Here is a 142,500-nt window from a genome sequence, read left to right on the forward strand (position 1 = left end):
AGACTTAAACCTTGTTTATTTGGCCCTTGTTAGCATTTGAGTTTGACATGCTTGATGTACAGTTTTGAGTCTGGAGGTTTCAAATTACAATGGAAAGAGGATGTAGATCTTATTTTTAACTAATACGATCAGCTGTTGGAATTTCCCCTTTTGTACCATTTGGCATGCAAAAGCATCCAACACAGCTCCGAATTTTGTTTGTCCAAGACATCCTTGACAGGACCCAGACAGCCAGTTGGAGACCTCCCTCATTGTATTTGCTCCAACAACCAAGAGAACGTTACTCTGGAAGCCGGCAGGGAGATCTGATCGGCGGCGAGTTGCCCTGCGGTCAGAAGTCCCGCAGCGGTGACATTCAAGGCGGCAGAGCACCGGGCGGTGACATCGCAACGTCCCATTCCACTTTACTCTGGCCCACAAGCAATACAATGTGGCTGCCTCAACTACAAATAAGAGTTATCGCGGCTATTATTCCCTAGTTGCAAAAAGTACCCATCAATTAGGAGTAAATGACAAAATTAATGTTAATGACAGTCTTCCATAGATAAATATTACCAAGTTCCTTGATCAAGTGAATAAATGCCTAAGCAAATACTCCCACCTCCAATACTTCATTGATTCATATAGAAATTCATGTCTATAAATGAGAGAGAGAGAGAGAGAGAGAGAGAGAGAGAGAGAGAGAGAGAGATTTTTTTTTAAAGTTATGGTGGGTGAAAAAGGCGACAGAAAACCTCCACCGTTAGCACATCTATCTATATATATAAAATCGAATGGTTAGTGCTATCTGCGGTGAATCTGATTGGTCCTCAGCCTCTGGCCAATCAGATTGGTGGGTCTGACGTCACCCAACTGCCACTCTCTTCCCCCTCGGCGCCACACACACACACACCACACACACACACACACACACACACACACACCACCTCTCTCTCCGGCGCTCACCTCTCCTCCCTCCCTCCGCTCACCTCTCCCTCCCTCCGCTCACCTCTCCCTCCCGGCGCTCCGCTCACCTCAATCCCCGGCGGGGGAACAGGCAGTGGCCAGGCAGGCTGCCTCGCGGTGCCTCAGATGGCGGCGCCTGGAAGGACCCCCTTCCTCCCTCGCGGCGCCTAAGATGGCGGCGCCCGGAAGGACCCCCTTCCTCCCTCGCGGCGCCGAGTGAGAAGATGGCGGCACCCGGAAGTAGAGGTAAGTGTCGCGTGTGTGTCGCTCTAGGTGACGTATGTGTGTGTGTGTGACACTGTGTGTGTGTGTCGCCCCCCCCTGCCTTTCACGCGCCCCCCTGCCTTTCACGCCCCTCCCTGCCTTTCACGCCCCCCCCCCTTGCCTTTCACGCGCCCCCCCCCCTGCCTTTCACGCGCCCCCCTCTGCCTTTCACGCGCCCCCCCCTGCCTTTCACGCGCCCCCTGCCTTTCACGCCCCCCGCCTTTCACGCCCCCCCGCCTTTCACGCCCCCCCTGCCTTTCACGCCCCCCCCTGACTTTCACGCCCCCCCTTCCTTTCACGCCCCCCCTTCCTTTCACGCCCCCCCCCTGCCTTTCACGCCCCCCCTTCCTTTCACGCCCCCCCCCTGCCTTTCACGCCCCCCCTGCCTTTCACGCCCCCCCCTGCCTTTCACGCCCCCGCACCCCCTCCCTGCCTTTAACGCCCCCGCCCCCCCCCTTCCTTTCACGCCCCCGCCCCCCCTGCCTTTCAAGCCCCCCCCTGCCTTTCACGCCTCCCCCTCCTGCCTTTCACCCCCCCCCCCCTCCCTGCCTCCGGGCAACGCCGGGTATATCAGCTAGTATATATATAAAAATGAAAATTGCTTGATTGTTAGTAGATGTGGGGATTCTCATTTGTCCTCGGTCCGCCCGCCCGCCCATGGCCCGCCTCACCCACGACTCTCATTGGCCAAGTGGTAAGCTGACATCACGGACACATCTACTCCACTGTGACCTGGCTCCCCCATGGCTCTCATTGGCCAAGAGGTACGATGACATCACGGACACACCTACTCCACAGACAGTCTCACCCCTGCAGACTCACCATAACACTCCGACACTCTCTACCTGCTGAATCACCCCTGCGGACTCAGACACACACCTTGGTAAGTTGAACACACTCTCTGCTGTCCACCCACCCTCTTACCCGTCCACGCTCTCACAAATTACCACATCAGCACTCCCCTTACTGTGTGAAACGCTACTGTCATGTCCACATCCCGCTACTGTGCGATCCACAAATCACTCACTGTGCCTTCCCGACCGCTCCGCAATGGCAACCTTCACGCCCGCTCCGCAAGTTCCCACCCATCACCAGTCCGTTCCCACCCATCACCAGCCCGCAACCACTACTCAACCCCCCTCTTACTCCGCACCTGCTTACTCTCTGCAACGCTACTATCACTCACTCTGCCTTCCCGGCCGCTCCGCAATGGCCACCTTCACGGACACCGGCCCTTCCCGGCCGCTCCGCAAGTTCTGTGTGTCCACCCCCCTCTTACCCGGCCAACAAATAAATCACTGAGCCTTCCTGGCCGCTCTGCAATGGCCACCTTAAAACGGCTCTTCACGCTCGCGCCGCAACTTCTCGCCCGCTCCACAATGGCCGCCTTCACGCCCAACGGCCACACCACCGCTCACAAAATAGTTAAATGGCCGCCTTCACGGCGAAAATGGCCACATTCCATCCCGATCACGCACGATTAGATATTTATTGTCCACCTTCATACAAATCCACCATATTTATTGTCCACCTTCATAAAAATCCACAATGGCCGCAATACACGCCCGCTCCCACATTTTAACCCTTCACGCATTATTAAATCCAAACACTATATTAATTTTAACCCTTCGTTACTCACTTACAATCTAAAGCTCTCATAAAATGGCTGCTTTCCCGCCAAACTAATTATTCTCCCACATCATCATGACCTTGTCAAACAGTAAACAAAATGGCCGCATTCACAAAATTTTCTGTACATCTAACAATGGTCGCATTCACCACAAAATACATTTTTAATCAACACCTTCCTTTACACACTCCATACATTTAAATCTCACGCACGCACTCCAGATAATTCCACAAATAATAATTGTACACAATAATTAACTGGCTTACGTTAAAGCAGCAATCCATCTGCTTGTTTTTGTAACATTAGTAAAATTTATCACGGCACACATCTGATCAATAGGAGGCATAAACAAATAAAAAACACTAAACAATTTTAATTAATTTGAAAAAATGTATTCATAAAAAATAATTTTGAAGGTATTTATCGTAACTAAACGTTATTTACTTCAAATTAAATGTTTTTATAAAGAAATTCAATTTTATCGTATATAAAACACCCTACCCCAGTACATGAAAGATGGGGGTTGATAAAGAGGAAGATGCCCCGATGAAGGTCCAACTTATGGACCGAAACGTCGGTGTAATGGCTATTTTCTATTGTCATTAAAAAAGACCTTTTAGAGTGCCCAGCCTATTGGCACTTTCTACTTCATGAAGAGGAAGGGGGGAAACATAGGGCAGAGCAATACTATGGGGGAGGAAGTGTGCCGGAGCAATTCAGGGGGAGGAGAAGAATGTCACAAGTCACAACTTCATAGCAGGCCATTCTGTGAATGAAATTAAGAGGTATTATAAACCCCTGCGTCAATCAGATTTTCTGTTCTCGAGTTCTCCAAGATTCTAAGCACCAAGTTCCAGTGAGTTAAAAAAAATTCCAGCTGTGGAGAGGGGAGGGGAGGGGTGGCGTCTGGAACTGCAGGCTGATTTCAGTTCCAGGATGTGGCAGGCTAGGGGGAAATCATTAGTTAGGATTCCCTGCACCTAGGAGAGTATAGTTTTGTACCCCAGTTCCCAAGTAAGTGTGTCTTTTCTTATGTAGTTTGTGTAACATTGTGCGTTTGCCTTTTCCTGTGAATAAATGTACAATTTCTTTCATTAACTTGTTTTGCTCAATGTATGATCCGGATAAAAAGGTGTAAATGGCCTGGTCTCCCGTGACAGACAGACCCATTGCAGGGCCAACAGAAAGCTAGAAAATCATCAGGACATGAGGTTCTGAATTTCCATTGGGTGACGTAAATATGATGGCCAAATTGGATCTTTCTTCTTTACCAACTGGTAAAGAGAGCACTCTCTCTGGAACCAACGGATTCCAGAGCTGAACATAGGGTGGATTTGGGGGGACTGCTCCTTTAAAGTGACGCAGCAGACATCTGAAGATAAACCATATATCATTACAAATCTCCCAGTTTCACATGCTTTCATTTTGACACAAGTAAAACAGAAGCAACTTCTAGCAACACATATCTGAGTATGGTATGTGAGCCTGCATGATTCCCACATATGTTACATTAATAAAGAAAGCTTCAGTACCTTATGTTGAATGATATGATAATGTACTGACAGTGCAAGCCATCTCCGAGATGCACATACAATCTAGTCACAATGGAAAATGCCTAGTAAATCCAATTAGAATAGATCAGATTATCTTAACTCCCAACACTAAGAATTTCAAATAGTTATTTTCAATATCCTAGACGCTGGACACAAAGAAAAACACAAAATTGCACATCTGTGCTACACATTTTCGAAGCTAAATTTTCTACAGCAAAAGCACTGCATTTTAGGATGATTTTAAATAGCTTGGTTGGATCTTTAAAATCCTAGAGCACAGTTTACAATTCAGGGCTCGCACATACACGCAAAATAAGATGGCATGTTCAGATGGGCTTGTTTGTTGAGCTTCAGACAAAACATTATGAACTGCATTCTTTTGGCGAAGTTTTCAGACAGCGCAATGTAATGTATACAAACATTTCCTCATTAATATGATGATTAGGGGCCAAGGAGGGAAACATAGTGAAGGGTTCGGTTCTGGACTGCTCTTCCCTCAATTTTGCTGCTTAATATTGTCTGTGGCAGTCTTATTATTATGGATGTTTCCAATGTCCCCTATGAATTATATGGACAGAGTTTTGGGTAACACTCCCTAATGCCATAGACACGTCTTATTTATAAATGCAGATATTTATATTTTATTGGATGGGAAGCCCAAAAAATGAGGAGTATGTGCCTGCTCTTGATTTTTGTTAGTTTAGTAATGGCATCTCCATGATCAAAACAAGGGTCTGCCTCCCTGTGGAACCCCGCCTCCCCGCCCCCCCTTCTAAATTAATAACTACTTCAACCTTATGTTATCTGGGTGTCCTCAGAAGTCTAACACAAGCCAATAAAGAAACTGCAATGTCATTGAGAAAATATGTCACAAGTTTCTATTGGTACCAATGTTTGAAGTCTGCAGCCATAATTTCATTTTTTTTTTTTGTGCCAAAACTGGCACAAATAAAATACAAATATCTCAGTAACTAAAACGGCCCCCCAGATGTCGGGGAACCACCAATGTGCATCGGAAGAACCCTTGGTTCATGTATATCTCTACTCATCTCTCGCTACGAGCCTGTTCACCGACTCAACGTTTCTCAAAGCTGCCCCACATGAAATCCTTTTCTCACAGTGTTTCCTAATTTTGGAACGCTCTGCCCCTCAACAGCCACAAAGCTCCCGCTCTCCCCATAAACAAGACCCCCCCCCCAAGAGTTGGCGTTAACTTTTCAAATCAATGTAATTTAACAGTGGATTAGGGTGCGATTGGGACTTCGGGAATCCTGGCTAATGATCCCTTAATTTTAAAGGGAGAGGGCACCATGAGGGTTTGTCCCCGCATGCTACTGCAGGGCCCGCTGTGGCGGACGCTGCACGGACGCTGCACGGACGAGAGCCCTCCCCTCAATGGCGCCGGGCCCACTGCGAGGGGGGGGCCGCAGCGCTGTGGCGAGAGTTTCTCCTGCTCTACTCGCGACGGAGCGCTAGGCCACGCCCCCCGGCGGTTCAGCCAATGAGGGCGAACCTGCCGGGTGACGTCATGGCCGCGCCCCGTCACTCCCCCGCCACCCCTCCCTCCCCCCCGGTCTCTCTTCCTGCAGCTCACTGCAGACCGGGGAATCGCCAGACTCGCGTGCAGCGGAGGCACTGGGGCCTTAGAGTCCACGAGTTAACTCTGCTGTGTAACAGAGTGATTTGACTCTTCAGAAGATTATTACATTGAGGTCTACAGGGCCAAATGTGTTTGAGATGCTGAACTTGTCTTTTTAAGTTCTGGATATTAAACACAGTGTATAGGACCAATAGGAGCTTGAGAAAGGACCGGGAGGTCCGAAACGTCGCTCTGTCCTGTCTTGTATGTTTCCCTGATGCTTGTGATATAAAATAAAGTGTTCTACTTTAGATACTAACCAGTGAGAGCTGCGGATTCTTTGGATTTTTGTTTTATCTATTTTTGTTGCTGGATGGTGATCCTCGCTGCACTGCAAGCACCCTGACTAAGGCTTCGTCCATAGCTCCTCCGCGCTGAGGCTCGCCTGCCCGGTCAGCAGCGATCCTATGGACTGGCAGGAGAGCCAGCGTGCGCGATCGGGAGGCAGGGGGAAGCTGGGCAGTAACGTCACTGGGCCAATAGCCCGCGACACGCCGACGTCACGGCACCGTGACGTTGACGCTGCTTTGCTCTGATTGGAGGTTTTCAGCCGACAGCGCGCTGAAAAACAGTTTCGGCTGTCGGCTGAAAATCCCAAAGCCTCAGCACGCCTGCGGACGCTCGCGTGAGCCCCCTCTCAAGACATCCTCATTGAGGTTGCCGGGGCTCATCGCGGAGCGTCCGCACGGTGCAGCGCTGCCTGTCCTTCCATGGACGCAGCCTAAGGCTGAGCTCAGACGGAAGGCAATACGACCGGCGGCAAAGTACAGCGTTGTCGCTGCGACATTTTGCCGGCACAAACCAAATTGAAATTTGGGGCTACAGTCGCGTGACGCGAGCTGGTTCAGCCAATAAATGCCGCGATCTGCCGCCTGCAGTTTGAGCACTGATCACTGTGTTGCAGGAGCGAGCCGTGGGGGCGGGAACGCAAGCAAGTAGGCGTAGCAGCCTGTCTGAGCGAGCCCTAAGATGAGATAAGTGATTTGACCTACACACACACACACACACACACACACACACACACAGTGATGTGGCTTACGGCAATGTTAGTATTTGAAGTGTACAGAAGGAGATCCCCCACTAAGGATTATAGGGCCCATTTGCTACCTCCAGAAGCCCCATATACATGTGTCAGGAGACTGCCAGCACATACCTGTGATGTAATTGGTCCATTTGTACAGCACTCCTTCCATATCTCGCTGCCCTCTCCTCCCTGGATTTACATCCTCCTTCTCCTCCTGTCACCGGGATCTCGCGGGGCTTCTCCCCGATTGTAATCCCAGTCCCCGAGCACTAACGCTGGTCTCCTGGGTCTCAGTGCGGGGAGGGGGTCTCACCGGACTACACGCCCTGTGCGGGTCCGCTGTCCATGACGGTGCCGGGGGACGCTCCTGCGCACAGACCCCGGAGCGCTGCGCTCTTTCCCCCCATGCAGACAAGCGAGCGCTGCCGCCGCCTCCGCCTCCGCCTCTTCCTTCTGGAGGCGGCTTCCCGTTCGCTTTGCATTGACCTGATGTCGTCTCATTCACTTCCTGGGGAAGGTGGAGGTCACGTTTCCTCGGTCTGCAGCCGGGCAGTCACTCACTGCTACAACGCGTTACATAAAGTCAGGCTGTGGTAACTGGGGTATTAGTAACAGGCAACCTGAGTGATCATTGCTACCCCGATGGCCTATGCATTAAAATAGTGACTTTTATCAGGGGCTGTATCAAAGTCTGCAATAGTGTTGCAAAAAATAATCCCTTGCAATTATAATCTTTTTGGATAAATATTATGCAGCTAGTTGCAGCAGTTTTGAGTTGGTATATATATTTGAAAGCTAATATATACACACACTTTTTTTTTAGATTTATCTGGAATTTGGTTAGTTCCTCAGAAGCAGCTCAGACCCCAAGAGTTTACTGGGCCATCTACCCTATATCCTTTTTATAATTTGGGTTTTTTCTGTGTTGTTTTATTCTTTCAAATTGAATTTATTCTGTATTGATTTTCTGTTAGCGCTGATATTTTTATATACAGTATATCTGATCTGTAATACCATTTCTGTGTTTTAATAAACAGAAAGCAGGCTGTTATGCTCTTTTTAGCCTACAGGGGGTGTATGTATCAAAGGGTGTTGTAATTAAACTGTGATATTGAATTGAATGGGCGTTTCATATTGCAGTTTAATGTTTAAACCTCTTAGGCCTAGGTTCGCTAAGCTGTATTATCCTATTTATGTGATGTTAATCATTCAGTATTTCTCACCTATGTTAGTGCATGGCTGAGAGTAACACTAAGGCCTCGTTCAGGGTGCTGGCTTCGGGGGCAGGGCGTGCTGACGTGCGTGCTTTGAATACTTGTTGTCAGGGTAGCTACTGGCCTGCCTCCGAAGCCAGGAGTTGCTGCTGACGACAGCTTCAGTAAACGAAAATTTCGTTTCTTGGAGCTGAAGCAGCGTCACAGGGACCAAGGCAGCCAATGAAATCATTCTTCAGAATGATTTCATGACTGCAGCTTGGATACTTTACCCTGCCGTCTGTAGCCCCGCCCCCTCCCCAACGCTGAAAAGTCTGCTGGGGGATAATCACATGTCGCCCAGCAAACTCCCAGCACTGCCTGCCTCCCGCCCTCCCTCCGAGTCCTCAGCTGGCCACCTGAACGAGCCCTAAGACTTACATACGGCTATGTTATTTGAAGATAACGCAGCCTTATCCTGAAATAACATTGCGTTAACCCTTTCCTAATGAGCTGAAGTACAGCCGTTACGTTTGCATCATTTGTTAACTCCGGGAATGTCAAGTTATTTACCTTGAAGTAACAGACCTTAGTGAATCTACATCCAAGTATCCGGTGATCTTTATGCAAAATGAGCCGGGAGTCATCAACGTGTGAGCAGCACTATCGCCCCCGAATTGGCGATATCTGCCATTAACTCTAATAGCAGGTATCACCGATTCGGCTGCAATAGTGCGATTCCTGACGATATGCTCTGGTTAACGATCTGAATCAAGAGTAAGCATGTTACGTTAGGCTAAGATTATAGTCCCTGCAATGGCGCTCGCACGACAACAAATTGCAGAATGCCTGCACAACAGAGCGCATTTTGAAATGACAAAAAAAATTAATGCGTCACGTGAGCGGTTCAGCCAATCACGACGAACCAGCCTCCTGACGCGTCCGCCACGCCTCCCAAATCGCTGGAAGCTGCATTCACACATTGCTCGGGCGAGAGGCGCCCGCGATGAGCGGACGCGGACTATAATGTTGGCCTTAAGCAGCAATCCTCGCTTCTTGTTTTCTCCTTTTTCCATGGAGTGTGGGAACTGGACGGCGTTATTTCCAGCTCTGGGAGCCTCCGGTTGCCCGGTTTCATTCTCCCTTCGTAGGAAACAAAATGGTCGTCAAATCTCGCGGCTCCCATGGGGCGACTCCTCTTCTGTTTCCAGGTTAAAGGTCGCCACGGTCACATGGCCGTTTTCGCGAGTAGTCACGTGACTACTTTGCCGTGGGGCCGCAGGCACTCAAAGGGTTAAATCCCTTTTAAAGTCATTTTGCTAACTTCACCGGTTAGTATTTCGGCAACTGAGGGCTTAAAATAGTGTGGTTCAGTTCGCAATATGTAAAAACAAATGAAGCCAGGATTGCTGCCTAAAGTAAGATCATTTTTTTTATTATTATTTTTCCCTTTAATATGGGCATCAATACAATCCACACAATAATTAATTAGCTAAGTTGCCGATTGATCCGTTCTGTGATCAATCGGCGAAGATTCGGCTCGAGGGTTCACAAATGGCCCAAAATCAGTGCAGCGGAAGAGGACTAAGGCTGAGTTTAGGGTGGATACTATGGCTGCGAGCTTCCGTGCGCGCCTCCGCCGCGCGCTCCTGCAGTCCAGCGATCTGTGCCTTCGCTGCAGGATTTGGGTCGCAGCGTTTGGGGGCGTGGCAGGGGCATGGTGAATGTAACAGAGCTGGTTCGCTGAACCAGGTGACGTGACTGTAGCCCGAAAAATCAATTTCGGTTGTGTCGACAAAATGTAGCAGCGTCAACGCTGTACTTTGCCGCCAAAGGTCGTTTCCACCCTGAAAACAGATATTCTCTTTCACAGTTTCGTCCCGATCGTGCGCGTGCCCGTCGCATAGTAACCACCCTGAACTCAGCCTAAAGATGCAAAGTTCTGTGGGGAAGATCATGTGACCAGGCAGCCACTAGATACAACTGGTGCACTGCTAGAGAGAGGGCAGGGCTCAAAAAGGGGTTTGCCAGAGCCTGTTTCAGAAGAGGAAGGGGGTGGGACTTTGTATATGGTTGCTATAGAAACAAAAAATGCTTGTTACATTATAATACATGCCATTTAGCATTTTTGTTTAAATGCTACAGAACTAATTTGTAAAAATAAAAAAAATCATGTAGGATAATGCTGGGGCTGCAGATTTAAGATGTATGTATGTCTTTATTTATATAGCGCCATTAATATACATAGCGCTTTACAGTAGTAATACACTCGACAATCATATATAAACTATAAATAACTACAAATAACACATCATGGGAATAAGTGCATCAGACAAAGTAAAGTTGTGGAAGAGGAGTCCCTGCTCCAAAGAGCATACAATCTAATTGGTGGGAAGAACGTGCAGAGACAGTAGGAGGGCATTCTGGTAAGTGCGTCTGCAGGGGGCCAAGCTTTATGTATCGTGTATAGTATTATATAGTATTAGCCACAGTGCTACTTTTTTTTTTTTTTTTCAGGAGATGTAATGATGGATAAAGAAGCAGAATTTCATGCATCCCATCATTATATGGAGACCACTAAACGCAACCCGCCATGTCCTGCTAGTAACTATGCCCAATTCACAAGCGGATGCAAACAGGGCAAAATAGATGTAGTCACTTAGTACAGGGGGGCGCAAAGGAAAAAGATTAGACTTGCATTGCTTCAAAACCCAAGGCGCTACAAAAAAAATACTTCTCTCACCGTTTCACGAACGTATTGTTGAAGAAAATCACGCTATTCTGTATAGTGTGTCCGACAATGCTTCCAGCAAATGTCTCTCTTCCTTGGAGAAAAATCCAGACAATTGCTTCTCACAAATGTCTCCACAACTTTTCAATTGCACACAAGAACTCCACAATCTTCCAGATTTCCTAGTGAATATTCACAGCCTCAACGCTGAATACAACATTTTCGGTCCATGTGTTCCTACGTAAGATTATCCCAGCTAGCTACTGTAGCTGCACACAAACACATGCTGTCAATCTTACAGAGACCGATACATTTTTTCTTCCGTTCGTTTGTCAGGTTTTCTGAAATCGTGGATCTTGGACATATCTGCAATCCCCCTCTTGATCAAGATGAATAAAAAAAACTGATATCCATTGGCTCGACAAATGTCCAATGTCCTTTATGTATCTTGTATAATCACTGCGGCACAACAGAACTCAGCATTTCGGTTTTAGCACATAAAAAGAAATGTTTATTCTTGAAGATAAATATTCACATTCAAAAATAGTACAAAAATGGTGGTGACATCAAATAAGTTATAATATCTTCAATGATGGTTGCATAATTATTCTTTTCCTGGTGTTATCCCCCATACTGATCTTGATGGTATATCTTCTCTCTCCTTCTTGGTATAATCCTTCTCTCATACACTTACAAAATCTGCCATTACTGTATTTATCCAGAGAATATCCCATGGTCAGCTCATCCTTCTTCCAATACTATGACCAAAAAAGGTATCTATATGTGCCCTACAGCTTAAAACGGATATCATATCTGATAAGGAACTGCCCATCCTCCATACAAGCAGTGACAGCTTAACAAATACGCTGCCCTTAGGCACTTACCTGGTGCCGCCCTCCTCCTTCAGCGTCATTTAATGGAGCATTGCCATGGCAACGCTGTGCATGCGCAGCCGACAAGTGCCGATCGGGCATGCACGGCCTGCAAGTGCTGTCCGTGCATACACACGAGGGGGCTGCAAGCACCGATTTATTCCGCCAGAAATGTTGCCACCCTACGCCCAGGGGCCTAATGGTAAATCTACTGCATACAAGGAAAATAACCTTATATTTGTCTGAAATGATTACCTCAGCGTATCATCAGTAATCAATAGCAAATGCCTGTCGATGGTCACTCAAATATTACCCACAGGGCCCCCCTTACTCAGAAAAAGCCAACGTAGCTGCAATCCCATTATAACTTTTAACCCACCCTAACGTAACTGAATCTACAGAGAATACTAATTCACCACTAGAACAATTCAAGTATGCAACAGTCTATTAGAAAAGAATTGTTGTAAATCAGAACAATATCATGTGTGGCATCCTGTTTTTACACACTGGATTCAAACCTAATTACAATTGAATAATGTAACTGAACTTGAATTCTTACAGCCTACTGTAGTGCAATGGTTAAGGTTGCAGGGCTTGGATACCTAGAAACCCTCACTGGTTGACATGGGATATTTACAAGAGATTTAATTTGTGGAGCCCCTCCCATTTGTATATTTTACAACAAGTATATTTCTGAAAACTTTCTCAAATACAGTTACAAGCTGTGTTGAAATGTTTAATAAACATTGATTTATATATTTATATATATATATATATATATATATATATATATATATATCTTATACTATATTAGTGAAAGCACTGTATGTTTGCCTGCCTGGATGTCCGGTGTCCCTAGGGGAAATCTCATTGGTCCCTTGGGCCGCCCGCCCCCGCACACCTCTCATTGGCCTGAGGCGGAGTGACGGGCCAAAAAAAACACACCCACACACACACACAGTGTCACACACACACACAGTGTCACACACACACACACACACAGTGTCACACACGGTGTCACACACACACACACACACACACACACACACACACTGTCACACACACTGTCACACACACACACACACTGTCACACACACACACACACACACACACACACAGTGTCACACACCTCCCTGAACATCGTGACCCGCGCGCACCTCCTCCTCTCCCCGTGTCTCCCGCGCTTTCACCCCGCTCCCCCCCCCCCCCCCCCGGCGCCGCTACAGTCAGCGGGACACACACTATTATTACCGATTCAGCGCCCCCCCACCCAGTGTCAGCGGCCGTGCGAGACCCCCCCCTCTATATCTCCCACCTCTCCCCCCCCACACATATACATGCCCCCCCCTCCCCGGCGCTCACAACTCACCCCCCTCCCCGGCGGGGGAACAGCCAGTGGCCAGGCAGCCTGCCTCGCGGCACCGAGTGCCCAAGATGGCGGCGGCCCCACTCGCGGCGGCGGCCTCACTCGCGGCGGCGGCCGGAAGCCTCCCTGTTTCCCGCGCTTTCAGTCCCCCCCCCCCCGGCGCCGCTACAGTCAGCGGGGGAGCGAGCGCCCGGGACACAGCGGGGGAGCGGCCACGACAAGCTGCCTCCCGCCTCAGATCCACGTGGGACCTGCCGGACGGGTGAGTGAGCGGCCTTCACCTCCCCTCACCCCCCTTCACCTCCCCTCACCCCCTTTCACCTCCCCTCACCCCCCTTCACTCCACTTCCCCTCACTTCCACCCCCCCTTCACCTCCCCTCCACCTCCCCTTCACCTCCCCTCCACCCCCCCCCTTCACCTCCCCTCACCCCCTTCACCTCCCCTCACCCCCCTTCACCCACCCCTCACCTCCCTTCACCCACCCCCCACCTCCCCTCACTCCACTTCCCCTCCCTTCCACATCCCCTTCACCTCCCCTCCACCCCCCCTTCACCTCCCCTCCACCCCGCTTCACCTCCCCTCCACCCCCCTTCACCTCCCCTCCACCCCCCTTCACCTGCCCTCCACCCCCCTTCACCTGCCCTCCACCCCCCCTTCACCTCCCCTCCACCTCCCCTCCACCTCCCCTTCACCTCCCCTCCACCCCCCTTCACCTCCCCTCCACCCCCCTTCACCTCCCCTCCACCCCCCTTCACCTCCCTGCCACCCCCCCCCCTTCACCTCCCCGCCACCCCCCCTTCACCTCCCCTCCACCCCCCCTTCACCTCCCCTCCACCCCCCCTTCACCTCCCCTCCACCCCCCCTCCACCCCCCTTCACCTCCCCTCCACCCCCTTCACCTCCCCTCCACCCCCCCTCACCTACCCTTCACCTCCACTCCACCCCCCCTTCACCTCCACTCCACACCCCCTTCACCTCCCCGCCACCCCCCCCTTCACCTCCCCGCCACCCCCCCCTTCACCTCCCCGCCACCCCCCCCCTTCACCTCCCCGCCACCCCCCCCTTCACCTCCCCGCCACCCCCCCCCCCCCCTTCACCTCCCCGCCACCCCCCCCCCCCGCCACCCCCCCCCCCCTTCACCTCCCCGCCACCCCCCCCCCCCTTCACCTCCCCCCCCCTTCACCTCCCCGCCACCCCCCCTCCACCTCCTCTACACCTTCACCTCCCCTCCACACCACCTTCACCTCCCCTCCACACCCCCTTCACCTCCCCTCAACACCCCCTTCAACTCCCCTCCACACCCCCTTCACCTCCCCTCCACCCCCCTTCACCTCCCCTCCACCCCCCTTCACCTCCCCTCCACCCCCCTTCACCTCCCCTCCACCCTCCTTCACCTCCCCTCCACCCCCTTCACCTCCCCCTCCCACCTCCCCTTCCCACCGCCTCCCCCCCCCTTCCCACAGCCTCCCCCCCCTTCCCACCGCCTCCCCCCCCCTTCCCACCGCCTCCCCCCCTTCCCACCGCCTCCCCCCCCTTCCCACCGCCTCCCCCACTTCCCACCGCCTCCCCCCCCTTCCCACCGCCTCCACCCCCCTTCCCACCGCCTCCCCCCCCCTTCCCACCGCCTCCCCCCCCTTCCCACCGCCTCCCCCCCCTTCCCACCGCCTCCCCCCCCCCTTCCCACCGCCTCAGCCCCCCCTTCCCACCGCCTCCCCCCCTTCCCACCGCCTCCCCCCCCCTTCCCACCGCCTCTCCCCCCCCTTCCCACCGCCTCCCCCCCCCCTTCCCACCGCCTCCACCCCCCCTTCCCCTTCCCACCTCCTCCCCCTTCACACCACCTCCCACCTCCCCCCACCCGCCGCACGCATTCAACAGACAACCCACACACTCGACACACACCTGCCGCATCCTGCCCCTACGCAACAATATCACTGACCAGCTGTCACCCGCACTCGCCACACACCCGCCGCCTCACACCCTAGCAGGACCCCAACCCACAGCCAGCACTCACTACCCACGCGCCACCCGTACTGAACACCCATCCGCCGCCTCACACCCTAGGAAGACACACGCCTCACATTTTCACATCACTTATGTCACCAAAATATACATTGTACTGTGGTGTGTTTACAATAAACCATTTTTATACAACATCGTATTACATTTTCTTCCATCTTTCTTTTCAACATTATTATGAAACCTTTACAACAAATAGTCATCTATTGTTCCACGATTTATAAATAATACGACCTATTACGCATTTACATCCCGGGCAACGCCGGGTCTCTCAGCTAGTATATATATATAAACAAACATCACAGCTTGCACTCAATGTACTAGTTCATATAGACAGGTGCTAGTCTCAAATAATAGAAAAACAACATTACCATTCTCTCGTCCGTTAAAGAAAGACTGCACTCTGTTCAGTAATCATGAAAATCTGTATTGGGCATCTGAATAAGAAAAGATAAATCACCCAATCCGACGTTTCGGTGGAATAGGACCTTTCTCAAGGGGGTGATATAATTTGTATTTATTTTTTTTAATTTTATGTAGCACTTCATTTATTAAGCTCTGTCAATTACTGGGACCCCTGATTTGATACTACCACATCTGCTTTACAAATGATATAATAAAATAATCTGTTTATTGGATGTGTGGTGTCACTTCAATGTCACTTCTGTTTATGGTGCTTGGTAAAATTGCACGTTTAAATGGCTTCAGCGGCAGGGAATTTGTAAATACTGGGACATGTTGGAATAGACAAGCAGACTAAATGCGCAAGAAAACAAAGGAAAGGCTTGTAAGTGCAAATGCGACAGAAACTGATAGGGGCAGTGTGGGTATCTGAGTTACACACAAAAGAGACACAGACACGGGGATAACAACACAAGCACAGGTACGGAAACCGAGAAATAGAATCTGACAATAAAAAAATTCAAATATACTCTACAGTACAATCTAAACAAAAGATAGACAGGCACAATTTGGCCCAGCTAGTCTGCTCATTCTCCCTAACAAAAAAGCTTATTCTATCACGTGCTCTGGAGATGGCTTTATATTTGTAAACATATTCAGGTACTGAAATTGTGGGGATAAAGACATACTGTATATAGTCAATTCGCCCCTCATGCACCTACCCAGGTCCTGTGAGGAGAGTAGTGATAATCTTACCTCCTATAAGAGGTAAGAGCTGTTCCTCTTTTATTCCGACATATACTGTACAAAATAGTGGTCCAAGTAGGAAATCTAAGTGGCGCTTTCTCAAGTGAGGAAACGCGTGGGAGATTTCCTAGTTGGATCACTATTTTGTATATATCTAAATAAAAACGTTATATTTTTCTATCAGACCTGGTGTCACGTACGCCCCACCTGTGAGTACGAGACCTGCATACAGGACAAGGTTAATACTCCGCTCGCAAGCGGTCCCCCGCTTCACTTCCACAAAGGTTCCTCAGATGGACAATATCTCCCCTAAAGGACAAGGATTAATACACAGCTCGCAAGCTGTCCCACACTTCACCTTCGCAAAGGTCCCTCAGATGAGTAATATCTCCCCTAAATCTGTCCCCATATACCACCTGTCACAAACAGCACACAAGTGGGCACGTGACTTAGATATGCAATCAGGGTTAATACACACTGCTACTGTAGCCAACTCACCTTACTCCTGCGCAAGGTACTTTAAATGAGTTAATATTAATCCAAATAAAATAATATTGATATTTTCTAGGGTCCCAGGTCCCTGTTTATTATTTTAAAAAATTCAGAGGTGCCTAAGAAATGCATTTAAATCTATTAATTTCCAGGAAAAAAACCAAAAGCCAAATCTTTGCTTTTGAGTACAGTGAGATTATATATGGCTGGGCTGCACGGGAGTGAGAAGCTCCATCCTGGCCGCCCAGCACATTATTAAGGGGCCGGGTTTAGGTCAGGCATTTAGAATTTTGGAGCGAGCATTGCCTAGCTAAGCCTCTGGTTCAGATGTGAGTGTGATGAAATGAGTGAATCTCGCACACTAAGGGCCCTATTCTATGCTGTCTTTAGTGGCTGTTCAAAAGACAAAAATACCCAATGCTACATCCAATGTGTCCAGTGACCAGTATCCAGTCAATGACCAGTATGCACGTCCTACATTTTGACACAAATATATATATATATATATATATATATGAGGTGGTGGGTTCTGGGGTTAGAGCTTGCTGGGATTGTGTGTTCGCTGACATAAAGGCAGCAGGACCACAAGTTCCAGATTCCGTTGAGCATAAAGCCCCAGAAGCAGGAGGTCACATTGCAGGCAGCAGCCAGTCAGTGCAAGGGCCCCCAGGGCTGTATTCGGAGGAAGGACCTACAACCACTGCCCCTCTCTCTACCACCTGCCCTCTTTGACACTCTCCCTTCTGCACCACTGCCACTCTGTCACTGCCTTTCTTACTCCTGCAACAACTGCCCCTCTTTTGTGGCCCACAGCCCCTCTCCTTTCTGCACCCACAGCCCCTCTCCTTTCTGCACACACTGCCCCTCTCTTTTCCTTCTGCACCCACTGACCCTCTCTCTTCCTCCTGCACCCACTGCCCCTCTCTCTTCCTCCTGCACCCACTGCCCCTCTCTCTTCCTCCTGCACACACTGCCCCTCTCTCTTCCTCCTGCACACACTGCCCCTCTCTCTTCCTCCTGCACCCACTCCCCCACTCTCTTCCTCCTGCACCCACTGCCCCTCTCTCTTCCTCCTGCACCCACTGCCCCTCTCTCTTCCTCCTGCACCCACTGCCCCTCTCTCTTCCTCCTGCACCCACTGCCCCTCTCTCTTCCTCCTGCACCCACTGCCCCTCTCTCTTCCTCCTGCACCCACTGCCCCTCTCTCTTCCTCCTGCACACACTGCCCCTCTCTCTTCCTCCTGCACACACTGCACCTCTCTCTTCCTCCTGCACACACTGCACCTCTCTCTTCCTCCTGCACACACTGCCCCTCTCTCTTCCTCCTGCACCCACTGCCCCTCTCGCTTCCTCCTGCACCCACTGCCCCTCTCTCGTCCTCCTGCACACACTGCCCCTCTCTCTTCCTCCTGCACACACTGCCCCTCTCTCTTCCTCCTGCACCCACTGCCCCTCTCTCTTCCTCCTGCACACACTGCCCCTCTCTTTTCCTTCTGCACCCACTGCCCCTCTCTCTTCCTCCTGCACACACTGCCCCTCTCTCTTCCTCCTGCACCCACTGCCCCTCTCTCTTCCTCCTGCACCCACTGCCCCTCTCTCTTCCTCCTGCACCCACTGCCCCTCTCTCTTCCTCCTGCACCCACTGCCCCTCTCTCTTCCTCCTGCACCCACTGCCCCTCTCTTCCTCCTGCACCCACTGCCCCTCTCTCTTCCTCCTGCACCCACTGCCCCTCTCTCTTCCTCCTGCACCCACTGCCCCTCTCTCTTCCTCCTGCACCCACTGCCCCTCTCTCTTCCTCCTGCACCCACTGCCCCTCTCTCTTCCTCCTGCACACACTGCCCCTCTCTCTTCCTCCTGCACCCACTGCACCTCTCTCTTCCTCCTGCACCCACTGCCCCTCTCTCTTCCTCCTGCACCCACTGCCCCTCTCTCTTCCTCCTGCACCCACTGCCCCTCTCTCTTCCTCCTGCACCCACTGCCCCTCTCTCTTCCTCCTGCACCCACTGCCCCTCTCTCTTCCTCCTGCACCCACTGCCCCTCTCTCTTCCTCCTGCACCCACTGCCCCACCTCTCTGCCGTATACAAACACATTATGTTGAAAAAAAATAAAGATTTATTCTGATTGTTTAAATATAAGTCTTGAGAAAGGCTCCTGTAGAGTTGAAACATTGATAGAAAAATAAATAAAGTTTAATTCAAAACTACGTCCTGGAGTGCCTGCTTCCATCTCATATAGTGGCACTCCACTGGAAGTAGTGTACTGCCTGGGTGCAAACCGCTGGGAACTGGAATCCAGAAAAGATGGAAGCAGGCTCTCCAGGACTTAGAAAAAGAAATCAAGTTTATTGCAAAACGATCTCTACAGGAGCCTTTCTCCCCCCAAAAAGTTTTATTTGATTTAATATATACTGTATTTATATATACACAAATACAGGCTTGAGAAAGGTCCCAGGGGGGAAACTGAAAGTTAATGTTACTGATATGATTATTACATTTTTAGCACTTTCATTCAGGGATGTGCTTGCTGCTTCTTTTTTGTCTATACTGTACACAATTTCTGGTTGAGTTCCCGGAGCCCTTGATCAGCTGTTAATAGTTCTCTCTCCTCTCTTCTCTCTCTTCTCTCTCTCATCCAGATATGCATGTGTTCTATTAGTACAATGATCTTTCCATATACAAAATTGCAAGTAATTCCACAGTTTACTTGCGTGTAAGCTCCTGTATCCCAGATTGACAGCGTTAAGAAAGGGCAAGGCAGATTGGGCTGCTGGGAAAACAGGGCAAATGGCCGGTGGGTCCATGGACCGGTTACTCGCGCTCTTCTGCACAACAATTAAACTAATTGCCGGGGGAGAGCGCGGGACCTCTGTAAGTGTCTCTTACCGGAGCAGCATCTCCTCTTGCAGCGCCGCGTTATCATGGCGAACCGACATCACATGGTAACACGTTGCCATGACAATGTGATGTCACATGACGCTGTGTCGTGGGAGGAGGGCCGGTAAGACAGATATCGCCCGGAACGCTATCTGTCTCCAAGGAGGGAGGACTGGCTCAGTAAGTAAAGACATCGACTCTTAATAACAATGACACTGAGTTTCAGCTCCTTGTGATTCTGGGCAAGTCACTTTATCTACCTGTGCCCCGGGCACATAAAACATAGGTTGCGTCTGCAGAAACTAATGTACAGTGCCATTATAAAAAAAATTCCACTCCTGATAAAGGGTACCTATTTTCATGTGCCCACTGTTGGAGGATCTGTACAACATATGACGGTCATAAGTTCATGTAAGACCCAGGTTGGATTGAGTCTTTAATAATGCATTCCACTTGGAAAAGGCCAGATGCCTCAGGTCTTGTAACATGATCCATTGGTTTCAATTCACAGCTGCAGCTTAGTAGCTCCATTTTAACAATGTTTCTTCCAGGAAGAAATAGCATCATAGGAGGAGAAGCTGAGCTATATTATTAGGGGAGCCAATCAAAAGCCAGGTTACATGTTTCCAAGACTCAGCCTGATTCAGCTTTCTTTTAGCCTGACTTGGAAGACAAAACTATTTGCCGTCTTTTTTTGTTGAAGAGTGCCACGTGTATAGTGAATATACTGAGAGGATCAAAGGGGCTTCTGCTGTTATCTGGGAAGGACTGATTTTGCAGCTATGCATTTCTGCGCCAAACTAATACTCTTTTTGCAGGCATATAGCCTACTTACTGTCCACATCCAGGGGCAGAAGGAAGAAAATGCAGAGGAAGAAGTTAAGATAGAAGTGCTGTATGTTCCTAGTGATTGTACCCAAAAGAGCAAGAGGGGGGACCTTGTAAACGCACATTATGATGGATACCTGGCCAAAGATCTTTCCAAATTTTACTGCAGGTAGGTGTGACTGTTATATATATATATATATATATATATATATATATATATTATCCCTTTTCATAAAAAGAGTTAACTTTAAAATAACTTAAAGTTAGCGTTATTTTTATTAATGTCTAGGACATGTGTCAGTGCCTCTGATCCATTCTGATGTTGTAATTTGCATGAACAAATAAACATTTTATAGAACAATTCATATATATTTGTTTTAATATCCGTGATGATTTTGTAATACTGTCTGTTAAACCAGGAGTGCTCGGCTCCAGTCCTCAAGCCACCTCAACAGGTCAGGGTTTCAGGATATCGCAGCTTCAGCACCGGTGGCTCAATCAAATGCTCTTTGACTGAGCCTCTGATTTTGCCACCAGTGCTGAAACTGGGATATCCTGAATACCTGACCTGTTGGAAGGGGGGGGGGGGGGGGAGAGCTTTAGGACTGGAGTTGAGCAGTGTGTCATTTCTGCTTGTTTCAAGCTAGTGAATATAATTTAAATGTAAGTGGGCTGCAGACTTTTTAAGAGTATTTTTCTATTGAACTCAGTGGGAACAATTTATATGTGCAAATTATCATTTTAAAGAATAAGCCTATCAAAGCCTAAGGCTGCGCTTATGGTGATGGCGACGCGACGTCGCATCAAAACAAATGCATTGTCGCCGTCGTCGGCGCTTATAGTGCAGGCGACGGAGCAACAGTGCTACCAAAAATCTGGCAGTCACTGTTTTTGATTTTTTTTGGCGACGGTCTCCCCTTGCGGCCAATCAGGAGCTTCCCCGTGCCTATGCCCTCCCCCTTTTCTGGCGTCACTTGCCTTGTAGCCAACGACGTCGCTTAAAATTGAAATTCAACTTTTGCAATGGCGACGGGTGACGTCATCGTTCGCGTCGCCGGCACTATAAGCGCGGCCTAAAGGGAAACCTGATGTGTGTACAGAAAATCAGGGTAATACTGTGCATTTTAAGGGTCACACTAGGGGTATTGTCTGTTGTTACTGCTCCCTCTGGCAATTAATGGGTTTACATGGGCAGCTCAATTTGGAAGGTCATAAAACATTATTTTTTATAAATGTTATCAGTATAATTGACTTTCTTAGAAAGATTCAATCACCCTGAGAGAAACGGTATAACTAACCCCCCCTTGCTCGGCGTCAAATAACACGCGGGGTCATGTGACGTCATGTTGCCATGGTAACGTGACCCCGCGACACTAGTTACCATGACAACGCGTCGCTGTAAGGTAAGTGTGTTATAGAGGCCTTGCGCGATCCACCGGCATTTAATGAGTCTTGAGGACTTGAGTTGAGCACCCCTGATTTAGAGGGAGGTTTGTGGGTAGAGGGATATACAGTTAGGTCCGGAAATAATTGGACACTGACACCATTTTCATAATTGTGACTCTATACGCCACCACAATGAATTTGAAATTAAACAACCGAGATGCAATAGAAGTGCAGACTTTCAGCTTTAATTCAAGGGGTTGAACAAAATTATCGTATGAAACGTTTAGGAATTGCAACCATTTTCATACACAGTCCCCTTATTTCAGGGGCTCAAATGTAATTGGACAAATTAACACAATCATAAATAAAATGTTCATTTTTAATACTTTGTCGAGAATCCTTTGCAGGCAATGACTGCTTGAAGTGTGGAACGCATGGACATCACCAAACGCTGGGTTTCCTCCTTTGTGATGCTTTGCCAGGCCTTTACTGCAGCTGTCTTCAGTTGTTGTTTGTTCGTGGGTCTTTCTGCCTTAAGTTTTGTCTTTAGCAAGTGAAATGCATGCTCGATCGGGTTGAGATCAGGTGATTGACTCGTCCATTGCAGAATATTCCACTTCTTTGCCTTAAAAAAACTCCTGGGTTGCTTTCGCAGTATGTTTTGGGTCATTTTCCATCTGTAAAGTGAAGCGCCGTCCAATCAACTTTGCTGAATTTGGCTGAATTTGAGCAGACAATATATCCCTATACACTTCAGAATTCATCCGGCTGCTTCTCTCTTCTGTCACATCATCAATAAACACTAGTGCCATTGTAAGTCATGCATGACCATACCATCACACTGCCTCCACCGTGTTTTACAGATGATGTGGTATGCTTCGGATCATGAGCCGTTCCAAGTCTTCTCCATACTTTTTTCTTCCCATCATTCTGGTACAGGTTGATCTTAGTTTCATCTGTCCAAAGAATGTTGTTCCAGAACTGGGCTGGCTTTTTAAGATATTGTTTGGCAAAGTCTAATCTGGCCTTTCTATTCTTGAGGCTTATGAATGGTTTGCACCTTGTGGTGAACCCTCTGTATTTGCTCTCGTGAAGTCTTCTCTTTATAGTAGAGTTGGATAATGATATGCCTACCTCCTGGAGAGTGTTCTTCACTTGGCTGGATGTTGTGAAGGGGTTTTTCTTTACCATGGAAGGATCCTACGATCATCCCCCCCGTTGTCTTCCGTGGATGTCCAGTCCTTTTTGTGTTGCAGAGCTCACCAGTGCGTTCTTTTTTTCTCAGAATGTACCAAACTGTTGATTTGGCCACTCCTAATGTTTCTGCTATCTCTCTGATGGATTTTTTTTTATTTGCAGCCTAAGGATGCCCTGTTTCACTTGCATTGAGAGCTCTTCTGACCGCATGTTGTGGTTTCACAGCAACAGCTTCCAAATGCGAATGCCACATCTGGAATCAACTCCAGACCTTTTACCTGCTTAGTTGATGATGAAAGAACGAAGTAATAGCCCACACCTGTCCATGAAACAGCTTTTGAGTCAATTGTCCAATTACTTTTGGTCCCTTGAAAAAGAGGGGGCTACATATTAAAGAGATGTAGTTCCTAAACCCTTCCTCCAATTTGGATGTGAATACCCTCAAATTAAAGCTGATAGACTGCACTTTAACCCCATATTCATTATTTAACTGTAACTTGAATTTATTTTGATACACAGCCAAAATAACAAAACTTGTATCAGTGTCCAATTATTTCCGGACCTAACTATATATATATATATATATATATATATATATATATATATATATATATATAACACAAAAAAGACAGAAAGTCCCGAAACAAGCACTCAGATCTAAAGAATACAAAAAGCTAAACAAAAAAGGTCCTTTTTTGTTTAGCTTTTTGTATTCTTTAGATCTGAGTGCTTGTTTTGGGACTTTCTGTCTTTTTTGTGTTGTCATATATTCTGACCTATAGCACCGGTACATACCTTATCTTGGTATATTTGTAGCTTTTGATCTAGTTTACTTGTATTGGTTTTGATGCGGTTATGTTTGTGTTTCTATATACCGTATATATATCTATATTGCTATCTTGAGAGACACTAGTAAAATAGGATACGCACACACGATTTGTAAGAATCCGTTGGGTGAATTTTTAGTGTTTGGGGGGGCTAGGGGGTGGAACCGAAACGTAAAATAGTTCAAATGAATGCTGATCACACCAAAACAGAAGACATGGCTACTGGACTACTTCCTGTTTTCAGCCATCTTTAAATTCATAGGGATATTTAAAACGACCGTTGTCGGTGGCCATTTTGTTCTACCCCTATTTGCCACGTACTTTGCCTGTCTATCTATAATGGTAAGTTTTTTTTTTTTGTTTGTTTTAAAGAGCTGGGTGGTCTTGTATCACCTACTCAGGGATTTTACGTTTGAAAACTGCATGGAATTACTAATCATTATTCTTTTGCATCTAGTCGTTCCGAAAAAGACGGGCACCCAAAGTGGTTTGTTCTCGGGGTTGGCCAAGTGATAAAAGGACTTGATATAGCCTTGATGGATATGTGTCCTGGGGAAAAAAGAAAAGTGGTCATTCCTTCTTCATTAGCCTATGGACCAAAAGGTTTCGGTAAGACAAGATTTCATTTTAACATTCTTTCCGCTAAAATACTATATGTATATATGATTTTTATTTTTTCCGCATATTTACATGGGCACAGAGGAGTATAAACCTTTTTTAGAAGCAACTTACAAAATAACTTTTTCTGTTTCAGTAGATCATACCCCAGCTAATTAGTCTGATGTTTATTGTCATTAATGCATGGCACAAACTTAATTTTATAACTTTTAAGTATGAAAACTGCAGTGCCACATTTATTTTATGAGCCATAACATTTTATTCTAAGTGCATTAAGCAAGTATTTAGCCACATTTCAGGCCCAGTTGCCAAACAATTACTAAGGCAATCTACAGTATTTCTGATCATTTGGCTAGAGCGTCTCGGAGCAAAAGAAAGACGACTTCAATCATATTGAATAAGGTCTTGTGTGAGAATAGGATGTTCTATGTTTTAATAGTGTGGTACCTATGGCGGCAACTGTTTCTAGCACATATACCAGTTGTAAAAGGGGTTACCACTATGGCCGGGATTCATCAAGCCGCTCTACGGGGTATCGCACCCCTATCTGGCAATATCTGCCATCGACTTGATCGGGGGACCCCGTATTGCAGCTTGGTGAATCTATAATTTTTGAAGAAAAGGTACCGGCGGTCCTGCAAACCAATGTTAATCCGCAGCAGTGAGCGTCAAAAAATAATCTGTTCGGACATCGGATAATGCATTCAGCGGCATGCATTTCCTGGCGTTGGATAATCCGTTCAATGGATAACGGCCCATCGGATAGTGACGACCCCCTGTATTGTAAAAAAAGCTGTGTGTGCTGTGCACGCGCATAGTAAGTGAAACTTCTTTGACTTTTGTCACAGAAATTGTATTTGTATTGGTGATGTTTTAATTAAAAATCAAAATACAATTTCATTGACAAAACGCAAATAAATTTGACTTAGAACATGCGTACACATCCCTTGTATTTGCACTAAGCGTGAATTCCTCGTGTGTGCGTGACTGTGTGTGTGTGCGTGACTGTGTGTGTGTGCGTGTGACTGTGTGACTGTGCGACTGTGCGTGTGACTGTGCGACTGCGTGTTACTGTGCGTGTTACTGTGTGACTGTGCGCGTGACAGTGCGTGTACGCGTGACAGTGCACGTGACAGTGCACGTGACAGTGCGTGTGCACGCGACTGACTGTGCGCGCGACTGACTGTGCGTGTGACTGTGTGTGTGTGCGTGTGACTGTGTGTGTGTGCGTGACCATGTGCGTGTGTGTGTGACCGTGTGCGTGCGTGTGACCGTGTGACGTATGCGCAGCCCCCCTGCACCTCACACATCCCCCTAACCTATTCACAGTCAGTGTGTGTATGTCAGTCAGTGTGTGTGTATGTCAGTCAGTGTGTGTGTATGTGTCAGTGTGTGTGCATGTGTGTCAGTCAGTGTGTGTGTATGTGTCAGTGTGTGTGCATGTGTGTCAGTCAGTGTGTGTGTATGTGTGTCAGTCAGTGTGTATGTGTGTGTATGTGTGTCAGTCAGTGTGTGTGTCTGTGTGTGTCTATATGTATGTGTGTGTGTCTGTCACTGTATGTGTGTCTCTCTTTCTGTGTCCTGCCCCCTCTCTCCTGACTCCTCCCCCCCCCCTCACAGACAGGCAGAGCTGCGGACTCGCGGCGGCTCTGCCTGAGACTCTCCTCCCTCCCCCCCCCCCCCTCACAGACAGGCAGAGCTGCGGACCCGCGGCGGCTCTGCCTGAGACTCTCCTCCCTCCCCCCCCCCCCCTCACAGACAGGCAGAGCTGCGGACCCGCGGCGGCTCTGCCTGAGACTCTCCTCCCCCCCCCCCTCACAGACAGGCAGAGCTGCGGACCCGCGGCGGCTCTGCCTGAGTCTCTCCTCGCCCCCCCCCCCCACCCCCCGGCGAGACGCGGCCGCACCGGGCACCGGGCACCGGGCAGATACCTAATAAAGGCCCCCCCCCTCCGGAAGTGCTGCGTGGGCAGAGGCAGTGTCGGCGGGGAAGGGGGGCAGCGTGTCATCGTCAGCGGGAGCTGGCTTGGTGCTGTGGGGAACGCAGCTCACTCTACCCCCCCCCCCCCCCCCGTTCCATGCCTCGGCCGAGGGAGGTCAGCAGGAGTGGCGGCAATTAAATTTTGAGGGCTGCCGCCGCCGCATGTCAGCGGGTGGGGGGAGCAGAGCTCGTTATGAGCTGCGGCGGCGGATACCCTCCATGATCCCTGGGCTCCTCTCCTCGACCCCGGCGGCGCTGAGTCAGCGGGACGCAGGAAAGCGGAGGTAGGGAGGAGAGAGGCTGCGCAGCATGTCAGCGGCCGTTAGGAGCGGCGGCTATCGCCGCCGCATATGTCATGGTGTGTGGGGGGTGTGGGGCTGGGTGGGGTGTGGGGGGTGATTAGGAGCGGCGCCGGCGGCTATCGCCGCCGCCGCATCTGATTTGTGGAGCGGGTGTGATGTCAGTGTTGGGGTCGGGCTGAGCCAGAACACAGCCCGGCCTCAACTGCCAGCACTGACGTCACATCCGTTTCATTTCTGTCTCCACAATTCTTTTTTGCCCCATCACGAATGAGGTGCCACTAAGGAAGTTTCACTTCAATAAGCTTTGAACACTTACATGTTGGAATGAATTAGCTTGTCACAGAAGCAGTCAGTATTGTGTATTCCAGGATGTATTGTATTACGATGTGTGCATTAAAAATGTTGGGGGTTACACCTACATTCAAACAAATGTGTCTAGAAGTATGAAGTCAAGTTAAAATGGTACAGAAGGTCTTGTGTGGCTGACCGCTTTCATGTGATTGCAACTCTAACATATGCTACTATGTGTCATTTTGCAGCATTGGTGGGCAACAGGGCAGTCTGTGGGGTCTTCACCTGTAGCCCCCAACATCTGCTTACTCCAGCAATCCATTCTCCTTCTCTCCCTAGTGCAGGAATGTCACTGCTGCTGCGGATCATAGCTGCTTAATGACAGGGTGGTTGCTGCTCCTCTCCTGTGCTGATCATTCATTTCCAGTGCAAGAAGAGGAGCAGCTCAGGATTTGCCAGCAAACTGGCATTAGGCAGCGTTCTCCCACACCCTCCACCAAAGGCACTGCTTCAAATAACGTTGCGGGTCAAGTGTCCCCACAGCGTCATTTGATGCGCGTTGCCATAGCGCCGCGTGACGTCACGACCCGCTGCGTCAAATGCCATGGTGGCGCATCGCCAAAGGCCCGGCTGCAAGTAGGTAAGTGAAGTTACAGAGGCCACATGCCTCCCCCGGCATTAAATTAAATGCCTGGGGGAAGAGCGCGGGGCCTCTGTAACAGCCCGCGTCCCCCCCCCCCCTGCAAATTCTCCTGCCCCCCCCCCCCCCTGTGGGGTATAACCCCCAGTTTGTGCACTGCTGCTTTGGCGGGATCAAGGTCCAGCCATGCAGTCCCTGCAGAATATCGTGTTGCCCACCTCTACTCTATAGCAATGAAACATGCCTTTTTCCCCCCCTCTACAGCATCCATCATTTCCACACTGTCAGAGTATCAGTGCATGCGGGGAAAGATCGCTGGCTAACCTTGTAACAGAAAATGCATGTGACTTTTTGTCTGTCTGCTTCTTTTGCTGTGGTATGTATTTCTCTCCTAACTTCCTGCAGAAATGCAGTTTGTTTCATTTCTGTGCTTTCCAAAATGTTCTGCTCTATATGTCATGCTGGTGTTTCCTGAAAAGCTCTTCACTGCTAGTATAGTTAACCACATTGGTGCTGGACAGGTCCAACATTTAAAAAAAATAAATTGTGGGTTTATTTAAGGGAGGGGGAGGGGGGGGTAGCTCTACGAACAAAATGCGGCGTTGGTTAAAATAAAATCTGTCTTTTGAAATATGATCTGAGTAAAACATGAGGCATTTATCATTTGATGCAATACATGTTCAATACATGCATTTCATTATCACAAGTGTATCAAACAACACCTCCAAATCTTCTGTTTTGTATGACATCATTTTTGAGAGCTAAAATAAATGCACAGTGATTTAATGCATTGCCTTATTAATGGCACACACTGCTCCTGCAGCCATGCAACATGGGGGTAACATTTTAAGTAGCTGTTAGAGAGCTGATGATCAGTCCCCTACATGCCTTCTCTGGGTTATCCCCTTAATTACTACGCTGGCCTGCAACACGAGTTGGGGTGTAGGAAACTAAGGCCTGGGACATGGTGCAGGGAGCGGCGCTGGGCAGCGCTGACGCTCATGCTCTCCTGCTCAAGCAGGAGATTTTTGTTGTCCCTGCATGAGCGTCTGCGAGCGCGCTTGTGTGCCGGGTGGGAGGCTTTCTAAAGGCGGGGCTAGCGCGCCACGTCACTGCGCCGATGTCACGGACTGCCATTGGCTTCTGGCAGTCACGCCTGCGGAAGCGTGCGGAAGCGCCGTCTAAAGCAGCGCTGACAGGGATAATGTTTCCACTCAGCGCAGCTTAGAGCGCCTCAGCACGGTCTTTTTGACCATGTCCGAGGCCTAAGGCTGCGCTTATAGTGCCGGCAGCAGCGACGTCGTGTCAAAACAAAAGCATTGCGTCAAAACAAATGCATTGCCACCGTCGCATGCGCTTAGAGTAAGCGCGACAGTTTGGTCGCGATCGCTGGAAGTCATCTCAATTTGATTTTTCCAGGGACCGTAGCCTGACGTCGCTGTCGCCGGCACTATAAGCGTAGCCTTACAATGTCAATTCAGTGGAAGGCCGTCTCATAAAATCAAGTCTCAACGCCTTGTATGGTACGGACCTTTCTGGCAGCGGAGGAGTTAAGAAGTAAAGCAATATATTGTACAATGGAGTTTCCATTTTGAACTGTAGAATGGCATTTCCAATTGGAATACAATAATATAGTTTAAATATTGCATGTTTACCATAAACTATATATATATTGGGTGTATATGTCCACTACTCCGTTACAAGCGCTACAGTCGGTTTATTTTGCAGCATTTTAATGTAAAAAGGTAGTTTATTGGTCCCAGTAACACTGATGCTATGATATATATATATATATATTTATTAAATACTTGAAATCAGGGGTGGGAAAATCCCAGCTGTCCAAGCGCCTAAAAATTCATTCCTGGCTCCTGTTTTTGTTGCTGCTATTCATGTTATCCCCCCTCTTCTCTGCAGGGGCTTCTGGTAGTTGTAGTCCTGCCTCTCTTCCAATCGTATAGTATTTACAGATAGATAAACTACAAGTCCCAGAAACCCATGACATCACCCAGGGATCAGCCAATCCGTGTAGAGCTTTGGTAACCACACCTCTTCCCGACATAGCTGCTGCAAGGTCATGATCTGATGTGCATTGTTGGAATGCAAATTTAATTGACTATAACTAACAGTACAATACAGCAGCTAGATCCCAGTGTCCTACGGTATGTAATATTTACATATGACAATACTGTACAAATCATACTGTTGGCTGCTTTCTTGATACATTAAACATAAACCGATTTTTACGTGGCAAGAAAACCTTAATTTACAGGGATTATTGTTATGCAGTCTGCATTTAAATTAAATGATAAAAAATAGGAAAGAGGCATACAGGAAAAATATATTGGAATACTCGTGTGTGATTTTTTTTATATATTTTTGTCAACCTCTGCTTTAAAGCTGCAGATCATGCAATATTCTACATGTGTGTTTTTTTTAAAATAAATTAGTTCTGTCCTATGAGAAAATACTTGTAGCATTTATACATTTAAAAAAAACACTCTGAAAGACTTTTTAATGTATTATAATGTAACAAGCATTTTTGGTTTCTATAGCAACCATTTACAAAGTCCCTTCCTCTTCTGAAACAGGTTCTGGCACACCCCTTTTTTGAGCCCTGCCCTCTCTAGCAGTAAGCCAATTGTTTCTAGTGACTACATGGTCACATGATATTCCACACAGAACTTTGCTTCTTTGGTCCTCTCCTGTTGCACTGACGGACAAGTAGTGAACCCCGAGCTGTGCTCCTCTGATCGATCGGCTAATTACTTATCATTGTGTGGATTGTATTGATGCAGACATTTTAAAGGGGGAAAATTATATATATATATAATTTATTTATTTTTATTTATTTTTTGGAATGCTGCTTTAAATAATTATTACAATAATACACTTTTTAATGCTAATCGCAATACTTGACATGCCCACATAACAGATTCAGATGTAATATTTTGTAACGCAAGATAAAATAGCTAGGATCTCTCTGTTTAAGAATTGCTTGCCTCTAGGTTTATTTGCATGCTGCATGCCTTTCTGTGCTCCCCCATAAAATAAAGTGTGTTTTATATAAAGGTCTGGAAAATCTATTTTGCAATGCAAATGATTGTACAATATAAAAAAAAATTAAATCGATGCTCAATTATTTTTTTACATTTTTTTTAACAAGAAAAAATTCCACCTAACGCAACACTGATTTTCGAAATCGAACTGTATGGAATTAACAAAGGACCTCGCAGTGTGGAGGCATTTCAACAAATAGATTTGGACAGTGACCAGAAACTCTCTAAGGATGAGGTAATTCTAATTATTTCTTATTTAATGATTAAGCACAATGCAGGGAAAGTTTACTTATTTAAAACCAGAGACACAACATGAAACACAGACAGAGCTCAGTGCACATCCAGTGAAACCTATACACGGTACAGTGCCTAAATATATATGTATAAATATCTATTAAATAAAATGGTCTTTTAGTTTAACATTTTGGCCAAAGTGTTGTAAGCCCCTGAGCCACTACACGGCAGACCATATCTCAAGGGTCCCTAACACTAATATAAATTCTTAATAACCTGTGTATTACCAGGAAGAGTGATTTATAATAAATCTGTCAAAATTAGTTTCATAGTTCTAAGTCTGATTGAAGCTTTTATTAACCTGTACATTACCAGGAAAAGCGCTCTGTATTAGATTTGTCACAATCATGCTGTGGTTATTTTGGGGGTTTAATATGAGCTTGCAGGTGTCCTGTATGTTTTACAAATCTTGTTCAGCTGGTCTTAGCTGATTGGAAGGTGGCTCTTCCTATCTTGTTGAAGCTCACCCCCTCCCACATTTAAATGGTTAAAAGCTCACTCCATAGCATCTCCCACTCTCAGGGGAACTTGCCTTCTTGCAGCATGATTGTGACAAATCTAATACAGAGTGCTTTTCCTGGTAATGTACAGGTTAATAAAAGCTTTAATCAGACTTAGAACTATGCAACTAATTTTGACAGATTTATTATAAATCATTCTTCATGGTAATGCACAGGTTATTAAGAATTTATATTAGTGTTAGGGACCCTTGAGATGTGGTCTGCCGTGTAGTGGCTCAGGGGCTTACAACACTTTGGCCAAAATGTTAAACTAAAAGACCATTTTATTTAATAGATATCTATACATATATATTTAGGCACTGTACCATGTATAGGTTTCACTGGATGTGCACTGAGCTCCGTCTGTGTTTCATATTCTATCTCTGGTTTTAAATATATATCACCATGCTCAGTAGCACTCCTCTGTGACACCTATATGCTTATATATATATGTTGTGGTTATTTTGGGGGTTTAATATGAGCTTGCAGGTGTCCTGTATGTTTTACAAAGTTTACTTATCAAAGGATTATAACTACATTTAAAGGAAAGATGGGTGGGTAGCCATGTTGGTCCTTTAACATTTAACATTCTTCTACATTTAAGACTCTTCACATCCCATTATGTCCTGTAACATCTCGGTGACAAAATATTTGAAAGCAGCAATCCCAGGTATTATTGTTTTAAAAATCTTACCTGAACCAGGGGCTCCCCTAGCAGTATTGGGACCCAACTGGTTCTGAAGTGGCTAAGACCGGGGGTGGACTGGTTGTCCACTGGGAAAATTGGAGAAATAAGATGGTCACTGGTGTCAGTGCTTGCACCAGCTGCCAACTGAGAAGCTGCATCATCATCAGGAGTTGACATTGCGACTTTCTATTGGTGACAAGAAATGCAAACATCTCTTGAGCCGGGTGAGTCCTCGGACGTCAGGACACCGTTGATGAGCTCAGAAGAACCCCCCCCCCCCCCCCACACACACACAGTTCAGGTCAGATTAAATAAATAAATAAAAACAGCAACTGGGATTGCTGCTTTAAGTATAACAAAATATATTCTATGCAGTGGTGACTCGTTGAATAAGCAATTGGTCTTTAAAAGTAAAAAAAAAATCTTGGATAAATCACAACTCCATGCTCACCGTAGTAATTTTATTGTAGTTTCAGTTGTGTTATATTGACTTGGCTTTCATTGCATTGCCTTCTCCTGTTTCTTTATAGATTTCAATAAATAACTGTCATTCAGAGGTCTGGTACAGGTCCAGAAGAAGTGCTGTACAGGTCCAGAAGAAGTGCATGTTTGTAGTAGGCTGTCCTCCTGTGTTCTGGACTAATCTAACATGAGTGTTCCTATGCACTGTAGATGAAATTATAGTGCAGAGCTTAAGAAAGCTGTATATTCTATAGTTTAATTTACAAAGAACCCTAATGTTGGTTCATTAAAAGGTATCACAACCAGTGATCAAATTGTATTGGAACTAGTGGTAAAGAATATCCTTTTATTTTGTTTAACCAAACACGGTTTTATTTACACACTCACCTCACCTTTTTTTCAAAGATAAATATAAATAAATGTATTTTAGAAAGACCTGCTCCTTTGTATATAATAAATAGCGTATTATTGTTTGTAAAAAAATAAATCAAAGCACTTTTCCCCCGGGTTTAATACATTTGGATTCTTCGTTTAATCAAACACAGCACCACCAGTTTATAGGCCACTTTGACTATTGAACCTCAGACAAATCTTTGCTTAATGTTTAATGCAACCACTGCCTATTTTAAGGTTATGCCGTGATGTTTGCACATTGTATTGTGTAGTCTAAAATCTAAAAAAATATGTATGCAATATGTGATCTCTTTCATAGAGGAGGTGGTCATCTCTTATTTATTTTCCTGCTTTAAAATGTTGATTTCCACTCCTATCGCATTAACATTGTCACTCTTTCGTTCCTATTCCTACACAGATAAATCATTATTTAAAGGAAGAATTTAGGAAAGATGGTAAAACCCGAGCCCCGAACATGCGTGATCTGATTTTGACGGATATATTTCAGAAAAATGACCATGATGGCGATGGCTTCATATCTGCAAAGGAATACAATGTCTACCGACACGATGAATTATAGTGACTGATTCGCTCTTGTGAAATTGATTGGTTTATCCTTAGTAATGTGCAAGTAGTCACAGTATTTGTTTTTGTTTTTTTTTTAATGTGCAAGTGTTACAACAAATTCATTTTGAGGAAGAGTGGTATTTATGTTGCTATACTTTGTATATAAAAAAATAAGTGTCATAATAAAAAAAAAATGGTGGTCATTTTTATGATGTCCTGCAGTGAAAAAGGTCAAACATAATAAAATCATCTGTTTTTGGTAAGAATAATTGGGATTTGTTTGTTTTAAACGGTTACATGTGTAACTATCATTTTATTTAAAGCAGTAGTCAGAAATCCCTATTCCTTGGCAAAAATGAAGCAAATATTTTTTTGTGCAGAATAATAGTATCCATGTTTGTCACAAAGAAGCATCGTTTTTTGCAGGTTATAATAACCTTTAGGGGCCTATTCATTAAGCTGGGAGTTTTGGCATACAACATCTTCTGGAAACAGAGTGCAATTTGATGTAAAAATCTTATGTTGCACTATATTCATTAAGAATTATTTATGGAGAAAGATCACCACAAAAAAAACCATCTTATTTGCATGCAATTTCCTTACCTAATATACCTGTGCTATTTGATGCTTTTGTCTGTTACAATGGACTGTCTGACTATTTACACACATGGGTAAATACAAAAGTAAATATCTTGACAGCAAACAGCAACATCAAAGTGGTAAAAAGAGTCATGTAGTAGTTGAGAGGCTAAAAATTATGAAGATGGTATGGGATTCGTGGGCAGGGGAATAAAATATGTAGCCCCGGAGTCATCAAAGCACGATCCACTGTATAGCGCCCAAATTCAATTTCAGATAAAAAACGATTCGGGTGCGATATAGCGGATCACACTTTGATGACTCTGAGGGTATTTTGTGGCGTTGCTTCAGCTAATGCTAGTATTGAGGTGGCTGCTGAGATTGTCTAGGTTGATGTCTAGACAAAATGTGTGATATTTGAGCCTAGTATGTTAGGTTAATGGAGACACGTGCAAGTGCTATTTTACTATTTAATTTGTAAGACCTTGCGCTGCTGCAGTGTTCTTAATTAGCAGACACCGCTCCTTTGAACACACTGCAGGCAAACGGTAATCTCCCAGCACTGCAGCTATGTTTCATTGCCTGCAATTCTCTGCTGCTTTGCATCATAGCTTTGGCAGCATACAGTTCTCACAGGCAAATAGAGAAGTAATTTTTGAATAAACATAGCATGTGACATTGTTCAGATAACAACATATCCGTTAAAACAGAATATCGCAGAGTTTATATAGGATTTAATGGCAATGTTGCAGAATATCAAAACGTATCCCACCAACACACTACAGAGGAAACAATGAAACCTGCTCCATCTGTGAAATTTAATGTATCTTGTACACAGTTGCTAGATTAATTTATACGCTATAAACAGCTTTCTAGAATTATTTGCTTCAAAATCAAGTGTTTTCTCAAAGAATACCTCGAATTCTTTTGGATGCAACATAATCACATTGAGTTCCCAGAATGATGAATTCCAAGACATTCATTGAATTTTGTACTAAATTAATCAATTGACAGTTTTGAAGCCCTTTCCCACAGACTTTCTAACATTGCTTTGCTCGTTGTATAAGAAAACAAAACACAATTTTATATCAACAAAACCAAAACCATAGAATCACCCAACCACTATTAATAAAAAGTATGATAATGCAACCAGTTTGAAAAACCTAGCTTTATTATTGACATACAAAATAACTAAATTCACACAAACAAAAAGTGGACCGTGCTAAGTATCACAAAATTGACCCCCAATGTAGTGTAATCCTGGGCCATAAAAAATCTGCAGCATGTGTGTCAGGAAAACATGCAATTGCAATCAATAGGATTTCTTCTTTGACATATCTGATGCAATTGTTTTGTCTGACAAAGGAACAATAGTTATATTATAAATGGAATGTGTATGTGTTTGTAATAGTCCAAGCATACGGAGTAAGTACCATTTATTTGAATAAATCTACACTTTCAGGAAAAGGATCTAATGAAAAATGAATTCCCTTGTTTCTGTAATTAGAACATATAAATAGCGTGCATGTTTTGGTAGCTGTGTCCAGGGAGTTTTAATTAAAAATTAAGTACCGTACTATCTGAAATGCGTTTCTGACCGTGCGTCTTCATTTTGATCAGTGATTCTGGGGGCAAAATATCAAAGTCTCCTAAGTGAAAAACTGAAGCAAAACCTGGGTAAATAATCTGCGCCAGTGTTAAAGAAAAAGTCCAATAGAAAACAGGATGTTTTTGCCCCAGGTATTCAACTGAGAGACTTTGATGCATTATAAAGAATGGTAATCAATTACAGAGAATGTGATCGATGTTTCCTACTGTATATAGTGCCAAGTCTTATGGCACCTCTGTCCCATTCACTTGAATGGTTCATAACATGTCTTACAATTTTGCACCATTTAATAAATCTGAGCCTTTATGTCTAAATCCATTTTGCTTACTTTTTAAAAGGACAGTGGCACAATTATACCTGAGATTTAACCAATAGGCACATCTATATTATTTATTTACCTCAGTCTTTTATGCCAGAGGTCAAAACAGGGTACAGCATGCAGCCTTACATATTTCTGTCCATTGAAAGAACACTCAAAACACCCGTATACTGTTTCTCTTTTGGAGTTTCCCATGCCACAGAGCGCACATGGTCCCTTTGGAATGTTGTTATTGAGCAAGTTAACACGGAGGTGAGCCCCTTCTCGGATATAGGTTGTGGAAATATCGGTCATGCTGGCAGCCTTCTCATAATAATCCGAAAAAATGTCATCAATATACGAGTCTGAATTAGCAATGATATCCATTGTCCTTTTACCTGAACAAAACATACAACCGATACATTATTATTAATTACCATTGTAGAGTCATATACAGTACAAGCTTCACAAGATTTAGTATTTTTGTTTACTACTCTATTACACAACATTTTTTTACACGATACTGTTTTTCTAAAAAGTGTAACATTTTTATATCCAGGGAGAAAGTATAAGCCAATCTGTCATCACATAAAAGACAGCCTACAGTATCCCTGCTACAAAATAGATATAATGCTGGTGCAAAAAACAGCACTGCTTTTACCAAAGACACAATTCTATTCATTTTGAGCAAAGGCTATTTGAGGACATAATCAATTTTGCACTGGGATAAAATATTTTTAAATTTTTGTATTTACATTGAATATAATAATCTCTTTGCATGAATACCTGTCATGGTTATTAAACATCCTTTATTTAAAAGAATTGAAGTCTTACTGTACTTCACCTGTCAATAATTTTGCAGCACAAAGAACTATTCATCCAAAGGATAGTACAAACGACACAGGGTCGTCCCTTAAAGATGGAGGAAAGGAGATTTCACCAACAAAGGAAAGGGTTTTTTACATTACGGCCAGTTAAATGTGGAATTCATTACCCAAGGAGCCTGTGATGGCAGATACAATAGATATCTTCTAGGAAAGGTAAACAGGTATACCAAATAAGGAAACATGGGAAGGATGTTGATACAGGAAGAATTCTGATTGCCATTACTGGAGTCAGGAAATAATTTGTTTTTCCCCTAATGAGACATCTTTGGATGATGTTTCACTGGAGTTTTATTTTGTTTGCCTTCCTCTGGATCAATATACATTAGTGTAAATACAAATCTAGAATGAGTATCTGTCATCTAAAATTTAACATAGGTTGAACTTGATGGTCTTTTTTTCAACCTCATCTACTATGTAACACATTTAACAGGTCACATTAATGGAAAGGATTTAACCTCACACTGCATTAAGGGGGTAATTCTATAAACTCCCAAGGAGGATGTTTTAGACTGAAAATCACCATTAACTTCAATATGGGATTTGGGCCGAAAACAGCATGAACGGCCGCTTTGGACAGTATAGAATAAGGCCTTAAGTCATCTTCCACAAAGTTAGATTAATTTATTTGGTTCTACGCCATTGTACCCAATATATTTTCTGAAATATAAAGCCTCTTCTAAAATAAACGCCAGTAACTATTATTTGAAGGTGGGACTAGCTCTTTTCATAAAATAATGTAGTGGCTATAAACGCCTCAGTTTAGACAAGTGGAGATGTACAAACTTTATTATCTACCTCATCCCAATCAGGCCTTAATAGTACAAACATGTTATAGCTTACATATCAACTTTCTGAGAATTAAAATGATAACGACTTTGTGCTTATTATGCTTACCCCTAAACATGATGCCAGATCGGAATAGGCTGTTCCTTATATTGCTTAATGAAAATGATCGGGTTGGTTCTTTCTCAAATCCTCCTTTTGAGGTTGTTGATACACATAACTCTGTGAAACCAAGCAGAAGCAAAGCCAGTTGTGGGTCTTCTACAGATCATCTTATTGACCACAAAGCACAGTTTATGAGAACACATTTCAGTTCTCATATTTACATTTGGGGGTTATGTATCAAAGTTTCCCGGCTGCAGAGACAGAACAAAACTAGTGCAAAAAAAATAAAATCCCTGTACCAGATTATTGAAGAGAAATAAATCCTACAGCTTTAATGGAATTTTGTCTTTGATAAATGTGTGCTATTTTTGGGTAGACTTTGATATATGAGCCCCTATAGTGGATACTTTAAATGATCAAAGTTTAGTGCTTGGGGTACTAATATTTATATATTTACAAACCTTCATCTGTAAGGTTTTTTTTTTGGGATGAGGGAGCTTTTTAAAAAAAAAATAAGAAAAAAGTGGGGGGTTGGAAATTCTGATCTTACCGCATAAATATGGCAAACAACTTTCAAACTGTCTCAGGAGCTCTTACCACAGGTTTAATAAGGTACAGGTCCCCCAAAATCAGACACAATACAAATAATTTTTTATGGCACTTCCACCAACTATATACAGGCATACCCCGCATTAACGTACGCAATGGGACTGGAGCATGTATGTAAAGCGAAAATGTACTTAAAGTGAAGCACTACCTTTTTCCCACTTATCGATGCATGTACTGTACTGCAAACATCATATACGTGCAAAACTGATATAACTAACGCATGTGTAACAGGCTCTATAGTCTATAGTCTCCCCACTTGCGCACAGCTTCGGTACAGGTAGGGAGCCAGTACTGCTTTTCAGGACGTGCTGACAGGCGCATGTGTGAGCTGCCGTTTGACTATTGGGCGATATGTACTTACTCGCGAGTGTACTTAAAGTGAGTGTCCTTAAAGCGGGGTATGCCTGTACTGACTAATACAGACTGATGCAGCAACGTCTTTGCGGCTTTGATATGAAGGCGAGATAGAGTACATCTCCATGTGTCAAGTTTCACATGTAATTGGTCTTAAGGGTGACGCATGTAGAAAGATGTAGTCAGTCGCCAGTTATAGAAGCTTTGTCAGTGCAGAAATAGGCTGTGCTGTTTTATAAGGAAATGTAACTTTAAGTTGATGTTATTCAATTGTTGAAGGTGCCTTGTCTGGATTAGTTGCAGACTCTGGGGTTCCTTTACAATAGCCATTGTGGATTGTTAATACTTAGTTAAGAGAATGGTTACTCACAATCAACAGTGGATTTTGCATTTTAAATTGATAAAGTCCTATGAGTTGATTTATGCATGGATACATATTGCCTGCAATAAATATTAATAAGAGGTTTTTTTTTTTAAATCAATTGCATGCATATTTGGTCATTTTGTATATGTATCACTATAACCATCAGTGTGGTATTAAGGAAGCCCGTTCACCTTCATTAACCCAGGGTCAGTTTATTATGCTGCATGTCTTTTTAGTGTTATAATTACAATCAGTGTGATAATGTATGTTACCATGTAATGCAAACAAGGCCGGATATTGCTTTATTGTGCCAAAGTGTGTACAGATTTCTTCCACAAAATGACATTTATTCTAGCACAGAGCTTACCAAAGTGACCATCCAGATGAATGTACAGATCAAAAACACTAAATGCAATGGTCGTGTGTGCTGGAAAAACAATTGCTTTGTCACGTCCTTTATAATTTTGATCTTCGATAATATGAAACTGAGATAAAAAAAGAAAAGGATTTACATTGAAGGGTTTTTTAAATCTCAGGGCATCTATGCTCATTAGACTCCACTCACCCCTTCTCACTCACATGCACTCCACTCACTTTCCTCATAAAGCACACACCACTCTCATATGGACACACAACACTCACCCCATTGTTACACACTCCACATTCCCCCCACCTTCTCTTATACGCAACACACCCAACTCACCTTCCCCTTCTCATACATACACAGACCACTCAACCGCTGCCCACACAGCTTATGCATACCACACTCATCACTGCCCTTACACACACACACCAATCACCCCCTTCTCATAATCAAACTACACACCTCCTCTCTCCCCATACAAAATAACTAATCTCCATGCCCCTCCCCATATAAAACCATGATCACTTGCCCCTCCCGAAACAACGTCCTCACACCTTGATATTCCCCACACAAAGCCCCCTGCATCCCACCACATAAAAACCCCTCACACCTATATGTCAGCTTCTCAGCAGGCACGGGCGATCCACCTCCTCTCTGTGCAGGGCTGCGAGAGGAGGTGGATCGCAGTTTCTCCGTATAAAACAAGTGTGGTAATCAGCCGCTGAGCAGCCAACACAGTGTTTTCCCCGGGAACCGCAGCACCCGTGGCAGAAGGTCAAGGCACACCAGGGTACCGTGGCACCCTGAGTGAGAAACACTGATACAATGTGTTAATGTGTAATACGCATAACATCGATCATAGTTACAACCGCAACATTTAAGCCATGCTTAACAATAATATGGGTCTCTGAATTAAGGCAAATGTGCTGCAATTCTGTGTCCAATAACCTGCACCAGATGTATCAAAAAACAAATCCCATTGAAACAATAGGATTTTCTTCTTTGATGCATATGGTGCAATTGTATTGCCCCACTTTTGTCTTAATACATAGACCCCTAATATTTAGGATGTGTTCATTAGGTTTTCCAGATGAAAGCTTCAACCAACCATTGTATGAGAATGCCTTGCTCCTAATGAAGAAAGAACCATTTTCTTTTGAACTTCACAAAAAATGTAAGTTCTTAACCCAGAGACTCGTGCTGAGAAGCTGTGAATATTTTTCTTCAGAATAATATACTGGAAGAATTAATTTTTTGTGTTGCTGCTGCTCCTATGACAAATTTTTGTTTAACTTTCTGTCCAGCACAAGTTTTTACAAAGGATCCATCCACACAAACTCACTCTCATCGCTTCTCCCCGCATGCCAGCATGGACAGATAAAGAACACTGACGGGTCGTCCGAATGCTTTCCATCACTACACATAACACCTCCTTTCTGCTTTGCCGTGACTGACGGATTAAACAGTGGTCTAGGTCAATCTTTCTGTGAATAAGAATGAGTACGTGTTTAACATCAGTGGTATGAGACAATGATCCATGTTTACTAAGCGGTGCTACTCTATATGACACCTTCCACTGTCAGAAGACACCCTCCTGTCCACAGGTGGATAACTCCAGTCCTCAAGGGCCACCAACAGGTCAGGTTTTCAGGATATCCCTGCTTCAGCACAGGTTGCTTAATCAGTGGCTCGGCGCTTGAGGGCTGGAGTTGCCCACCCCTGGAACTAGTCCATTCAATTGAATGAAAAGTGTCTTATGTTCGTGTACCTCTTAGTAAATATATATACTTAAAAAATGTAAGTACACATTTTATATTAGTAGTAATAAATAGTAACAACGTGTCTATAGCGGGTTCAACCTTTAGCTTAATGCTGCACTAATATATATATATATATATATATATATATATATATATATATATATATATATATATACAGTATATATAAAATTACATCTATGAAGAGAAGAAATGTGAACTGAATAATTAAGAAAGATATGTAATTTCAAAATTAAGGTGCAGTCTTAATAGAGATATAGTACTGGGGCAAAATCAGTTGTTATTCAGCCTGCCTATTATTGCTACCCCCAAAATCCAATTGAAATGTAAAAGTGTTCACTTTTATCAGTGGGACTCCTTGTAAGTGTGAGACTGCAGGTGCTAAAACAATTAGGCTCACAGAAAATCAGTGACAGTTGATCCTGTATGTGTGTTTTATTGCATAACTGCATTTATCTACAGCAGAGCTTCTCAACCCCAGTCTTCAATACCCCCCCCCCCCCACCAACAGGTCATGTTTTAAGAATATCCATGCGTCAGCACAGGTGGCTCAATCAGTGGCTCAGTTGCAGAGCCTGCTTCAGCACAGGTGGCTCAATTGGTGGCTCAGTCCAAGACTGAGTTACCTGTGCTGAAGCAGGGATACCCAGAAAACCTGACCTGTTGGGGGGTCTTGAGGACTGGAGCTGAGAACCCTTGATTTACAGCATGTTAATATAATTGCTGTACAGAAATATTTTCCATGAAATTTCCTTCCATGAACTCATCTGGCTAAAGAAAAATATTGTTCAGTTTAGATAAAAGCCTAGACTGTGTGTAATCCTGTAGGTCAACCAAGAGATGTCACTGTCAGCTCTCATATCAGCCCTGTTATCTCCAGTAACTTCGGGGCTCATCCTGCTATTCTATTGTCTCTATTGTGCTACAGTGGTACTGTCAATACAGAAAGCAAATGGAATGGAGAATATTGGGCTAGAAGACAGTACAGGGGGATGTTCCCATACAGCAAGGCCACAATGACTGCAATAAAAAAATGTAGGTTCTATTGCTATGCATGTACATCACTAATTGACCCTTGTCCCAATTTGACCCATAATTTACTGCATTCTTAAGAAAGTAGGCAGTTTTAAATCACACCAAAAAACAATAGTTTGCACACAGTTAATACTAATAATATGCATTAACTAATTAATACAGAGTCAACACAATTTTTCATAAAAGGTAAAAAGTGAATGCTACAAAGAACAGGTGAGTGCCACACTGAAAATAGCACTTTCCCCATCTATGGGTCCTATGTATTAAACTCTATTATTGTCAATGCAAGATCACCTGAAAACGGCATGCCATTTACTTGGTTCATTAATAAATAATAATTGCATGTTCTTGTATAGCACTGCTAGTTTTACAAAGCGCTTTACAGAGACATTTTGCAGACACAGTCCCTGCCCCATGGAGCTTACAATCTATGATCATTAAGAATGATCTATTCATAAAAATTGTTTGAGCATTTTGCATATGCTTTTCAGCCAATTTGCTGCAATAGCAGCTGGAAATTTACATTCAGAAATGTCCCCACGTGGTGTATAGGTTCATCTATTTTATCAATTCTCCTCTCTGCCAAAAACACAATTTTGCCTACCTCAGGAAAGCGAGATTTGTGCCTGCGCTTTTCCAGACGAAATGCAACCTCGCAGCTTATGAATATTCCAAGAATATGTCATTTTGCAAGTGTGCCTCATTTGCATACAAAGTGTGCAGATGCCACGGGATTGCATATCTGGAACCAAATTGCGTAAAAATGGCGGTTTTCACATCGTTTGGACATACAATAAGGGCTTAATGAACACAGCAAGATGCAAAATGCGATGAATAGGCCTCTAGAAATGTTAGTTATATCCTGGGTTGCCCCCACTCCGGGTTTGACCCGGAGACTAGGGGTTTTGGCAACTTATCTCCAGGCTATGGGTTTACCTAGTAAACTTCTGGGTGGCGGCGTGCGGTGGCGGAGTGCGGCGTCTCCCGGCATCCTCTGCCTCCTCCCGGAATTTTCCTCTGCAACTCCTGTCCATATGGCCGTGCAGCGTCAAATGGCGACGCGTTGCCATGTCAACGGGAACGCCACGTGACGTCACAGCATCACGTGATGCCCATTGCCATAACAACGAGATGCTACGGGACGTCACAGCATCACGTGATGCCTGTTGCCATGACAACATGACGTCAATTGGCGTCTCTGCGCCATAAAGCATCCTGTTATTATGGCAACTGGACGCCGTGTGACGTCCCATAGCATCCCTTTGTCGTGGAAACGCGGAGCCATATTGACGGGTTGCAGGGGTATTGTCGGAAGAGTGCCAGAGGATGCCAGGAGACGAATGTAAGCGCTACATTTAAATATGTCTACGGGTTAGCCTTCAGTAGAAGGTGTCAACCCTGGGTATATCTCAGTCCATGAAGCTCGAAATGCAGTGCACAGTAATAATACCTGTAGAAGAAAATGTATATGAGTCACAGTACAGCTGATGCTTTGGCCCAGTTTGAAACAGGACCGAACATTGGCTCTACTATGACTTTTCTGCAATAAACACTTAAACAATTCTGTGGTTTTCTGTTCTCTGAACTCTGAATTTTCCTCTATTGCTTATTCTTTCTCACTAAAACCACAGGAGTTTGTGGACAACTGTAATCACAAAACAATCACATCACACACTTTAATACGAGTTGAATTGTAAGTTATGTTCCTTTCCCTTATAACACACGGCAGAATTATTCTGTGGAATTTTCATATAAACCAAAATAATAATAATAATAACCTGATACCTCAACAGCTTACATGCAGAATGAAACATTGCATGTAGTGTAATCACAATAAGTGATGTGGAAGATGGAACAAGAGGAAGAATTTAAGATAAGTAAACATTTAAATCCACAAAATGGTGCTAATCTTCAGCATGTCTTTACTCACTTAAATGGGAGCACAGTTATGCTAAAGTTTAGCACCCTTTTGTGGATCTGGGCCTCAGGCTGCTCATACTGACTGCATTGCTTATGTAGCTCAGCAGGTAGCAGCGAGACAGTTGAAAATACAGAGAATGACAGAGGGAGACACACGTTGGACAGAAAGGAGAGAGAATTGAGCAGTATGCAAAGTTTAGAAGAGAATCGTGGGAAATTGGTTCTGAGAAAATAGGAATGTAGAGCCATGAAGGAGAGAAGGATATGTTAAAAATATATTTATTTGTAACTGCCTCTATTATTATAATGTAAGCTCATGAATTTGGTTACCATCTCTAAACATCAATATCAATCATGAATAGATGCCAAACTCCTGTGTGTTTTATTCAAGCCATGTATTATAAGTGGATAATGGGATACATTCAGTTCCCCAAACGTTTCCCCCTCAGGTCTGTCATGTCCTTGGGTTTAGGAACATAAAATCAATATTAACATATGCAAATAAACAAATGTCGCCTACATTCAGCACAAACAAGAAAAGACTTTTAGGTTTTACCCACTTAAACAGAAGATTGCCCCAGTTCCTCAGAAGGAATATCTACCTATGTTGTCCTGCAGGTCAGAATATACTTTAGAAAAGCAGATAAAGGTGGTGCACTGCCGATGAAATACAGACCTCGACTGCCAGGTTGCCAATTGCACAGAAAAACTTTATTGGCCCATGTAATCAGGGAGGAGAACCCCTCTAACGCGTTTCACGCCAATTCTGCCACCTTGTCAAAGAGTTTACACTTTACCTGGAAATAAGTTCTTTAAGCAATGTTGGTACTTCAACTTCGTGTTTGGTTACAATACCGAATGAAGCTTTAACTGCGACAGAATCAGACCCATAAATATTAATTCCAACGTCATTCATGATTTGATTTCCGTGTCTACCATTCAATGATACATCTGATTTGTCTTCATAATTCAGCAACTGATATGAACTGACACCTGAGGAAATTGGGAAATAAAACAATCACGACAACAAGAACAAAAACGACGGGTAGAAATTATATCTGTGTTGGTTTACTGGTGGTAAAAAATGCAAGCTTTTAGGACCCCTATATTATTTAGAATGATATTCCCTATATAGAGTACTGAATGTTTGTTCAACTATAGCTATTAAAGGCTCAGAAAAATGGGCAAAAAACATTTGTAGTTAGTCATTATCCTCGCACTTTAAAAGCAGAAATCCACACAATGTTGTTTTTGTTTTTACATCACCTGACCTGAGAGATCTTTCCCAGAGCTGAACCCCAATTAGGCCCACCAATCATCATCACTTATTTTTGGAGTAAAAACACACCTCATAACAATACTTTACAGTTAAACAAATTAAAATGATACACAATTGTTTTGTTAGACAGGAAGTGCTAGAAGGAAGAGGTAAGTCTGACACAGAGTCCGAAACAGTGGTAAAGTATATATACTCCTGAGCTCTGGCAGTAGCGAGTTCCAGACCTCTGAAACTACACGAGAAGGTCTGTCCACCCAGAGTAGGGTGCAGTACCCTTGGCACAGAGATGCGGACCCCCACTGAGGATCTGAGATCATAGCCAGTATCCCTCTGCGGCTTCAAGAGAGACTGCCGATAGGCAGGCCCTTGACCTTGCAAGGTTTTAAAGTCCATTATGGCCAACTTGAACCGAACCCGAAAGATAACTGGAAGCCAGTGCAGATCCCGTAAAATGGGAGTGATATGCTGAAAGCGAGAAACACGTCTCACACGGGGGGGGGGGGGCCTCTGGGGACCCCCTGGTTACCGAAATACAGACCTCCAAAGGGGATGCCAATATCTTGGCAAAGTTTAAAGCCCCCAGTCACGTGGGCCTATAGGAAGCCTCACCGAATGATGTCACAGCTTACTATTGGCCCGCAGGGCGTGGGAGCTTAGAAAAGCTAGCCGAGCCAGAGTGGCTACCAGCACCTCCTATGGAAATCTGTATCTCCAGAAACACAGGGTTGTCGGAGCTGAAATGAATGGGGTTCCGCTTCGGAGACCGCATGGAACAAACCTATGAAAAAATAAATAAAAAAGCAATGCTTGGATTGCCGCTTTAATTTAGAGATACTAGTCCAATATTTGAATTTACAGTAAATTGTCCAGAGGAAAGCAAACAAAAAACCCCAGTAAAACATTATCTAATGATGTCTCGTAAGGGGAAAAATAAATTCCTTTCCGTAATGGCAATCAGATTTCTCCCTGGATCAACATCCTTCCTATGTTTAACTATTGATATATCCCTGTATACCTTTCCTTTCTAAAAATATATGTCTAACCTTTTCTTAAAGCTATGTATTGTATCTGGATCACAGTCTCCCTGGGTAACAAACTCCACATTTTAACTGCCCTTACTGTAAAGAAGCTTTTCCTTTTTTGTTGGTGAAATCTCCTTTCCTCCAACCTAGAGGGATGACCCTGTGTCCTTTTTTACTGCCCTTGGGATAAATAATTATGTTGAAAGTTTCTTGTATTGACCCTGCATATATAAATAGTTAGCATATCCCCTCTTAGATGCCTCTTTTCTAATGTAAACAAATCTAATTTAGCTAGCCTTTCCTCATAAGTCAGACCTTCCACCCCTGTTATTAATTTGGAGGCTCTTCACTGTACTTTTTTTACTTCCATGTCTTTTTATGGAATGGTGCCAAAAACTGTGCTCCATATTCCAGGTGTGGTCTTACTTCTCAAGTAACTTGTAACTTACTTGTCAAGTGACTTGGTCACTTGTCAAAGCGTCAGGAGAGTCGTGAAATGCATTAGAGTTAAAACTTTTCCCTCGTGAGGTTCGTGTTCTGCTAATAAATAGATTTTATTTTCAAGCAGTCCAGCTCTTTGTCCCACAGTGCATCACTACTTTTATTCCTGTGTGTCCTGCATTTTCTACATGGCAGGAGAGCGCTGAAGGAACTCCTACTAGGGATCTCATGAGTATTCTTATACTGGTGGCTGGCAGCCACAGTGCAAATCTATTTTTATTATTCACTAGCTGAGAGACCCGGTGTTGCCCGGGATGTGAATCCCTAATAACTGTTTGGTGGGGGGGGGGGGGGGGGGGTGAATCTTCGGTGGGTGGGGAGAGGGGGTGAAAAGTGGGTGCGGGGGGGGGGGTGAATCTTGGGTGGGTGAATCTTGGGTAGGGGTGAATCTCTTTGGGGAGGGTGAATCTTGGGTGGGGGGGGGGGTGAATCTTGGGTGGGTAAATCTTGGGTGGGTGGGGGTGAATCTTGGATGGGTGAATCTTGGGTAGGGGTGAATCTTTTGGAGGGTGAATCTTGGGTTTGGGAGGTGAATCTTGGGTTGAATCTTGGGTGGGTGGGTGGGGTGGTGTGAGTCCCCCACCCCCATCCCAGGCGATAGGTTCCCCCCCCCCCCTGTCCCCGGTGCTTGTTTCCTGCCCACCCCATCCCTGTTGGTGTTTCTCTCCCTCCCCCTTGTCCCCTGCACGTGTCCCATCCCTGTTGGTGTTTCTCTCCCTCCCCCTTGTCCCCTGCACGTGTTTCCTCTCCACCCCCCTCCTCGGTGCTCCCGGCGGTCCCCGCTGAGGGGGGGGGGAGAGAGCGGGGCCCGCGGGTGGTGAGAAGCGGCGTGCGCTCGTTCCACCCCCCCTCCCCGGCGCTCCCAGCGGTCCCCCCTGAGGGGAGAGAGAACCTGGGCCGCGGGTGGTGAGAAGCGGCATGCGCACCTTCCACCCCCCCCCCCCCCTCCCTGGCGCTCCCGGCGTCCCCGCTGACAGGAGGGGAGAGAGAACGGGGCCGTGGTGAGAAGCGGCATGCGCTCCTTCCACCCCCCCTCCCCGGCGCTCCCGGCGTTCCCGCTGAGGGGAGAGAAAACGGGGCCTGCAGGTGGTGAGAGCTGCGGGTGGGCCTGTAACGGTACCTTCCCTGTTAAAGTAGTTTTGCAGGGAAACCTGTGTGGATAGCTCGAGCTCAGCACTGAGCAGGTTAATTCAGAGGAGACTGTCCTAATTAACCTGCTAAGCTGGCTCGTTAGCTCCTTTAAAAAGCCTGCAGCGTTGACTGCAGGGAGAATCTCTACCACAGATGAGTCTGTGCTGCTAGACTAGAGAGATCCCATGGGAAGAGAGACTCTGTTCCAGGCAGCATCGGTCCCTGTAACCCACCAGAGGGAACCCCCACAGACACGACCACATTCCCTGGATTGAGGTGGAGAGCTCCCTGCCTACAGGTACCTCTCTTTGGACTTGTGCCAAAAGGTTGGTAAGAGGCCTAGCCTTCCAGCCCTCAGATAGGGACTGCTGAATGTTAGTTCGTCCCCTACACAGGGTTATTATCTTCTGCTCTAATTTTGTTTCTGTTTAAAGCTTCTGGCTAATAAAGCCTATGTTTATTTCTCCTAAAATGGCTTCGGTGTTCTATCATCTGCACACATCTCCTACAGGGCCATATTTACCAAGCCACACAGAAAGGTGTCTTATGAAGTAGCACAGCTTTAAATATGACCCATTGCCTGTTTTGGGGATCATGTTTCATCTTACCTGAGACTAAACATGATCCATTAAATCAGGGGTTCTCAACTCCAGTTCTCATGACTCCCCCTCCCTCCCCGCCACAACAGGTCAGGTTTTTATGATATCCCAGCTTCAGCACAGGTGGTGGTCTACTGATTGACCCACCTGTGCTGAAGCTGGGATATCCCAAGAACCTGATATGTTGGAAGGTCCTGAGAACCGGGGTAGGGAAGCCTTGCATTAAGTAAAACTTGGAAGCTTCAATAGACATTTACAACCTCGCACAGCTCATTCCTTTTATAGATAAAAAATTCAGAATGTTAAAAAGACAAAAGCTGCAGATTGGTGTAATGCCAAAAACATATTTGACGTTATAGCATCCCTTGCTGCTTTTGACTTGCTGTAATAACTGGCCAGAGAGTCCTTTCTACTGCAGACGACTAGATTTGTCTTTTCAATGATTGTGACGTAACTAATTGTGGAAATCTGGGGTCAACTGCAGTATTATTAACCTAACTGCACCATGAGATTTCAAGTCAGTCCTTGTTTTCTATTAATAATCCTGCATTTCTATGGAAAACTGAGACTTGAAGAACCAGTACTGGACTAAAGTCTTGTGATGTATTACTTCCCATATTGTCTTTCACATCCCCATTGTACTGCACAATGGGATATGTTAATAAAAACAATAGTGATGACAGTGTGAGGTTGGAAACACTCCAACGTTTTATAATTCTTGGAAAGTCCCACCAACGTTTCAGGACCTACATTTTAAGTGTGAAGACAACATTAACAGTTTGAATAGTCCGTATTAGAGTTGGACAATATACTGATATGATATATTTATTATAGTTATAATAAAAATGTGTGATAAGTCAAGATTGATATTATTTATTATCGTAATACTACTGTCAGTCACCCATGGGAGTCAATGACGTGTTAGGGACAGTTAGCGATGTGCTATTTAACATGCGGCAGACTCACAGAAGACATATTTCCCAATGGAAAAGTGATCTTAGCACCCTTCTTCACTATCCACCCCTCCGTGATAGCAGCACTCCTACTTTCACAGATCGGCTTGCCCCCTACCTCTTAAATACTTTCTGTACCCCCTTTTCTGATGCTGAGTCAGAGGCAGAAGGACCTTTTTTTTTTTAAAAAAAAAAAGAATGGTTTTAACTTGCAATAAATGTAAAAATTAAAAACCTTTCAAAAGTATTTATTTTTTAAAATTAATTTAAAAAAGTGAATGTCTTTTGCAACAGATATTTACTGAGATAACAACATTTATCACTATACTTTCTTAATATCATTATCATGTAATTTTGGGGATGGTGCCCAAGCCTACTCAGTATTGCTTTGCATGCGCAGCATATTAATGTTTAGGGGTTGCTAATGTGACTTCAATATAAAATCCAGAAAAAATAGCACCTACCTGCCGAAATTTCTTTGTCTCCGTGTAGAATATCCCTCAAAGTCAAAGGCGTTGAGGTGAATTTATTTTTTTTCGAAAGAAAACACCTCTTCTTTTTTATTACTAGACTCAAAGGTTGGTACTTATCTGCCTCGCTAAGACTGGGGACAGGGATCAACCTCCCTCCATCTCCAACCTGTTTAACAAAGTTCTTTGTAGCAGCAGCAAACATAGTAAGATATTATTTACCCCAAACACATTTGCCGGCAACCCCAATTAAATTCTAAAGGAAGTAAAAAAGAATTATCCCCGGCATTCTGTTTCTGCAACATATGCGGGGTTGTAAGAAGTGTCTTGTACAGTATGACTTCGTATATTCCAGTTAACCCAGGTCAATGAATAATTGAGTGTGTAAGGTAATAGGGGTCTTTGTTACTGTTACTAGTAGCATAACAGTTACGCACTGTGAAGGTTGCCTCCCTTTAAAAAGCTCATGATGATAGGGAAGATGTATGTGGGTATGTATATGTTTGCCTATATAGGGCCACCAAATGTACACAGCGTTTACAGAATTCTAATACAGACAGTACAGGGAGATACTATGCAAAGTTACACAAGTGTGTTAAAATAGGAAGTTAAATAAAAGGAATTAAGGGTGTTCCTGCCCTACATAGCTTACAATTTAAATGGGATAAAGGGTGGCTTACAGAATACAGTAGAAGCAAGTGCAGTGTAGAACACATTTGCTGGTGCAAGTAAGTACATCAGGAGTGATAAGAGTTTGAGCCCAAGAATCTGTCGGGGTACCAACTCCGGGCCCCTTTGGATTAGAAAGAAGAGAAGAAAGAAGAAATAAAGAAGAAAGTAACAACTTACCGGAGACGTCTCTTCAATCAGAGGATCATGGACTTCTGCACATCAGGCTGTTGAGCATTGCATCGTGGGTCAAGAGTTGGTGCCGCAGTAGGATGATGAGGGTGAATCAGGGTAGTAAGGTTGTTGTATCTTAATGTTTATTGGGAGTAGGTGGGTTGGGTGAATGGTGGTACTTGGCTCAAGGTGGGTGGTTAGGCCTACTGTAATGGGTGCTCACCACAAACAGGACAGGACCGCGAGGCTGAGGTGGGGATGTTAGTAACCACCGACCTGCAACCGAGCAACCAAGTCCGGAGTGCAGAGTGAATGTCGTGTAGCCGGGTCAGGGTCAGAGAAGACAGAATGGTCGTGATACTTGCCATGGTCAAGGGTAGGAGAGATCGGATAGTCGTTGAGTGGTGCCGGTGTCCAGAAATATAGAAGGTAGAAGTCCAAATGCAAGCCGAGTCCAGGGGTCAGAGAAGGCGGAGGTCCAGGTACAAGCCAAGGTCAAACAGGAGCAAGACAAGGTTAGACAAGGCAATAGTAGGACAGCAGGGTGTTTGAGACAAACACTAGTTACACAAACTGAAGTTTATGCTCAGCCAGTTTGCAGCAGGGCTGGCCGAGCATTTAAGGAAAAGGCAGCCAATGGTAGGATAGCAGACAGCTGCAGGGTAATAAATTAAATCCGCCCCTTAGACATATTCAGTCCACGGATAGGCAGGGGCGGGTAGAAGTGCAGGTGAAGAATAAGTGGAGATGAAATTAACCCCTCGTGTACCCATGGCAACGCGGCACCTGCGCATAGCTTGCGTGCGGTGCGCATCACCCTTGACGTCATGGGGACGGAGCCGGAGCGTGGTCCGTGCGGTGTCCCCTAGCCTGGTAGCACGGCACGCGTCATGGGTCGCGTCATGGAGGCGGGGCCGAAGGCTGATCCTAACACCTACCAGGTGGGTAGCGGGAGAGGTTAACCCCTTCATTACCATAGCGGTTACCACAGACAAGTTTACTGCTAACGGATTCCCTGGCATCTGTATTGATGCATTCTGATAACCATCTGCCCAAGGGTGCTGGCCTCCTACTGACGGCCAATCCAACGGCAGAGAACTACTTTGTCACCTCAACTGTCACAGATAAGTAGCTATATGTAACTGGACTAGACCTTGACAAGAGGATTGTATTTGCGCTTTCACTAGGGCCCCTAAGTCTCTGGCCATGCTGTCCTTTGACCGGATTCAACCTGTGGCTGAGCATTTTCATGAACTTTTACATGCTGATCAGAGTAATATAATTTACAGAGACAGTAGGAGGGTGTTCTGGTTAGTGCGTCTGCAAGGGGCCACGGTCAGTACATATGAGATGTATAATATCAGCCAGCAGAGCTACCCATATGCTTCGTTAAAGAGGTGTGTGTTTAAGAAAGATCATAAAGGTGAAGAGAGAAGGAGCCAGTCGGATATTGAAAGGAAGGGCATTCCAGAGGTGGGGGGCAGCGAGTAAGAAAGTTTAGGTGGGAGCGGGCTTTAGATACAAAAGGGGTAGACAGGAGACATCTATGAGCAGAACACAATAGTCAGCCAGGTGTGTAGTGAAAAATTAGGGCTGAGATATAAGGATGGGCAGAAGAGTGTATAGAGAAGGAGAATTTTCTAAGTGATACAGAGTTTAATAGGAAGCCAGGAGAGAGATTTCAGCAGGAGAGAGACAATGAGACAGATTTAAGAGAGAGTAAAGTGATTCTAGCAGTAGCATTTAGGATAGATTGTAGGAGAGACAGATGAGAAGCAGGAAGGCCAGCCAATAGAAGGTTGCAATAGTCGAGACAGGACAGAATAAGGGCCTGCGTTAGAGTTTTGGCAGTAGAGCGACAGAGAAAAGAGTGTATCCTTGCTATGAGGGGGGGGGGGGGGGGTAACGTTTTAGGAGAAGAATCCCATCTTCGGGCCCATTCTCAAAAGTCAAGTGCCAGTGGTACTTCCCTTTTTCCCTGAGATGCAGTCAAAATGAAGTTATAACAGATAAAGTCCTTGCTCAAATCAGTCTCTGGAAAAAAGAGGGCGCCCCTTTTCTTCCCCAACTTTGTTTTCATTCACTTTTTGCACAGTGTGACCTTCATCATCATCACAGTGGATAAGTATATTATGATATACTGTTTATTTATTTTTCTGAATACTCTTATAAGCGATTACCAGTATTTTTGTGTAATGTATTTGTGTACTAGTTTTTTTTATATACCATTATCTGATCTATGAGTAAATATTCTTTTTGACATTTTTCCTATATCGTGCTGGGAACTTTCCATTTTTTCTGTTACAGTTGATACTGTTCATGGTCCCAAGGCTCAACAAAGTATCCGGCCGCTCCTCCTTCTCTTACCGTGCACCCCAAAACTGGAACAACCTATCGGAGACTCTCACAGCCACCACCATTTTAAGTTCTTTCAAAACTAAGGCTGTCTCACATTTTAATCTGGTCTGTAACTGTTACATACCCCTATAATATATACTATCTTTAACTGTGCATGCAATGTCTTGTATATAATGTATACCCTGTTACCTTATGTAACTGTATTTGTAACTGTGTATTATTTGTCATCTTAACTCTATGTCCAGGACATACTTGAAAACGAGAGGTAACTCTCAATGTATTACTTCCTGGTAAAACATTTTTATAAATAAATACTTATTTTCATTTAATTTATTATAGCATTATTTTGGTACAGCAGAACATATATCAGGCTCTAATAGAATTTGTAGAGAGAACAAAAGTTACCTGTGGCGCTTTAACTGAATAAAGTGAAATACTACAGAGTCCTAAAACTAGGACCTCAAAGGAAGTCCAATGGACCTATTAATCACATATGAACTTGACGATATAAAAAGCTATAGTGACATGTGAGTACTATACTTAACACCTACTCACATCTAACATGCAATTTAACACAGATGTGGTGAAGAGAAATCAAAAGTGGAAAAAATGTGAGACAAGTACTAAAAATCTATAAAACAACCGTTGATTGAAGCTCAGAACCATTCAATGGATGGCTTTCTCCATCCCGTAGTATAGATTTCCAGGTCGTAGGGAGCGCAGATGTAATGACCGAAAAAATATAGAAAACACACAATAGTGCAATATGTCTGGTAACCAAAAATGAACATGAATTAAATGGGGGTATACTCACATATTCCCCACTAATATAAGCATATTCCAAATTAGTGGCAATGGTGATGGTCGTATCACCCGTTGGCAGTTTTTAGAAGAGAGGACCATGGCAAATAACAAGTGAAAAGGACCAATAGTGTCATCTGAAAACAGAGTTTATCGATATCAAACAAGGTAAAATTCAACACTCACATGGTGTCAAACATATAAAAGCATGGATAACACAGGTCAGGCAGAAATCCAAGGTGGATAGCACTCCGTCTTCGGGCCCATTCCCACAAGTCAAGTGCAAGTGGTACTTCCCTTTTTACCTGAAAAAAAGGCTAACAGAGATGCAGTCAAAATGAGGGTATAATGGATAAAGTCTGTACGATTTAACAAAGTCCTTGCTCAAATCAGTCTCTGGAAAAAAATGGACGCCACTTTTCTTCCCCAACTTTGTTTTCATTCACTTTTTGATCAGTGTTACCTTCATCATCCACACAGTGGATTATGATATACTGTTTATTTATTTTTCTGAATACTCTTATAAGCGATTGCCAGTGTAACATGTGTTCCCCCCACCGTAAGGGAGATTCACTGCTGTTACCTGATGTTGGTGCTACCTGTTAGGCTCACAGAAGGCCCTGAGCATCCACCGATGTTGTTGGGGATAGGCAGAACAGGCTTTTGGTGCTTGAATAGTTATTTTCTCTGTGTTGCAGCAAGAGAGATTATCCCCCACTGGACCCTACATAACCCAGCAGAGTGTCACCTCAAAGCTTGCCCTTCTCTTGGTCCCTGGACTCAACCCTCAGGGCTTGAGGCCTCAAAAGGTCTATCCCTGTCTCCCACACTCCCTGGTGGAGTATGGGGTAGATGATCCCACTCACGTGAGGGAGGGGAAGGTGAACCAGAGCCCTGGCTCCACACTTCCACACAGACTAAATTTGGAACTGCAGCTCCTTTTTGTTACCAAGGTAGGGGCTCCAGGTCTCAGCCCCATATGGGCAGTACCAAGGCCATAAGCCACTCCCCCGTCACTCAAGGGAACTGCTTACTTTAAGTATGCAGAATTAACCCTAACACTGCCTGCGCTGGAAATAGGACTTGCGTGTTAGGCAGGGAATCTATAAGCCAGGGGCTGCATGGCTACACCAGTATTTTTTGTGTAATATATTTGTACACTAGTTTGTGTATACCATTATCTGATCTATGAGTAAATACTCTTTTTGACTCTGACATTTTTTCTATATCTTACCGCCTCCTCTTCTCTGTGATCTTGGTGTCTCTCTGTGAAGCTCCCGCACTTCCAGGTCCAATCCAAGTAAGAAACACTGCACTGGCATCCTTCCTTCTCAAGTGCTTAAAATCTCTAGGGGCCTACATCTAGAGCCTGATGTATCAGATACTCCTGATACTGAGTCTATGCATTTCACCGCTTGTGGTTTCATCAGGAGTATCTGATACTCAGTATCAGGTGTATCAGGAGTATCTGATACATAAGGAGTACTCCCGACTTCCGTGGGACTCCTTTGTTCCTGCGATACAGGCACTGGGCAAAAATATATGCCCGTCGGACACAAAATTGTCCCAGTGGACAATAGAAAGCTGGAACTTTCTATTGGTGACTCATGACCATATTTGTCTTTTTTTTGTGTTAAACACCAGCACAAGAAACTATAAATGTCTCGGGAACTGACAGGTTCCCGGATGTTGGAAAACCATGGATCAGCTCTCGGGGACTCATCTATTCAAGTAAACTGAAAAAAACATATACAATTTTAGGTGGGATTGCTGTTTTAAGTCCTGATGATATTGTTGTTGAATACGTCATTTAAAAAATAATAGAATGTGCTCGCTTCGGCAGCACATATACTAAATTTTTTTAGAATATCTGAAATGTATAAAAACTAAAAAACATTACTCGGTTCAGGCTAGATTGACCATACTATGTTTTACAAAAAATAACACCCAACAAACCAATACAAATTTGGTTTAATGTTGGATAGGGCCTACGCTGTATTAACCATGCTCATTTTTAGTTATTTAGACTAGTACACTATTTGTTTGGATCACTTTGCCTATAATGGAACATACCAGCTATTTTGGATTATCGTCAATAACACCAATGAGTATTGGAGTTGAGTCGATGTTTTTCTCTATCCGCTTCTTTTCTCTATGGCAACTGGATATGAAGATTCTGTAACATGCTCCCATGGAGACGGAACACAAGAACTAGGGGAAACGACCATGGAGCAAGAACATTTTTCTGACCTGGGTTCACTCACCCATTTGCTGAAAGTAATGGGGGGCCAGAACAATTGCACACATTTTAATTTGTATCTTCCCCAATGGCAGCAGCAGTACAAGAGCAGAGGAAGGTACGTTTTGGACATGAGTGGGTTCAGAAGACTGGAGGGGATGTGAGAGTGGTAGGATGACAAAGAGATGTGGTTATAGATATGAAAACAGGAACATGATTGAGGCTACAGAAAACAAAGTGATGGGTCCATAATGAATATAGTTTTGCTCAGTAGGGTCATCACAATGAGTGGGAAAGTATCGAAAATGACAGAGTTGGAAAAGTAGATGAAGATTATTGTATAGACGTAAAACCAAAATGATTCAATTATTAGGCAATCAGTGCTTTTGGTGCTAGCGCAAGGCACCCTCTTGTTTTTCAAGAAGATATTAGAAAACCCAAGGTAGTATACTTGAAAAAGTAACCTGTGATGTTTCAAAAGCTCTCTAGACTATTACGTATTTCATCTGCGAAAAACTCTCATCTTGGACTAAAATGTATCACACCTACAACAGATCTACATTTCTCTAGTAACAATAATGGTACTTATGTTAGATCTGCTCCTGTCCACTGTCCCTCCCCCCCCTTTTCCCCTCCTCTCCCCCCCCCCCTTTTCCTAGCGCGAAATGTAACTCACGGGCAACGCCGGGTCTCTCAGCTAGTTTCTCTATAAAAGCCAATTGGAAACCTTCAGAAGTAAAAATTGTGAGAATAGTCTTGGTCTATAAATTTGTAAAGTCTTTGTATCAAGAACAATCCAGTAATGTAGTCCATAAATTATTTGGGCTCATGCTATCCACTGAAGTAAGTTTATTGCACATGGTGCTGCTAATTTATACTGCACGTATATTAAAGCAGCAGCCCAAGCTGCTATTTTTAATTTTTATTTTCCCTTTAACATGTGCATCAATACAATCCACACAATGATAAGTAATTAGCTAAGTTGACGATCGATCCGTTCTCCTGTGATCAATCAGCGAAGATTCGGCTCGTGGGGTTCACTAAATGGCTGTCATTGCAGCAGAAGAGGACCAAAGATGCAAAGTTCTGTGGGGAAGATCATGTGACCAGGCAGTCACTAGATACAATTGATGGATTGCTAGAGAGAGCAGGGGTGTCAGAGCCTGTTTCAGAAGAGAAAGGGGATGTGACTTTGTAAATGGTTGCTATAAAAACAAAAAAATGCTTGTTATATTATAGTACATTAAAAATGTCATGAGTTTTTAAAAAAATGCTAAATATTTTCTCAAAGTATAGAACGGATTTATTTAAAAAAATACAAATAAACACATGTAGGATATTTATTGCTTGGACTACAGCTTTAATAAAAATTAGAGGTTGGTGTTCAACAGGTAAAAAAAAAAGTCTGGAATATGGAAAATAACACAAACTAATAAGAAGCAGGTGCTTGTACCGCTGTGGGATTGCCTAAACACATTCAAGTCAGTTTGTAAAAAATAGAAAACAGGCAAATGTATTAGTCACATTGATAAAAACATTTTGACCTTCACTGTAGGCAAGCTTGAAACTTTGTCATCACAATGTGATACATTTGGAGAGAGGGGAGAGATATTTAAAGGGGGTCACATCCCAGCAGCTCTCCTACAGAAAGTAAGTTTGAAATTATTATTGGATGATGTTATGAAATTGGATTCTGGCAAAATGTATTTCTGACTTTTAACTGATGAAAATAGAGGTTGAGAACACCCCACGCCACCCATTATGACGATGTGCAAAAAACATACATTAGGGTCGTGCTAATGATTCTGATTAAATTATAGGCTTCAAGGCCTACATATTTCAAAAAGCAGTTAAACATGTTTTTAATTATGTGCTTTATGTATTATTATATCAGAGTTGATACATTACTACACACGTCTTATTATTGTACACAACAGCGAACCATGTAAACAGAACAAGCATAAAGATAATTTGGTATTGAAGGAAAGTACACTGGGCAAATATACAGTACAACTATAGAAGGAAAGCAAGGCTGGAAGGTATTGCAGATTATAAAACGAACTCTTGATTGCTCCTGGATAACAGTAATCTGTCATTGTGTTTATCACATATACACTAAAACATGCCTATCACAAGCTACAATCAGTTTCCCGGTGTCATGTCCCCCTCAGAGACAAAAAAACACTTCTTCCTCTGCTGTCACTGCTGTGTACACTATGCAGCTTCCTATCCCATCCGCACCAATGGCCCACCAGCAATCTGCCTATACATCCTCATCAGCTTTGTATAGTACTCCCCCCCCCCCCCGCACGACACCCAACCCCTCCCATAACTGCCCAGACATTTACATAGCTCCTCCCCTTTCCAGTCAAGTCAATGCTTTGACCATCAACTCTTCCCCTGACCTATTATCCTTGACGATGGCACAGCCTTCTCGTTCTACTACCCCCGCCCCCTCCAGCGTGACCACACCCCTTCCCGCTCTCAGTAACCCCGCCCCTTTCTCTGGCAGTGACCCCCTCCCCACTCAACGTTTTCCATAGGATTCTTTGACAGCCGCCCCCTGGTGGTGACATTCTCACTAACGCCCCCTCCCCCGGAAGGCCGGGGCGGGAAGTGTTGGCCAATCCTCCCCACGCGTGTGCTGCAGTACAGAGCCGGCAGTGCTCACACGGAGAGCCTTTTCCGCGCGGCTTTAATCCTCGGAGAGCAGGTCCCCCCCACCATGTCCCAGGAGAGGTTTCCAGCCGCGTCCAAAAGGAGCTCTGACAAAACCATCAGGTGGGCACGGGGGGGAGGGATGAGCAACGACCCCAACCTCAAATCTGTCACGGGGGGGTTGCATGAGTAGCGACTCATCTTTATGGTAGAGTGGGCTCTGTTACTGTGAGCGCAACAACGGTACATTTCTTATCTGGGATCCAGTAGTCATAATGAGCATTTCTAACCTCGTTTTGCAACCGACAGTGGCAGAGCAGCCATCTTGCACTGATTGTATGTTATCACATACTTCCTTCCATGTCAGCGGTGAAGATAAAGGGGGGGGGGGGGTGTTGATTTATATCATGAGTGAGGCTGTCGGCCTGTGTGTATATGTAGCGTTACAAGGGACGGTGTGTGTGGGCGACTGGGCTCACTGTGACTGTGTCCCCGCCATTCCCCCGGGAGTGATCCCGATCCCGGCCGGGTGACAGGACGGAGCGGTGCAATGGCGCGCTCCCGCCTGCCGTTATGAGGGGCCCTGCGTGCGCGTTCCCGCCTGCCGTTATGAGGGGTCCTGCGCGCGCTGTCCTGTTGGTAGTCGTGATGTGGGCCCCGCTGCAGTATCCAAACCCAATGTGGGGCTGTGGTGAGGCACTCATGGAGTTGGATGACCAACTGATGGGTGTCACCTAGTGAGTCATAGCAGTATGATATTGTAGTTACATGGCACATTCATATAGATCAAGGGGGGCGGCAACTCCTCGCCTCGAGCTGCCAACAGGTCGGGTTTTAAGGATATCCCTGCTTCAGCACAATCAGTGGATCAGTCAAAGGTTTGGAGTTAGCCACTCCTGACACAGATGGTTGTAGATGCTGGCTGCCCAACTCCTACAGTGCTTTGTATCACTGAGCATGTACGCTGCATATATACACTACCCCTTTTACTATAGAAGTGCTCTTCAACTATTTTTTAAAGGGAGGGTCAGAAGTGTACTGCAGTGTTATTTTGTATATGTAAGAAAATGCTTCAACATTTTAGAGAGATGGATGTCGTTGGTCCTCACAAATGTTTCCTGGTATATACTCCCAGCGCTTTGTCCTTGTTGATCTGAGCCAAAACCCATCAGCACAGATGTAGCAAGACTTGCTGTCTGTCCTCTGTGCCGCTGCCACCCGCGGTCACGACACCGAATGATTAATGCTGCTGGGGGGGTCTCATTCAGAAGTATGGAAGCCTGTAGCTCCATCGCAGCAGGACTGGCTTGATGGAAGGGCCATCGCACTGAGGCCCCACGATCTAGCCCATAATAGTTAAACTGATTGTCGGGGAAGAGCGCGGGGCCTCCAAGTATCTCTTAGGGCTTGACCCCGCTGCCTACTACAGCGGACGCTGCACGCACGAGAGCCCTCCCCTCAATGGCGCCGGGCCTGCTGCGAGGGGGGGGCCGCAGCGCTGAGGCGCGAGCTGCTCCTGCTCTCAATAGAATTGAGAGCAGGACTTGCGTCGAGCGATACAGCACGCCCCCCGGCGGTTCAGCCAATGAGGGCGAACCTGCCGGGTGACGTCATGGCCCCTCCCCCCCCCCATCTCTTCCTGCAGACCAGGTAATCGGCTGCACGCGCCGCCAATCTCGCGGGCGCGCGTTGCAGCTGAGTTACCGGGGCCTTAGGCTGAGTCCATGGGGGGGTAGCAGGGTTGAGGCGGGCTGACGCTGAGGCTCGCCTGCTGAAATCTGCGCGATTTCATGTCCATGCAGGCGAGCCAGCGGGCGTGATCGGGAGGCGGGGGGAGACTGAGGGAGGCGGGGCAGTGACGTCGCTGGGACAATCGCCCGCGACGCACCGACGTCAACGTCACAGCGCCGACGTCACGGCGCCGTGACGTTGACGCTGCTCCGCGCTGATTGGATGTTTTCAGCCGACAGCGCTCTGAAAAACAGCTTGGCTGTCGGCTGAAAAATCCAGCGCCTCAGCACGCCTGCGGACGCTCGCGTGAGCCCCCTCTAAAGACATCCTCATGGAGGATGCAGGGGCTCAGCGCGGAGCGTCAGCGCGGCCTCCCCTGCTATGGACTCGGCCTTAGGCTGTGGCCAGGCTGGGAGCGGGCGCGCTGGCGCAAGAGCGCCATGACATCGTGTGCTCTGCTTGGCCGTGCTTTTCCTGGCCAGCTAGTTGCGTGCGTATGGGGTCGCGGCATGACGTCATGGAGCTGGTTCGTCTCACCTGTTTCCCCTACAATCTATCCTAAACGCTGCTGCAAGAATCACTCTACTCTTTCCTAAATCTGTCTGTGTCTCCCCTGCTGAAATCCCTCTCCTGGCTTCCTATCAAATCTCACACTCAATGCTCCTACTCGCAACTCAGCCCTAATTTCTCGCTATGCATCATCCCTACTCTTGTGTTCTGCTCAAGGATGTATTCTCTCTACCCCCTTTTGTATCTAAAGCCCTCTCCCACCTTAAACCTTTGTCACTGACTGCCCCGCACTTCTGGAATGCCCTTCCCCTCAATACCCAACTAGCACCCACTCTATCCACCTTTAAGACCCACCTTAAGACACACTTGCTTAAAGAAGCATATGAGTAGCACCGTGGCTAATACTGTACACGATACATAAAGCTTGGCCTCCTGCAGACGCACTTACCAGAATGCCCTCCTACTGTCTTTGTACGTTCCCACCCATTACATTGTAAGCTCTTGGGAGCAGGGACTCCTCTTCTACAATGTTACTTTTATGTCTGACGCACTTATTCCCATTATTTGTTACTTATATGATTGTCACGTGTATTACTGCTGTGAAGCGCTATGTACATTAATGGCGCTATATAAATAAAGACATACATACAGTGGGCGAACCACTCACGTGACGCGTTAGCGAGCGGCATAAACAAATTTGCTTGCCTCTGCAAGGAGCTGAGTACCGTGCACTCACAGGGCAGGCACTCGCTCACGCTGGCCACACGTATTGCCGCAATGTATTTTATCACGGCGTGCGCCCGCTCAGCATCACCCTGGCCACAGCCTTATCTGGTACGGCTGCATCTCCCCTCCTACAGCGTCCTGTCATGATAACGCGACGTCAAATGGTGGTGCGTTGCCATGACAACGTAGTCACATGGGCTCGCGACGTCATGATGCTTTGACGTCTGAGGAGGAGAGGCCCACCGGACCAGGTAAGAGGCCCCGTGGAAGCCCCTGCACAAGCCCCGCAAAATTAAAAGCCGGCACTGCTCAGCAGACAGTCTCTGACGCTGGTGACTTTTTAGTCTTCGCCCGTGGCGCTGTGGACAGTAAGTCTTGCTACATCTGTATGTGATGATTTCAAAAGCATTTATAACATCCTTGAGCTGTACCAGATCATTTTATCACCTTTTACAGTGCGTCTCGGTGGGAAAAATTGTACTTGGCTTCTTGAGCAACTGAAATGAAATTAGCCAGGGCAGACAGTCCAATGGCTTTTGGGGACTGGATTTGGCCCACAGAATGCAAGTTGAAGAGCCCAAGCTATATAAGATTCCAATTTTTATTTTGTTGCTTGGGCAATATGGAGGTAAAGGCCCATCTTTATTTTCTGATGAAAGGGTCATAAATGGACATTTACAAAGTGGTGTTACGCCATAATGCACCTTCTGGAGCCATAAGACCCATTACAGACCATTCATTCACTTTAATGAGCCTGTAAGGTGCCATATGCAATGTTTACCAAGTGCTGCTTATGGAGTAGCAGGGCTTAGTTAGTTTTGCCCAGTATGACAAGGAACTGATTATTGGATTGGAATTGAATGGACCAACTTCAAATAGTAAAATAGTAACATTAGGCCATTCCTTCTCGCTTATAGACCCCCTGCAGAATTAGCATGGCACCCCCCCCCCATTCCCCCCCACCCTCTTTAGTGGATATTATTATTGGTAAAATGTAATCATCATTTATGTATCGGGGACAACCAAAACTGAAGAACAAAGAGGGCAGGTCCTTAACACAGTGGCATCACACAAAATGATATTTAAAGAAGGTGACAGCATTGCCAATATCGTAAGTTGATCCTTGAAAAATATCCTTGAAAAATAATTTAATGTTTAGTGGGGGTGGTGGATTTTCCTGCAGGTCTGCTTCATTTTTCAGACTAGATCACTGCAACGTTAAGGCCCAGATCCACAAAAGAATGCTAAGCTTTGCACCCTTTTGTCAATCTGGGCCTAAAATTGCTGTTGCACTTAGGCATTGTGTCCCACCTATCCTCTAATTGTAACGCGTATCTCGCCACAAACAAGGCGCGACCTTAGGGCTGAGGTAGGGATTTATATAGAACGCCGACCAAAACCACAAGGGCGCGTCTAGAGTGTAGGATAGTCTTGCAAGATGGGTCAGGGTTATAGAGGACAGCGTAAACGTGGTACTTGCCGGGTCTAGGAGTGTAGAGTAGCGGATCATTGGGGTACGTAGCCTGAGTCAGGATTGGAGAGAGCAGAGTCGTCGTAATCCAAAGCCGGGGTCAGTGCAGGAGAGTATCACCAAGTCCAAGGTCAGGGTCAGGCAGCAAGGTAAGAGGCAGACAGGCAAGAAGCAGGGAGGTTCAGCGTCACAAATAGAAGTTATGCTCGACAATCAAGGAGAGTTCAGACACGGTATTTAAAGGACCTCCCACCAATGGGAGGCATCCAGGAAGCAGAAGTGCCCTCTCTGATAGGCTGCTGGATCATGCAGGTGCGTCCAATTACACAGCCGATTGAGGTAGAGATGGGACCACGAGAGCGCACGCTGCGCGTAACCCGCACATCACGCTGGGGACCCGGTCGCGCGCCACGACACCCGCGTCATTACGGGGATGGAGACCGGAGGCGGGACCCGCGAAGACAGAGGAGGAGCGAGTCACTGCTGCGGGTAGGAGAATGCACCCTGGACACGGGAACCGCGGAGACCGACGTAGCCCTCGCACTGCGCGCACGCCTCGCATGAGCACCACCGCTGCGATGCCCTCATTGAGTGACACTGGATCCTGACGGACAGGTGAGGGTTAAGGGGACAGAACCGCCGGAATGGTGAATGCTCACACTAATAAAGCAAGTGGCCCATTTTACAAAGTGGTAGTAAACCATACGAAACATTTCATTGCTGTAAGACACCTTGCTGTGCATTCACTTGGAGTTACCCCAATGTGCTTGGTAGATGTGGCCTGTACGTTTTTGTATGTTGTCATATTGCATATTATTTTTTTGATGATGTTAGGCTTTGCAGTAAAAATGTTCAGAACGTATAAAACATCTTATAGACAGACTGCACCATAATTAAGAATAGCCTTAATCTGAATGTTTTCATGAAAGGTAATAGCTTTGTGCATGCCATTAATCAAGAATAATTTAATTGATCAAATCATGTAGACACATAAGTAGTGGGCAACTGCATCCTTTCCCTGCGTGCACCCATGTTCAATGTCCTGCATCTTTGCTGTCTGCAGGTGTGCGCAAACTGGGGGGTTTGAGATTTTCGGGTGGGGGGGAGAAAGGGCATGGTGGTTAGAGGTCCCGCTCTTCCCCAAGGCATTTAAATTAAATGCCGGGGGGGGCACGCAAGGCCTCTAATTAACTTCCTTTGGCTTTCAGCAACGCGTTGTCATGGTAACCCGGCGTCAAATAATGCTACAGGGTCACGTGATGTCGTGTTGCCATGGCAAAGTGATATCACATGACCCCGCGGCGTCATTTAATGCCAGGGGGAGGGGAGGCACGAGCAGGCAGGGGGAAACGATTGTGCACCCCATGTCTAATGGTCAGTTGTTGTGATGTCATTTATGTCTGCGGCTCTGACTGACCATCTTGTAACAGCAGCGGGATTTCGGAAAACAAGTGGAATATTAATAGAAAGTTTACTTTTTGGAATTCTTTCATTAGCAGTGATGTATCGGTGTTAAGAAGCATACATGCGTTAATCAAGTAAGTTTAACTATTGGAGTTATTTATCATACAATGGCAGTTGGCAATTGTTAAGAATTACCAATAGCCATCATTGTTTGGAAAATACTGTTTCCTTTCTTATGTAGAAAGCTCAACAATTGCATTCTTGAAAGGTTCCCACTTTCAATTCAAAGTGGGGGGGGGGGGGTGTTCTCTGCGCACAAAATATTTTACTTAGAACTGCAGACCACTTTCAACATTTTATTTGTGCAGTTCTAAGTAAAATATTTTGTGAGCGGAGGAGAAACCAATCCGCCTTGAATAAAAGTAGCTATCGTGCAGGGGAGTGGAGGGATGTGAGCCTTTTCTCCAGACTTAGGCTGGGGCCATGGTACAGCAGGCCGTGCGGAGCCGTCCGCACGCTCAGCAAACAGACTGCCTTAAGGCTGCGTTCGCGTCCGTGTGGGAGGGCGTGCGTTGCGCAAGAAATCAGTTCAAACTGATTTCTTGGCGCGACAGACAGGTCACGTGAGCGGTTTGGCCAATGAGGGCGAACCAGCTCCGTGACGCCCCTAGGCATGCCCCCCCCCCATGGCTCGGCACGTTGACCATGGCCAGGGAAAGCACCCGCTTTCCTACAGCCTCCGCGCGGGCGAAGGCACCATGGCCTGGGCCTTACACAGAAGGAACAGAAGAAAAACTCCATGAGCCACCAGTATCCGACCACTTGCCTTGGAAAATCTAGGGCAATCTCACAGTAAATGCTGCAACATTTTTGTGAGATTTCTGAAGCCAGACGGATTAACACAAACTGAATGGGAGTGTAGGGACCCCCGCTGTGTTAATCTGATGAGCCATTAGTCTGGCTGCAGAAATCTCACAGAAATTTTGCAGCGTTTACTGTGAGATTGCCGCAGTATTTTCACAGGCAAGTGGTCGAATACTGGTGGCTGCATCTGTATATGTGAACTAGAAACTAGTTATATGCGCCAATTATAACAAATATAGATATAAAGTGCCACAAATATTGCAAATCTGTGTTCATTAACCATATAATAGTCCATGAGCTGCCTAAAAAGTTGACTTATTTTTCTTGGGAAATCAGCTTGTGTACTGTGCTGGAAAAAAACCTCTTATTACTCTTATTGCACTTATGCAAAAAATACTGTCACCCAATGTATGAATAGAATCAAACCCAATGTCAGCTGGCAATCTGGGAAATCTGCGTTGCTCTGTGATTCTTCTCCATAGATTGTTGGGATGTTTATAGAAGGGAATAAACAAGATTACAACCACAACCTCAGAGTTTGGATTTAAATATAGATCATAAATTAGTTGGATGTAAAGGTTAACATCATAGGCAAATTTGATACCCGGAAAGATGGTCAAACTCCTAGGGAGATACTCCAATCTCTGAGGTAATTCACTATGGTTGTGTTCTTGTTTTATTTCCTTCTATATATATATAAACATCCCAACAATCTATGGAGAAGAATCACACAACAAAGCAGATTTCCCAGATTGCCAGCTGATTTGATTCTATTTATGTATTTGGTGACAATGTTTTTTGCCTAAGCGCCATAAGTCGTTTTTCGAGCACATGCTTTACATATAACATGGCTAAGACTGAGCTCATATTCCCTCCCAAACAATGTCGCATTGTTCACTTCTCCATTACAGTCAATAAAACCACTATCCAGTCTCGCAAGCATACTCCCTAGGGGTTACATCTTGCTGTTTCTTCCTTTGCAACACTGCTAACATGCAGCCCTTCCTATGTTCCACTGAAAACCAGAGAGAGAACATGAAACACAGACAGCTCAGTACACATCCAGTGAAACTTATACACGGTACAGTGCCTAAATATATATGTATAGATTTCTATTAAATTATAGATATCTATACATATATATTTAGGCACTGTACCATGTATCTGTGTCATTGGATGTAGCACTGAGCTCTGTCTGTGTTTCATGTTCTGTCTCTGGTTTTAAATATATATTGCCATGCTCAGTAGCACTCCTCTGTGACACTTATATGCTTATATATATGTTGTGGTTATTTTGGGGGTTTAATATGAGCTTGTAGGTGTCCTGCATGTTCCACTGAAGCCACTAATGCATGACCTTGTTCTCTCATTGATTTTCTGAAACATTCTTTTATCTGGCCGCCCTTCCTCACACCACTCTCCTTTGCAATCCATTCAAAATGCTGCCACCTAAATAATCTCTCTTGCTCTTCTAGATGCGTATATGCTTCTGACCTCCTGAACTCTGTTGGCTTCCTATTCATTTCTGTATAAATTAAATTCTCCTTTTTTTTTTTTTTTAAGTCCTCCATATATCTCGACCTTTTTTTACTAAACTTTCCCTTACTATGGAATGCTCTCCCGCTCCATATTCGTCGAGCGCCTTTTACTTTCCACTTTCAGAGCCCAGCTGAAAATTCACCTTTAAAAGAAGCCTCTAATTAAATTATCTATGCCTCGACTACAACCTACAGATGCAATTGAACTCCCCTGACTGCACTTTTTAATAATGCACTTTTACTCCTATTGTACTGGCCTCCCAACATACCACCGAGATCGTTCAATTTTTGTGGCAGATCTCACTTTGCCTTATGTTGTCATTTACCTGTTGCACTTATACCCATTGTATTATATTTTATTTACACTGTGTTGTCATGTTGTAAAGCGCTACGTACATTGTTGGCGCTATATAAGAAAATATTGAGAAACTATCTTACAGATTCTGATTTTTAATTTTTTTTTTCCCCCTCTCCGCACTTGTCTTATTATCTGCTTGTTACTGCTGCGGCCAAGCTTAATCTAAAGCTTGCCCGCATTTGTCCCGGCCATTTAAATTTTGGCGCCGGAATTGGGCGCGCGCCAGCCACAAATCACGGTCGCGTGCGGCCGTTTCTTCAATCAGCGCTGAACAATAGAAGCGCCTGCGGCTTCAAGAAGACAAAAAAAAAAAGCCCGCGTCTGAACGGGGTTTAAAATTACCCACGGTGGCGGCCGCATTAGACTAAAGCGGGCCGCCACTGTACATGCATATTTAAAGCAGCAATGCAAGCGGGCCTTCTTTTGTCCCTACTTGTTTTTTTTTTCTACGTGGGATTGAAGCAGGGGCTCTCCAAAGCTGAACCTCAGCTCCAGGGACGCCCTACTTCCGGAGATACTTACCAGCGAAAGAGGTGGCGATGGTCGCTCCGGTTTTCTAGCTGGGATTCATGTAATGGCGACGTATCAAAGCTCCCACGGGCCAATAGGAAGCCATGACGTCATGTGTTGCGGCTTCTTATTGGCCCACGTGATGTGGGGGCTTTAAACTTTGCTGAGATACCGGCACACCCTTCAGAGGTCTGTATCGTGAAGCAGGTGTTCCCCCGGAGCTGAAATGAACGAGGTTAAGATCCGGGGACCCCCTGCTTCAAACCTATGTTAAAAAAAAGAGGTAAAACTACCCGCTTGGATTGCTCCCTCTAATAAAGTTGCCAAGTTTGACACTACCAAATCCCCTGGAAGTCTGTTGCTTCACTTAAATGACTTTTTCCTGGGTTTTTTTCTTGTCGAGTGGAAGTGCACATTTGAAAATACTTTTTTGTTTCTGAAAAGTCAATGGCACCATAGTGCAATGAATATTCTGGCTCCTGGAACAAGTCATTTAAATGTCTTCAGCTTGTTTTATAAAAAGAAAATGGCGAGTGGGAAGGACAGAAGGGTATTGTAATATAATCGTATATATGTATCATGACTAAAAAGCCTTTATGCCAGTGCAGAGATGATGCGTGAGTTTGTGTGGAAAACTAAAATTATCTGCTTCAACAACTACAAATAAATTAGCAGTGGCAGACGGTCCACTGGCCACTTGCAGGCCCTTTGTGTGTGGCCTTTGGGCCTCAAATGTGTTGTTGGGAACAGGAGACATTTTCCAGCAAGGATCTGGAGTCTCGATCCACCCTAGACACCAGCACATATAGCATGATGGAAAGTGAGTATCACACAAGCCTTTTATATGCCAACCCTGGTGACATTTACTGTATGAGATGGGGCCACTGGGGTGGTTAAAGAACCAGAATGAATGTATGGATAGCAACATTTAAGGAATTAAATGTTGATTGATGCTTTTATTTAAAACAAAATGGACACCAGTGTTTTTGTTTTTTCTTTTAAATTAAGTCTGCTTGTGAACCGAGACATGGAAGAGGTTTGATTTCCATCCCAGTGTTGAACTTGATGTTGTACAGGCAAAGCCTCCCCCTCTGTCTCAATGCCTGATCTGTATTGGCTCTCTGACAGAAGGGGAGAGGAGACACTTGACTGACAAGCAGTCCTGGTTTCCAAGTACTGTAGTGTGGTTGGATCTTCATTTCAGAAGTAAGTGCAATATGCTGTTTCCTCGTGTGGGAGGAATTGCATGTATAACAATATGTCTGACCTCCTAAAACAGGTAATTGTGCTTGATATATTAAACTTTTCAGTTTGGGGGGTTTCTTGGAAAATATCTTGTTATACCAGTTTCACGTTGCATAGCCAGCAACCTCCTCGCACTGAGACGCGAAAAGGTCGAAACAGCTGTCTGTGTGTAAGTTTACTGGCTATGCACTTTAACCAAGGCTGTGCTGAAAAGCTGTGAAATACGGCAGGCATTAGTTCGTAGGGGGTCCATGTTAAAATGAAGGCTTGGAGATGGACATACTGAGTGCTCGTTTGCATATCATTAGCCAGAATCCCTGGCTGCACTGGAAACATTGTTTGCTAAGTGGTAATGGAGAAAGATAGGGTTGCAGATCAGTCTGGGACATGCAAATGTACCACAAGTGGTATTTTTATTTGTTGGGAAATTAAGTGTTTTCATTTGGTCCTTGCGCTAGTCACCTTGTTGGAGCAGGCAACTTTTTCACTGTTGAAGTCAGACTGTGTGTACCCAGGGAAATCCCCAGTGGACTACAGCATCAGTTGGGAATTTAAAAGCCGAACTGGTCTAGTCCCCTGAAATGATTGGGAGGCAGAGCTGTCAGTCACAGCTCTGCTTTCAGAGATCACGTCCCACAATGCATGGGATAGTGCTACCCAATGCATTGTAGAGCATGTTCGGAAGCAGAGCAGTGACTCGCAGCTCTGCCTCCATGGAGGCTGCAAGTGTGCAGTATCTCCACGCGTGCGGCTAATTTGAAGGTGTCCCAGGCATGTTTTAGGTGCCTGTCGCCTTTGCATGCGTTAGTGCGACCGTTTTGTGTATGCATCTGTGAGTATATGCTAGTGAATGCATGTCTGAAACGGTGAATATATACATGAGAACACGTCTTATAAGTTTGTTCATCTGCTTTTACTATCAGTTTCCCCCCTGTGCTAGCTTAATACCCCAGTGTGACTGACACTGGTTGATATAGAAGACAGATCTTTCTCAACAGACATCGCTCTCAAATTAGAGAAGATAAAACTGGTCAACCCCCCCCCCCCCTCACAAATTATAGATTAACATAACAAACTCTCTTTAGAAAGAAAGAAAAACAAAAAAAAAAAATATATATATATATATATATATATATATATATAAAGCAGAAAGTAGCCGTGTTAGTCCAGTTGCGATAGTGCAGAATAAATGAGTTCTTCAGTATTAGGTGATACCTTTTTTATTGGACTAACAATTTATGTCATAGGACAAGCTTTCGAGAGTTCTCCTCTCTTCTTCAGGTCAAGCAATACTGATTTACACAGGAATCAATGCTAAAACAGTGTAGAGAAAAAAAAAAAAAACAGATATTTACTGTAGATAAGGTCGGGTGTTAAGTGTTTGAAGCCAAGGGACAGTGTCAAAGAAAGGTGGGGAAGGGATGCTGGGGGGGGGGGGGGGGGGAGAGAAAGTGTGGATAAGAATAGAGGCAAGCAGGATAATTACAGACAATTTTGGTAGGGTGTGAGAAAACCCATGTCCACATTAAGTCCCTTGGTTTTGGTGTCAAAGAGTCTTATCATTCTGAGCTCAAATGTTTTCCGTTCTTGGGTGCTTTTAAACATTCCATTGAGGATTTTGATTTTTAAATCATTTATGGAATGATCTGGTTGTGAGAAGTGATGTCCCACAGGTGAGCAGTATCTTCCTTCTTCGTGATGGAGTATAGAGTGTCTGTGCATATTCATTCTTCCTTGTAATTTTTGGCTGATTTCCCCAATGTAGCAACCTTGGTCACATTTGTTGCATTGAATCATATACACTGTATTCGTGGATGTGCAGCTGTATGATCCTTTAACATTGAATGTTCTATGGTTGTGACTGGCTGTGGGATCCTGGCAAATATGTTTGCAGAGTTTGCAGCGTGTGTTGCTGCACGGTTTTGTGCCGTTATTCATGTCTTTAAAATCGTTGTGAAGTTTTCTGCTGACTAATTTCTGTTTGAGGTTTGGTGGTTGCCGGAATGCAAGAATGGGAGGTTTGGGAAAGATTTCTTTTAATGTCGCATCCTCTGTCAGCATGGGTTGCAGATCTTTGATTATTTTTCGTATTCCCTCCAGGGTAGGGTTGTATGTGGTCACTAGTGGTATGCGTGTGGTAGGTTCTTTCTTTCTGTATTGTAGCAGGTGTTCTCGTGGGGCTTTTAGTGCAGATGTAATAGTTTTGGCAATAGTCTTTGGTTTGTATCCCTTCTGTCTGAACGGTTCGGTCAGGGTTGTGAGATGCCTGTTTCTGTCTTCAGTGTCAGAGCATATGCGGTGGTATCTTATAGCCTGGCTGTGTATGATACCTTGTTTGGTGTGAGTGGGATGGAAGCTGGAGTTGTGGAGGTAACTGCATCTGTCAGTTGGTTTCTTGTATACAGATGTGTGTAGTTTCCCATCTTTCAGTGTTACTGTCGTGTCTAGAAAGTTTATTAGGTTTGCAGAATAATCCATTTTGAGTTTTATTGATGGATGGAATGAGTTTAGGGACTCATGGAATTGTTTTAGGTTTTCTTCACCCTCTGTCCATATTATAAACAGGTCATCAATGTATCTGTAGTATTTGTAGGGTTTGTGGAGGCATGTAGTTAGGAATCTTTGTTCAAGATTTGCCATGAAAAGATTGGCATATTGCGGTGCCATCTTGGTACCCATTGCAGTCCCCATTAGTTGTAGGTACATTTCCTTGTTGAAGCTGAAGTAGTTGTGTGTGAGGATGTATTCTATCAGTTTGGTAATTACATCCGCGCTGTATTTCTGATCCAGGGGAGATGTTGTAAGGAAATGCAGGCATGCCTCAATACCATCCTTGTGGGGGATGTTGCTGTAAAGGGATTCTACATCCATGGTAACTAGCAGTGTGTTGGGTGGTAGTTGGTTGATGTTGTTAAGATTATTGAGAAAATCTGTGGTATCTTGTATGAAGCTGTTGGTGCTTCTGACTAAAGGTTTGAGGATATTCTCCACTAAGCCTGATATTTGTGTATATATATATATATATATATATATATATATATATATATATATATATATATATATATATATTCTAAATGTCACAAACCTTTCATTTTTTTCTGAGAGGACCAGCCTTTAATTTACTCCCAGGATTCACAGGTAAACTCGTCATTCTAAAGCTTTTTCTGGGAAATATCCCCTTAATGTATCCCACTATGAAATTTCCTTGTGTTTACCACCTAGCCTTGTATCTTCGTCATTAATATTCCCACATCTTTCAATTTTGCAAATCAGCTTGTCTGGGTGACTAGATTTTTTTTTTTTTTTCTTTCTATTCACTAAATATCAACCTGAAGCCCATTTCCCCCAAGTGATCTTTTGGCTCTTTGGAGAGCAGATGTCCATGAATGGATTCAACAATACGCCCATCTTAAAAGTAGGAATCACCCCTTATTGCTATAGTATGCTTTACATAAAACAGCAGGGAGACTAGTCTAGTTGTAAAATGTTGTGATTCATTTATTGCTTTACCATTGTACAGCCTCACTTTCCATACAAAGGTTGTAAAGAGTGTTGCATGCTGGAGATTTTCTGAAGAGGTACCATCCATTGTAACATAAAAACACGTGATGAGTTTCCATAATGCAGTGTGAAGTGAGTATTATACAAAGCACCAAGTAGTGCACAGTTTGTTTTATTTAGCGTTGATGGTCCTGAAGAACAGTAGGTTGGTGAGGTTCCATGGTGGCATACCTTTTTAACCTTTCCGCCTTTTGGATGAGATGAGCGCTACGGTTTGGTTATTGCTAGGTTAATTATCGGCTGCTTTTGTTAGTTCTCCTCTTAGCTGTATCCACCTCCTAGCTATGCTGTAGCTTTTCGTTTAATATGCGACAGCAGCAGCATAGTCGGAAGCGGTTCATTCCTCCTTTGGCCTTTGTGGCCTATAACGTCAGTGTTCCTGATTTGACTGAGCGGAAGTAAGCTGGTAGCCATCTTAGAAGTCAAATAAAAACCATAAACACATGAAAGGGGGGAAAACCCCTGCAAAATCTCCCATAATGATACATACTAATAATACAAATCTTAAAATAACATAGGGGCTAGGACAGTTATCTAAACAATATAATGAATTCACAATAGAAGAACCAAGAGCTGGACCCAGCATACTCTTTGTAAATTATATATAGATATCTGAAACATTGATGTATAAAGAGCAACTGAAGCTACTTAATAATAACAATATTTATTGCAAACAAATAGCTGAATTATAACTCCAAGATCATATGGGCAAATATTTAAATGCCAACACACAGATTGTCCTTATTTGAGAACCACTTTCTTTGTGAAACTGCCACTACAATTATACGCTGTGAGGATCTGTGTTGGCTTTTAAGTATTTTTTCATATGATTTTGGGAGGTTTGGTATCTTGGTTATTAATTTCTTGTGCAGTAAATCTTGTTTTTAAAACGAAGTCTTCAGTTGTGTGTCGGTAAATGTATAAATAAGTAGCTGACAAGTTGACGTGTGTAGAATCTAGCTCTTGGTTCTTCTAATTTGAATTCAAATAAATAACATCCCACAGTTTCAGGGTGTAGGGCCGTGGCATACCTCCAATAGGACCCCTGCAAAAAGAGAAGAGTGGGTGTCAAACGGATGTGGACTGCTCTGTTCAAGCGGTTTATTTCAGTAAATAGGTGCACCATAATCTAATAACTCACTGAATGTTCTGGTAGTTCGCTGCACAAATAGTATCACTGACGTTTGTGTAGTGAAGTGTGAGGCCATTTTAAGGCGCAATTGGTAATACTCTTTTCAGGGGCAGCCAACTCCAGTACTCAAGGGCTACCAACAAACAGGCCAGGTGTTGGTGATATCCCTCTTTCAGCACAGGTGGCTCAGTCGTTTCGATTAAGCCACCTGTGCTGAAGCAGGGATATCCTTAAAACCTGATCTGTTGATGGCCCTTGAGGAAGGGATTTTGCCACGCTTGCTCTAAGTCTTTAGGAAACTTTTTAACGTGACTCTCTTTTAGAACACTTGCTGTTTTCAGAGGTCCCACTCTTTATTATGCAGTTGTACTCCTGAGGTATCCTCTTCTAGTTTTTGAGTCTAAGAGTTAAGAAATGCTGTTTTTATTGAATGAGAAGTCATTGTTACTTAGTGTAGCTCTCATGGGCAGGGACTTCCTTTCCTATTTTCCGATTTTGTTTGTATTTACTGTATTCTAATTTAATGTACTGTTTCTTTTGTAAAGCGCTGCATGCACTGTGTGGGCGCTATATAAATAAAGATATACATATATCCAGCTTTGTTTTGATCAAATATGTATTTGAATTGTTGAATATTTTCTGGGAATCTTTCCATCGATAGAAAGTATTTAAATCCCTTATTCTGTAGCATAAGATGTTTTTAATCTTGCTTTTCATCACGACTTCCTTTCCCCTTACAGTTTAGAAGAAATGATTACAGCCAACCCATGCAAGACCCCCATCCAGCTGTTGCATGAATATGGGACGAAGACTGGCAGTCCCCCAGTGTATAACTTTGAGAGATCTGAGGGACAAGCCCATCACCCGAATTTTACTTTCCAAGTTGTCATAGGTGAAATAACATCCACAGGTATGTGAAATAACTGGATTTATGTAATCGCTGTTGGTCGCTCACCAATAGCAATAACTCCTACTGACACCATAATACAGGAGGGCCCCGGGCATGCGGCGGCGACTTCCGGTCTTAGGGCCCGCCAAAATGCGGAACCAGTGATTTTCGGCATATGCGCAGACCTGCAATTCCCCCTTCTGCGCATGCGTGACCTCCGTTCTATGCATGCGCAACCTTGGAACCCCCTCTCCCCCACCCCCCGTTCTGCGCATGCGCAACCTCGGACTTTCCCGTTCTGCACATTCGCGGACATAGCGGCCCCTTTCTCGGTACCGCTGTATTGGCGGATCGCCGAAAAGCGGGGTGCCGAGCTGCCGGGCCCTGCTGTATTAAATTACCATTTGCTATGCTTCAGATGATTTCATGCAGCAGTCTGTCGGGGGGGATCCTGGCAGACTCGTCCAGGATCAGTATTAAAATGAGGCGCAAGAAGATAGTTATATTCTTTTTCGAGGCTGGCCATAAATTCCCAACCTTGGCGATCCAAGTCAGATGTCTTTACCATTACTGTATATCCTGCTACCTTCCCAGTAATGTCCAATGTTGATTTTAGTTTTATGCCGAGCTGGCACTGTACACAGGTTTTCCCAAACAGTGTAGTTGAGAAACGTCAGGGAGCACGATTCACCAGTGAACACATGAAAAATAAAACATAACAAACAAACAATAGTGCAACTCTGTGTATAAAAGCAGATCAGCAGGACCCGTGGCTCACTAAGATATCAATATATAACACAAAGTAATCATAAAATCAAAAGTTACTCCAAGGCAAATCTGCCCATATTAAGCGACAGAAACAGTTCCAAGATTCAGATGGTGTATTGGGTATACAAGAACCGCAGCAGCGGTAGTCAGTAAAGACTTACAGGAAAGCCTTTTTACGTATACGTATGGGCACAAGATATTTCATTTTCGTCGTCGTATTGGCTGTTGCAGCATCTGAGGACAAGAGCGGTCACGTGTAACTCTTGTCTGGAGGGACTGAACCCGGAAGTCCTGTGACGCGCTGACCGGAGGATACACCGAGCGCAGCGTTCACCGCGGTATTGCGACGTCACACTTTGGTGCATCCCCTCTGCCAGAACACTGCCTGTCCTGTACATGCCTTTTTTAAAAGGCTTTCCTGTAAGTCTTTACTGACTACCGGTGCTGCGGTTCTTTTGATTTTATGATTACTTTGTGTTATATATTGATATCTTAGTGAGCCACGGGTCCTGCTGATCCGCTTTTATACACAGAGTTGCACTATTGTTTGTTTATGTTTTATTTTTCATGTGTTCACTAGTGAATCACGCTCCCTGACTTTTCTCAACTACCAGCATACCCTAAGGATCTACTAGGAGGATCCGGTGAAGGTTGAGCTGCAGTTCATTCATCGTTTGTATAAAGCTTTATTTTTATTCATTTTGAGTTAATTACTGCATTAGAGTATTTTGATTTATATACCTGCGGGAGCGCCTGGTGAATTTTTGTTTCTTTCCCAAACAGTGTATCTGTTATTCTGCAAAAGTTATTTTCATTATGGTGGCAAAATATATTTTTCAAATTACAGTACCTGCAACTTATATCGCACAAGATATTTCATTTTCGTCGCCGAACAGAGTATTTGTTCTCCCAAATTGTTTGAGGTGTTTTAAAGCCTGATTTGCTTACTTCCCTTGTTGGTGGCTGTATATCAAAGTCTCTGTCCTGTGAAACTGGTGCAGACAGCACTGAAATTATCAACATAATGATTGCAGTAGCAAAACGAACCCACTTTTATTAAAGTTAATTGAGCATGCAGCAGGGGGAATGTCGGCTAAGAATAAATACACTTAAGTTGCCTCGTGGGGGTTAACTGCATATCAGGGGTTATATCATACTGTACTGTTTAGCTGCTTGGGTCTTACTTTAAAAGCATATGTTTGTACTATGTTCATTTTTTCTATTGATACTTTGTTTAGGAGAGGGACCTAGTAAGAAAATTGCAAAACATAAGGCAGCAGAAGCAGCTTTGAACATTTTAAGAGGAGATTCCAACATATGGTGAGTTTATTTTCTATGACCGCAGCCACAGTTGTAAATTGTCATCTGCTTGGGTTTACGAGGCACAAAATGTATAACAGCACTTTACCTCGTACGGTTTAGTTCTTTACGTAATTGGTTTGAAAATTGCTTTTTTTTAAATCCATTAACTCAGCAGAATAATTTATAACTCAGAGCAGTAAATAGTTTTGTTACCATTTTTAGATGGGTAGTGGTAAAAGAATATCTTAAAATAGTGTAAAAGTGGCATTCTCTGTTAATTTGTTGCTGATTTTGTTTGACTGATGCCTGTATATCTGTAGCTTGCCGATGTCAGAGTCCATAATATGTGAGGCCCCCAAGCAACCACAGAATCAGAATCAAGACAATCCCATTGGTACATTGCAGGTATCTTTTTTATTTTTTTTATTTAACGTTTTTAATATGAATTATATAGACTTATCTTTTAGAGGTTTAAAAATGCTTTACCTTCAAATTAATTGATGTCATTACAGCCCTTACATAACATCACCTACGCAATCGTCTAGACCAGCGGTGGCCAACTCCAGTCCTCAAGGGCCAACAATGGTTTTCAGGCTATCCCTGCTTCAGCGTAAGTTGCTCAGCCATTATGACTGAGCCACTAATTGAGCCACCTGTGCTGAAGCAGGGCTATCCTGAGAGTTATCCTTTCAGTGGCCCTTGAGGACTGGAGTTGACCACCCCTGTTTTAAACATACTGTTGGTTTGATGACTCTTCCCCAGGAGGAGATGCATAACGGAAGCCACCAAAAAGATGTCCGCTGTTACTGAACTAAAATAATAATAATAGCATGTTCTTGTATAGCGCTGCTAGTTTTTTACGTAGCGCTTTACAGAGACTTTTTGCAGGCACAGTCCCTGCCCTGTGTAGCTTACAATCTATGTTTTTGGTGCCTGAGGCACAAGGAGATAAAGCGAGTTGCCCAAGGTCACAAGGAGTCGACACCGGGAATTGAACCAGGCTCCCATGCTTCAAACTCTCAATGTCAGTCAGTGTCTTTACTCACTGAGCCACTCCTTTTCCACAAAATAAATACACTCCCTCTACTTGCCAATATCATTAGGGGATGAAAGTGGCCATTCTGATTTAGAACAGGGGACTGCACTTATATTAAAGTGAAGCAACTTTCTCTGCTGCCATAAGTAACAGTTTTTTTTTTGTTTTTTTTAGTATACTTTAAGCATAAAACTGCAGAACGAACATAACTTTACAAAGAGTAATACAGAATATAATGGCTGGTTAGGTGACCTGTTACATTGGGGTATTTATTTGTTTTTTAAGCACCACTTCCTCAGTGAGGTTTGGAGAACTTTAAAATAAATGGCCCCGTATCATTTTGTATAAAAGCCTAGCCATGTGAAATATGCAACTGTTTACACTAGAATACAGGGAATTATGTATACAATCAGGAATAAGAGCATTAATGTATACATAAGGCAAAGGCGTACAATCTAATAGGATTTGAAACTTATAGTATGAATAAATATAACTGCAATAAGCATAGTAGTGCATGTTACAGTGGGGGGGGGGGCGGGGGTGTTTTTGATTGTGAGGTGTTTATTTCTGTGATGCTGAAATTACCTCTTCATCAGGTATCTGCTCAAATGAGCCTTGAAGATGAAGAGCGTACTTGGTAAACATTGCTTGAAAGAGCAGTAGAATAACATGTGCCTCAGAGTGCAGGAAAAGAGTTGATACAGCAAGATGTAAATAAATCTTTCTATTCCTGATCACACCGCCTATATATACAAAGTTCAGAATATGGGATATGATGCACATAGAAAAGCTGACATACATTGCATGACTGGAACCAGGGGAGCCATTTGATGAACCCCAAGGCTAACATTTCAATGTAAATTCCAATGACTCGCGAAGTAATGTTCCCCTGCTCTTTCCTTTGTTTTTATGGGTGATCCTAGGAGCTGCAATTTGAACGTTACCTGTTGATTTTGCTAAACATTTTGTTAAACATCCTTAGATTTAAATACCAGGTCAAACCACTTGAGTTTAATTTTATTCTTTTCTCTTCCCTTTCATGCCAATTTAGTTATGCTTTTGTTGGTGTTAATTGAGCTGAGTTCCTGTTCGGCTTAAATTCTGTATTTTCCAAACCCGTTGAAAGATCTAGTTGAAGCAGCACCTCATACCTCGTATTCATTTGAAATTCACTTGATTTCACACTTCACAAATATTTGTTTGGTAATATTTCACAATAGAAATAAGTTGCGCTGAAACACTTGGTTCTTGTCAATGTTTGACACCTGTACCCTTCTGTGCCCCTAGGAACTTGCTGTGCGGAAGGGGTGGAGGCTTCCAGAGTATTCACTTGCACAGGAGTCAGGACCTCCTCATAAGAGGGAGTTTACCATAACTAGCAGGGTGGAAACGTTTGTAGAGACCGGTATGCATCTTCAGGATTTTGTCACTGTCCTGTCACAAGCCGTGTTGAATTTGCTTATACCTGTAAAATTATAGGTTTAATATAGATGCCAAAGAATATGTAATTCAAAAAATGAGATCACAAGTATCAGAATAACCAAATCAGATATATATATATATATAATAAATAAATGAATTGGGGTCCTAATACTGTGCTGACGTTAGTGGTGCAAAAATGTATTGATTGACACTACTACTATCAACGTTTCTTGAAATTTGTTTTGCTATAGATATATAGATTTGTTAATACTGTACTTTAATAGATATTAAATATTATACTGTAATGTTATACATTGTATGTAATTTAGAAAGCTACTGGTTTATTTAGGAAGTATACGCCCTACCACAGTAATAGTATTTGTGTGTACATAGGATACATTTTCAATGGGTTACACAGTCAAAATACTTTTATAAGAGGTTTGACACTTCCTAGAAAGGTTGAAAACCACTGCTATAGTTAGATGTAGTTCTGCATTAGGTGCGATCTGTAGATTATTTGTATTCCATTGTAAATGCATTTTCAGATTTATCCTGGAGCTTTCTCATTTATGGATTATTCAAACTCTAGCAGTTACAATTCATCTACCAGTTGTCTGCGTTGTAGATGTACTGTGCAATCTATCATTTTCTCCTTTTAGCTTGCTTTCTAAAATATTGTGTACTAGTAAGAGGCGGTTGCTCAACAGTACATCATACTGTATTCAGCAATACTGATGAAGGTGTTTGGCCTTAAATGTATGAACTTTATGATATTGCCTCAACCTTTGGTGTGTGTGGACTAAATCTCCATCTCCTGGTGCCTCCACTTACCCACGTCATTGGTATTGATAACCTATTTGATGCTGATACAGACCAGAGTGCCAAAATGGGCTGTCGGGTTTTACCTAAATGACGACTGCACAAAATACAATTGGTATTTTAGAGTAAAGAAATTAATATATAAAAATACTTCATACTCGCATCTCGGTATTCTAATTCGACAAGATATTTAGACAATAGTTCCAAGTAACAAGACTGAACCACGTTTATTAAAGTGCTACTCCGTAAAAACCTGTGCTTCAAGTGCTTCCTAAGGTGACTTCCGGCACGGAAGGTGTTTTATTGAATAGCACTACTTAATAAATATGCCCCTATATGTGTTTTTTATTTTATTATTTTCCCTTCACTACAGGGTCTGGAACATCTAAAAAAGTGGCAAAGCGGATTGCTGCAGAAAAGCTACTTGCCAAGCTTCAAAATCTTCCCATAGATAACATTAATATGTCCCTGGTATGTATAACAGCATGAAGACTGGGGTTGCTTGATTTGGGTAACAAAATGTTTGCTTACTCCTGGCAGACTGTTTGTTTATAGTACTGTTATTCACACTGACCCAATACATAGTATCATATAACATTTGGCGGATTCAAAATGTCGACTAGCATAGTCACATACAGGTCTGGTGAGGTGCACGGCCGTCACTGCACATAACACCACCTGCAATCCCAGATAGCACAGAGCAGGCACCTAACGCAACTGTGGGCAACGCGGGCACACTTACCTGCCACACTTCCAACATGACCAGTGTATGCAGGCCACTACTGCAGCAGCTCCCGGGCAGTCTGAAGGTCGGCTGGGGTGTTGTAAAAATGTTTTGTAAACTCAACATTTTCAGTTTATTGTTTGGATGTTGCGTTAACACATGTATTGGCGTGTTAGATGCCTATAAAATGCTTAGGACCCCTCTACAAATCGTAATGTTCTTTTTCTTTCTCTTTTTTATCTGTGATCGCAAAGTTTGTGAAACAGGTAAGTTGAATTTGAATTTTTATTTGCATGTGTCCGTGCAATACATTGCGTAAACCTGCCAAGAAGTTACTACTTTGCTGCTATTATACTGGTTTCATCATTTTACGTAAACAAAATATTTGTAATCGTGTATTTCGAAGTTTGTAGAATAAGGCATGCAAGCAAACGGTGAAGATACAGCTTTGGTGTGCAAAATTATGTTTTACTGATCAATGTTAATGATTTTAGGAAAACTTCATAGGCAATAATCTGGGATGCACTTGGGACAGTCTGAAAAATTCACCCGGAGATAAAATAATCTTGCTGAAAAGGAGCCCGCTTAGTATTCCTAACACCGACTATGTAAAAATGCTGGGTGAAGTCGCAGAGGAGCAAGACTTTCATGTTACATATTTGGATATAGGTACGTTTTACAAGGTTTCGATCTGGTGATTTAAGCATATCATACACACTTGTTTTATACATCATTAATTTCAGTTGAAACCAGGTGTTTTACCCTTGTAGTAGTAACTCTGACTATGCAAGCATTCAGTTTCGTAACCTCACTTCTCCACACCTCTTTGCTGGCCATCAGCTCATGCATTTTAACGCATTGCAAAGTGTTGCATACATAAACCTCTGGCAGTGAATGACATTAAGTTTTGCTTTAAGGCAACATTGAATAACTTGAATGTCACACAATGAATGCTGTATGTTTAGTGAAACTGTATTGCCCATTGCTGTGCTGTATTCCATGTCTTTTTGTATATAATTTGTGCTGCATGCTGTATGCCAGGGGTGGCCGCACCCCCAACAAGGCAGGTTTTCAAGATATCCCTGCTTCAGCACAGGTGACTCATCATCCAGCATAGAGCCATGTACATGTTAGTTTGTTTTATCTACTAGGACAGGTAAGTATTTCCCTATGAAAATAGTTGGCAACATTTTTAAAATACAGCCTCTAAATGCTAAAACGTGTATGGTAACATCTCGTTGGGAAACTAGTAATGTATTTGCATCTGCATCCAATCATTCTGGCTTCTACTTTGTCTGGCACAGCACAAACTATCCCTCTTCCACTGTTGCAGTGCAAAATATCTAGTTCATTTTAGCAGGAATGGATGTATTTGTGCTGCTATGGAAGAAGCTAAAACCAGAGAATGAATCTCTGCGTAGTGTAGCCTTGTAATTAGTTTATCCATTTAATTTATATAAATGTCCTATAGTCTGTATAAGTACATATATATTTAATGCTGCTGTCTGTCTGAGAATTGCTTCCACTCCAAATGAGAAACATGAACAAAATGTTTTAATGCATTGATTTAAGTAATGGACAACAAACACTGTGCTGCTCAAGTTATGCTAAGTACAGTAATACACTCGGATAGTGGTGTATCTATATGTATATATTATTATTTTTAAAGATATTTATTTATAAAAAAATATTTTTTAGTTTTTTTTTTTTTTTTACCATTAAAGCTGCAGTTCAAGCTCCTGTGGTTTTTTTTTTTTTTTTTTTTTTAACTTCAATAGTTTAATGTGGGCAATCTCTACTTACCTAGAGAACTGCATAGCTGCCGGTCAATTCGTTCTCCGTCTATTGATCGGCGAACTTTGGCGACATCTTTAGATCTGGGGAATGTAAATGGTTGCTATAGGAACAAACATGCTTGTTAAAATAGAATACAAGAAAATTGGTCTTTCAAAGTTGTTGTTTTTTAAAACAGAAAATGCTAAAACTATTTTTTCTTACTACAGAACTGATTTATAAAAAAAAAAACATGCAGGATATTGCTTGAACTGCAGCTTTAAGTAATACATTGAGTGTTACTGCTCGTTTTCAAGTATATCCTGGGATATGGGTATTTGTTTCTGTATTGAGTTTCAGTGCTTAGCGACGCGTAATACATCTCACACTTACAGAGCTTTTGAGTTCTCAATTCCTTTTATATTTAGTAGAGTGGGGTGAATACTTCCAAGTGCATGTTAGTGAGGTTATTCTGTGCTTGTGACTGCATTTAGAGACGAGGAAAACTTGTGTAGTGTAATCCAGATTTAATCGCATACGTTTTATAATAAATTAGATCAGACCTCCCTGTCTTATTTTGTTTTAATTTGTTTGCTTTTCAGAGGAGCTCAGTGTCAATGGACAATACCAATGTCTTGCTGAACTATCAACGAATCCTGTTACTGTATGCCATGGAACCGGGATCTCTTGTGGCAATGGTCACAATGATGCTGCCCACAATGCACTTCAATATTTAAAAATTATGGCATGTAGAAAGTAAAGGCACAGGAGACAATTGAGGACAGAGACTTATAGTTTCCGATTTGCACCTCCCAAAAAATAGACTTTTTACTTTGGCACCAAAATAGAATTGATTATCACTGTCACACCGAAATGAACTATTGAATGTTCATCATTGAAATGGTTATATTCAGTGTGTTACCAAGCCTTTCATTTTGAGATTTAATGTGCAGTTGAACTTGTCACACATGATGGAGCTAATCGTGACAACACCTTCACTCCTGAAAACCTTGTTTAATTGATATGGAAAGGATCCAGGTTTATTTTATACTAATGTTGAAGAGAACACACTTATTTAAGACTTATGCATTTCATTGATGGCGATATTACACCAAGGGCACAGTAGTATAATCCTATTTTGTGTCCCTGAGGGTAAGCTTGAATGATTGGCATTAATAATGAATTTACTTTTTTGTCCTTTCTACTTTGTGTGAATGGTGGCCTTTTAAAGAAAAAGGAAAAATGAAAAAAAAAAAAGACATTTTAAAGAACTGCTGAATGTAACTTGCCATCCTTAATAAAATTTTGTTTTCAAAGATAACTGGTTACTTGCCTTCTGTGATTGAAAATCTCATTTAAAAGTGTGTGTGTGTGTGTGTATCACTTTGATATATTCAATATATACACACACTCTTGTGGCTAGTACAGACTATATTTGGTAAGACTCACTGTTCCCCAGTGGATAGTGAGTTTGCAGTATGTCAGCCCCTTCTACTGTTCCATGATATCAGAAAACTGAACAGCCTCAGCACGGGGCTCACGTTGTGAAGACTAAGGCTACGCTTATTGTGCCGGCGACATCAGGCTATGGTCGCTGGAAAAATCAAATTGAGATGATTTCCAGCGGTCGCGCTTACTATAAGTGCATGTGACGGCAGCAATGCATTTGTTTTGATGCAGCGTCGCCGGCACTATAAGTGCAGCCTAAGAAAGCAATCCAACCTAAATACTGTGCACGCGGCGATAAGCTACCAGCTGCTTACCCCAAGAGGTATTACGCAGACTGCATTAAAAAGATAGGGAAAAAGGAGGTTCAAGCGCAAATACCGTTATAAATATTCAAAGTGAACACACTTGTGAAAACAAAAATAAATATATTACATATGGGGGTAGAGCAGCTCCAGAAAAGGACTCAAACCTGCATCCAAATCCCTTGCTTCAGTGCATTAAAAAGATGGCTGATAAGAGTAATTATGTACATTTAAGTAGCGAAAGGCAAAAAGATGCTGCAATGCACCACCAGGTGTATTGGAGAGAGAGGGTTACTTACATGAAAAAATATTCAATTTATTGAGTCCTGTTAAAACGGAGGTAAAACAACTACACTGATATGTTTCGCACTGGGCTCTTTATCAAAGTGTTAAGTGGGCTAAGTTTAACTATTAGAGTTTAAGAGCAAACCCTGAACGTCATTTAATGTGCCTGGCTACTGTATATTCTCAGAGAGCCAGGTAGGCATCATCCTCATTTAATAACTAGCCCTCAAATATACTTGTGGTTTATGGACACTTGGCAAGGGTACATCTTTCCATTATAAGAAATCTACATTACTAAAGAAAAGGAACATACAATACTTCCTTCCTTCATCAATTTGTGTATTATTGTACCATTTTTGAGCCCCAGTTCCCTTTTAAAGACTTCTATATCTATACATTTTAAGTACTTTGGATGAAAATGTCACTTCGTTACGGTACAATCTCAGTGGCTTTTTAAAAAACAGTCCATGCCACAAACTTAATCTACAGGCTGACAGCTTGTTTTTTTTTTTTTTTTTTTTCTTACGGGCAAACATTTTGGAGCTTGGGGGAAGGCTCTTAAGAAGAGGCGGACGTAGGGTCCTTTAAGATGGATACTAGAGACCAGCGAATGAGGACAATATTGAAGAAAGAGATGAAAATTGGGTGTCTTGGCCCCGAGAGTTGATTTTAGAATTTTTTTCCCCTGTCCACAGTTCTATTAAGGACACTGTGAGTGCCATAATGGCTGGGAATACGATAATCCCCTTAGAGGATGGAAAATCTTTTAATGGTCCCATTGATCGCAGAATAGGTGTTTTACATAGACGATGCTCCTATTTGAACAACGCTGAAACCTGCAACAGTGATGACCTGTATTTCAAGGACCGTCAGAATCTGGATAAATAATCTGGGGCATAGAATTGAAGCTGGGACATCGAGGCAGAAATTGATGAGGCTTCTCGAGTCTAAAAGATTCAATGTATTTCTTGTACGACAAAAAGAAAGGTGCTGGAAAAAGCGCTTAAGCTTAGTAAACAGTAAAACAATACTGTGAAATGTACTCTAATAATTAAAGAGTGCAAAGTAAACTCATATAAATGAGCCAAGGCTGCCCGGAAACACTGACCGAACCAAATCAGAGAAAACAATACAGAAAATATACTGTGTGCAGTGTTTCAAGCGTGGGGCATCTTTCCAGCTAAATTAGCAAACAGAACGCCGTCCTACTGTATCTAAATTATTCCTACCAACCAATTAGATTGTAAGCGGTTCGGAGCAGGGGACTCCTTTTTCCTAAATCTTACGTTTATGTCTGAAGCACTTGTCCCCTTTGTTATATTTAAATCATTTATTTACGATTGTCACGTGTTTTATTGCTGGGAAGCGCTATGTACATTAATGGCGCTATATAAATAAAGACATACATGGCAAAGCAAAAAGGACAGCGCTGCAGCACTTACAAAGACTCCTATAAGAGTCCACTAATATATAGATAAGGTGACTAACCAATTGCAAAACTAGTAGTGGTAGTGTAGCTAAATATCAACTAAAACCCCATTCAGATGATTATTATAATCTAAACCAAGTAAGAAAAATAAAAAACAAATGTCCATGAATAATAAGAAATTAAAAGTCCATAATGAAGGTATAAAAACCAAATGTATGTCCTTAGGAGTGTCCAGGCTGCTTCCTTAGTGGGGTGAATCACTCCTGGCAATTTGTATAACATTATTATATATAAATATTATTTTAACTTGTTTAGTCTCAATTGTTCTTTTTAGCCCCTATATAGTCTATTGGGTAATCGGGACAATACTATGTCTTCGTATATAATCATCCTTGATTGACAGCTATAAATATCAATCATTGAGGTCTAGATATGAATTCTACATATTTACTATGTTATTTTAAGTAGATCTCATGGTTGGATTCTTAGTCTGACAATTGTATTAAATTGATGTAATTTGTTCACCATGTATTGTATGTATTGAGTATATTAATTAGAATCAGCTGAGCACTCTGGCATAAATATGAGAACACTGATCATCATCCTCTGATGAAATCGTGCGAACGACGAAACGCGTTCGGAAGCCCAATCTCTGTTTCATGCTGAGAACCGGTACTTCACCACAGCCGGGATATCCAGAAGGAACTTCAATCATGGGGGAACCAGTAAGCAGTGCTGCCGATAGCCGGAGGATGAATCGTCAACGTGTACACATCATTTCCGGTTTCTGAGGCATCGCGGACGTCTGATACCGTGGCAGAGTGCTGCAGCATGGAAAATATCCTGATTCTCTGGACAGCTGAGACCGAGCTTGAGCAGTTTTGACTCATACATGCCTGTGACCTGTTGGCGTTTGAGTGCGATAATTGCAGATTCATTTTATTAAATTGTCCTCACTTTAATACACTAGGAGTGTGCACTTTCTCTTTTTTTCCCCGCTTTCATACATACATTTCTATCTTTGTTGCATCTTTTCCCCCATTCTCCTGCAGCGGGTCATGATCAACAGAGACAGGGCTCAAGTTCTGTTGATAGTCCATATTGGTCCTGATGGACCTGATTTGCAGACTTAAAGTTTGACCAGTGGAGGAGTCATGGATCCTCTCGACATTTCCAGCATTATTGGCTCATGGTCCGATTTTTGTTTCCCCAATCCTCAATTCCTTAAGTTGACGGTGTGGAACTTGAAAGAACTTCAATGAAGGCGCAGAGTTTCTCCTATGAGGTTATTTCCACACTTGTGTTCCAGAAACAAGTGACAGAGCCTATCAAATCTGGACGACATTCATTTGTAAAACAAGGGTAGTGGAACACTTGCAGTTGGAAGTCCCAAATATATTGGACTTCCTTCAGCAGGTATTTCAGAAAGGATTGAAGCCGGCTTTGAAGATTCAACTTTCTGCATTGGGTGCATTCTATTATAAACAATTTGGCCTTGATCCTATAATTGTTAGACTTGTGAGCCATTTCTAGAATTAGACTAACAATTGGATTCCCTGTTTCTCTGTGGGACTTCAATTTAGTCCTAGAACTCGCTTCACCCACTTTTGAACCAAAGAGGTTACTCACCATTAAAGTGTTTTTTTTTTTTTTTCGAACAGCAATTTCCACAGCGTGAAGAGTTGAACTCCATCCTTCATCTTGTCGTTAACCGTTCTTTCAGATACACCAAGACAAAATAGTAATGAGTACTATTCAACATTTTCAAACTAAAGTTGTCAGATTTCCACATCAATCAGGACATTGTGGTGCCATTTTTTGTCCAAATCCAACTTGTGACAGGGAATGTCGGTGGCACAATTTAATGTAGTTTGTGCTCTACAGACATTATATTCAAAAGACTCATAGTGTTAGGAAGTCCACAAGGTTGTTTGTACTTTTTTGGAGGACCTAGAAAGGGTCAGGCAGTACCAGTTGATTCAATATCCAGATGGATTAAGACGGCTACTTGCAAAGCATGAAATAAACCATCTATAGGGTTAAAGGCTCATTCTACTAGGGCCATGTCAGCCTCTGGGCAGAAAATGCTCATACGTCTGCGCAGGAAATATGTAAATCCGCAACCTGCTCATCTTTAGACACATTTGCTAAGCATTACCGGTTAATGTTCCATCATCAGCGGAATGCGAGATTCGGAAGGTAAGTGCTGCAAGCAGTTGTTCCAACAACTAAGAGCAGTATTCCCTCCCCAAAGTCCTAAAAATATTGCTGTGGGACATCCCTTTAATGGCTATCATAGAGGGAAATAGGAAGTTTATATTTCTGATATTTCGGTTTCTTCAAGTCCTCTATGGCAGGGTACTTCCCTCCCTTAAGTCTTGTTCGTAATGTTTGTGTTTCCTTTCAAAAGCTTTGACAGACGATAACTGACTTGCAATGGGCAACACCCCTTTATGTATGTCTTTATTTGTATAGGGCCATTAATGTACATAGCGCTTCACAGTAGTAATACACATGACAATCATATAAATAACAAATAACAGATCATGGGAAAAAGTGCTTCAGACTTCAAAATTAAAATTTAGGAAAAGAGTCCCTGCTCCGTAGAGCTTACAATCTAATAGGTAGGAGGAACATACAGATACAGTAGGAGGGCATACTGGTATGTGTGCCTGCAAGGGGCCAAGCTATGTATCGGGTGTATAGTGTTAGCCACAGAGCTACTCGTATGCTTCGTTAAGCAGGTGTGTTTTAAGGTGGGTCTTAAAGGTGGATAGAGAGGGTGCTAGTCGGGTATTGAGGGGAAGGGCATTCAGAGGTGTGGGGCAGTCGGTGAGAAAGGTTTAAGGTGGGAGAGGGCTTTAGATACAAAGGGGGTAGAGAGAAGACATCCTTGAGCAGAACGCAAGAGTCTGGATGGTTCATAGCGAGAAATTAGAGCTGAGATGTAAGGAGGGGCAGGAGAGTGTAAAGCTTTAAAAGTGAGGAGGAGAATTAATTGTGTGATACAGGATTTGATAGACAGCCAGGAAAGGGATTTCAGCAGGGGAGGTGCTGAGACAGATTTAGGAAAGAGTAGAGCGATTCTGGCAGCAGCGTTTAGGATAGATTGTAGGGGAGACAGGTGAGAGGCAGGAAGGCCGGACAGCAGGAGGTTACAGTAATCGAGACAGGAAAGAATGAGGGGCCGATTCAGAGTTTTAGCAGTTGAGCAACAGAGGAAAGGGTGCATCTTTGTGATATTGCGGCGGAAAAAGCAACAGGTTTTAGATACGTTTTGAATGTGAGAGGAGTCGAGTGCGACGCCTAGGCAGCATGCTTGCGCTACTGGGTGTATGACTGAACTTCCAACAGTTATGTGGAAGGAGGTAGTGGGGCAAGATTTGGGAGGAAGTATGAGGAGCTCTGTTTTTGTCTTGTTAAGTTTAAGTCGGCGGACAGCCATCCAGGATGATGTCGCAGAGAGACATTCAGAAACTTTGGTCTGTACAGCAGGTGTAAGGTCAGGGGTCGAAAAGTAAATTTGTGTGGCAGCATATAGGCGATATTTGAACCCAGGCGATGTGATTAGGTCACCTAGAGAGAGTGTGTACAGCGAAAAGAGGAGAGGTCCTAGGACAGAGCCCCGGGGCACCCCCACAGAGAGGTCGATGGAGGAGGTGTTGGCAGAAGAGACGCTGAAAGTACGATGGGAGAGGTAAGAGGATATCCAGGATAAAGCTTTGTTACGAATGCCAAGAGTATGGAGAATGTGAAGAAGAGGGTGGTCCACAGTATCAAATGCTGCAGAGAGGTCGAGTAGTATGAGCAGAGTGTAATGACCTCTGTGTTTGGCAGCATGGAGGTCATTAGTTATTTTAGTGAGAGCTGTTTTGGTGGAGTGAGCAGTGCGGAAGCCAGATTGTAGAGGTCTCTAGGAGAGAATAGGTGGTGAGAAAATGGAGCAAGGTAGAGAATACAAGACGTTCAAGGAGTTTAGAGGCACAAATATGTTCTTGTATAGCGCTACTAGTTTTACGTAACACTTTACAGAGACATTTTTGCAGGCCCTGCAACCCATGGAGCTTACAATCCAAGATAAGGTGACTTGCCCAAGGTCACAAGGAGCCGACACCGGGAATTGAACCAGGTTCTCCTGCTTCATACTCGGTGCCAATCAGTGTCTTTACTCACTGAGCCACTCCTTCTCCTTAAAGGCAGGAGGGAGACCGGTAGAGTCAAGCTTGCTGTTTTTGAGTAATGGTATGACTGTTGCAGGTCTATATATGGCGGTCTAAACAGGAAGTTCTTGTCCTACCTCAGCTGGTTGCCGGGATTAACCCATTAATGGCTGCCATAGAGGTCTTGAAGAAACCGAAATATCAGAAAGGTACATTCCCTACTTTGTACATTATTTTGTGTAAACCTTGTATCACAAATGGTGCCTGCCCCAAATCACAAACAGCAGTTTAATAAAGATACTTGCCATTTCTGATTATCAAACTATTTCAAAGTAAAAGGGTTCCTTTTACGGGATAATATATATATTTTTTTCAAAGAGGGCTTCTTATCTACTTAATGTCAATAAGATTTTAGAATAACTTTAATATTGCAAATTTACATTTGTTTATGTAATGATTTTAAGGTCTAACCAAGTTAACTACAAAATAATTTGCAAGTCAATGTGGCTGCTCCTTGGTTTTATAACTATTTGATGTCTCTAACAATATCCCCCCTCATAGAAGGAAGTTTCTTATTGTTCTCTATGCAGTACATTATTTTCTCAACCCAGGGGGAGCATGTAGGAGAAAACACAACAGACAAAACACACTAAGTGCAGACTATATGGTTCAGGTGTGAGGTAATAATGATGCTTGGCCTCTATGTGCTGCCTACTCACAGGATGTAGGTAGGATAAGTACAGTGGCGTGATCAGTAGAAAGTGGTGGGTCCCTCTAACCATACACAGGAAGCAGCTGGGACTGAGGTATCAGTAGCAGGTGTACATGTAAAGATAAAGACAGACCTCCATGGTGCAGATCAATGGTAAACATATAAACTTTATGAAATATTATAAAATGTGCATTCACAATGTATAAAATCAAAATAAGCGTTTTTTCACTATATAAGTGATAGGAGGGTAAGGGTGGTTGCCGCAGCTCACCGCACCGCCGATATCCCGGACTGTTCACCTCTGCAGGCTCCCTGTGCTTCTCTCACAACACCATGACAGTATGGGGATCTCCTGCTACAACAACATATATTTCTCCATCTTGTATACACTTCTTGCACTATAGCACATTATCATTCTATTGTATTATCCCCCAATACCAAACGGTCTAGTATCAATACACAATAACACTACCACAGCAGAAATAATTATACTTTACACCCTGTCTTTTTAATTGTTTATTTTCAAACACACATTTATGTTTAATTCACTTGTGTACATATATATTATATTTGCAGAAATAAAAGCTAAGTTTTAATCGCCTGAGAGTGCACCACTCAAATGTGCTTTTTGGGACAACAGCCATCTTTTCAACTGCTGTCCTTTTTGATAAACCAATATTATCTCAGTACATAGGTAGCACCAGTTGCCAATCTTGGCAACATAGGCAACCTCAAATACCCATATCAATTCATTTGGTGAGCGTTGTGACACCTTCTTTGTTTAATTACATGACCAGCCTGTGGATCCACAGAAACAGGCTAATCAGACAGGCCTTACTGCTAGTCCTTGGTGTGATAGTTCATGCTCCTCTCTGGTCCTCAGGCAATTATCTCTGTAGCTTTAGAGCTTGAGACTGAATGCATGATGCAGAGTAAGCAGAAGTCTTTCACCTTGTGTACTCGGCGTGAAATACAGTAACTGAAAGAATGGATATCTTCCCCATTACATTATATGGAGAAGGTCTGTGTTATGTCACTTCACTGCCGAGTTAAGAAAAATGTTTAATGGACGCGAGATCTTTGCATTTTAACCTACTATTAGGGAAATATTCAAATCATCTAGTAGCTGTTATAAATTAAAACTGCAGTTCAAGCAATATCCTACCTGTTTATTTATTTTTAAATCGTTTTCGTACTATGAGAAAATACTTTTAGTATTAAAGAAAAAAAAATTTTTTAAAGACATTTTTAATGTATTCTAACGTAAAACGTATTTTTATTCCTATAGCAACCATTTAAAAAGTCACATCCCCTTCTGAAACAGCATTGCCTTTTTGAGCCCTGCCCTCTCTAGCAGTGAACCAATTGAATCTAGTGCCTTCCTGGTCACATGATCTTCCTCACAGAATTTTGGCTGCCAGTGCAGCAGGAGAGGACCCAAGATGCATTTAGTGAACCCCGAGCCAAATCTTCAGCGATTGATTACAGGAGAACGTATCAATCAGCAACTTAGCTAATCACTTGTCATTGTGTAGATTGTATTGATGCTAGTATTGAATGAAAAAAAAGTTGTTTAAACAAAAAAAAAACCACAGTTTGAACTGCAGCTTTAAAGTCCAACAAACTATTCAGCCAAAAATAAGAGCCCCATGTATTCTGTGGGTAGCTGCTACAGACCATTTGAGCACTGTTTCTCTTACACAAACGTGCACACAACCTCCCCATATGCTCTCCTATGTCCTCACGGCAGTGCACCACTACCTGTGGAATTTAGCTCCTCCCCTTGGGCTGGACAGGAAACAAACTTTAACTGGTAGGTATATTAGGATTTCTTTCACTTTACTCACTGGGTGGCATAGGCTGTTTATTTTCTCCAGCTTCAATTGGGGGCCGATTTATTTAAGCATCCTCTTGGGGACAGCTTGACAGTTGGGATGGTGGTGAAGGGGGTGCAGAACTAAAACATGATCTGAGCCCAATTGGGAATTGTAAATAACTGAATATAGATCTTCTACATTGTAATCCTTTTTGATATAAAGGGTATACATAGTAGTAGCTCGCTGCTGATCATCCTAACCATCTGAGAGTAAAGTTCCCTTTTGTTTCTCTTCTCCCTTTTGGGTTTTCTTTTGTTACTCCAGTCTGACGGCATATTCAGAGAAGTTAGCAACAAAACAATAGGTGACGCTCCAAACGCTCAGTGATAAAGTGCACAGTGAATGTAATGTGAAAAACACGTGAACAAAAGTGCAATAAAGTATTTAGTTTAACAAAGTACTCCTCCACTCAACCCTTGTAAGACTGTTCCATAAGTCTTCTCCACAGCGTACTCTCCAAAAGCAAGTGGAGCAGGGCACGGTACAAAAAATAGGAAAACTATATTGAATAGTAACTTCAGTGAAATAGTGAACACATATAGAAAATACCCTCCACTGGTCCTACTCGCAATGCTGGGGCGGTATTAAAGGCAAAATCCAAATCCGCGACAATCCTGATATTCTTGGTTATGAAGTGGGTGATTCGGTGATGTGCTCATGTAAAAGAAGAAAACACAGCAATGGTGTAGATAGTAACAACAATTTTTACCACATAAGCTTCCAAATCAAGGCTTGCATCAGCTCAGATATATACGGGCATTGGTGTGTATGATGTCCCATGGCCCCGGTAAGCTGCAGTCTCCCCGTCCGCTCGCCTCCACACCTGTGAGTCCCGTTTTGTCACTCCCGATGGGTCAGTTATTCCCCTCGTGATGCAGGATGACTTTTAGAAAGGATAGCCATTCCCCAGTAGGTCTTGTGACCAGTGATGTCACCATGTGGAGATGGGAGGGTATATATAGCACCCCTAGTGTTCTAGAATAAAGTTCATTGAGAGTAGCAGTGGAGAGGGCCTTACTGTACGTTATGTAAATATGTTCAAGTGTATAGTTATATGTAGTAAGGATGTCCTGTCACCTTTATTGTTTTCAGTTACAGATAGAGCCCATAGTAATGAACAGAGATTGTTCTCTGACCAGAAGAGGAGCAGCCAAGTGAAGCCAAAATCCAATAGGTATGGACGAGGTAGGCGGTGCACATAGTGACAGGATACTGATCCCTGATGATAGTGTACTCCTACCGACCAGTCCTCCATAAACTCCCGATCTGATAAGTATAGAGCAAGAATGCCATCCACAGTAAAGGGATACTGATCTCCGAGAATACAGTGTCCCTTAACCAGGGTCCACCAGATACAGGGCTTTGAGGAAGCTATGCAAGATATTGCCAATCTATCATTACTAAAGGACACTGGGGAGGTAATAATTACCTCCCCAGCGTGAGTGAGTTACCAAAGGGATGAATCCTAAAAACAAGTACCTTCCTAGTGTAGGAGTGAGAGCTAACAAGGGGAAAAGCACAGAGTAACTACTGTATATTGTTTGACACTAGTTATTGTCTATGTGAAGCCTGCCTTTTGTATGTGTAGCATTATCAACGAATGTGAATAAAGCTCTTTGTACTATAAAAGTTCCTGGCGCCCTTGCTTATTGTATTTGCAGATCTACGCCCAGCCCACACGGATCCAGCACCCTGAAAAGTTATGACACACTCTGCACAGCCATAATCTATCTGATGTAAACTCCTTTAGGGCTGGGCAAGGAGGGTTACACTTAGGCCTTGATTATACCAAGGGCTGCAAGGCAGCAGCGTTATTCTGTGATGTCATCCGGTGCTGCCGCCGAGCAGCATCTTCATTATACGTGGGGGTGGGGGAGAGCAGGGGAGGCTTGGCAGTGGCGTGCCCATGAACCGTTCACCCTCATTGGCTGAACCGCTAACGTGACACAGCCGTTGCAAGAAAAAAAAAAACGAATTCCAAAGTCTCTTCCCCAGCCGTCCGCTTTGCAGTACGGCGCATCGCGACCGTCGCAAGCGGTGTTTTGGGGTAAAATCACGGCCTTACATGTCATGTAAACCACGGCTCTATATTTTCCCTGGTACAGAAGATATAAAGTTGTGATCGCCTTTTGTCCTTTTATATTCTTTTTGTGATCTGTCATAAAGAAGAAATGTTAGCATAGCAGCCTGAAATCTTCAGTGTATTTATAAGCCGCCGATGGCGTTTTGTGTTTACAGTAGCACAGAAGGGTCAAATGTTTGTCTGTGCCACTTGGCTGTCCAGCTTGTGCCAGCTTGTAACATCTAATTTAATCCTTTATCACATGAATCACTAAACATAGCCCTCTATAATTTGATACACTGCAGCTGGTGCATAGGCTTTATGTCTCAATTATATTTCCATACCAGGTCCAGTGTTTCACCGTGAGGTTAGATTTAAAAACACGTTGTCAAGGTGTTTGTGTTTCACACTGGTAGAGAAGACCTCCCCTCTGAAAATGAATGTACTGCAATACAAAATAACTACGCATGATCCCACCATACTTCTACCCATCTTAAGTTTCATCTATTTTTAGGGAGATCCAAACTAATTATTGAGGTACTCCAAAAGCTCGCTAAAGATAATCTGGGGGGGGAAAACTAGCATGAGATCCCTTCTGATAGTAGCAATAAGTCTGAAAAAGTTGTGAATAATCAGTTAAATGACCAGCTGGAACAAAGTAATTGATATAGCCAAACAGTGCATTAATATGTAATGCAGGGGTGCCGATCTCCAGCTTGAGGACTGGAGTTGAGCACCCCTGTTGTAATGTATTTTGTTTAGAACCATTTTAGAGAACAGGCCCAATGGCTTACGTGTTTTCTCTGCTACTTTAGACTTTTTGTTGTTGTTGCTCAGTGACATTGAGAAGTGTAGGTATTTATAACCTATCAAAAATCAAAATACCCGTTCTCCACATCACAAATTAGTGTCCTTACAAAAGTACTTAATTTCTCCCCTGTCAGCCCTCCAAATGAATTTAATCTATATATTGACCTTCAAAAGTATCTGCGGAAGATCACACTTAAGATACACTTTGCAAAAGATATTACAAACCAGGAGATACCATCAAGTAGAATAGTACAACCTACCCTAATTACGGGAGATGTGTACACACCACCAGTGGTTATTGGTGAGTCTCTTATGGGGGAAAATAACATAGATGACTTTTTGAGAGAGGAAGCACTGCTCCAAAGTATAATGGTTGATGAGAATAACGGGAACGTAAACAAACTAAATGATAGGGCTATTACTGACCCACTGAATTTGATTAGTGAGGAAGATAACCTACAAAATTTAGTGGACTTAAGTATTACTAAGAGTATTGTACACACTTTATTTAAGCCCATGTCCACTTTTTATCCTCATGAATCCAAGGGTCCATACCTGGAACTTTTTGGGAAGCTGGTGGAAACAGACCTCAAACAAATGTGCAAGGACAAACAATATTACAGGATGCAAGATAACCTAGATTGTCGAGAAAGATGGGCCTTAAAGGAACTAGATCAAAATCATGATCTGATTATCCGTCAAGCGGACAAAGGTGGGGGAATTGTCTTACAAAATAGGGGAGTTTACCTAAAAGAGGCCTTTCGTCTCTTGGAAGATGTTACCTCCTACAGACAATTACAAGGAGATCCTACACTCCAGTATCAGGTCATCCTAAAAGAGTTACTAGTTCAGGCACATACATCAGGTATCTTGACAGGTAAAGAACTTAGTTTTCTGGTAATTGGCTGTCCACGTGTTCCCATTTTATACCACATCCCCAAGATCCACAAATCCTTGGTGGATCCCCCTGGCCGTCCCATTGTGTCTGGAATAGAATCTATCACATCTAATTTATCACGTTATGTGGATTCTTTTTTAGAACCTCTCACTTTAGCACTTCCATCCTTCCTTAAAGATAGCCCAGATGTTCTTAATTCACTGAAAGATATTATTTGGGAAGAACATTTTATTTGGGTCACTTTAGACGTTACATCCTTGTATACGTGTATAAATCACTCACAGGGTTTAGAGGCAGTCTCTTATTTTTTATATGAGGACAACTCTTTATCTATTGATTAACAGCAATTTGTTATTAATAGTATTACATTTATTCTTTATCACAATTATTTTTTATTTGAGGATCACTTCTATCTCCAGACCACTGGGATGGCCATGGGGTCAAGTTTCGCCCCGAATTATGCGGGACTTTTCATGGGAAAATGGGAATTGGAGTTTATATGGAAAACTAATCAATTCAGCCAGTACCTCAAATATTACAGACGCTAAATAGATGATATCCTGATTGTAAGGACAGGAACACAGGATGACCTTGATAAGTTTATTAAACACCTTAATAACAACGATCGGAATCTTGAGTTAAAAGGTGCTAATAATCACCAAGAGATCAACTTTTTGGACCTTACCCTGACTATTGAGGATAAGAATATAGTCACAAAAACTTTCTTTAAGCCCGTGGATGTAAACTCCTACCTAGATGGTAGGAGTAACCATTTGGGACGTTGGTTGGATAATATCCCTTATGGCCAAATGATACGCATTCGGCGAAACTGCTCCAGGGCAGTAGACTTTAAGGCACAAACAGAGATCTGGCCAATAGATTTGCTAAAAAGGGTTAAAACCAACAACTCGTAAGTAAATCTACCTCTAAGAGCCAAAATATCCCCAGGAAACAACTTTTAATCTCAAAAGCTGGTATTGCTAATGATAAGACAACAAAGTCTAATGACATTCCCATGTTTATTACAGGATTCTGTAAACAAGAATATAAAATACGACAGATCCTCAAAAAACATTGGAACATTTTAAAAATGGATCCAAAATTGAGGGATATCATTGGTGCTCAACCCAAACTAGCCATTTAGGAAGGCCAGCAATATTAAGAATAGGCTGGCTCCAAGTCTTTTGAAAAAAGATACAAGTCATAGTCTTGCTAGTGGTAACTTTTTGACTAAATCCATTGGCAATTACAATTGCGGTAGATGTATTGCATGCAAATATATGAAAAAGGATAAACGTTTTTTGGACATTAAGACTGGCAAACAGTACAAAATTGGTCAGTTCATTAATTGCCAAAGTACATTTGTTGTACAGTACTGTATATGCTATCAACTGTACCTGTAATCTCCTATATATAGGGAAACCCATCAGACCCCTAAAGGTCAGAATGTGCGAGCACATGAGTGGAATTAGAAATGCACAGCAAAATGTCGATCGAGGCTAAAAAATTCATAATCTTGCACATCATTTTCTCATTCATCATGAAGGTAAATTGGATGATTTTCAATTTAGGGGAAAAGAGATAATACCCAGGGACCCAAGAAGAGGAGATAGAGATAATCTCCTTCTCCAAAGGGAACAGTTCTGGATATATACCCTGGGAACTAAAGCACCTAGTGGGTTAAATGAACTGATTGAACTTGTTCCTTTTTTAAAATAATATTACATCTGTCCAACTCCATTCTGTGCTATTTTAGGTTGAAATATTATTCATATTAATGTGCTACATACCTCGGTCTGACATATATTTGTTAGTCACATTAATATTTATCCTCTTTCACATTTAATGTGTTTTTTTGGTAGGGATTTATTTATTTATTAATAAAAATATTTTACCAGGAAGTAATACATTGAGAGTTACCTCTCATTTTCAAGTATGTCCTGGGCACAGAGTAAAACAAAATAATACATGGTTACAAATACAGTTACATAAATGAACAAGGTATACATTATATACAAGACATTGCATGCACTGTTAAAGAAAATATATATTATGAGCGTATGAAACAGTTACAGACCAGATTAAAGTGTGAGACAGCCTTAGATTTGAAAGAACTTAAGCTGGTGGTGGATATGAGAGTCTCTGGTAGGTTGTTCCAGTTTTGGGGTGCACGGAAGGAGAAGGAGGAACGTCCGGATACTTTGTTGAGTCTTGGGACCATGAATAGTCTTTTGGAGTCTGATCTCAGGTGATAGGTACTGCATGTGGTAGGGGTGAGGAGCTTGTTCAGGTAGCTGGGTAGCTTGCCCAGAAAGTATTTGAGGGTGAGACAGGAAAGGTGAACTTTGCGCCTAGACTCTAGTGATGACCAATCTAGTTCTTTGAGCATTTCGCAGTGATGTGTGTTGTAGTTGCATTGGAGAACAAAACGACAAATTGAATTGTAGAGGGTGTCAAGTTTGCTAAGGTGGGTTTGAGGAGCCGAGCCATATACTATGTCTCCATAGTCAATAATTGGCATTAGCATCTGCTGTGCAATACGCTTTCTGACCAGGAGACTTAGGGAGGATTTGTTCCTGTAAAGTACCCCTAGTTTGGCATAGGTCTTGGTTGTCAGGGTATCAATGTGCATCCCGAATGTTAAGTGGGAGTCAAACCATAAGCCCAGGTATTTAAAACTAGTGACAGGTGTTAGGGTGGTTTTAGCGTTGGTTCTAATCAGCTCAGTCACTGGTAAAAGTGAGTTTTAAGGAACATAATATATTCACTTTGGCTCCCAGCCAGGGAACTACGTAGTTTACCTTATGTTATCCCTCAAATATTTTACATGTGGGTAACTTTTCTGTAATAACATTTTATATGTACGACTATTAAGTTATGTCGTATTATGTGTTAAAGATTGTTATAGTCGTACATGCTAAGAGGTTCACTCTCATCTATGCCCTTACCATCTAAGCTCAGTAATTAACTCTGTGAAGGCTGACATGCAGGATTGATTGTATGCATGCTTTTTAATGCTGCTGGTTTTAGGATATCAGGGTTAAATTTAACATCTTCCCTGACATTTATAATTACCACAGTTTTATATGGTTTTAGTCTTTATATATAGACATTTTATATTAAATTGATAGTAACATTATGTAGTAATAATTGTGTTTTTGTGATTACTTAAATGTTTGTCTTGTTTAGTATTGTTCATGTACTGTCAGTGTTTTACGATTTTATTAACAGGTGTGTCATATAGCTGATTGGATTGCTAATTGCGAGGTGCCATTCCCATAGGCTGATATTTCCAGGAAGGGTACTTAACTAGTGCCATGGGAACTGTTAGACCAACCCCCTGAGGAAGTGTCATTCTGACACGAAACGCGCCGCGGTGAGGTCATAGGCAGCGACGGAGGGCTCGTGACGACGGACTCCAGAAACTGCGCACACATACACACCCATGAGGGCTCCGTTGAAGGCATTGGGCTGGCTGATAATCATCACGTTAACCCCCATTCCCTAAGATCTTTGAATTCAACGAGTGCCTTGGGTTACTGAGGCTTGCCCTCTGGTAGTGTTGTGTGTTGTGTGATTCATTGGATATTATGATCCAGTCTTAATTTTGCTCGATATAATTTTTTCCTACCTAGGAGTAATCTGGAACTGCTCAGTGGTCCTGACCACAGTGGATCCCCTGGTCCGGCACCAGGCAAAGATATCTGCCCACCAGACACAAAGTGGCAGTGACCTTAAGAACACATTTCAATTGCTTTTTACCGGGAGGGGGGTTGGGTTATAAAAAAAAATATACTACTTAATAGGAATCATTGTTCCTTTTGAAAATACTTTTCTTCGATGTTGGCATGTACAAGCAACCAGACTCCGCATTTAATCGATTCCTCTTCGCCCATTGCAGAGTAGTAGTTAAAAGTATTAAGAAGAAAACGGAGGTGCTCTCTTGTGCTAAATATAGTGAATAATTGGTGATAGTGAATAATGAAATACATATAATTATGCAAGTGGTCAGTACCACTACATGCAGAATGAGTGGGATCCTGGAGGAAAAACGAGCACGAGGGTATTTAAACCATCTGGTCACACACCTATCTATCACTTTTCCTGACGAAGCAATACGCTTGCGAAACGTGTTGAAGAAATACCGTGACCTTTTGGAGCCATCACAGCCACCGTAGGACGTTGACGGAGTCCCAGGACCAATCAGCATCACACAAAGAATGCAGAAGGTAAGAATCTCACTTGCTGAGGAAACCAGGCGATACGCTGTCCATGCTGCTGCTGTGCTCCGATTCAGGCCGCTGATGTTGTTTTATATGTAAGTACAGAGTGCTGTACATTCATTTTATGCAAATACATCGTTTTTTACACATATATTCTCTCTGTGTACTAAAATCCATACGAAGGGAAGGCACCACATCCTAAGAAGGAATCTCTGTTCCGGTTCCACTTATGGGTAGATGCTCCCGCCTGTAAAACGCCAGCTCCAAGACATCTAGCGACTATGATAGACGAGGATCATTCTTTTAAAGAAACCTTTGTGTCTACACTTTATCTGGGCCATCTGAGTACTGGTACTGACCACTTACATAATTATTACTATTCTTCAAGACCTTTTGGTTATTGCAATACTGCAAGTATATGCATATGTTATCTCTTTCTCATGATCCTGCGCTCCCCTTATAAACTACCAAGAGTAATCGTTAAATCATAACACAAGTTTGTCCGAATTGGTGATGGGGTAATCCAAAAGTCATCCATTAAAAAACAGCTTTACCTACAGGTTATAAAGTGACTGCGGGGTACTGCAGTGGGGTGTGGAGGTGTCAAAGGGCAGCAGTATATTTAGTACTATACACAGAATAACACAGTCAAAAAAAAAAGTGTAACATGAGGGCTTAACATATAATGCATAAAAAGACACCATTCTGTATCATTTAAACAGTGCACATATAGGTTTATTAGAACAAGCACTAATAGCAGCAGATTGATGAAAAGACAGTTGTATGCAATAAACAGCAACTTTACAATTGCACTTCATAAGATATATCTGTTAGAAAATTCACTTCAGTAAACAGCTTCTCTGATGTTGCATTACCTGATGTGTCTCAATGGAAAAATAACTTCAAATAAAGAAAGCATGTTCTCGTAAGGCATCAGCAACATTCATTGGCAGGCTAATCAGGTATGGTACACATGCAGTACTCATTTACATTACAATAGATACAAGTATCGTCATTTTGTAATCATTGAAAATTAAGGTCTATGATCTATAACATTGTTACCCGTCGGGCTCAGCCTGACGATTACAGACAGTATCGGTCATACGTTTTTAAAGCACAATTAAAACTACAGAATATACAAGCTTGTTTTTTTTTTTTTTTTAATTGTTTGGTAACAAAGGAGAAACATCTTGTGTGGAAGTACTCCATTAAAATGCAGCGTAGGTGATATATCCTCCTGTATGCTGTTTATTAGCAGTGTTCAACATTCTGCTCAGTAATACTAAACATTTTGTGCTGCTTTCATTACACAGGAAATAACTCATTTTATTAATAAAAAAAAGGCATATAATTAGTAAACATTCTTAGTAAATGGTAGTAGCATATTCGTTCTGACTTTGTTTTGCCATCTTTGTCCACAACAAACTCCAATGTGCACGTTCCAATTATGGAGACACAGTTCGTATAAATCGTGTTGGAAACGGACATTAAATTCCTAACAACCGCTACATTTTAGAATTACATTTGCAATTACAGTTACAGTGTTTTCTTAATGAAAGTGTCAAGAAGAGTTGTATATTTTTTTTGTATAGTATTGTGTATTTTATTGTTAAGTACTGTGTAGTGCAGAATATTTTATCAGTAAAATACTAACTTTTACCATTCAAGCTTCATGTAACATAAAAAAAAAATAATATATATATATATATATATATATATATATATCCATCATTGGAGAGACCTTTATTAAGCAGTGGATCGACAAAGGTTGAAGATGGCGTGTGTGTGTATATACAGTAAGTTAATGGTGAATTAGGGATATTGCTCAGAAGGGAAGCAGACAGGAAACGTAGTGTGCTCATTTCCTTAGATTGTAAGCTCTCCGGGGCAAGGAATCCCTTTCCTGTTGTCTGATTTTGTTTGTTGCACTTATTGTATTATAATTTCCTGCACTGTATTGTCTCTTTTGTAAAGTGCAGAGTACACTGTGGGAGCTATATAAATAAAGATACATACATGTCCAGTAATTGCAGTTCAACCACTCTATTATGCTTGAGTCAGGAGCACATTTGAATAACCTGTGTGCAACCTGTGGAGTCAATAATTATACAATATGCAAATATATATATATATATATATATATATATATATATATATATATATATATATATATTCGAAACAGCTGTCTGTGGGTAGGTTTACTGGCTATGCATCTTAACCCAGGCTGTGCTGAAAAGCTGTGCAATGCAGCAAGCATAAGCTTATAGGGGTCCATGTCAAAATGGATTTGAAGCAAAAGGTGGCACTGTGTGCTCATTTTGCATGTCATATCCCAGAATCCATTGCTGCAGTGGAAGCACTGTATGCTGGGCAATAATGGTGAAAGGCGGGGTTGCAGACCTGTCTAAGACATGCAAATGAGCACACAGTAATATTTCCATTTGATATATATATATATATATATATATATATAACAGTTGTATATTGTACAATTATTTACTCCACAGGTTATTCAAATGTGCCCCTGACTATATAGATATATAATGTGAAAATGTATTATTAGAAATGAACTATTTCAAAGGTCAGTGAACTTTAGGACATTCTAGCAATCTAAGGTGAAGGACATTACTTTTGATGCCTACATTGTAACTACTTTGTGATTTTGAAGCAGTATTCATACAGCAATAAATAATACCAACCTTAAGAGTTATTACATTTGCAATCCAAATATATATTCTTTAGTGAAAATTCTCTTTTATTTCCTCTGTCTATTCTGATCACAGCCACAAAATAGAAACTCTTTTTTTTCCAGTTATCCCTTTGTGCCTATATTTGCAAAAATATTAAACTGTGCAAAATGGTACACAACCAAGTCATTTCTTTCCCCGCAGCTCCAATATATGCCGAGGTGGGACTGCACATCTCACTGATGCTCCAAGTAATGCAATCCGTGTGATTTAACGGTTCTGCACCCAACAAAACGTCCCTTTAATATTCAGCGTTTTTCTATCAGTGAGAATTCATTGAAGTCTATGAGACAGGTGATGCAAAGATCGATGACTCACAGTAAATCATTGGGTTGACATGTCTGGAAGTTACAGTATGAATGTATGTTTTTCACTTTCTTGTATGTTTTTTAAATTGGGGGTTCACGTTCACCAATAAAACCCCTCAAGTATTTTTTTGTTGTGTAGTTAGTAAGGCTTTGGCATTTAGGACACACAAAATGTCTAAGGTGACACCTTTAAATGGGAATATCATTGGGCTCTCTACACAACAGCCTCCACAATTGTCTTTCTAATATGATGAACTCTGGAGTTCTAAGTTAAACTGCATTGAACTGAATTGTAGCAACATTCATGTGTGTTGTAAACCCGGTATTTTAACTAGAAACTGAAGGTGTACACGCATGTGTTTAATTACGAGTAAGGCATGTTTGTGTATCTAGTGAAACGAAATGGCACAAGTATTTACACGCATTTGTAACCATTTTTCCTTACCATGTATTTCCAGCGATAGTTGGGTAACCATCATATTGGTAATATCCATGTAATAATCCCCCCATTTAGGCGCTACTCTTGTGTCATAAAGGCCATATTGAATAAGAGGTGCACTCGAAATGCCGTAAAATGTCTTCGAGCGCCGAAAGATCTTTTATGGAATAGCACTGTTTAGATAGAAATATGGGCTAAAATGTCTACTAGAACGTTTCGTTCTAAGCCTCTGCATACAATAGTCCGATATAATAAAAATACTAAGGGAATTAAAACAAGAAAATGTGCTAGATTGTAAGAGTTTTTCTAAAGATACAGTGTAGCTGCAATAATGAATTATGCTACCAGGATTTGGTAACCTACATAACGTCTTGGTTGGTAAGACATTGTTTCCTCTTTACAAGAAAGGAACCACAGTCAGGGCGGTTCAATCTTACAAAAAATAGACAGTGACACCGCAAATAGCAACTGATTTCAAATCTTTTTTAAGGTACTTCCCCAAGAGATATTCATAAAATACCATGATGGGATTTAAAAGGGGAACACACATCACACACACACACACACACACACACACACACACACACACACACACACACACACACACACACACACTTTACAATTTAAGACAAATTCGTTTTTTCTTAAGTCATTGGGTTAGCCAGTAGCATTACAATGAGAATTAGATTTATTTGCTTCAAGCAATATCCTGTATATCCAGATGTTGATTTGTAACACAGAGTGATATACATTTTCTTGAAAGCACGCAATAAGAATCTAGTTTGCATCCATATAAATGCGTTGGGATCTTTTATATAAAAGGGGCTCTCCCGCTCCTCGCTTTCCAAATGATTTTTTTTGTTGAAGCTGCATTTTAACAAGAACTTTCTAAGCAGTTTATGCATTTTTCTGCTACGAGACACATTTTGCTGCTGGAAGACCACTTAGCAGCCTATTGACTTGAATGGGCTGTAAGGCAGGGCTCGTCAACTAATTCTGCAAAGAGGCCAGATCAGTAAATATTTAGAAGAGGGGCTACAAGCTTCTAGTAATGCAATTTTAAATACATTTAAAGACTTAAAAATTTATATATTTCAACCTTTTGAAAGCATTTATGGCATCTGTACCATGTGTATTTACAGTAGGGTGTCCAGATGTCCCGCTTTTTGGGCTTGTGACCCGACGACTTTTTCAAAAGAGCCAATTGCGCATGCGCAGCCGGCAAGAGCTGATCCTGCGCATGTGCGATCGTCTCGTCAGCCATGCATACATGATCGGCGTGGGCCTTTCGCTCATGCACGAAAATTGTCCCGGGGGAAAAAAATTGTCACCCTAATTTACAGTGACAACCTATAAGGGAGTTTTAGTGTGAAAAATGTCACTTAGCTGGCTAAGCAACTTGCAGGAAATTAACAGGAGCAGAGAGTCCTAGGGCCACATCAAGGCTCTTCACAGGCTGACTAGCCCGGGTGTAAATGCGTCTTCCAGCACCTAGGCCCTTTATCCTCATTTTGAGTGCCTTATTAATTGAGCATGGAGAGATGATGATACTTAAAATAACACCCGCCAAATGCTCCGAAGGTCGGAGAAAAACTACGACTTTGCAGAAATGTAAGGGCTAATTTTAACTGCTAAGGTAGTTGTGCTTGGTGATGTTTTGCCATTTCTGCTGATTGCTCATGTCCAAAACTTACCAGTTTTGTATCACTCGACTGGTGATAGCTTCTAAAAAAAACAAAAAAAGCTGTAGGTTTCTTCATATAGGAATATAGTCATGAAGCCACCAGGGGCGGAACAAGAGAAGTGATGGCCATGGTGCAAGCATATATCTGGGACCAAATATATCCTTGCCCCCTCCACTCTATCCCACTTCAATCGTGCTATGGGTTCTATGCAGTTATTTTTCCCTGCTCTCGTGTGATTTTTCCAGATTGCTTAGCAGCGGTGCCATTCCACGAGGAACACCACGGGAAAATACAAACAGAGAAGAAAATGTATCTGCATGCGAGCCCAGGCCACAGGCCCTGGCACCCAGCATGAGGTATGTATGTGTGTGTGTGTCTGTGTGTATGATTCACTGCATATTCTATGGTTTCAACGCAGAAAAACAAACAAAAAGCATAACATTGGAAAAGCGTTACATCTGCTTTACATATTTAGTAATTGTTGCATACTGTACTTTCGGGATGTAAAGGTGCAATCTGTAAAAATATACAGAAAGAACATATTCTTTTGTTGATATACCCATGTTACCCACAATAATTAATTCCTTTCTTTTCATGCTCTTACATAGGAAGCAATGGTTTTAATAAAGATCCTTTTTTCTATGAAAGGAAAAAAGTGCATTGTTTTTCTGGAGGGATCGCACCTTTTGCTGCAAGAGGCCAGCAATACATTTTATTTAACTGTAGGCTCCTCGGGCAGAATCATTTACTTACCATTGACATTAAAATGCATCCTTGGTATTGGTTACTCTGTTAAATGACTTTGGATAAACACATTACACTGTATTATGCGTGTACATAACTATTCTAAAGAACTGTACAAATGCAGCAAATCATCTGGATATCGCTCTAGGGTTTGACATATTACGGTAGCAAATGTCTATTTTAAAAATGAATATAAAAGCAAATGGTATGTTTTCTGTGCATCCAAAAAAACATTTTGTAGCAATATGAAACTGAATTGTGCATAGTTATTGATCTGTTGATAGTGACAGGTTTACCAAATCTTCATTCTAAGATTACCAAAGCTCAGGCAGATCAACTTTACTAAAGCCAGGTTCCTTCCGCAATTCCCAGTAGGTGTCATTGGAAACGCACGTTTCTTTGTGATGGGCATCAACAATCTTCCTGCAAAAGTAACAATAATATAAAAACTCATTTTTATCATAATACATATAATGTATGCTGCAACAGATAATGCAGTTAGGGAGGGGCAGCTTGGCTGTAAATGCACTGGTTTTAAGAGCAAGAAGAATATGGGACCATTGCAAACTCCAACTCCACCAATTGAATTAGTGGCAGGAAATGAAATAACCTTGCTGTTGAAAAGTCGTGGCTCGTTTTATGATTCGGACGAAAAATGTCAACAATGGTATAAATAAAAAGTGGGCCTATAGGATCGTATTTCCTAAGAAGTACTTAGTCAGTACAGGGGTCTTTAGGAAAGTCTCACCGCTGCACAACTGAGGCAAAACTAGGGCAAAAAAAACAGCTTTATCAAAGAAATCCTGCTCAAGGCACTGTGATTTTTTTCTTTTGCTTGACTATTTCTGCAGCCAATAGACTATCCTAAATAGCCCCGTGACACTAATATGGCCTATTAATTTGCCTTGATGCCGAATACCGCAAGTAAATATGGGCCATAATATTTTGCCACAGTCACCATGCTGGGACTGAATAACATGTAGCAAAAAGAGTCCACCCCACAACCTGAATAAACTGGGCAGTATGATTCCTCACCGGCTGCAGTTTGGAAGTCAGCAGGGGTGGATTGGGCCGCTGGGAAACAAGACAAATGCCCGGTGGCTCCATGGGCCGGGGTCGATGGCGGTTACAGAGGCCCTGCACTCTTCCCCACAGCAATTAAACTGCTTGCCGGGGGAGAGTGCGGGGCCTCTGTAAGTGTCTCTTACCGGAGTGGCATCTCCTTCTGCAGCGCCGCGTTGTCATGGGAACCGACATCACATGGTGACGTGTCACCATGACAATGCGTCAGGGGAGGAGGACTGGTAAGAGATATCACCCAGGCCAATATTGGTCTCCAATCCTTCCCTGGGAGTCAGAATAGTGCCTCCTTGATATCCTAACGGGCAATACTGTAGCTCACAGAGTGATGACCGGTAAAGCCTCTTTTCATAATTACAATATTTTGATTTTCCTTACGGGGTGCACAATTTAATTTTGATGTACTGAAGCACAGCGAGTTGCCCAAAATGCCATATGGTTCACCCACTTCAAAAGCAGTGCTGTTTCACTGAGCTGCTCCCGCTTTATCTTTTTCTGCTTAGTTGCATGATGTAGTATGAATAAATGTAATCCCTTTTGGTATCTAAATGCATGGCAAAAAAAAAAGAGGGTGAGTATGTGTGTGTTTAAAGTCAAGTAAATGCACTAACCTGAAATACACGTATAAAAGCATCAGATTTATTTAATCTTAAACGTATAACATCGTCCCATATCATAAATATATATGAATTACTAAAAGTAAGAGCTTTAGCACATGTGCCCTTAATAAATGGAGGAAGAGATACTCAATGCAAACTACTTCAAGGATGTTTTAGCTGTATTGTTTGCAGACATTGGTTTCCAATGGTTTTAATGACAATTTGGATTTTTCCTCCCCCATTATTATTAGGAATTATCTACAGTTTGATTTTTTTTTTTATTATTATTATTTTTTCTATTCGGACTATGTCTTTAAGTGCTTTACTTATTTTGGGCTATTCATGATGTGACATGCTTATAAAGTACACTTTAGGAAGAAGTCACATGCATTTCCGTGATGAAGCTGGTCAACGTGTTCTGTTCCTCCTGGGTCGCTAGTTCATATGTACTAGGATTTGGCCTTGTTTCTTGGTGGACTGTATTTGTTTTTATGTATGATATGGACAATGTTATACGTTTTAGTGAAGATCAAATAAATCAGATGCTTTATACATTTACTTTGGATGAGTGCATTGACTTTGGGACTTGGTACAGCTGAAGCCCGTTATAACGCGGTCCTTGGAGACACAGAATGAGACCGCGTTATAACCGGGATCGCGTTAAACTTTCACCGGCATCTAGATATCTCTCCTCTTTGCAGCTGTCGGCTCTCTCCTCACTTCATAGGACTGTGTCCACGTGCTCTCCTCGCAGCTGTCAGCTCTCCCATGTTAATCAGTGGCGGTGAGCGTTGGATAACGCATTCAGGCGTCGGAAAACGTCCAATAGGGTTGCATTTTAAAGCGTTGGATATGCTATCCGTCGTAAAGTGAAACGTCGGATAACAAGGAACACCTGTATATACCCACACCCAAGTCTAGTTGCTTATGGTATTTATATCAACAGTATGCAGAACGTTGTTGTTGTTTGTGTATAGATTAACGTTGTGTGTGTGTAATATATATATACATATACACACATTCTACAGTGATTAGAGTTTAAAGTAGATGAAACAATGTGAATGGTAGTGTATGGCATAAGACAGGGGTGCGCAAACTTTTTTTGCTGCCCCCCCCCCCCCTCTCTCCGTTGCGGCCCCCCCTTACCTCTGGGTCGTGTGACGTTACATTACGTGACCTGCGACGCCACTTGACGTCACGTTATCATGGCAACCGTGACGTCACATGACACGCAGCATAATTTGACGCTGCGTTGCCATGGTCACCCGTCCTGAAGACGGCAGAATCCCGGTAAGTAGAGGTTGCAGAGGCCTCGCCCGGTCCCCCGGCATTTCATTTAAATGCCTTGGGGAAGAGCACGGGACCTCTGCAACCGCCCGCGCTTCACCCCCAAAAAAATCTCGCTTCCCCCAGTTTGCGCACCGCTGGCGTAAGAAAACATTTTTAAAGGAATCCACTTTACGCTTTACGAAAGAGGTTGGAAACCATTGAGTTACAGGGTGATAGCATGATTAGCTCAGTATTTCCATGCTAATAACACACTTCCTGAACACAAGTGAATATACACTTGTTCCTTGAAAATAAGGCAGGGGCCACTGCTCACTCAGGCTCAGATAAGCACCGTTAGGCTATTTAGCAAAACGTTAACCACCATAGGTAATAAGCTAACGTTAAACCAGTTTACTCCTTTAAATAGCTTACGGTTACATTTTTCCGCCTGTTAGTGATAATGATATGCAAAAGAGGCGTTCCCCCTGATATTGCACATCCTCTAAAGGCCATTCCGTTAACGCAAGGCATTAACATTAAGTTATCTAGGTCATACCTAAAGGTGGTGTAGAAAAAACAAATAGGTAGCGCTATATCCCACAGTGAGCTGGCAGCCGGTGATATAACCCTGACCCCTAGTCAGGCTATAGAAGTGGAAAAGAAGTTATATCAGTGGCGCTCAACACTGTAATGATCAAAGCAATTCTAATAGATATTATAAAATATATATTATAAAATATACAACCAGAGCCACGGAAATCGCCCGTCTGATTGGATGCTCCACGTGGTAAGGGTAAACATGTAAATATACAAAGAAATCAAATCAGTATCTCTGTGTGTGGTCCTGGAGCTTCTGCAGTGCTGGGAGAGGACTGAGGCAGACGCAGCTAGCTGGAAAAACCTGTCCCTGCCCATAATAGACTCCTCGTCTGAGCCCAGGTGTTAACAACAGCAGCAGCAGCAGCAGCAGCAGCAGCAGCAGCAGCAGCAGAAGCTATCCATAAGAGGGGATACTCTTTGAATTATCCACTGCCTGATTACATCCTGTTTTCGGTAAGCAGGTACCCCCACCCGAGTTGTAGAATCTTGCCTGAACCTAATATATGTTTTTATGTACTATTTTATGTGTAATAAGTGTATTTTATGATATTAATGATATGCCATATTAAATGCCATTGTGAGTAGTTACCTGTTGTTCTCAGCGTTTGTTAAGTGTTGTTTGTTTATGTATGTGTATGTTTTACAGTATTATGCTATGATTTGATTTCTTTGTATATTTACATGTTTACCCTTACCACGTGGAGCATCCAATCAGACGGGCGATTTCCGTGGCTCTGGTTGTATATTTTATAATATATATTTTATAATATCTATTAGAATTGCTTTGATCATTACAGTGTTGAGCGCCACTGATATAACTTCTTTTCCATACCTAAAGGTGGTGTTATTCCCATCCAGAACCTGAAATATGGGTGTCGAGGCTTATTTTTCTAGAGTACCAAGTGATTTATATACCTTCCCAAACACTCCTTTATACAACACGTGGCAAAATACCTGCGAATAAACCTAAACACACCTGAGATACCTGGGGGATATGCTAATTGGGATCTGCAAAGTGTATGCAAATGATTTAAGGAAAACAAAGAACAATTCCTGCGCTCCTACCAATTGGGCTAAAATATACTAGTGGCATTTTTACATTTAGAACCTAAGTCTGTGTAACAAAGGAATCATTTGGTTGCATCTTTTGACCGAAACATGATTCAAAAGCCTGTCAACCTCATCAAGGTAAACTCCGTTTAGCAGGTACCTACACTAAATATATGCAATTTCTTATTGTCCTATGGACTAAACTTTGTGAAGTATGTGAAATTGCCCTGAATGGGTTAAAATAATGAAGCATATGTGATTTAGTGCAATTAAAAGCTGGCCAAAGCCAGTAACAAAGTTCCTTTATTATAAAGGTAAACTGTGGGTGCACAAATACCATAGTGTGAATATTAACACTTGCACATATCTCTTTCTGTCAGCCATAAACACTTCACCTACTCTTCAATGAGGTCTATTATACCTTTATGCTAATGGAAGACTTGGTAAGGAGCTCTATCCTAAAGGGAGGAGCCATACACCGCCAAGGAAATGGACATGATTTAAATGAGCATATTTCCCAAAATTGTCAGGTACAGCCTTCCCTCTGCAGCAAAACCGCTATTCCAGGGTCTGGATGGAAGTAACGTCAGGTTATTTGAAGCTAACATAATGTAGGGCTTACTTAAACCTGACGTTATCCCTCTGCTATTGAGATAAACAGCTGTCGTTTTCGCATATAACTAACTCTGCGGATATGGGTCAAACTCCGTGAAAATGATGTCCGTTCCTATTTTAGGTAATCTAACGTGGTTTGCCCTGATGTAACGGAGCTTATTGTATCTGGACCTCAGAACACGAATAGACTCACCGGAAATATTTTGGTATATATTCTATATGGTTTTCTTCCAGGAATTTTCTCCGATTTCTTTGGAGTTCCTCTATTCGTTGCTTTTCTGTTGCTGCTGCTTCTATATCCCCTTCTTCCAGTAATCTAAGTGAGTCAAAGTTAAAATTGACAAGTGGTACATTGCACGTGATTTGTTTTAACATGTCTACGGTAGCTGTTTTCAACCATCTCATTGTAGAACCATGTCATTTGTATGTAGTCCAAGTGCATTGTCATAAATGTTTATTCCTTGGTCCTGCCTAACATTACATGTGTCTGGGTTCACTGAGAAGGTTGAAAAACATATTGAATGAATTCACAACTTGAGACCGAACGATTGATAGAACTCTAAACTTTAATCGAATATGTGAATGCCTTTTCCGTTTTTCATATATTATTAACCTTTGTAAAATACACAACCAACAGTAGTTTTAAAAACTGATGTAGTCATTTATACAGCATAAACTCCAGCTGCATCTGTAGAGAAGTCGCACAAGAGTTTGATTGCGTTTACACCTCAAGTTTAATCTTTAATCTGGCTTCTATGTCACAAATTCATGCTTCTTACACTTTTTTTTTTTTTTTATCTTTCTAAACAAACAACTATCTGTCATACTACAAGCAAGTACAATTTGACTAACAAATTCTGTGCAGTCAGTCTTTGCTTCAGTGATTTATCTTGATAAAAATGATGCATGTTCACTTTGCTAATATTTATGGCTGTTTGAAATAGTAGAAACACTGCATCTCATCAACAGACTTTGCCATAATAAGAATTGCTTCCTGGGAGCCACAGTCCTGAAGATGACGGCCTTCATCAGTGACAGGGCACGTGTGAAACCTTTATTACAGGCTTCCATTGACTGCAAATGTGGCTATCTAGGCTCCCATTGAGGTGGCGGAGATAGCCACAGTGACAATCAATGGGTTTATGTTAACAATTCATTTTTATTAATTTGTATATCTTGTTACTTATTATTTGTTAATGTGTGTTTTATGTCTATTACTTTTATATATTTTTTTTACTTCTATAGGCCAAATGCCCTAAAGGGGGAGAGGAAGGTAAGTGGGGCTGGTTGTTGGGGGTAGTTGCCCTGGGGAGGTTGGTTAGGATCCCCAGGAAGGGGGAGAGTTGGTTGAGATTTACCACTCCGGGGAGAGGGGTTAGGACACGCGGGAGGGGTGGTACAAGTTTACCCCCCGGGGGTGGTAGGTAGGGACCCATGACTAGCTGACCACTTGGGATACTAAGAGGTGAATATCATGTAACAAATGTAATTTGTAATATGTTATCACATATAATGGCCTGTTATATATACATAGGCAAGGTAGGGCCAACGCTAGCCTAGAGTAGTTGATTGGAGAAAAAAAAGCGATATTTTTTGGTGTTAGGACTGGCACCATAATGACTACATTCAGGCCCGCCAACAGGGGGGGTCTGCCGGGGCTGGCGTCCCAGGCCCCGTGAGTCAGGCCCTGCTCGTTTTATTAAAAAAAAAAAAAATATAGGCGGCTATTCCCGTGCGCATGCGCAGCCGAGGTCCCAGCACGCATGAGCAGGGAAAGCAGGATGTCCGGCATGTGCCTGTGGGCCCGCTCCCCACGTGGGACGGAGGGGAAGCGCCGTGGCGAGCCTGCGCCCGCCAACCCAGCTTCCACCACAAGCGCCAACCCAGCTTCCCCCGCACGCACCAACCCGCTTTCCCCGCGCCCGCCGCGGAATTAGCTCGTCAGTCTTGCCCCCCCCCCCCAGCCGCCTACCTCCCGCCCCAGGCAGTAGCCGCGGGGATATCGAGGGCACGGGGGGAAGCGTCTGGCGGGCAAGGAAGCAGCACCCACCCGGGCAGTCACTCAGTCACCCACCGATCCAGTCACCCACCCACCCACCCAGGCAGGCAGTCAGTCAGTCAGTCACCTGTCTTTTGTTGAAAATCGGTCAGGGGGGGGGGCTGCTCCTTTCATTTGTCCTGGTCCCTATGATTTCTGTTGGCGGCCCTGGCTACATTTGCAGTATTTAGTCATTGATGTGCATGTCCCGATATTTGTTATCAGATGTGGTAAAAACTGAATAATTTTTTGCGGTACAATGTTGATGACGTGCACCTTAAAAATAATGCATTTTATTTGGCTAGAATACAGCATTTTGTGGCTGACGCAATTTGATGACTCTAGGCCTCTGTGTAGCATTATTTCAATGCGCTGGACACAAAGCCCTCTTTAATTCATTACAAGCAGGGTTTTATTCACACAGCTCACTACATATACTTCATGAGAGTGGATGCTGTGCCCACAGCTTTTCGTATTGACATTGAGACATAACTTGTAATGTGACCATAGTAAAAATCAATGTCATAGAACATACTTACCTTTGATCTAGCCTGAATCTTGCGTCTGTCTTTGGAAGGAAATCTTGCAGCACTGGATCTAGCTCATTGAGTTCAATGGCAAACCTTGTGAAGCCGTAATAGACTTCATAGTTGGTTGGCATGGACCCTGAAATATCAAAAACACTTTGTTGTTACCTTATTATTATTCCTCTTATAATTTCAGAACCTGGCCATTTTCTTCAATTTACATCTTTCATCTGAATGTTAACAGTTCTGGACAAATGTAGATTAAAAAGGCAACCAGTGTGAATTATTTTAATAACGGGATAAAAACTCAACTCATCAAAAACTCAATTTTCATTCCTTGGTTTAGTACGAGTAAAGCACAGTATGTTTTGTATTGGTGGTGCCCTGTTTGGGTTCAATACAAAAAGTAAGCTTTTGTTCACATGCAGAGTTATTTACTAAAGTCTGCAAAACAGGAACCAAAGCAAAAGAATTGCACCAGATTTTTCAAACGCAAAACAGCATTTGCTTTGAACGGGAATCCATTTGTTTATAATGATGGTGATTTTTGTTGCCCTGGTTTTCCCTTAGTTTTGCAGCCAGGAGGCTTTAGTAAATAGACTGCATGGCGTAGAAGATGTGACATACCAAGTACAATAAGTTTATTAAAACCCCAATAAACTTTGCTACGTGAAACTGCACCTTTGCTTTATTGTGTGTATTTTTGTATACTCACAGTGACGTTTTCATTACTGCTTTATTACACATTCAACACCTTGGGACAGATTCGAGGACCCACTGCTGGGGCATAATACATAGGCACACAATACCACAGAAGTGCTGTTGGCGTGACTTATTCTTTTCATAAGTTCCGGAGACTCAGGAATAAGTGACAGCAAACTGATTTGAGATTATTTAAATTGTACAAAAGGGGGAGTGTATGTATCATTGGGGGCCTCTTGAATCTTTTTTTAATGGTCCCTCAACACTGCTCATTTCATGTCCATGCCATTTCTCACAGTGCTGAAGTTTGGTTCATGAGAAGTTGCATGTTAGATCTTGGCCCAGTGTTCTGTTAATTTAGCATGTTTATTACACTGTTGTACAACTATAAAGATTAACAACATGTATATGTGGTAGTCCTTCCAACAAACAATAACATTTAAGGGCTTCACTTTAAGTAAACCTTAGCAAATTCCTTGTGCACCGCATGGCACCGTGTTCTGTATTTTCACAATATTCCGGACTGCACTGGCATGCCAAAGCTTGTACCGGTTTGCTTCTGTATTCCTGATTAGTGTTTATGTCATGAAAGAGAAGTGTTTGTAGAATTCACACATGACACATATTACAGAATCTTCACCTGGCCTCCATATGCATTTTGCTGCTGGGGCTACCCCACAATACAGCCCTTCGTGCCACTTTCCAAAGAGTCGATGCACAACTTTTCCTTCTTGATCCATGACAACCCCATGAACTTCATTTACATTGGAGCTCCAATAATTCCCCTTATAATGAAAACAAGACATTACATTAACTGGAAGTTTCCTCTGATTCTGCGTCATTGCCGCATAGTACATGATGCGGTCTGTAAAATGATCATGTCGAACAACAGATTTGGCATTTGCAGAATAGTAAATACATATTCCAAACTCGTCGGTGAAGCATATATGTGGTCATTAAAATCATAAAATCATGCAGGATGGCATTTAGTACGCTTCAAATATGGATAATAGATTATACTGTTAATAAATAAAAATACTACATCTACACTGTACAGGATGTCGAATATATAATATTTATACTGAAAGCCTATTTATCAAGGTTAGATTTTAATGGGGACATATCGAGCTGTTCGGGATTTTACATTACATGTACATTAAGAGTAATTTAAAATTTTTCTCTCGATGTTAATTTATTAAACTACTGTACTTGGGAAAAAATGTTGTCCCACTTGTCTCTACAAAATCATATGGAAATGGTTATAATAAGTGACATGGAGGAGCAACTTGACACACCTATATACATTATATATATATATATATATATATATATATATATATATATATATATATATATATATATATATATATAACGAGATGTATTAATTCCTAGTGGGTCTTAGCGTCATGTCTAAATAAATAATGCACCAATGAAGCTGTTGACATTAGTCTATTTTGCCTAAGAAACTTGTATCAAACATACGAAATTTGAAGATAGAACATATATTGTAATTGAGGAGAAATGTGCATTGATTGATTGCCGATTAAAATTGCTAGAATATATATTTTATCAGCTTCTCTATTGAAATGGCTAAATCTTTGAAGAGGCATCTTTCATTTCTCCACTTTAGCAATGTTTTTGAGCATCACTGAGAAACACGATGGGTTTCAGCCATGTGCTGCTTCTAATATATCATTAGAGTGAAATCTGTTTCTCCTCACATTGCGGAAAAAGAAGAAAAGGTGGCTGGTAACTCAACAGATCGACCAAATATCTTACAGTATATAGAGCTACAATGTACTCGCTATGTTGAAAATATAGCTTTATTTATATAGCGCTATCTATGTACATAGTGCTTGACAGCAGTCATACACGTGACATCATAATTTAACACCGTAATGGGAATAAGCACTTCAGACATAAAAGTAACATTAGGAGTCCCTGCCCCACAGAGCTTACAATCTAAGTCAGGAAGAGCTTACATTGGGATTGCCCGTGGCTTAGTCAGATACACTAACCTAGCACGGGGAATCAAACGAGTTTCTCTACTCCATAACCTTTGAGGTCTGTGTGTCAATCAATTCAAATTTTGCTTTAACACACCCCTATTATCTGCCGGTAGTTCTGTTAAATGTAAGACATTAAGAAATGTGACACAGGCTGGCAGGGTCTTTTTGCAACACAGAAAGAAATAATGATGCAGAATGTGATACATCTTATGTCATGTAAATCCTCCCCTAGGCACTCCTCGAATTTAAAACTGGGGCAAAGTACATGAAAGCGTTGAATCAAAATGGAAATAACTTTCTTTGTGCCAATTTTGCTCAAATGACCTTGACAAATAAATTCCATTGTGATTTCAAATATATATTTTTTTAAAGGAAATGTACGACTGCTACAAGTTTTCTTTTATTTGCAGCTTGATGATGTTGTATGCGGGAATCCTCACCTTAATAAATGTCATCTTGCACATAGAAACACTCTTTTTTGTGTTCCTTATGGTAATTTCGCCATAATGTTCTATCCATCTCCTTCCACTAAGGATGTTATGTATGCAAGTTGTAACTTTGTTCCAGACGTAACAATCTCCATATCTACGGTACAAAGAAAAAGCCCCACACGTAATTATGAGTATATCATTAACATGTAAGGAAAGGGGGAAATTGGAGAGAAACACACCGATGACATGGCGAAACCTCACTTGTTATTTGACCAACAGGTTACATGATACTTTGATTCCACAGTTGTATGTTAAAGCTACTTTTAAGCTCTTTAGTGCCAGAGCAATCAGTCCACCTCTTTGGCATTGCAGAGGTAATGCACGTACTGTATGCATTATATTACCGGTTGCTTGAAGGTTCTAAGAATTTAGGACTTATTTCAATGAGTTGGAAATGGGAAAGATTAGGAAACATTTCTTAGCATATTGAAGCATGTTCAGCATCCACCATATTCTCTGGTATGAATTATAGAGGTGTGTTGATATTAATTAGTAGGTTTCCACCTGTCCTATTGACATGTAGAGAGTATAAAATCGTTTTTTCACACAGCAATCCACATGCAGACTAGACAGTGAGGAATTCACTGGGTACATGCAGCAATACAATATGTTTCTGCTATTAGCTATCCATGGTTTTGATTCTAAAGGTGTAATCCTACTAAGTAAAACAAACTCAATTAAGTTATTCAAAATGCCTTTACTGTTCTGTTTGCGTTTCCCACCCTAACATATTCTTAATACCTTAGAGGTGTCAACTTTTCTAAGACCTGCATCATAACGTAACCCGGGTGTAGCATTCTTTCTCCAGATAGATATGAGCCCCTAACAAGTAAATAAAAATGATTGAAAATGTATAATAATTTTTTTGTCCTACCCTTAATTCATTCATTCTGACTTCTCATTTCCCCCGTATTTGTATATACTGTTGAGTAAGATCCTTACCAACTGTTGATTGTTGTATTTCTATGAACAATAATACTGTTTATGCTTTCACTGTTATTAATTATACGTGGTTGCTTATATTAACAAGAAAATTAAAATACAATGTATTCATTTTAAAATACCTTGTAATAAAAAATGGTAGACTAGGTGTCACGTGGTTGTGTTTTTATTTTATTGAACCTTTAATAGAGGTTTCTATCCATGTACCCAGAGTCAAACTTAATTTGACAAAATAAAACTTACTTTGGAAGTTTAACATTCACTGTTCCAAAAGGCAATATTTCCATTGATTTCCCCCAAAACTTATTTTTCCATCTGATATCTGAAAGTTAAAATTTACTATTAATAATCTGGCATACCTCAAAAAGAATGAACACATATGAAATGATTCAAAATGGAAAAGTATATTTGCTCAAGTTTTAAACACACAAACACAATTAGAGGCAAATAATTCAGCATACAGTATATAGAAAAGCATAGTATTCAATGTTACATTTAATTGTAGTGATGGTAGATTACTAATCTGACCACGTGTCTCCAGATTAAAGACAGTTTAGTGATGGTTTAAAATTGGGTTGAAAAACATCCACCCACAACATCCTGCCATAGATCTTCCCTTCTTCCTTTTATTTATCTGAACCTGGAGACTTCTGTGATAGAATTGAATCCCGGATTAAAAGAAAAGGTAAATATTGAAGAAAACTGCATTTGCCCTTTACAAAGATGGCTACCAGGCTGCTTCCTGACAGTGAGCCAATCACAGTAAGGGCACCTTTACCGATTGGCTCAAAGCTCCTTGTCAGCATCCACTTTTCTTGCATCTCATGTTGATTTAAGTTTGGGGAATAAGAGCTTCCAAACCAGGGGGTTTCGCAATTGTAGGGCCTATCTCGTCTGACTCAGAGACAATCTAGTTCAAATAATGTGATAAAGAAATGTTTTCAAATTTGAGGTCTGTGAAATGGTGCCTTAAAGTCTCTTAAACCAATGTAAAAACCAGCAGTGGGTAAAATCATTCCTCTTACTGGTGTCAGGCAGAAACCCTATACCGTTCCACTGATAACTTTCATACTAAAGCTACTCTGGTGTTTATAATATTTGTTGTGCTCTCCTTGTATTGCCGTCTTACTTCCTCTAACATACTGATTATAAAACAAGTTTTAATAAATACCTTGCCAGAAGACAAAATTCTTTGACTCACAGTGACAGGCAGAAATTGGTGGGTGATGGCTAACCTGAAAATGAACACATTGAGATTATTACCTGTTATGGCAATACTAACAAATATCAGGAGAATATCATGGGTCAAACTACAACACAAGAAACGTTTAGGGAGGCAGCACCAATTATTTTTTTACAATGGGGACCACCCAGAAGAACCAGTAGGTGGATTTCCTGATTCATAACAAAATCAAAATGGCTGACGAGCCAATCCGTGAGGGGAATGGAACTATAATGCAAGGCCTAGCCCTCACTGGCTGCTGCAGGAGTCACGCAGTTTTACCCTTTTATTTTCTGGTGCATATCTATTGAGCTGTTTTGGGGGTTTGGGAATATAGAAGCAGTGATCTGGATCACCGATCTAAGAGGGACCAAGAAGGTGTTATATACATTTTTATGGTGCCAAGATTGTTATTTATCAAAAAAATGTGATAGTCCCAATCAGGGCACTATCGCACGCAAGCTCTTAAGCTAAGACCATACAGCCTTCGTCCGCGCAGAGGCGTGCGAAGGTTGTGACGTCACCCGCGTGAAGCGGGTGCATTTGCGGGCCATGGTAGACGCCCCCTCCTGCTGCCACCCGCACAATCTATGGGCACAATCAATGCCTTTAGGCAATGTGATCGCACCCCGCCCAGACGCCTCCGTGCGGTCAGCGGTAGTATGGACCTGGCCTTATTGACTTCAATGGGACTTTCTGAGATATAATGTCCCGATTGGCAGTATTCCAGTTTACCCTTCAAAAGTCAATTGAATAGCCCCAAAATTAACTTCTTATTCAAATTAATTGTAACAGTTCAAGTGCATTTAAAGACCTCACCTGCTCTGAGAAAAATCGAAATCCTTTATCCTCTCTTATACATTCGTAAGTCTCACCAAGCACCGGGTTGAATGGCTTGCTGCCTGCTCGGTAGTATGTGGCGGCGTATCCTGAGACTGCAAAAGCAGCAATAAGGGCCTGTAAGAAACAGTACATAATATAAGTATAACCCTGACCGATGTTCAGGTATCGCTTAAAGCCCAAGGATGCCACCAGCCACAATAATGATAACATGCAAAAGCAGCATATTTAACTTATATTATTATCTTCTGCTACAAATAGCACTATAACTAATGAAAGTACTATTAGTGTAACTGTGTTCACATAAGTTAAGATTATGGCAGATATTTATTAAACTGTGCTAATTCGTAATGCTACTTACAGACAGTTCACTTGTTAATATGATGTCTTATGCCTCCACTGCCTCGAGCCTTATATGTGAGCTGTGTTGTGAAATTAAATTAATACCAATTAAGACAAATTCTAATCACTTGGTAGGTTACTAATGAAGACATTTGTAAAACTACATTTGACTTGGATTAAGTTAGTGGGTCTGCATCGTTAATCCCCTACGCATTGCAGAGGTCGCAGCCTACCAAGGGTAAATGCACCATTCAGTATGATATTCTCTGATGCCTAAAAAGCTAATTTATATCCCAGAGCATCTGTAGAAAACAAGCATATGTACAAGGGGTATTACTATACCATACGTTCGTGAGGATCGTCCATCTCAGCAGCCTTGTCTAACAGCTCACTGTACTCCAATTCTTCGCAGAGGTGTTGTAAAGTATTGAGTGGCTCATTTAGTTCGACTGGCATAGAGACCTTCGACAGGTCTTTGCCAATATTATTCTTCAAGATATTCCAGAGGTTGATATTGCTGGAATCGGGAGATGGAGCTGGGAGGCAAGTTCGTCTTCCAGTCCTAAATGCACCTCCCAATAGTTCGCCATTGAGAACTGGATAAAAGGGCAGATAACATTAATTAATTTAAGTATCGTAGTTTGATTTTCTTAACTTTAAGCAAGCTGTGTATAGGAGTTGTGATCAAAGCAATGCTATATATAATGTTAGTGTAGTAAGGCACTCCTAAAAGGTCAAACCCAAAGTGGCATGGATTAATAGTATAGTATGGAGTAAAAGTTGAAGTTTAGCATACCTGGAGTTTAGTGTACATGTGAATTTATTATGTATTAAAATAAATATATATATGTAGAGGTATCAGTACCGTGTTAGTCGAGCTTTAATAATCAAAAATGAATAGACGATACCATTCTGTGGCTAACAAAATGCTTTTATTTGTGTGAGCTTTTGAGATACACTGATCTCTTCTTCTGGCGATGTTACAATGAATAAAGCAAGCAAGGGTTTTACTCAAAAACAGTGCATCTTGGAATGTGACTAGAGCTCATCCCTCCCCCTATGTAGTGTGTGATGTATGACTAGAGGTGTTAAATAGTCCCTGAATGTGAGGGGGGGGGTGTGTGTGTGTGTGTGTGTGTGTGTGTGTGTGTATGTAAATATGTAAATATAAATAAATAAAGAGCCCACAGTGTATACGGTGCTTTACAAAAGGTGTGTGGTGTGGGAGTGTATATCAATGGTGTGGGTAAGTGTGGAAATGTGAGGGGGTACACACACACACACACTTTTCTTTCCTACTCTTCCTTTCAGTGCCTGAGGCATAAACATAGCAGGAACTTAAAGCAGAAATCTCTCCTAAACTTTTTTCCCACTTACCTAAACTTTCCCAGCTGTACAACGTCTGCTATCTTACTACCAACGAACTCAGGGAAAGGCTGGGGAGGGGGAAGGGAAGGAATATACCCTCGCAACTGCTGGAAAAGTAAAGTCTGTGGTGCTACAATCAGGGGTGGATATGGACTAGTACTAGTAGAGAAACAGAACCCCAGCGGAGAGCACTCAACAGTGCACAATATACAATGGAAGAGGTAGTGTGGGATGTAATATGTATAGTGAGTTTATTAAAAAACCATTTATTAGAGTCTTAACTCAATTAAAATAAATAGGTGCTAGTAGGCCAAAAAAGCGCAGCGAAAGTAAAAAACACCAGACCTCAAGTGTAAAGTGTTGGCTGTTACCCTTGATGATATGTGCAGGGTAAAGTCAGATGTTGTAAACAGCCACAGGTATCTGTGTATATAGTAAGTAAATCACAGATACAGCCACCTGTGTCAATCAAGTGTCTAGCTTATAGGTAGTGGTGACTGGTGTTATGTGTACCAGATCGTTATATATTCAGGTAAGTAAACCAGGTAAGTACACACCACAGTAGACTTATACAGGGACAGTCATCAATTACCAATGTTAGAGGCAATCCATAAAAGCAGGTCACTGCTAGGGTCCCTGGATGGTGCTACTATATCAAGGCACCATATCTGTGTTAGATCACACACACTCACTGAAAGCTCCCCCAGCGCAAGTCTCCTGGGGGGGGGGGGGTGTCTATTGTAAGCAGACAAACAGATGGCTGTAGAACCAGTGGGTAGAAAAAATGTAGATCACAAGTAGTGTCTACTAACACTTAGATGCAGATAAAAACAGCATGAGGTACTGGTAGCATAAAACGACAGGAACCGTGGCTAAACTGTGTCAACATACACGCATCTGCTAATGCCTGGTGTGTCAGAAATCAGCACGGTTTCTGCCTTCACGAGCTAGTATCGAGCTAATGCTCATATATAACTCTCTGTGAGGGAGTTATTCTGGGTCAGGACGCGCTCCGATCACGTGCGTTGGTCCCGCCCCCTTGACGTGATTTACTGGACAGAGAGTCCAAATGCAGGACAGTCCGGTTCAATGCTGGACACCTGGCAACCCTTTTCTTAAATCAATATAAACCAATAGACTGGAGGGGGGGGGGGGTGTCTATTGAACGGAGAAAATAACAGTCTCATCTTTACATGCATGTTCTGTTACACTACATTGCCATGAATTTAAGATACAAAAAATATACCAATATAGATGAAAGCATTTACATTACAAAGTGAACAAATAATTATGTTAAAGGAGTAATCCAAGCCGTTTTTTCATTTTTAAAAAAAAATAGATTGAAGCAGGGGGTCCCTGGAGCTGAACCCCATTCATTTCAGCCTCCGGGGGCACCCTGCTGCCGGAGATACTTACCTCCGAAGCGGGTGCTGGTATCTCTCTGCAGTTTAAAGCCCCCAGTCACATGGGCCAATAGGAAGCCGCACTCAGTGACGTCTCAGCTTCCTATTGGCCCGCAGGGCCCAGGAGCTTTGAAAATCAGCCATAATGTGAACCCTGGAGTGGCCACCAGCTCCCACTGCGGAGGTATCTACGGCAGCAAGGGGGCCGCCGGAAGCTGAAATTAATGGGGTTCAGCTCCGAAGAACCCCAGCTTCAATCCTGTATACAGATAATTAACAAAACTGAACAAAAAAAATGGCATGGATTGCCTCTTCAACACTGCAACACTTTAAACAATGTGTAGTCACAGAGTTCCAACATTTTAAATGGATTCTTGGTGAGATCAACAATTATATTCCCTTTTGAGACCATAGCGTACTACAGATTTCAATATAGGAGCTAAAAAATGATGCCACCATTAATATACCTACAATTAAAGCTGCAATCAGCCCATGACAATATTCTTTCATTATAGTAACATTTTCATATATTTCTATGAAAAATTCAATATGGCCATGACTTGGGTACTTCTAGTCCGGTAGAATACATATACTTTTGCGTTCCAACAAAAGCCGAATGGCGGATTATCCTATGTTTTGGGAATTATCTTTTCAGCCATGTTTTTATCGCCCATATGCAAGAAAAGGGGTCCAGTGGCTTTAGAAAGAAAAAAAGCATTGTGTAAAACCCGTACAATTCAGGCACTCAGACTCTACTTTACTAGTATTAGAACAGTTTTTATTTATATGCAAACATGAATAGTTGCTTTGGCTTCCAAAATGAATAAGATATTATTTTTAAAGGGAGCATTTGATTGTTCCTCACTCTTAGCTATTTGACAAAGCAATAACTGTGGGGGGTGGGGGGGGTGACATTTTGTGTATGGATTCCAAAAAATCTCTCCAAAGCATCTGGGTACATGGAAGATCCCATTAAACGTATCACAGCCATCAGTTTATTGCGGCCTGTGGTGAGACAGCATCTTGCGTTGGTGCATGTTTGATGGATGGATACCATCATACCACCCATATGGAAGTGGCCTCTGTTTATCTCAATGTAAACAATAATAACGTGTATACGCTACTTTGACGGGATACATTGTCTGCGACGCTGGTGTTGTCTTCTGAGATATTATCACTGACATCACTGATGTACGATTCATCGTCTGACGCCTAAACACAAGGAGATAAGAGTGAGGTTGCAAAAAAGTAGTTGAGACCATGGTACCCATAAATCCGAGAATGAGAAGGATCTCCTCATGAAACTGCTAATCTTTCCCTATTCCACTCATTTTGTTAGCAGATTTTTTATAAAGATTACTTTTATATCAGAACCGATGAACATTTTTTAATTGACAGTTTCCGAGAGATGCCGGCAACGGGGGATAGAACAGCATCACTGCCATAAACCGGGCCGGCGTTCTGGGAAAGCATAGGACTGCTTCAATAGCCGTACGTGTTCTAAAGAGGCCAAAAGTAATATTAGTCTGTTGGCTAAAGCCATTTTCTTTTATAACGTTTGGTGATTCCTTGGGAAGTATATTTGAAAAGGCAAGTTTAGTTTTTAATAAAGTAGACCATCTAGGTTCAGGATGTTCTTCTTTATTTGGATATGTGGGAGAAGAGAGGAGTTTTTCAAATAAAAAACCACTTGTAGAAATTCCATGAAAAATATGCACTATGCCAGATTTCAAAGAGAGCTTATACAGTGCTTGTTAAACAATGGAGGGGCTGGGATGGGTGGGGGGAATTTTTTCTGCCCGTAGGCATATATTTTTGTTTTGCGACTGATATTTATTGGGTGAGTGTTAGGCTTCGTCCATGGTTCTTGCTGGCGTGCGGAGGCGCGCTGAGGCTGAGGGAAAGTGGGTGCTTTCCCTGGCCTTAGACAGCGCGCCATCCGTGGGCGTGTCGGGGGCATGTCGGCGGGCGGGCCAGTGACGTCACAGAGCTGGTTCGCCCTCATTGGGCGAACTGCTCACGTGACCGGCCCTGCGCTCCGGCAAGCGGGAACATTTAAAATTTTCCTAAGACCTACGCTTCCGCAAGCATGCGGAAAAGTAGGCGAGCCCCTACTAAAGCCGCTCTCATTGCGGCTGTAGGGGCTCAGTGCCGCGGCCTTAGGCTGCACTTATAGTGCCGGGGACAGCGACGTCGCGTCAAAACAAATTTATTGACGCCGTTGCATGCGCTTATAGAAGGCGCGATGCGACGGCTTGGTTGGGATTGCTGGAAGTCACTTCAATTTGATTTTTCCTGCAACCGCAGCGTGACGTCAGCGTCACTATAAGCGCGGCCTAAGGCCGCAGATTATAGTGGCAGCGATGGCATATGCGCGGCGCAAACAGACCCCTTCTGTATGAGGTCGTCCATAGAGCGCGCGACCCCACGAGCGATGAAGCTCGACCGCGTGTGCGATTCGAGAAGAAAAACAATTTTGTGTTTGTCGCGCCACAGCCAGGTCACATGCTAGGTTCAGCCAATGAGGGCGAATCGCTCATGTGACATCACAGCCACGCCTCCCCGGACCTCAGTGCAGGTTTCGCACGAGCGACAGGAGTGTGACGTCATGCGTTTCATCGCACGCGGCCACTATAATTGTGGCCAAAGGAAGTGTTGCAGGAGATATTGGAACACGAGATCATGCACTGAACCAGGAGGGCGGCAGGCTCAGGGGAAATGTAAGGAAGCACTTTGCGGAGAGGAGGTGGATTTGTCGAATAGTCTCCCAGCAAAGGTGGTAGCGGCTAATACAGTATGGGGATTAAAAAATGCTTGGGGTAGAGATAAGGCTTAAATATGAAAGAAAGTCGAGAATCAAGTAGGGTCTGAAGTTTCCTATTTTTCCACATAATCAAATGCAGGGGACCCTGGGGCTGAACCATGCTCTTTTTCTCTCTAGGTATCCCTGGTTCCTGAGAGATTTACCTTTTGATGTTCCAGTGTTTCTGCTCCCTTTTGTCAGACCAATATGATTGTCATCAAAGCGTTACTCCCACGGGCCAATAGGCATGCACAATTTCACCAGAGCGCATTGCAACTTCCTACTGGATGACCCCAGCAGCCATCTTTAATTTTACCAGCACATAAAAAGTTAAATATCTCGGGATCCAGGGGATACCTAGAGCTAGGAATAGCCCCATGCAGCTCCACCGGTTCCAATTGTGTAAAAAAAACTGCAATTGAAATGCAGCTGGAGATGGCAACAATATATTTAATATTCTTGTATAGCTATATAGCGGCAACCAGCAGTGTTGTTTGTTGAAAAAATATACAAAGAAAGGTAAAGCACAGGGAACCTAAAATATACTGCTGGAATGGGCATTGATGTATATACAAAGAAAAAGAAAATGGAAAGCCTGCATTTAAATGTATAAGGCAGGAGATGTACTGAGACTGCAAATGTCAATGTGCCCACCTCATTCTCTGAAGAGCTGGCTGAGAGGAGTACTTCTTGTGCATCGAAGAATTCAGACACTGATTCAGACATAGACAACCTGCCCTCATTAGGCACCTGCTGGGGGGACAAGGGCAGATTGACGTGGATTTGCTCACGAGGCTACAACAAACACAACAGAAAAAGAAATACGAGGTCATATTTACATGGCTAATAAAATAGACACCACACATTTGAGACTATAATTTGCATCCAACATGACTAGTTTGCACCTGTATATGCTGTCTTGGTTACCAGGGTGGTTTTTAGGTCCTTATAGCTTTAGCTTATAGGGACCATGCTAAAATAGATCATAAGTAAAAGAGTGACACACTGTGCTCATTTGCAGGTCATTACCCAGAATCCCTGGCTACAATGGAAGCACTGTTTGCTAAGATAGGGGTGCGCAAACTGGGGGGTCGGGGGAAGGGAAGGGGGGCGAGCGGCACTTACAGAGGCCCCGTGCTATTTCCCTTAACATTTTAATTAATGCCGGGGGAGCACGCGAGACCTCTGTATATCCCTTACCGTGTTTCCGGCGGCTTTTGGTGACCGTAGAGTCAAATAACGCCACAGGGTCAAATGGCAACTCAACATCACATAACACCGTGACGTCAGATGACGCCGGGGAAAAGGTAAGAGGGGAGAGCAGACAGGGGGGCGCAAACAAAAAAAGTGTGTGCACCCCTGTGCTAAGCGACAATGGGGAAAGACGGAGTTGCAGATCTGTTTGAGACATGCAAATGCACCAAAAGTGGTATTTGTATTTACTTTAGGGTGATTTCTGTGATATGCGAGTGTGAATGGGAAGTTGAGATATAGGTTGCACCCACTGTTGCCGTTACTTACAGTATGTCTGATAAAAAATACATTTGTCCTACAGTACTCGTACTCACTGCCGGAACATACTGTAGGGTTAAGTAATCACTGAATAAGGTGCTTCGTAAACAGAATCTGTGCTGCTTGTTCCAAGACAAGTTGTTTAATGATGGGAAAGTCATCACAGTCCCTACTGGAAAATTGTGTTCCACTACCTGATCCATCCTGTAAATCATATAAATGTCATCACTACTGGGACTTCTAACTCAATCTCAAACACGGAGATGTTGCCCACTCCAGTGAAGCTTCTATGATAAATATGTATGCCCGGTCTCTGGCAAAGATGTATGCTTTTGTTCGAAGGGAGATAGTGTAACCCAGGGGTGGCAAACTCCAGTCCTCAGGGGCCACCAACAGGTCAGGTTTTCAGGATATCCCTGCTTCAGTACAGGTGGCTCAATCAGTGGCTCGGTCGAAGACTGAAAACCTGACCTGTTGGTGGCCCTTGAGGACTGGAGTTGGCCACCCCTGGCGTTACCTATAAGGTCTTGTTTAGCACTGTCTACGATTATCCAATTTGTGACTGGCACACTGTGCTCCTGTAACATAGATCTCAATAAGAAAAGAAGGCAATATATTTTTATTTGTGAGCCCGGGGGTCTCAATTTGCAGCAAAAGGAAAAACAAACAAAAAAGGAAAGAAAGGCTGATGATCAATTCAATCCCCGTACTAATAGACCAAGGTGATTAATTATTAATAGTGATAACCAAGGAAAGGAAAAACACCCTGAGAAATAATATTAATTAAAAACAAATACAAATTCCTTTGTTTAAAGCACCCTGTAAAATAGTCTGCGTATCATCCATATTACCCATCTGGAGGAGGATTTAAAAATAGTGGTGCTGTTTTGGCAAAAAGTGCATGTGGGTTACACGTTGAAGTCCATATTTATTTTGTAAAGCCAAGTCTTATGGCCCACAGGATCTTATGGTGCTACAGGATCTAGACGCTGATAATTACTATATGGTCCTTTAAATTAATGATACTTAACTTCCTCTTCCTCTGCGGGATAGAGAAAGAGTAATGCAGACAAACAAAAACAAAAAAGCACAATATTCACACAGGGGATTTAAAGATATAATAACTGCAATGGTTACAAAAACAGAAGTGGAATATAGATATAAAAATGACCCCCTGGTTAACCAGACTTACGGAGGTAAAAGTGAAGTCCCACTTAACAAAACCTATTGGAGTGATAAAGTGAAAATGTTTACCAATATTACACATTCTCTGCCATTATAAGCTCTTATGTCTAAGTGGACCATATGCTTAACATCTTTTGTAAACTGAAGCCTATTTCAGCCTTGTTTGCAGCTAAGGAAGTGATGATGAAAGCAGTTTGCACAGAATTCCCATTAGCTGCCCTATTTTAAGAGAAAAAGGAATGATTCGATATCTATGTTTTATTTAGTACTAGCTGATTTCATCATTAAATACTTCACTGTCACTGAAACGGAAAAGTAAAGCCAAAATAAATAAAACGGGGGTAATAAATCTAACTGCGTCAAAATAGCATTAAGTAAAATGTAAACAAACGCTACCACGAAGTCTGTACTAAATAGAACTTATCACATGAAGGTTAAACACACTGCCAGGGCAAAGAACAAGCTCAGATTCAAAAAGTACAGTGTGCACGCCAATGTCTTGTACAAATTAAACACTATTCAAGGCCACGGATCTTTTGTGTACAACTCAGTAATCCGTAAGTGTAAATATATTTGAGACCTATTTTAATCTGGACCTGCATATATGGTCACATATACAGAATATGTTTCCCATTGGCGTATATGCCTAAAGTAAATTTAATGAGCGTGATTAGAAGTTGACTTTTAGCCTTTGGCTTTTCAATACTACAATGTCTAATTGTGTTAGGTTCTACTCAGCTATTTTCTGGGACTCGATGAACACAATACTCCACATTTTGCTTGTAAAAGTCAGACTTTCTTTTTTCTATCTAAAAGTGGGCTAAAATTCGGACCTGAAATCACTGCCAGGCATTGGAACCCCTCTCTCAAGTTTGTTAGCTTGAAAAAATGCGATTCATTTATTAACAATATTACATATGAAATATTGCTTTGTTTTTCAACCTTCCCCTACCTAAGGGAACATTAACCAGAGCAGACAAGGTGTAATCAACGAATAATGAATAATCAATCACAAATGTATGGGCGTATCTTATGTGTTGGCGGTTGTTTATTCCCAAAATAAAACGGTGCTAGTGTTTCCATGCAAGAGAAACGTTACGAACACATGCAGCATATGTATCCAGGGTGGTACCTCATCAGGACTTGCGATGATGTTGACACTAACGACTTTTTCCGAAATAACAGACTCTGTATGTATTCTCGTCAGTCGAGTTCTCAGTTCGGAATTGTTGTTCAGTGCCTAAATAATAAATAAAAACAACAGACTCGACTATTATAAACTTACTCTTACACTGTGCACTTGTCTGTGATGTCAAATACCAAGAACACATCATTTACTACACACGCTGCTCAAGACAGAAAACATTGACCAGCTATAGAAGAGAGGAGGAGTCACTAAGCGCCATTATGGGGTATTGCACCATGATTTTTTTTTACGTCGATGGCATGTAACACCGGATTGAGGTGGAAAACCCCGCGTCAGCGCTTAGAGAACGCCGGCCATGGAATCATTTTTTTTTTTAATATGGAAGAGGGAAGGGATGAAGGGAGAAGTTTCATTTTGAATGCCTGGGGTTAAAATATGATGGTCTATGGCAGTACTGAGCACTCCTTATTTTTTTTTACATTTAAAAAAAGGTTGGCTGTACTTGATTTATTTGTAAAATTAGTTTCAGTTTCCTTATCTTTCAACTTTGATTAATGTGATAGAGATTAATTATACAGACTGGGTACATTATTTATGGCAATTTAAGAAAAACTATGCTAGGGAAAATCTTAAATTTAATCTTACTATTACTAATAGTGCATCAAGTAATCACTCTCCCCAATCCTCCAGTTGCTCCATATAAACACTCCCCATGAAGACTGGTGACACAAACATCTTTCATACATTAACATTACGAGACTTGTACGCTAAAATCACTCTTTCAACATTATTTCAGCCAAATGGTAAGTCATGGATCTTGATACATAACCTAATAAATCAAAGACAAAATAACAAAATGGTGAATTAACTGAATAATAATGTACTATTGAAAAGAACAGATATAGAGCCGTCCGACTGCGTCCGGTGCTGGGGGACACCTTACAGACAAGTAATCGGCCCACAAGTCATCTCCCATTAGACACCAACTGGCGCTGGAAGACAAGGTGTCGTATGACAGAAGACTGCTTAGTAAGTATGGGCCATATTGTAATTGAGTGTTTATAGCTATATATAGTTGCTTTGAACTTCATGCTCATAGTATCATAGCACTGTAGCCTGAATAATAATTCATACAGTACATACATTCAAAAAGATCATTATGTATATATGTATATCTTTGCTTATATAGCACCATCTATGTACATAGCGCTTCACAGCAGCAATAATAATAATGCAGAGGTAGTTATTAGCCATATATATTAGTGGCATATGCTCGACTGCAACGCTTTTAACGAAAGCTGCTAAATATACAAAACAAACCTCCATCACACAGCCAATAACTTTACATACATTAACATTTAAAGTTAGTAAGTGGTGCAAGCAGTTTTTCTCGCGCTATTGCCACTTAAATGGCAGTTATCTGGAGCAAAAGTGCTTATGTCGATGAATAAATCTTGCTGTACGAGTCTTGTTGCATTAATGCTGAGGTTAAAAAAAAAGACACGTGTACTAACATCAATCATCCGCTTAATGTTTAGCGCAATGGGATAGTTGTATTTTTACTGATTTAATAGAAGCTAAAAAAATAAATGTAAAAAAATCTCAGGCAAACACTGGCTTTGTTTGTCAACCTACTAAGTCGTTCTTTGCCGAACACTTGCAGTGACATTCAATTAATTCAGATAAGAGGTGTCGTAGCTTCATCCTGCGTTAGCTGCCATAGACATGTACGGGGGGGGTGATACCCCATATTGGAGTTGAATGAAATCCTTCGGCACAGGTTGCTCAATCAGCCACAGTTGAAGACGAAGACTGAGCCACCTGTGCTGAAGCAGGGATATCCTGAAGACTCCAAAGGGGCCGGGTCGGAAAGCATTTACCGTAGGAGCAGAAGGGTAATTGGCTTATTGCAATTTCATTTTAGATACCTAAAAAGTATTATATTTCAACATTTTCCCAGCATTTATAACCTCTGTACCGTATATATTTACATTACCACCAGTGGCGGATTTCAAAATCCGCCGCCCCTAGGCACTTGCCTGTGTCGGCCGCCTCCTTTCTGCCGCCCTTCTGCTCCTTTGGCATCCCAGCGTCAAATGACGCAGCGGACATCACAAACGTGACGTCGCATGGCGGTGCATTGCCATGGAAATGCGACGTCATTTGACACCGCGACGTTACATTGCCATGGCAATGAGACGCCGCGCGACGCCACGTTGGTGATGTCGTGCAGCGTCATTTGACGCTGGGACGCCAAAGGAGCAGGAGGGCGGCAGAAAGGAGGCGGACGACACATGTAAGTGTCTTTCCATTAGGTCTGATAGGCCAGAGAGCGCGGTGAATGCATATGGGACCGCCCCCAAATTTTGCCGCCCTAGGCCCGGGCCTAACAGGCCTAATGGAAAATCTGATACTGATTACCTTAAATTACAAGTGCGTTTCAGTGTGAAAAACTGCACGTAGCTGCCTTATTACATTAGATGGGGCAGAGAGTCCAAAGGCCCCATCCTTTGCGGGCCATAATTTGACCCACGGGCCGCCAGTTGAAGTGCCCTGACGTACAGTATGTGTGTATTCCCTCTGGACTTTGAAAACAAGACTTGACAAATCTGCCAATTAGACAATGTCTATGAATAGAAGTGATAAAGCTTGACAGAGTCATGATGTTCTTATAATAGCAATTACATTCCTGCACCATTCTGCCAGTCTCACGCGACCACTACTCAACTCACTGCAAATGGTCATTTATGTTTGTATTTTTAAATCCTCAAAAGGATCAGAACATTGAAATGGAAAGATAAACAGGCCTCCCTTTGCACTGAGCACATGGCTGATATTTTGGAAGGATTGTTACTAATCAGCTTTCTCTGCACGGATGTGGAAAGGTTGGGCTGTTTGAAGCCTACGTTAGAGAATACCTGAGAGAGTGACTGTCTGAGACGTGCAATCTGTGTGTTGTGGCTGGTATAATCCTGCTCGGAGACCATCTGCTTCATCTTCTCCTTCTCGATTGCGACTGTATTGTAAGCAGACTTCAAAAGAGAGTGCACTAAAAAGGACATAACAAAAGCACAGGAAGAAACGGTGGGAGTTTCACTTAACTCTTAATAAAGGACACACAAGTATTGTTACCTAAAACCAGAATAGACATTATATTTCCTGAGTTAACGTGTTATTCACTATGCTACTTACATGCAAAAATAACAGCTGTACTAAAGCTCATTCGCACAGGCTTAAATCTGCAGAAAAATCAATATCCTATATGTGGTTTTTTTGTTTTTTTTTAACCAATCAGTTCTGTACTATGAGAAAATTAAAATTTTAATGTATTATAATGTAACAAGCATTTTTTTTCTATAGCAACCATTTACAAAGCCACATCCCCTTCCTCTTCCGAAACAGGCTCTGGCACACACCTTTTTGAGCCCTGCCCTCTCTCTAGCAGTGCACCAATCCTATCTAGTGCCTGATCACATGATCTTCCCCATAGAACTAGAGCAGAATATAATAGAGCATCTTGGGTCCTCTTATGCTGCACTGACAGCCAATTAGTGAACCCCCAAGCCGAATCTTAGCCAATCGATCAGAGGAGAATGGATCGATCAGCAACTTAGCTAATTACTTATCATTGTGTGTATTATATTGATGTCAATATTGAAGGGGAAAAAATTAATAAATATATTTTAAAAAAAACGTCAGCTTGGACTGCTGCATTAATGTCACGTTATCAATGCGTTTACATGATGTTAACTTACATAACATGATGTTAATTAAGTCTTGGTGTTACTTCTGCCCAGACCGCGAAATAGGGCTTGCGCTGAAGTGGAACGAGGAGAAGGAAATAACACCGTAAATAACGCTATGTTCGTTAAATCATAGCGAACTCGAGCCTAACACCCATCCAGACACTACAAAAGCCCTATTTCAGGGTCTGGATGGGAGTAACATCAGGTTTAACTCTGACTTAACTAACGTAACATTACTTCTCTGCGTTAACCTTAATAGAGTTTAGTGAACAGTGGATCATATGATAACACCCCATTTGCCTCTCATTATCACTAATATACTTTTTAGTTAACACTATGCTCTTTACGGGAGAGAAAACATGGCTTAACATTATGTTATTGTCCTCAGTGAATATTAACATGACGTCAATTTATTGACATCATGTTAAGTGGCCCAGTGGCATTTAATGAGTCTGGGATAAAAGCACACAGGTAAAGTACCTCTTATAAATACTCAAAATAGAATTGTTTTAACGTTGCAATCCCTGTTAATCTGCACAAAAACCCACAATATTTTAAGCCCCTAAACAAGCGTAAGAATATTTGAAACTAGCATTTGCTTATTTTAGTTTCTTTAGAATGTTTACTCAACCTCTTGCCTGTTAAAGGACAGTTAACGATGGAACAAGGGAGCTTTTCCTGTACAAACTCTTGTTGAAAACAGTGACATCAGACATTGGCAACTAAATTGAACATAGGTTGAACTCGATGGTCACATGTCTTTTTTCCACCTCACCTACAATGTAACTATGTATTGCTGTACCAGGCCTGGTGAGTCAGGGGACCTGGAGAGTAGCATCCACTTGTAATGTTTGTTGGTCTTTCTACTTCTTCTATGACCCATGTGGACTTAGGGAGGATGAGAGAAGAGGGAGATACCATGTTTGCCACTCCCCCCACCGTCAATATGTCTCTTGTGATGATCCCCACCCTACTGCGTGCTCTCTCCAACTCTTTTAAAGACAGCAAAGGTGACTGATAGTATGGTAAAAAAGTGTTGTGACTTTGGGCAGCAGAAAGCCCCGCGGATGGATGGAGTCACACTGCACCATGTTTACTGAGCCGTGCTACTCCATAAGACACTTTTCGACACTACAAGACACTTGAATGGGCTGAAAAGTATCCTCCGGCCCCAGAAGGTGTCTTATGGTGTAGCACTGATGAGTAAATATCGCTCATTGTGACTGTGCTTAAAACTAAAAGGTGACAACACTGTGTGCTCAGTTGCATGTTATTTCCCAGAATCCCTTGCTGCAGAGGAAGCATTGTATGCTAAGAGATAAAGCAGGGTTGCAGACCTGTCTGAGACGTGTGAGTGTGCTCACAAGTGATATTTGTATTTGCTGTATGCTATACAGCGGAGAGTTTGAAACCTTTTTACTCATCATAACTTATTTAGTGTGTGCTTAATAGTAGTATTTTACAAGAACTTTTATTAGCATTATGGTCAGCAGGGCCTTCAATATTCTGCTCTGATTTTGTGAATTTACCTTTCTGTGCAATTAAGCAAAACTCTTCCTGCAGTTTGGTGTAATCAGTTGCAAACTCCATGGCGTCGGCTAAGTGGCTTGGAGGATTTGGAAATTCGACATCTGCATAAAGGTTAGGGTTAGAGGCGTGCAGACGAACGGGAGACATTGAAGCACTGAGAGGTACCTATTAAAATAGAGAAAAGGCAGGCATGTTTAACGTAGGTAGTTACATCTGTATATTAACATGTAATATCCAACATAGCCTGTACAGAATGGTATGAAACTGAATAGGTTGATGGCTTGCACCTTAACCCGCTTATGAACTGCTTAACCTCTTTGCTGCAGCAGTGACATCGTTAATGCAGTAAACTAAACCATTTGGGAAATCCCCATTTTAATTTCTTTACCTTTGTGATGATGTCTGGCTTGTTTGCTTCAAACCTATTATTTTTCCTGTCTCTTCTAGTAATACACAACACACATCTCTATATATTTCTTTGAGTTGTCTGAAGCTTCTGAATTATCTTAGCATTTAGGCACCAGGTTTTACCCCAATGCGTGATCACAGGTCAGACAAAACACAACACTGGTCAAAACAAGATTGCCTTGTTTCTTACAAATGTGCTCCATCCCATCTTTATTCTCCTATTGATTTCATTTGAAAGGTTCCCATCCATTAATACTGGCTGGCCAAGAAAGACAGTTCTTAACATTCTGGTTCTATTCTCTTTATTTCGATCTTTGTAGAGCATCTTTGTTGAACATCACTTTGGTCACTCTTAGGGTCATATGCAGTGGCGGATTTCCCATCAGGCCCGGGGCCTAGGGCGGCAACATTTTGGGGCGGCAAAAATGTCTGCCCCGTATACTTTTGCCGCCAGATGGGAAGTCACTTAGTTGTTGCGGCCGCCTCCTTACCTGCCGCCCTCCTTCTCCTTCAAATGATGCTGCGGACGTCACCGTGACGTCACACGGAGTCTCGTTGCCATGGCAACATGACGTAGCCGCGTCAAATTCCGTCGCATTACCATGGCAACGCAACACCGGGACGTCCGCTGCGGTTCAGAAAAAGGAGGGGGCGGCAGCCGCAAGAGCTAAGTGCCTGGGGGCGGCAGATTGTCAAATCCACCGCTGGTCATATAGAGATGCACCTTCTTACTTGCTTCATCGAGTTCTCTGATTTGTTGAACTAGGTCTTCTGATCGTGCGGCAAAAATAACAATGCCATCTGTATTAACCAATGATTTTTATGACTTTTTCTTCCCATTTCAATGTCCTGAACAATTATTTTAGTGTTGCAGTGAAAAGCTTTGGTTACATGATGTGCCCCACGCTCTTGCTAAACCCCATTGTGCTTGTATCTTCATGTAGTCTAATGGTTAATGTGACATTCTTGTATATGTTCCTTTTAATATCTGTGTACGCTTCTTCAACATTTTGACTTTTTAATGCATTTCAAATGGCGAGGGGGTAGACAGAATCAAATATCCTCAGATAGAATCTTGATATGTGCAGTTGAAATGTTTGAGACACAGGTTCTATGATGGGGAACCTGTGTGATAAACTGTGTTTGAAATCTACAATATACATATGGTTGGTTATAAATAATAGAGAATTTGTAACTGTTGTAACTCCCAATATATCTATAATGTGTTAAATGTTCAATTGCAATTTTCACATTTTGCAAAGCAATCAACAGTAAGCAAAAGCTGATGACTCAGGGCTCATTTTGAGAGGTGTTAGACAAACAAGCAAGCAACATTCTACATTCACTTTGAGCAGTAGAATAGAAAGAGCTACTCGTACGTCACAGAGGGGGTGGAGAGCCTGGGCAAACGAGAGCACTCACGGACGCTGACGCCAAGCTCCGTGAGGGCTATTTAATACGGGTTTAATTATTTTGAAAAAAATTAAAGGGGAGGAGGGGAAAGAGCAACATTTTGAAACGATAAGTCAGTATGAGAAAGGAGTGAAAAGGGGGTCCCCCCAAGAATTGACTTATCCAGACTATGCATCTAAACAAAGGTGAGCGGAGTTCACGCCACTGGGGGATCTGGTTCACTCAAATCACTTCTGGCTTCTCAGACCTCACTCTCCTGTTTACGGCCTTTATAAAGATATCGAAAAGGTGCGCTCACATATTCAATGAGAAACTGCCACGGGTGCGTGGGGGCCACAAGAAAGTGGAGCTTAGCACACAGGAAAAGACACAGATCCTTGTTTTATATCACCTTTTATAAACCTTTTTTAAGTCCACTGAAGTGCCGCTGTCTCTTTTCCTCTATACGGCCTCCAACATTGAATATATGTAGATTACTTTCTTGATATTTTATGTAGATTACTTTCTTGATATTTTGTTGCACCAGGCTACATTCACACCCCACCACTGAGTTTTAGCATTTTAAAAGTAGTCCTGGCTACACTGTATTAATGGAGACATTATTCTACCTCCACCAGGAGTGGCTCAATGAGTAAAGACACTGACTGTCAACAATGATACTATTTAACCTGGTTCAATTCCCAGTGTCAGCTCTTTGTGACCTTGGGCAGGTCACTTTATCTCCCTGTGATTGTAAACACAAATTGTAAACTGTATCTGTAAAAAAAAAAAAAATCCTATTTGCTGTCTAGCATGCATTATACTGTAATTGTGCTATATGAAATAAAGTTATTATTAACCTGTGCTGAAGCAGGAATCTCCTGACATGTCGGTGGTCCTTGAGGACTGCTGTTAGCCATCCCTGCTCTAGGCAGACCCAGTAATAAAGTGGATAGGCAGCTAAAAGTAACTCGCTCCCTCCGTTCTCCTTTTTATGTCACTACCCAGAATCCTTGTCTGCAGCCTAACCATTGTAAGACATTTGGTAATGGGGTGAATGACACAGGTTTGTGGGCCTGCGGAAGACATGTTAACACACTATTGAGCATCCTATGTTACGGTGATTTAATTGTGAAATCCTTTAGTAGTTTTCTGTTTCATAAAAATATTGATGTAAATTATTTTGCTGCAGACTTAAAAATAGCCACAATTTAGAGCGTTTCTGTTCTACAGCTTAATAATGATCACTACAGCTTTGGGATTTCTGCAAAACTCTTCAAATAGCTACATATGCCAAAGCATTAACGAACCTCTAACAAAGCAAGTTGTGTGTTGTATATAATGTTTTCTTTTATGCTGTTCACAGTAGGCTGTCAGTGCCTCAATATTTAGTTGAACAACTTAACTGAGGAAAAAGCCAAACGATTGGAGGGAATATGTTTTACCAGCAATAATGTAGCTTTCAGCCATTTTATACTCCCCAAAAAACCTGAGAAAAAAGGAAATATAGAGTTCTAGTAAATACTAGTAATATAAGTGGTGCCTTAAGTGTTAAAAACGACAACCAATACTCAGGGCTTGACTGGCCTGTTTGTCCACTGGAGTACAGCTAACAAATAGAGCTCTTGTGTGTGGGAAATATGACAGCTTGACATTGTACCTGAAGTTGTATTTTTGCATCTTTGCTGACACTTTTTGTTCTCCATCTCCTCGTGGCACGCTTGTCTTTCTTTGACATATCTACACAGTTAGCCTAAATTGCACAAACAGTTAAAAGCAACAGTATGCTGTTAAATTTCAGACATGAGACGCAAGCAAAGACAAGACATGCAGACATGGTGCGTTAGTCAACATGTAACCACTTAAGTTGGATTTAAGTGGTTAACTATTTGCACTGCTTTACATGGTTAGGTGGTGAATTTGCAAACATTTTGCTGTGCATGGAAAGAATGTTAACTTAAAAGCCCTTTTTCAAGAAAAAAAAGCATGCTGGTGTTAAGACAATCAATAATTGATAATATATGAATACAAACTTTAAGCTGAGAATTGATTCAAAATGTATTTTTAATACAGATATAGAATATGATGGCAGGTTCTTATCTGAGGTAAAACCTCATACCCTATTTAACCCATGACTTTCTTTCATGTTTTGAACAGTCTTACAGTATGTCTATCCAAAGCATTTTTTAATTTCTCTACTGTATTGGCCTCTTTCACCTCCACTGGGTGGCTGGTCTATGACTCCACCACCCTTTTGGTGAGCCTGCCATCCTCCAGCTTTAGAGCATGACCTCTTGTTAAGGCTGAGTCCATGGTGACTGCAGCCGTGCGGAGGCACGCTGAGGCGCGCTGAGGGAAAGCGGGTGCTTTCCCTGGCCTTGGTTCGCGAGCCGTCCGGGGGTGTGTCGGGGGGCGGGCCAGTGACATCATGGTGCTGGTTCGCCCTCATTGGGCGAACCGCTCACGTGACAGGCCCTGCGCTCCTGTGAGCACCAACACTAAAAAAATGTAAGTGCTACGCCTCCGCACGCCTGCAGAAGCGTGCGCGAGCCCCTGCTAAAGCCGCTCTCATTGCGGCTGCAGGGGCTCACTGACAAGCATCAGCGCGCCTCAGCACCCATGGACTCAGCCTTAAGCACTTTCTCCATGCTTCCCTCTTCTACCTTGTTGAAACCCTTGATATACTGTATTTGAAAGTTTCAATTATACCCCCATCTCTCCTCCAAGCTATAGATGTTTAGATCCTTAAATCCTTCCTGATGTATCGTGCATCATTTTAGTAGTCCTTTTTTGCATATCATCGGAAAATCATTGAGATTTGCTTATAAATTGGCATCTCAATTACAGTATAAAGAACCATCCTTGGACATTCTCTTTTTTTCACCATAACATGGACCTCATATACATCTCTCAAGCATGGTACTCTCGAACAAAGAGATATCACAGTAACTCATTAGTTAAGAGAGGTTGAGACGATGAACAGTTGGATCTCTTGGTTTGTCCACTAAGCTTTCTTGCTTTTTCAAGCAAATTGTGATATTGATTTACTGCATCTCTAATTAACATAGGGTGATGTGGAGGTCCCCCTACTAAAGATGCAACAGCTATTATTAATTAGTTTCATGAATAAGAGGTGTGCTTAGAATAAGATGGTGACCCCATGAGGGATTCCTGGAAAGCAGTCTTTACCTCCTGGAATTTTGTATACAAAGCACACTCCTCCAAAAAGAGGTAGGTCACCGTGAACCATTAAAGCACCAATACTGTATATCAGGGGTGCGCAAAGTGGGGGGTACGCCCCCGTGGGAGGGGGTGGAAGAATTTCCAGAGGGGGCGCAGCAGCTACTGAGGTCCCGCTCTGTCCCCCAAAGAGGTCCAGGGGGACAACGCAAGGCCTCTGCAGCTTCTCCTACCTGATCTTCGGTGACACATCGCCATGGTAACCAGTGTCAAATAACGCCGTAGAGTCACGTGACGTCATGTTGCCATGATGTCACATGACCCCACTATGTCATTTGACACCGGAGCCTTGCAGGAGGGGGGGCGCAAGCCGGGAGGTGAAACGGCAGGGGGGGCACAGGGTCAAAAGTTTGCGCACCCCTGCTGTATATGATGCTAGTTTTTTTTGTTGTTGCTTTGATTGATTTTTTTTGTTTTAGTAACCTAAATCAGGGGTGTGCAACCTGGGGGGGGGGGGCAGAGTTTTTTTCGGGGGCGCGGTGGTTACAGAGGCCCCGCTCTCTTCAGAGCGAGGCCTCTGTAAATTCATTTACCAGGCTTCAGTCCATGTGTCTCCATGACACCGCAACGTAATTTGACGCCCGTCGCCATGGCAACGCGATGTCATTTGACGCCACATTAAAGGTAAGGGGGGGGGCGACCCAGGGGGAGAGCAGGCTGGGGGGGGAAGGCAGCGCAGGAAGTTTGCGCACCCCTGACCTAACCACAGTAGACTTTTGGGGGACTGTGTCAGTTGCCAAGATATCAGCTGTTCTATATCCCCTGTGCAAGACAGTTTGTCAAGTGGACACAATATGGTCATCGGGCTCAGTCTCGCTCTGTCGGCCAATAGAAAGCCTCAAACTCATGAGGCGCTGATGTCGTGGCTTTCTATTTTTCTTGTAATGGCAGATAAAACCGCTGATATCAATGGAAATGGAGCGGTCAAAGGTACAATGATTCTACTCCAGGGACCCCCAGTTCAGCCACTCAGTAAATACACCTATTTACGGGGTATGGTTATTTTAATCTATCGACTAAACCCATTAAATCGGTGTTTTCTAAACTACTCCTCGTTACCCGCAGCCTCACCAGGTTTCTGAGACAACCACCTAACATTCTATTAACATGCAAAAAAAAAAAGTACATTCACCTGGATGCAAGTGCATTGGTTATTCCCAAAACCTGGTGTGGCCCTGTGTCACGAGGAACGGTTTGGAAAACATTGTTG

General features: G+C 42.6%; 5 protein-coding genes across 15 annotated transcripts in view; 2 read left to right on the top strand and 3 right to left on the bottom strand.

The window, feature by feature from the left end:
* The window catches only part of PLEKHA3 (pleckstrin homology domain containing A3), a 26,850-nt gene extending 19,313 nt beyond the window's left edge, over window positions 1–7,537 (bottom strand). For 2 of the 4 annotated variants that reach the window (XM_075608967.1, XM_075608966.1), the window contains exon 1: window positions 7,185–7,537. In XM_075608967.1, the coding sequence (XP_075465082.1) occupies window positions 7,185–7,224 (40 nt within the window). In that variant the 5' untranslated portion in view covers window positions 7,225–7,537. The remainder of the gene's footprint in view (window positions 1–7,184) is intronic. The other 2 variants (XM_075608965.1, XM_075608968.1) reach the window with 2 other exon arrangements.
* A 12,857-nt stretch (window positions 7,538–20,394) lies between these two features.
* On the top strand, window positions 20,395–36,279 carry FKBP7 (FKBP prolyl isomerase 7). The gene is made up of 4 exons (XM_075608973.1): window positions 20,395–20,746; window positions 24,445–24,596; window positions 30,982–31,109; window positions 33,630–36,279. Exons 1-4 carry the CDS (start codon window positions 20,532–20,534, stop codon window positions 33,789–33,791), a joined length of 657 nt encoding a protein of 218 aa, XP_075465088.1. The 5' UTR covers window positions 20,395–20,531; the 3' UTR covers window positions 33,792–36,279.
* Window positions 35,527–59,925, bottom strand: PJVK (pejvakin). Of its 4 annotated transcripts, XM_075608970.1 has the most exons (7): window positions 59,608–59,924; window positions 54,434–54,557; window positions 45,261–45,456; window positions 41,073–41,214; window positions 39,734–39,851; window positions 38,046–38,156; window positions 35,527–36,662 (listed from the first exon to the last, which is right to left on the bottom strand). In XM_075608970.1, exons 3-7 carry the CDS (start codon window positions 45,377–45,379, stop codon window positions 36,361–36,363), a joined length of 792 nt encoding a protein of 263 aa, XP_075465085.1. In that variant the 5' UTR covers window positions 45,380–45,456; window positions 54,434–54,557; window positions 59,608–59,924; the 3' UTR covers window positions 35,527–36,360. The 4 variants fall into 4 exon arrangements, with proteins under 4 accessions (XP_075465085.1, XP_075465084.1, XP_075465087.1 ...); XM_075608969.1 differs by lacking the exon at window positions 54,434–54,557 and having other exon boundaries at window positions 59,608–59,925; XM_075608972.1 differs by lacking the exons at window positions 54,434–54,557; window positions 59,608–59,924 and adding an exon at window positions 50,413–50,623.
* On the top strand, window positions 59,902–84,421 carry PRKRA (protein activator of interferon induced protein kinase EIF2AK2). The gene is made up of 8 exons (XM_075608974.1): window positions 59,902–60,054; window positions 75,108–75,277; window positions 77,263–77,344; window positions 77,647–77,731; window positions 79,650–79,767; window positions 80,977–81,074; window positions 81,822–81,996; window positions 83,703–84,421. Exons 1-8 carry the CDS (start codon window positions 59,927–59,929, stop codon window positions 83,858–83,860), a joined length of 1,014 nt encoding a protein of 337 aa, XP_075465089.1. The 5' UTR covers window positions 59,902–59,926; the 3' UTR covers window positions 83,861–84,421.
* A 17,599-nt stretch (window positions 84,422–102,020) lies between these two features.
* The window catches only part of OSBPL6 (oxysterol binding protein like 6), a 176,137-nt gene continuing 135,657 nt past the window's right edge, over window positions 102,021–142,500 (bottom strand). For 2 of the 5 annotated variants that reach the window (XM_075608978.1, XM_075608975.1), the window contains 15 exons: window positions 139,711–139,803; window positions 136,250–136,415; window positions 133,893–134,023; window positions 130,960–131,067; window positions 127,785–127,925; window positions 125,452–125,539; window positions 121,899–122,152; window positions 121,194–121,331; window positions 120,324–120,387; window positions 119,396–119,474; window positions 118,160–118,304; window positions 116,351–116,495; window positions 115,021–115,147; window positions 112,637–112,759; window positions 102,021–107,653 (listed from right to left, as the gene is read on the bottom strand). In XM_075608978.1, the coding sequence (XP_075465093.1) occupies window positions 107,545–107,653; window positions 112,637–112,759; window positions 115,021–115,147; window positions 116,351–116,495; window positions 118,160–118,304; window positions 119,396–119,474; window positions 120,324–120,387; window positions 121,194–121,331; window positions 121,899–122,152; window positions 125,452–125,539; window positions 127,785–127,925; window positions 130,960–131,067; window positions 133,893–134,023; window positions 136,250–136,415; window positions 139,711–139,803 (1,911 nt within the window). In that variant the 3' untranslated portion in view covers window positions 102,021–107,544. The remainder of the gene's footprint in view (window positions 107,654–112,636; window positions 112,760–115,020; window positions 115,148–116,350; window positions 116,496–118,159; window positions 118,305–119,395; window positions 119,475–120,323; window positions 120,388–121,193; window positions 121,332–121,898; window positions 122,153–125,451; window positions 125,540–127,784; window positions 127,926–130,959; window positions 131,068–133,892; window positions 134,024–136,249; window positions 136,416–139,710; window positions 139,804–142,500) is intronic. The other 3 variants (XM_075608979.1, XM_075608976.1, XM_075608980.1) reach the window with 3 other exon arrangements.

Source organism: Ascaphus truei, chromosome 7 (genome assembly GCF_040206685.1).
Source record: "Ascaphus truei isolate aAscTru1 chromosome 7, aAscTru1.hap1, whole genome shotgun sequence".
NCBI lineage: Eukaryota > Metazoa > Chordata > Amphibia > Anura > Ascaphidae > Ascaphus > Ascaphus truei.

What these genes read in the sequence shown, in the direction of transcription:
- FKBP7 (XM_075608973.1), top strand. Translation starts at nt 20,532, where the DNA reads ATGCATTTCTGCGCCAAACTAATACTCTTTTTGCAGGCATATAGCCTA. An exon ending in CTTTCCAAATTTTACTGCAG is followed by an intron (nt 20,747 to 24,444) that starts GTAGGTGTGACT and finishes TTTTGCATCTAG; the next exon opens with TCGTTCCGAAAAAGACGGGC. An exon ending in AGAAACTCTCTAAGGATGAG is followed by an intron (nt 31,110 to 33,629) that starts GTAATTCTAATT and finishes ATTCCTACACAG; the next exon opens with ATAAATCATTATTTAAAGGA.
- PJVK (XM_075608972.1), bottom strand. Translation starts at nt 50,623, where the DNA reads ATGTTTGCTGCTGCTACAAAGAACTTTGTTAAACAGGTTGGAGATGGA. An exon ending in AGACAAAGAAATTTCGGCAG is followed by an intron (nt 45,457 to 50,412) that starts GTAGGTGCTATT and finishes CAATTTCCTCAG; the next exon opens with GTGTCAGTTCATATCAGTTG. An exon ending in ATCTGGCATCATGTTTAGGG is followed by an intron (nt 36,663 to 38,045) that starts GTAAGCATAATA and finishes TGTTTTGTTCAG; the next exon opens with GTAAAAGGACAATGGATATC.
- PRKRA (XM_075608974.1), top strand. Translation starts at nt 59,927, where the DNA reads ATGAGGGGTCCTGCGCGCGCTGTCCTGTTGGTAGTCGTGATGTGGGCC. An exon ending in AGGTGAAATAACATCCACAG is followed by an intron (nt 75,278 to 77,262) that starts GTATGTGAAATA and finishes TACTTTGTTTAG; the next exon opens with GAGAGGGACCTAGTAAGAAA. An exon ending in AGAGGAGATTCCAACATATG is followed by an intron (nt 77,345 to 77,646) that starts GTGAGTTTATTT and finishes GTATATCTGTAG; the next exon opens with CTTGCCGATGTCAGAGTCCA.